Consider the following 138,776-nt stretch of genomic DNA (forward strand, 5'->3'; position numbering starts at 1 on the left):
GTGTGGCTGATGAGTGATTTTTATAACCAACAAGCACATTCTCATTGCTTTTATCTAGTGCGTGTGTGCAGATGCATTTAGGAACAGGTATGAACCCTTCTGGGAAAGCTGATGCATTGATGCTGATAAATAAAATGACCCCTCGTTTGGATCTGGTGTGTTGAATCCTGCTGTAAAGTGGGATCTGCTCTCTGGTTCCCGCTGTGGGGATGCTTGGCTGGAAGCAGATGCCTGCACGAAGCACGGCACAGTGGCAGTGCGTGACACTGTTTATTCCTTCTTTCCCTTTTGCATGATAAAATAACCCATGAAAATAAATAACAAGAGCTTAATAGGCACATGGGACGGGGCCTTTGGCAGTGATGCCAATCAGCTGTGCCTCAGCAATGCTCCTCTAATTAAAAACTGCAAATTACAGCTGGCTGGAGCTGATTGCAAGGGCTGGCTGGGTTGGGGGCTTTGCTCTGGGAAGTGAAGCATGGCTGGTTGCTCCTCACATTCACGCTTTCTCTCCCCTCAGGGTGGTGAGGACTTGGAAAGCCCAGGATTGTGCCATCCTGGCGCCTGCCCCAGCGGAGCAGTGGGGTTTGGGAAGTCCAAACCAGAAATCAGAGCCAAGTGTGTTAGCAGCTTCGTCAAGGGAATTGCGCTGCGTCGCAGCCAGCTGAATAGGTGGAAATGCCAGCCTCAAGTCACACGTCTGCTTCAGCTCCGTGCGGAGAAGTGAGCAGCCGGTAAGTCCTGCCCGTGTTCGAGGAGCGATTCGAGCTTTTCTCGTGCTTTGGGAATCAGCGCCGTGTGGCTGGTCCCAGCTTTGTGGATGGCTGAGTTTTGAGGGTTATGCTTTTTCTTGCTGTAGTTTTGAAATTTCAAAACTAGTGAGTGCACGCCTCCCACCAAAGGTCCCCCCAAGCCCACGGCTGCCTTTCTCCCCTCTTTTCACCTACTTCTGGCTTTGCCGTGTTTCACTGCTTCTCCTCCCGCTCCCACCAAGCCACCGGTTGCTGCGTCTCATCATTGCAGGCTCATTAACGGGTTGCAACGTGATCTCACAAAAGAAACATTTATTTATGAAAATCCATTTGGACAAACCCAACAATCAGAGAGAGACCATTTTGGGGAGGAGGGTTTTCTCTGTAGAGATACTGCTATGGGAAGAACTTCACGCAGAGCTCCTACCAGCTGCCCCGCACACCAAATACCAAACCCCAGACGTGCGCCGCAGCACATCTCATCCCCTCGCTCCCCTCCCGGCCCCGACCGTATCGTATTGCAGAGAATCAGGAGCCTTTTTGTCTGGGATGGCAAGTTTAAGGGCAGAGACACCCAAGAGTCATCTCTCACCCTCAGCTGCTCTTGGGACTCACTGTCCCTTCTCCAGGGTGCCGCGATTGCCGCATTTAACTGATGAGCATGATTTAGCTTCCAGCAGAGGTGGTATTTTGGGTGGATACGCCACAGGAAAAGGGGCTATTTGCGTGTTAAACTTTGCATTATAAGTGCTGTATTAATTATTCAGCTGGAGACAGGTTTTTTGGGGCAGGATGATGTGTTCAGTAGATTATTATCAGACTCCTGAAGCCTGAGAGGTTTTTGGGCTTTTTTTGGTTTTTTTTTTTTTTTTAATTATTATTATTATTTTAATGGTAAGCAAAAGCTAGGAGCTCTTGGGCTGGGCACTTTGATTGTGTGATCTCGCAGGAGGGCTCTGGCTAGGACACAGCAAGCTAAAAAAAAAACCCGGTCAGCCCTGCGGAAGTACACAGCAAGTAGCAGATGCTCTGCTTCCATGCCAAGTCGCTACCCGTTGGTAGATGCGGTGTGCTTGGCTGGGCCGAGCAGTGACTACGTCCCTCGAGGGGCAGCAAAATAAAAATAATAATAATAGAAAAACCATTTGGTGGGTGGGCAGCCTTTTGCGTGCATACCAGCAATCCTGTTACAAGCAGTACAAACAGTGGAGATCGGCACCGGCTGCTTTGCTTTCACGTTTGCAAAGCTGCCTCATTTTTCTGGCAAGCAGGAACTTGCCTGGCTTTTGCTGGTTTTTGTTTTGAGCTGGTGGGAGATAAATGATTACACATGAAACAGGGAGTAAATGTTGTATTTTGGAGCAACTGAGCAGACCTCAAGGTATGTATGGAGACAGGGATTTGCTGCTCCATGTTCCCGCTGGGAGCTAGGTGGGAAGAGTGATTTCTGAGTGCCAGGAAGCAAACCTGAGCTTATTATCAATGCCCTGGGGTTAAAGAGATGGCTTCGGGCTGGGATTTGGGTTTCAGAGCTCCGTTCTGCAATGGTTTTGGCTTGGAGTGCATTGTAATTGGGCTTAGGCAGCTCCCCTTAATGACGGTGGGAGTTACCTGTGTGCCTCCAAGGAGGAGATGGCAAAGGGATGCGTGCAGACCTGCTGAACGATTCTCTCCAGATGCCATTATTTTGCATTTCAGAGAGTCAGGAAAGAGACAAAGAAACTGTCTCGCTTTGCAATTGAATTTCTAATCAGAGATCTGCAAGCAAACCAGGGAAACAGAATATAATAAACCAGAAGAAGCCTCTGTATAACAGCTGACCTGTTTGAAAGGAGAGCTGGAAATAGTGGAGTGACTGGACCCGCCATATGGTTAGATGTCCCATCCCCAAGCCTGGGCCAGAGGCATCTTGGTTTAGGCTTTTCAGTCTTCAGAAGATGACTGCTCTGTGGCCTTTGCATGCAGGGAGCATCCCAAGGTTGGTGAAACCAGCTAATGTTGCTTGATGCTTGTCACGTGCACGGACACGGACCTGACCCAAACATCCCATCTTGCGGGTTGGCCTAGATCCTAAATGTGAGAAGAGCCTTGTCCTTGTTCCTGCCTCCACCGATAAAATAACTTGGCACTTGAAGGGGGGAAAGGAAAACCTGGGTTTGGGTGTGTTGTACCCATTTACACAGATCATTTTGGTTTTCCTGCATTGGTCTCCATCTGTTGAATGATCCCTTGACACGTTCCCATCAGACTGGGAGTCCCAGGCTGGCTCCGCTTCAGTCGTTGGCACTATTTATAACAGGTGGGAATCTTCCCCAGTTTTTTCAAGAGATAGTTTTCTGCAAGATGCACAAGAAGCATTTCAGGCTGTAAACTGTCAGCTTGAATTGAAGTCTCCGTGCGCGCCCTTGGGGTTATCCCACGTTTCAAGCTGAGCATTGCTTGTGAGAAGGCAGTTGTCATCTCTGCACATCTCATGATCACAGCATCCTTGGGGCATAAAACACGGAGGACAAAAGGGCAGCATGGTTATATATATATACACACACGCATATCTTTTTTTTTCTTTTTTTTTTTTTTCACCCTAAATGCTGACTTCTGTAGGCTCACAACCTGACACAAACTCTTGTGCGTGGGGTGTATGCTTGCCTTATTCGGCTCTCTAGACTATTTTGAGATATTTGGTTTCATTTTAACTTTGAATTTGGGTTGGCAGCTGGGAGTAATTGGCTCTGGTTTGTAGCACCTTCTCGTGTATTGGCAGCACAGCTCCTGTGGAGTTGGGAGAATTTTCCTAGTCCAACCCTCAAGTTAAAACCCTCAGCATCGCCCATCCCTTTGATCGCTGCTGCCTAGGGCTGGTGGTTTTTTTGCAAAACCAAATCCCCAGGCAGGCTCATGCCAATCCCCCTTCTCCACACTGCAGGGTCACAGGAAGCAGCGGTGAGGGAATATGTCTTAAGGCGACAGGAACAGTGAGAAGTGGAAGTTCAAGCAGGAAAATATCGTATTCCAGCATGTGCGTGAAGCACGCGGCAGTTTGTAAAGTTGCGTAGTCACAGCGGTTGGGAAGAGCGTGGAGGTGGCTGGAAGAGCTGCTCCTCACTGATGGCACTTGGCAGGATTTGGGGTAAAAATGAAGATGATCATTCTTGTCAATCTGGTTTTGTAGCCATTTTGTTGCTTTTGGATCCGTCTCTTTTCCCATTCATTTAATTTCTGCTGGAGTCATTGATTAAATATGTGTGTTTTTATCTCCAAGAACCATTGTGGCTGGGGTTTTGTTAATGATTGGATCTTCCAACAACCAGTTTGGAAGCTGAATAGTTGAAAAGCTCCAAAAGTCATTTCTGCTTTACTTCCAGAAATTGCTGTGTGCTCAGCAGCATCTCGTGTTCGGCTGCTTTAAAAATGAATGAGCCGTTTCCTTGCCCTGTGCAAATCTGTCATGCATCTCTCCAGCATTTCTATCTTGCAGTGAGTCTGTTTTAGGAGTCAGATTTGTACACCAAAAGTGAGAGACTGGACCAGCAGCAAGGAGCAGTTGATAAAACTGACCCCAAAATGCCCACAAACTTGTGGGTTTGTTTCCAACAGGCCAAGTTTGCCCATTTCTCATTTTATTTACTTTCTTCTCCCCTTTGAGTGTATGTTCATACATCTGCTGACCAAAGAAGCCACTGGTATGAACAGCCCCAGTGAAAATTATCTATCATAACAGGACTAAAATATTAGATATATCTATGTGCACATCATAAACTTAATGTTTTATGCAAAAGACAGGGGGATGAAAAGAAAAAAAGTTTCCCTGATTAAAACAAAATCCAGAAAGTGGAAGTGAACCATTTCAACACTCCTCTGAGTAAAAAATGTCTGCAAAGTTCTTGTCTCCCTTCAAACTTTGTATGCTGGCAAAACTTTGTTTTTCTGACGGAATCTTACCATGTCCCTTTCTGTGCAGCTCTAGACATTTCCAGGTTGTGAAAAACATTTCAGTATGGTCAGTCTCTTCTTCTCCAGACCTCCACAGGCTTCCCAAATCTATCCAACAGACTCACCTTGGGCCTTTTAGGAAATCACAGTGATTGCTTTTGGCACATAGGGTTGTTAACAGCAACCAAAGTCTGGCTCGGCTCAGAGATCCTTTTCAAGAGCCCTGTTTCGATGAGCTGTGTCGTGGAGTGGCAACAGAAGATCATCGTGCAGAGGGATGCGGGTGCCGGAGATGAGCTGAGACTCTGCAGAAATGCCTGGATCCGAGTTGAAGCGGCAAGTGGCCAGTGGTGCCCCATGGATGTACAGGCTCCTGAAGTTGAAAACAGCATTTTTTGCTGGATTTTTGAATTGAATACACCTCTGGATATTCAGCTGAGAGTGACAGGGAGAATGAAATTAAAGGTGGGAGGAGGAAAGTGCAAGACTGGTTCATTTTCCTGTGGGGTGGGATGCACTGGGAGATCCCTGCTGCCTTGCAGAGAGCAGGAAAGCGCCTGCCAATGTTGTACTTATGGTTTAGGAGGAAAAACTCAGCTCTGTCCCATTTTTGCAGCCTATCCACCCGCCCAGTACGTGGTGGGTTGGACAGGCAGCGAGCAAGGCAGAGGCCAGCCAAACCTCCCTTGAGTTTGGACATGAGCCACGGTGGAGCAGATGAAATAAATCCAAAGCTTTTGCTCTTGGGCTCACCCAAGTATGGTGAGCGAGCAGCACAGCAAGAGGCGGTAAAACAGCATGGAAAAAAGCTGGCACATCACAAGCTGGGGTGATAATGCTGGGTGGATTGAGCACCGGAGCATCCCAGCGAGGGAAAGGGGATGGTGGCACCCTTATGAGCAGCCGGGGAGCCACTTAGGTGAGTGTGTTGGAGTAGAAGCTGAAGCTTTCGGAGACCGTTTTGGAGTCGCTGCGGGAGGAGCTGTTGGATGTTATGTCTACAGAGAGACGCTTGGCCTTGCTGCTCTCCTCCAGCTCCTCTTCGGCCGTGCCAACCGTTGAGGACACGGTGGTCTCTATCCGGCTGACCTTGTACATGCTGCTCTGTGTCTGCAGGTACCTGGTTGACTTCATTTCCAGGCCCTCGTACTCGCCGGCGCTGATGAACGGGCACCACCGAAATGCGTGTTTGAACCCCACGCGAAACCTGGGGGCACGGAAGAGATGGGGAAAGGCAGCGGTGAGGGATGTGGAGGTGGCGAAAGGACCTCGCTAGGAAGGGGAAGACAGAGCTAAGCACTGCTAAACAACAACAAAAAAATGCTACTTTTCACTAAGGGGAGGAAAAAAACCACTGATAAATTCCAATTAGGAGTCGGGACTGTTTTGATACCGGCTCTCAAATCCCACAGGGGCTTTAGGAAAGACTTATTTAGGTGAGTATTGTATCGTCCCTGCATCTGCTGGAAGCAGCGCCTGGCAGAGGATGGGACAGAACCATCCTGGAAAAACTCTCCATCCATACTCTCCTCCACCAGACCCCTCTGTATCTCCCCCTCCTCCCCTCCCTGTTGCACCAAGATGCTGCCTAAAGTCACTTGAAACCCACCTGTCGTTGAGGCAGCAGTAGATGATGGGGTTGTACATGGTGGAGCTCATGGCCAGCCACATGATAGCCAGGTAGACCTGCTGGATGAACTTCTGCAGGTACCAATTGGGGTTGAAATACTGTAGGGTGAAGTAGATGTGGTAGGGCAGCCAGCACAGCGCGAACGTGCATACCACGATGATCATCATCTTCACTACCTGTGAGGAAAAGAGAGACCAGGGAAGCAAAGTCATCCATCGGACACCCTGCAGGTGGGGTGTCACCCTCCAGAAGGGGACACCTCTTTTTGTCTTGGAGACCTTTTCCAACCAGGAACACACAGTCGACGTCTTGGTTAAACCATGCACATTCATAGAGGACACGCACCTGGAGGACGCTCTCTGCTCCGTTAGCAACAACTGTGCAACAAGTCCTGACCTGTTTCCACCCCTAATGAAGTATTTTTGGCTATGGTTAGTTGGGATTGGGCATGAATTATGGCTCCAACCGTGCTCGGAGCTCCTTACCTTCCGCTTAGCCGAGACCTGCTCGTGGTAGCGGTCAGAGTTGTCGCCGGGTATCTCACTCGCCCAGAGGGTGATGCCGACCACGGTGTAGGCACATCCTATCACCAGGAGTGGCAAGAAGTAGATCAAGATGGTCATGCAGAAGTGATACCTAGAAAAAATGATGGTTGTTGCGTGTGTCCTCTACCTATTCAGTCTTTTTCTTGCAAACTGAGTTTGAAGGCAAAGTGCTTCACACGGGCAAAGAGAATTTGGCACGGGTCCTGCAGACACGTTGCCTGCAGAGCTCAGGCTGGGAAATACTCCCTACTTTCACCCCAATCTTTTCCAAGCCTCTGCTCCCAGCCTTTGGCATCCTAGCACCCTTCTGGGATGGGATGTAGAGGCCACAGGATAACTTGTGTTACCTTCATAAGGCAAGGATGTCTTAGCTGAAGTGGCTCTACTCTCAATTCTACTCTGTTTACACCCCAAATTATCCTAGAGATGAATGCTTGCTCTTAGGACACCTTTCATCTGGCAGTCCTGCAGGAGCAAATGTGGTTTTTTTGACATATAAAGGATGGGAATATTAAGCTGAAGAAATAAAGGCTTTCCCTGCGGGGCAAACACTGGGTCTTGGATGCAGCTTGCCGGAATCCTGGTCCACCTTCAGTTTAGTTGGGCTCAGGTGGCGCAAGGCATAACCCCGGTCCCCAAAAACGCAGCCTAAACACTTGTTGTGGAGGTTTATTAAAATGTTTCTGTGAATTCAGTGGCTGGGTCAGTTCTCCAGGCTTATGGAAAGGGCAGGATCTTTGTGTCTGTTTATAACAAGTATAAATAAGCCCAAAATCAAATGAGAGGGTCTGGATTAAACTGTTAGCACAGGCTTGAGACTGTTTAGTTGTGAAGTCGGTGGAGCCGTGGCAGGTTGCAATAGCCGCTGGGGTTGCAGTGGGTTCAGTGAAGGATTTGTGTTAAATAATAGTTGGTTTAAAAAGGAAAAAATAATTCTGTTTTTAACAAACAGGATGGGGATGGACGCTTTGACCTTGCAGGTTCCTTCCTACCATCAGAGCTTGCAAAAACGTCTTTCCCCTGCAGAAAGATGAGCAATTGCGGTACAGAAACGCAGCTGGCTTGCACAGTGCCGGCTTGCAAAGCGTCATGCGTGCCGCCAGGTCTGGAGGTAATTTTCTTCCGACTGCTTGAGGGTCTTTGCATGCATTTTCAGGGTGCGTGCCCGGCTCGAATGCTGCATCTGTTCAAGGCGGTTCAGGCCCTGTAACCACGCTCTGCTCTTCCACTCGCTCGTCCTCCCGGGAGCTTTGATTGAATAATATCTCCAAAGTGTAACAAATGGGTCAGGCTTGTGCCTGGTGCAACTCCCGCAGGGAATGGGGTTGGCCCCAGCCCCATGCTGCCATGCCATCTCCTCCTTGTTTTGTACCTGCAATTTCATTTGGCCTTCTCTTCGCCCAGCGCTAATCGCATTTGAGCTGGATTTTGTAGGGCTGTTTTCTATTTTGCTAATTAAAGAGGCGTCTCTGTGGCTCCACGATGAAGATTTTGTTGTGGTTCCCATGTAATGCAGGGCTTTAAACCAGCTTCAAACAGCTGAGAGCAATGCAGAAATGCCCCAGAGGAGCTGTTAGATAACATAAGCAAGACTGACCCTTCTTTTCAGAGCTGCCTGGGACAGGGATTTCCGAAGACCCCTTGGGACATTTTTTTGGACCTTGGGTGCTGAAAACTGGTCTCCATGTGAAACCATCTGTACGTTATTCTGCCTACAAGAATTGCAGGATCAGAGCACTTGGAGAAGCCTAGGTTTTGTAATTTAAAGGTCTTTGGTGTGGGGATTTAGGCTCTTGTATAAGATGGAGGAGCCCGTGGGAGTTATGGGACAGTGATGTTGGAGGAGGGGGCTGCCATCTCCTTTAGCCTTGCAAAGCCCAGGTGGTTGCCGTGGGCTGTTATCTCCCAGAGAAGCCAGCGAGTGGAGCGGCTTTTCCCCTTCCCTTAACAAACCAAAATGGCAGCTAATGAAATTTGAATAGATCGGACATCTATTTCGAAACCAAAAGCGCGAGAGGGAATCAGTGGTTAACAGCGACGAGCAGCTGCTGAATCGAACTGAGCTGAATTGCCGGCTCCTCTTGCAGACGCACCTCGCCTGTGCTGAGGTCTTTGTCTGCTTCCCCCCATACGAGCGGGCTGAGAACAGGCACGTTTTCACTGTGAAAAAACCTCATGTGCACATCCTGGTCTCTGATACCCTCTGCATGCCAGGGGTGTGCTTTCTGGGCTCCGTTTGCCCTGAGAAAGGACTCCCCAGTGCTGGGAGAAGTCCCCTACTTTCACTGTGAACTGAAAAAATAACATTATTCTTCATCACGGCATTGCAAACAAGCTGGCTGCTGCCAGCGCCTTCCTTAAATAACTGCACCAAGGCCACGCAGCAGGGGAGGGTGTTTGACAGTGACCCAACCACCTGTCCCTGCAAAGTTATTTTGGGACAGTAAAATAACATCTCGCGCTCTGCGCTGTGCAAGTGAGTTTGTGTGGTTCAGGGAGACGCTGCTGAGCTCCAAGTTATTTTCAGTCCCCACCAGATATTTGGGGTTTGGCTATTTAAAAGTTTCCGCTTAGCATCTGCTTTCCCAGCTTTCCTGGCTGCCCTCATCTGTCTGCAGAGCCCCTGGCTCGCCGAAGAGCACGGGATGCTCAGGCTTTGAAGCGGCGCCCGGCTTCCAGCGGTAAATCATTCATAGGTTAATGGTGACCTTTTTCTCTTGAATTAGCTATTTGAAAAAGCGAGGGCCCCAGCGTGCAGCTGAACAGCAGATGGTCTGTCAAAGCCAGGCCCTGAGCTCACGCCGGTTGCGGCTTTGGTCAGGGTGGGCTCAGCCCCATCCCAGCCATGTGTCTAAGCCAGCACCATTTCTTCGCGTTGGCTGTGTTTATCACAGTGGCCTGGAATAATTAAGGTTGGAAAACACCTCTGGAGATCAGCTGGGCCAGCCCCAGCTTAGTTCTTGCCATACCTGCCTTGCAATGCAAATCAATAAGATGATAACAAATGATACCGTCCAGCGCTCTGCAACCCGCCACTCGCTGCTGACTGGCAAACTCATCTCATTTGTCTTGCAGAGAGACCTTTGCCAGGCTCAGGCTGGCTTTAAACACCTCTCCGTGCATGTGCGTGTGTCCCCTGCTCTGGCTCCAGCACAATTTCACAGCCCTAATTCATTGCTCCACGGGACTGGAGATCGCAACTCCCTTTCCTCCGTGCTCTGTTTTCCTTAACATGTGACATTTAACTTGCCGCGTGACTCGCGGGCTGCAAAGAGCAAACCACGGAGGACCGCTGTGCTGGCAGACCTGGACCCTTTGGAAATGCCAGAATTAATTAGCCAGCGCCTTAACGGGAAGGGAGGAGATTGCTGTTGAGCCCTCCTAGCCCAGCATTTGCCTCCCAGCCTGAGCTGATGCCACAGAGCCCTTTTTTGTAGCTTGTTTTTTTTTTTAAGCTGTCGAGTGAATTTTGGGGCACTTGGACTTGGTAAATCCCAAACCTTTTTTGCTACCGTCAGCTACGTAGCACTGGCCCTTGCTAGGGTAGGGGGAGGATCTCCCCATGCCACGGAGCTCTGAGCTATTCCCATCCTTCCTCGCTTCCTTTTTTTATACTTTTTTTTGGTATTTTTTCTGTACGGTGACTTGTCCCCACTGCCAGAAAAGTTCAACTCACGTTTTTCCGTAGGCACTGGTGCTGTGCTCTGGCCACTCCACCAGACACACCAGCCGGCCTGGCAGCTTTTCCATCACCGAGTAGTAACCCTGGGGGAAAGCCAGCAGGGAAGCCAGGAGCCAGATGACGCCGATGACCACCTTGGTGGCGGTGGCCGAGAGTCGGGGTTGCAGCGGATGGATGATAGCCATGTACCTGCAAGGTGAAAAGAGGAGAAATCAAGGCTGGAAAGCCCCGATGTTGCAGCTTTTGGGGCTGTTTTAGGTCTCCCTTGCATGGGGGTTGTACTTTTGACACCTGCTTCGTGCATCCCCTCACTCCGCACAAATGCGAACAGCATCGAATAATCCCTTTGTGGACGATTCCCCAGCCAACGCTCTAATTCTCTTGCAGCATCTTACCCTCGAGATTTGAATCCCGTTTGAGACACTCATTGACTTTTAGCTGAAAAACAGCTTTGCTAACGCAACCAGTAACCGTCTGCTGCTGCAAAAAACAATTTGTACAAAGCCAGCCGCAATGCTGCCGTCTGGCAGCAGCCGCTTTGGCAGCGCCCGGTAGTTTTGCGCCCGCGCAAAATCGTATCTCTACGGTAGATCACGGTGCCAAGTGTTACAGGAGGAGAACCAAAAATAAGAGTGCTGGACTGGCGTGGGATGGCTGATCTGAGATGTCGCCTCTATCTGCCCAGCTCCTGGGCTCCTTCCCTCGAACATCAGTCATCATAGGTGAGGAAAGCTCCAGTGGTGACGAGGCGGATTGAATTTATCCCCTCTGCAAATCTGGTTTTGCAAAGCTGGCAGCAGCCAGCAGCACTGTAAGGATTAAGTGAGAACATCACAAATTTTTTATTTTATTTCCCCCCTGCTCCACATCAGGCTTCAGGAAGAGGAGAAACATTGCATCACCCTGCATGTGTTATCACCCAAGGCGTTTGCAGCCTCCTCTATTTCTCCCTTCATCCCTTCTCCTTTCAGAGGATGGACAGTTTTTTCTTTTAATATTTTCCTAGATGGCAAATACTCCCTGTGTTGCATTTTTGGGTGGCCACTTGCAGGGGCAAAGACATAGGGATTAATATATAAATATGCAGGAGGTACCGCCGTCAGTTCTTCCTCTGCCCCAGGGTACCAAACCCTATCAGCTTTGTGCAGCTGAAAATCCACCTAATCCACTTGATAACTATTCCTCGAAAATGTTTGGTACTTGAAATTGAAGCTGGTTAGAAAGAGCCAAGGCAATGGGTGTTAGCGCTGCTCTGGCACAGCAGCTGGTGATGCATCAAGGTCTCCTGGTTTCTGCATCCATGTTTCTCATTTCTTCCTTATCGTACTTGCAATCGGCTTCCCCGGACTTTGCAAGGACTCATCTGCTTCCTCTTCCTCATCCTTCAAACGCCTGGTGTTGGCTGAGCCCCTCGTTAGCAGGTTTGCTGAGCCAGATGAGGTTTGGATGGACTTTATCACGGGCGTCAGAGCAGCTTACCCTGGGTTTACGCTCCCAAGCAGCAAGAAGTCCACGTGTCCGAGTTTGCTGCTGATGCTTGACCCGATGGTTCAAGTTCAAGCATGCAAACAGTGGAAAATGAGGGATTTCCACAAAAGTTGGGCAGTTTCTGTTGAAATACTTTCTTGGAGAAACATCTGAGGCTGAGACCTCTGGAAAGCAAAGCCAGTGCTTGATTGCAACAAGCCAGAAATGCTTTTACATCTCCTCCCTTGTTTCTGCCAGTGCATTTCAGAGGACTTCCCTCATCGGTTTAAAGAACTTTGCAGCTGCAGAAGCCCTCGTGGTTGATAAAACATCCAAATAATCACCATAACAATGAACTAAACCCCAGCCGCATCGCCTAGAGACCTTTCCAGCAGCTATTGACTTGTCTGTAATGCTGTCTCGTGGTGGAAATGAGATGGCAAAATTCATCTGACCACGCTGGCGTTGCAAGGATGGGGTCAGAGAGGCAGGAGGGAGCAAGCTAGCGGTGCTCTGGGGAAAACTGGCCCCAAATCCTGTTTTTCGGCAGCAATTCCCAAACCCTTGGTCCTGAGTGACCTCTGAAATATTCCCTCGGGGATGCTCTGGGTCCAGCCACCCATCAAGATTAGAATTGAGAATAATAACGGTTTTCCCAGACAGGGGCTCTGATGGGAAAGAAAAAAATGTAATAAAAAGGGTCTGGGCTGCTTGGAGGAGCTGGTATTACAGACCATAAAAATGCTGGAGATAGATGGAAATGTACAAACATCCTGAAAATAATTAGACCATTATTTCATATTAAAATATCGTATAATTATATAATAATTGTATCACTAAGCAGAAAATTGTCCTAACACTTTAATAACTGCTTCCTTTTTTTTTTCTTTCCCCTTTTTTCTTCTTTTTTTTTCCCCTCTCCTTGAGAAGAACGTTTGACGCAAATCAAACCGGGGAGAGGGGGGGAGCAGAGGATATGGTTTTGTGACCGCCTCAGCTTGCATGACAGTCGCCGTCTTGTTTGTATTGGGGTGGAAAAGCATTGGTACAGGGAGCAAACCAGCACCTTCTGCCTGCTTCCAGCGCTGGGTCTGTCGCACTCAAATGACTCCCCTTTCCTTGCAGACTGGTCGGACTTTCTGTGTTTATCCACCCAATAGGTTTGTGTTTATTCCTGTCTTTGAATTTTGGGGTTTTTTGGGTTTTTTTGGCCACCACTTGATCTTTTTCTGCATCCGGAACACCAGTCTCAAAAAGCCACTTTGCTTTCTCACAATTCTGCTCAGTTTTGAGCCAAGGCCTCCCCTGTGGTGTGTTTCTACAGCGGGGTTTTGGTTAACCGAAAAGAAAATCTTCCTTCCGAGCAAGTGAACGCAAAGTAGAAAAGCAACCCCGTGCTGCGGAGCCGTACCGTGGGTACCTCCAGGTTGTCTTCTCCCCTCCACGTCGGTTCAATCTCCCAGGCAAGGCTGCGGTAGGTGTTGCAGCAAACCTCCATCAATCACTTTTTAGCAGAAAAATGACATGTCAATCATGACTTTGCCTTTCAGCAAAAGCTTGCCGATCTATTTATTTTTTTATTAATACGAACAAGTTTGCATTAAAATGGAAACGCAGAGCGCGGGCACGGGACGCGGCTGCAGCGCCCCGGGGTGCCTGCGAGGTGCTGGCGCGGTTTGGCCCCGTGCGTGGTTTTGCAGCGCTGGGCACAAAAGGCATCGATCAGAGCTTAAGTGCCAGGAAGCCACTGCCTGCCTTGGCTTGGCCGCGCAGGTCCCGGCCGCGCCAGTGAGAAGCGGGCTCTTGAAAGCAAGGCTAATGAGTTTATTAGCTCATATTTCTCCTCACAAAGTGCCTCTGTGGCCCCACTCTGCCTATCTCCCTAAGATGCTGTATCCTATTAGAGAGATTTATTTTTTTTTCTTTGCCGTTTAAGAGGGCGGTTTTCTTATCCATAAAAAAATTGGGTGTTGCGGTTTGCTAGGGATGGTCGTTTGCGGGAGGCGAGGAAGAGAAGCTCGTGCCTGCGTGAGCATCCTGCCCTCGCCGCTGCGGCGGGTGACAAACCACCGTGGGGTCTTCACGCCCTACTTTTTCATAGGGAATTGGCTCTCAGTTGAGGATTTAAGGGCAGATTTCCTGTGTTAGGGAAAGGTTTTGCTCCCCGTGCAGGCAAAGCACAGGGGTAGCACTGGGAACGGAGCCATTTGCCTGCAGAAGATGTTGGGTTGGGAAGACTTAATGATACCCATGCCTCAAAATAAAATGATGTGCGGTTGCTCTCCTTTCAGACGGCAGCACCGTGTTCAAGCGCAAACCATCGCTGAGTTTTGCAAGCTCAGGGTTGCCCAGCTCCTTGCAGGACAGACCCAATGCCTGTGCAGCTGCATTTTCCTTGCACTTTTCCCACCACGTTTAATGTTTTAAATCCACCACATTTAATGGGCTTGGCACTAAAGCACACAACTTCACACCAGACGCTATTTGAGGATGTTGGTAATGCTGTTTGCTGTTGTTTAAATATTTTATTGTGTTTGGGGGGGGGCGTTACGATGACGATACAATAGCATTTGAGTACAACGTTGTACCAGGGTAGCTCTGAGTGTATCAGTTATTAAATAGATATTGCATTCGAGGCAGTGTAGCCATCTATTAATTGCGTTTGGAAATCTGGAGTCTGCCTGGATAACTAACATTACACAATTGTTTCCACTCTCATGGAGATGAGATTAATATAATAGCAAAAATTTATGAAGCATCTTTCATTCCAGAGTTTCCTTATCTGCTTCATTAAGTAATAAGTATACGATGGATAAGAGATGAGTAACCAAGAGGATGCAGGGTTTGTGCTGTGTGTTTTATTGCAAAATGATTTCCCATCCTGAGCAAAGGAGGAGGTTTAGTGCTGAGTCAGTCCCAGGGGAGTTTGCAACCAAATCAGGTGCCCCAGACTGAGGTGGGTCAAACGCCTCCAGCACAGCTCCGGGTCCTTCCTGCCCAAGAAACGAAAAGCTTCTCCATAGAGAAAAACCTGCCTTTTCACTTTCTGCGAGGATTGCGTCGCGACAGCGTGGATGCAAAAATACCGTCCCTGGAGCAGGTTTGCATAGCGAGGCTTGGCCTCGTTGCGCTGGCCCCAAATACGTCGTATCTGGATGGCGGCCGAGGAGGCTAGCTGAGCCCCGCGTGCTTGAAACATGACGCTGGGGACGAAGGCGCCGAAGCAGCTGCTTCCTCCTATTTATTGCTTTGGCATAAACCAGCGACCGTCCAAACCAAGGGACGGACAGCGCACTCCTGCCCCGAGACCTGAGTGATGCTCGACGCTCGGCAAAGTGTCTTCATCAAGCAGGAGGCTGCAGGCTTCTCACCGGCATTTCCCCGGAGCGCCGATACAGCACAGCATCTTTCTTTTTTGAAAGCAGTTTGGTATTTCAATCGAAAAGGACGTGTTACCCACCACCACGCAGCCACCTGAGTTACGCCGGCAGCTTTGCAAACTCCCCTGCCTTCCTGCACAGCACCTCTTGCCTTGCAAAGCCCCTGGGCACGCTCGGTTTTAAAAGCCAAATGCAGGTGGGACAGGATCAAACCCCAGTTAGTTGCAGGGCTGGGGTGGGAGAGGAGGACCCAAAGCACAACCAGCCCCACTGAGAGCCTCTGCAGATGCATATATAACCTATATGACCTTACCAACCAATTAGTCCTGGCACTGGTTTATAGCTATAGAGTGAAGGGGGGGAACAAAAAATCACACAAAATACAGGGCTGGTGACCCAGGAGACCTGGCACACTTAGTGTGTGGGTGGTTCCCACTGGGCCATTAAAGAATTAAGAACAAATTAAGGAATAAATTAAGAAAGCCATCGGATAAACTGAATATCTCACCAGAGGCCCTCAAAATCCTACGGTGGCTTGTGGCAGCGCCCAGCTTGCAGATGAGCACCGTGATCGCCCCAAAAGCGTGGCTAAAACCTGAGTCTCCCGCATCTCCCAGCCAGCAAAGTGTCGCTCAGTCATCTTAGTTCTGTATTTATGGCCACGGGAATTTCAAGCCCCCTCTCCTTTCCAAAGGAAAGCGGGGGAAAAAAGACATAATTTATTTTTTGACAGGCTGAATTCATATCTAGTGATATTAGGGGGGATTAATTCTGGTTAATACCCACCAGATCACAGACTGCTGCTGGGAGCAGGGGCATAAAGCAGCCTTGGTGAGTGACCCCTTGCTAAGGCGTTCCCTTGTCCATCCCCATCCCCCTGTTTTCTAACCCCAGCTGGGAGATCAACGCTTCGAGCCAGCTCCGTGCTGCGTACCCAGCAGCTTCGTAGGGTTTTTGCTGCGTTCAGTGATGCTTGATTTTTTCAGGAATGCAAAAAGCTGCTTCGGTTCTCGCTAGCTGGCGCGTAGGCAATGCCGCAGGGCGGCCGGTGCCGGGGCTGCTGGCCCTAAAGCCGCGCTCCGTTCGCTTCCCCCTTGCTCCTCCACCTTCCAAATTACATCCCAGCAGAGCAAGATTACACCGCGCCGGGCGCAGATCAAAGTCCTGCTCTGCAAACCCCAGCAGTCCATTAAGTCAAGATTAAAAAAAAACCAACCCAAACCCTGGTGCTATATTCGGGTGTAAATGACTAATTAATCTGTCTGTGCGCTGATGTAATTTGTCCTCTCCAGAGGGTTTCTTTCTGCAGTAATCACCTCTCGGGGAAGGCATGGGGTCGCTGAGCTGGCGAATATGTTCCTGATGTTCAGCTGGTTCATCCAACCTGGGAGTTCAAGCTTGCAAGCAGTAAATAATTTCCTGAGCCAGTTTTTCCTGCTGCAAATAATAGGGGGTTGGGGAGATATTAACAGGTCTCGGCTGCAGACTAGCAATTTTAGGAGCCGTGGTGGTGAATGAAGATTCGCAGATTTGATGTTTCTTCTGCAGCTCCTGCTGGCAAATTGATGGCTCTTAAGACACCTAATATAATTTGATAACCTAATATAAATTTGATAATTTTTATTTGGAAATAAAAAAGGGAATATAAAGAAGACCCCAGTTTGATTGCCCAACCCTGCGTGTCGGTCTGGCAGCGTTGGTGCTGGTGGAGGTAGGAGAGGGGGCTTTTTTAATGAGCCAAAGCAGCAGGTTGGTCTAGGAGTCGCAGGAGGTTAGTCCCATTGTATCTCGCTTTTATAGCTTTACAGCGGAGGATTCTTTGCAGAAAAAGGGAAATTGCTTTGTATTAAATAGCCCAAGTGCTGCACAGTCTGTCTTCACCCTGAGTTCATGGCATGGCTCTCGCCCTTCTCATCAGTATTTGTCCAGTCTGCGGTGTTTTTGGCTTAGCTCACTTGAAGTTTTGAGATCAGAGATGATTTTTTTTGTCTGATTCTGCAAGTAATCTGGGATCTTCACCTTCAGCCGCACTCCTGGTTGTCCAGCATCATGGAAACTCATTCCTCCGTCCGAAGTTTGCTCATGGTGCGGGCGAGTGGTGCTGCTCAGAAGTGAATCCAGGTCCCAAGGAGAGAGAGAATACCAGCAGCTGATCTAACGATGCTCCATCCCATGTGCCATAGACATAGCAGCTTAGGGATGTCCAGAGTTTGGGGTTTTTTTTCTCTAAGTGTGGCTGCAAATTAGCTTGGTCTCACCCTGGGCACTGCTGGGCTCTCGCTTTTCCTGGAAGATTGGAAAAAACCCAGGATTTTCTGCCTCTCTCTTTCAAGTGAATTAATTCACAAGGAGCGTTTGAAGCCAGAAGGGGATATGTGATGTGCTCTGGCACTGATATGCCCAAAAAATGAAGGATATGGCAAATTTTATAGCGCCAAAGCGAGCTGTTTGACCCCCGCTTGTGCAGGATGCTGAGAAGCAGCATCATGGCTTTTCCTGAGCATTTACCAGTTCATTGACTCCTGAATTTCCTGCTATTGTTGTGCAGGGTTCAGCATAACACTTGGTATTTTTTCAGAGCGGTTGTGCCCAGGCTGAAACAGGTCCTGGTGAAAGAGCAGATGGTCTAGCTTCAAGCAAAAGCTTTTTTTTTTTCCTTGCACAAACCCATGGCTGGTTCTGCAAAAAAAGCCATTGGGAGAATCAAACCCCCTTCCCCACTTGTTCTGTCAACGTCTCTGTTACGGCTGTGCCGAGTCTTTCCAAGGCGGTTTCATATCCTCCAGCGAGGATGTTCTGGAAATTGCTTGCAGAAAGCACAAGCGGAGATGATTTAGGGGAGCAATCTGCAGACTGACGCTCCTCCGAGCTTTCAGACTCCGTATCCAAGCGCTCTGATAGATGGCTTAATACAGTTTGGGAACACGAGGCACGTTCAATTCTGCTTTCCTAGTTTCTGATGAAAATCAGAACTGCAGTCATGTTTGATTTCAGAGACATCCTGGCTGTGAATATAACCCCTTTTGCTGAGCCTACCTGGCCCTGCTGCTCCGAATTCAGGTACTTGCTTTCCTTGTTCCCACACAGCTTTTTGCTGCTGGCCAGGACACGTTCTTCCCCTTTGGGTTCCTGGAAAAAGTTCCTGCGTTTCATGCATTTAAGTTACTATTGTCAGGTCTCAGGCACAGGAAAACAAGCAGTTTTCCAGCACTTGGGGATGTTGTTGTGTGCTGCTTGCCTGGAGGGGCAGAGGATGGCCTTCCGAATTTCCCACTCGCTGGAAATTTAGGGCCAAGAAACGCAGCAGGAAGCTCTGTGCAGGAGGTGTTTGCACACTGAGCCTGCAGCTTCTTTTGGGTCCTTCTTGGTGGGCGAGCCAAGCCTGCACACACGGGTTGTGCAGCCCAGCCATGGGAAAACCAAGCCTCTGTGAAGGTTTTGCAGATGCAAGAAGAAAGCTGGAAATACCAATTCCCCCCCCAAATTCAGCCCCAGGCTCCCAGACCTGCCTTTGCTCCCTGTTTTACACATGCTCTTCCAGCTTCCCCCAGTAGATTTGCTTTTCTGGTTATTCTGGGGTATGGACCGAAGGCTAAAAACCAAACTATTAAAAAAAAAAAATCTAATTCATCCTAACCTGAAAGGGGCTTTGCTGGCTGATCCCCAGTATCCTTGGAACGCAGATGCTCCTGAACCAGAGCCAGCAACACCATCAGGTAGGAACAGAGCTACGCTGGCAGCATTTCTCTTTTTATTTATTATTGCCTTCATCCTCCTCACATCTCCAGTATGAGAACTTGGCTATGTCCGATTTATTTTGGGGAGAGGGTCTTGTAACCGTTCCAGAGCGAAACAAAACCTGAGCCTGTTTTTGACAACTAGCGAGCATCATCCAGCTCGAGCTCCGTTTCCCAAGCTGTCAGTGCGAGTTGTGGCAGCACTGTAATTTCTCGTAGGTAAATATCCGTGCCAGTTTGTGCAGCACTTAGACATCAGCTCAAAATGTGCTGGCATACGGCAATGCAAATCTCCTCCCCCCCCTTCACATGCATCCTCAGCCAAAGTGTCTTTTACTCCCTGGGAAGAAGGACCAAAAAGAGGTGTTGCAGAGCTGAGCTGTCTTCAGGAAATATGTTTGCGTTGGAAAAAAATCTGTTGCACTTGAAACACCGGTACTCAAGAGGGAATTGCAAAGCTGTTTGAAAGCCTCAACTAGAGACATAGTGCTGGTGTGAAAATGCCCAGCAAATAAAAGATTTCTTGGAGGGGAGAGGAGAGAGGGGAGCTGTGCACTGGAGGTGCTTGGTGCGTGGGTATTTTGTGTCCCTTGACCCCGGCGCATCCCTCTGCGGTGAAAAAGGCAGCGTTCCCTGTGCCATCGCACCCCGCCGAGCGCTTGCTGAACTTTTGATCGCAGCAGAACGCAAGCGGGATCTCGCTCTGCCGGCAGTCCCCAGCCATCCGGCAGCGCCGGCAGAAACAGGCAGTGGAAAAAAAAAAAAAAAACAAACCACCACCCAGCTAAGCTGCGCTGGCTGCAGCCAAATGAGAGAAATCCCCGGCACCTGCCTCTCCCCCTTGACCCCCACTAATAAAATCAAGGTGGGTTTGCCTGGGGGGATGTGCCGGCACGCAACGCGACAACGCGCTCGCCAAGTCAAGATGCCTTTCCCGAGCCCGAGCTTCTCTCAGAGGCTCCTTAGACTGTTCCCAACCCAGATCAAGCAACATGAACCAGTTCCTGCAGCGCAGCGGAGGCACGTCTGCCACAGGCATGTATTTTATGTCATGAGGTGACGCCGTATTTGTGCTAAATACCGTGTTTGCTTTTAGATGAGGAGGTTGGGAAAGGAATGGAGAGCTCTGCAGAGGAGCTGGGAAGGGAGAGGACAGCGATGCTATAAATGCACACCCAAGACACGCTACCGACACGCACGGGGGTTGCAATGCCTTTTCTCAAGCTCCTTTTGCAGAGCTGACAAAGGATTCCCAAAGCCACCTGCAACCAGGGTGGGGAGAGGGATTTTTTCTAGCCCTCTTTTACCAAAATGAGCTTTATTTTAATTGCAGTGTTCTCCCGTGTCCGGAGATCAGACAGAACTGAGCACAGCACCCAGGCGGAGGCAGACCTGGGTGCCGGGGAGGGTTGGGGGTTTGCCGCTCGGAGCTCACCTGTCCAGCGCGATGGCCATCATGGAGTAGATGCTGGCGAAGACGGCGGCGATGGGGAAGAAGTTGTGAAACTTGCAGTAGAGCAGCCCGTAGTACCACTCGTTGTGAATGGCGTAGGTGAAGTTCACCACCGTGTTGAAGGCGGACATGGAGGCTTCGGCGAAAGCCAGGTTCACCAAGAAGTAGTTGGTGACGGTGCGCATCCTCTTGTGAGCCAGGATGATCCACATCACCACCACGTTCCCCACCACCGACACCACCACGATGAAGGCGTAGGCGACAGCCCACAGGGCCACCTGCCACGGCGGCTGCACGAACTGGTTCGACAGGGACTCGTTCAGGGAGGCGTTGAGCGGCGACTGGTGCTCCAGCTCCGCTTCCAGCGGCAGAGCGTTATCCATGGCACCGCGATGCAGCCGGAGCAGGCACACGGATGCTTTGGGGCGCGGGTCCCTCCTGGTTTAGGGTGCAGGAGGATCCGTGGGCACGGATGCTTTGGGGCGCGGGTCCCTCCTGGTTTAGGGTGCAGGAGGATCCGGGGGCACGGATGCTTTGGGGCGCGGGTCTCTCCTGGTTTAGGGTGCAGCAGGATCAGGGTACAACAAGCATGGGGCACACAGCTAGTTTGGGGTGCAGGTCCCTCCAGGTTCAGAGTGCAGCCATTTTGGGATGCACGGCTGGTTCGGGGCACGGGTCCCTCCCGGTTCGGGCACGGCTGGACTGGGATGCACGGCTGGTTCGGGGCGCGGGTCCCTCCCGGTTCGGGCACGGCTGGACTGGGATGCACGGCTGGTTCGGGGCACGGGTCCCTCCCGGTTCGGGCACAGCTGGACTGGGATGCACGGCTGGTTCGGGGCGCGGGTCCCTCCTGGTTCGGGCACGGCTGGACTGGGATGCACGGCTGGTTCGGGGCGCGGGTCCCCCCCAGGCTTGGCTGCAGATTCCTCCCGATTCAGGGCACAGCCAGGTGGGGATGCGGGTCCTTCCCAGTTCAGGACCAGAGCGTGATGCGGGTCCTTCCCAATTCAGCAGCACAGTGGGATGTGGGATGCAGGTGCCTCCCGGTTTAGGACCAGAGCAGGATGTGGGTCCCTCCCAGTTTGGGGTGCGGGTCTTTCTCGATTCAGGAGTGCAGTAGGATGCGGGATGCGGGTGCCTTCAGGTTCAGGACCGGAGCGGGATGTGGGTCCCGACCGGCTCAGGGTGCAGCCGGTTCGGGATGCGGGTCTCGACTGGTTCGGGACCGGTTCGGGATGCGGGTCCCTCGCGGTTCAGGAGCGCAGCAGGATGCGGGTCCCTCCCGCTTTGGGGTGCAGCTGGTCTGGGATGCGGGTCCCTCCCGATTTGGGAGCGCAGCAGGATGCGGGTCCCTCCCGGTCCGGGGTGCAGCCGGTCCAGGGTGCGGGTCCCTCCCGGTTCGGGACCGGTCCAGGGTGCAGCCGGTCCGGGATGCGGGTCCCTCCCGATTTGGGAGCGCAGCAGGATGCGGGGCCCTCCCGGTCCGGGGTGCAGCCGGTCCGGGGTGCGGGTCCCTCCCGGTGCGGGACCGGTCCGGGATGCGGGTCCCCGGGGCGCAGCCGGTCCGGGATGCGGGTCCCCGGGGCGCAGCCGGTCCGGGATGCGGGGTCCCTCCCAGCCCGGGGTGCAGCCGGTTCGGGATGCGGGTCCCCGGGGTGCAGCCGGTCCGGGATGCGGGGTCCCTCCCAGCCCGGGGTGCAGCCGGTCCGGGATGCGGGTCCCCGGGGCGCAGCCGGTCCGGGATGCGGGGTCCCTCCCAGCCCGGGGTGCAGCCGGTCCGGGATGCGGGTCCCCGGGGTGCAGCCGGTCCGGGATGCGGGACCAGAGCGGGACGCGGGGCACAGCCGGTGCAGAGGAGCCGGCTGCAGCGGGCGCGGCCCGACCGGGGCTTTTCTAAGCAGCGCGGGCGGTGCCGGCGAGCGATGGGCAGAGCCGGCCCGGAGAGCCCTCCCCCGGCCCCCTCCCGGGGCCGCCGCCCCCCCCGGGCCGCCCCCCGCAGCGCAGAGCGGCCCTTCCCGGCGGGCGGGGGGCCCCGGCGTCCCCTTACCCCCTCGCCCCCCATTTTCACGCCTCCTCATCCCCTCTCCAACATCTTTGCCCTCAAAATCCTCCTCCGCTTTGCATCCTTTTTTGGGGGGGGGGGGGGGGGGCTGAGGGGCACCTGGGCCAAATGCGCTCTAAAAAGTCACCGGGACTTTAAACATACTGATAATTGTAAAGCTTATATATTTTCTATATTACATTTCTATATTCTAAACTATGAAGCTTTCCAATATAACAGCTGTGAGATTTCTCCAAACAGCTCTACGTGCAGTCAGCAAGCGCTTCGCATCCCCGACAAACAAAGCAAACGTTTGACTTCTCAAAGAAGGGAAAAGGTCTTCCCGCTCCGGTGCAACCGGCTTCCTACCACTGCAACCGGGACGCTTCATCTTAGTGCCCCTTGGCTCGTAAAGCAAACACGGCTCCCCTTGGGCTGGCGAAACCTTCTCCGCTAAAGAGGCTTTTCTCCCATGAATAAGCTGTTGGAATCTAATTAAACTGCAAACAGAGATTCGCACCTTCCCACAGCCCGGGTTTATAATATCCACCAGACAGGGGTGATTTTAGCTTACTCCTCCAGTGTTGTGTTACTGCCAAGTGAGGGCAAAAAAATAATTGCTGTGGTGCTGCCTGCCAGGAGAGCTGGTTTTCCCTCAGGATGCATCAATGAAGAGGAAAATGGCCTTGGAAAGCTGAGCACATCCCTCCGGTTTGCTAAAGGATGCTCCTAAACCGTGTTCTCAGGACACAGCCTCCCTAATCGATGGAAGAGGAGCGCTGAGTTGGAGGAACCACCCCCAGGTAAAGCTGCGGCTTCCCAAAAACTGGGAGAAATTCGGGTTCAAATTGCACAGCTGAACGCCCTGGAGGGAGGATGCTCGGCTCTTACGCTGGAGCAAGCCCTTAGGGAAACCTGAGGGACTGAAAATCTTTAGTCCCCCAACACCAGGTCAGTTGTTAAAGTGAGACGGAGCTTTTTAACGCTAGGATGGGTGAAGGAGGAGATATACCTCAACCAGGGCCTCTGTGTTTCCAGCAGCCCTGGGAGCAGGGGCTGCCTGGGTGACTGTAGAGGGATCCAGGCTGGTGGCCGAGCGCTCTTCCTGCATCCGGATGCTCCTGGACCACTCGATGGCAGCATTGCCTAAAAATGCAGGAGGAGGAATGGGCGAGCAGCCTGCCGGGGCTGGGGCAGGCTCACCGGTGATGGCCTTTCCAATTCCACCCCCCCTCGCCAGGCTGCTCTGGGGCATCGCAATCAATTTGGTAAAGAGCGAACCCCAAAGGAGGGGACACCCTGGCAGGTGGGGACAACGTTAGCAGCCATCTCGGCCCACCCCAGCAAACCCTTTTCCCACTCCCTCCATCCCCAAATTGCTCCAAGCTGGTAGCATCACCCCAAGGACCGCTGCAAGGCTGAGAGCGCTCACATCCCTGCCTCCTGCCTCAGTTTCCCCCCCTACGAAAAGGGGGGCGATGCCTTTGCACGCTCCTGTTGAAAAGAACTGGCTCTTTTTTTCCTGTGCTGCTGCTGTGCAAAGAATTGAAATGGAGCCTGACGTCTCGACCAAAGCAGGCTCTGGAAGGGACATGTGTGTATTGGCACGTTCAGGCCACTGAGCGTTGGGCAGTTGCAGGGGGGTTGAATTTCACCCAAAGGATATGTTTTCTTTCTTTTGGAAGAGATTGCATTCAAAAGAAAGAAGAAATCAATCAATCCTAGGACGGAAACCTGCGTGAGGGAGAACAGATGTATTTATTGCTCGGCAAAAACAAACAGATTATTGCAAGCTTTTGACAACTAATTAATGCTTGCGGGTCCCAGTGAAGATGCCAGTGCTATTCCGGGCATGAATGCTCTGGGCTATTCCAACAAGCCCCCTCCTTGCTTTCCCTGGGGACACTCGTATACCTTCACGTACATTGTCAGCCCTTTCAGAGTAGAGAAAAAGGCTTTGGAACTGGCAGCTGGAGAAAACCTTGCCTTTTCCTGTTGTTTTCCAGAAGGACAGGAACCTCTCACGCTCTAGGTTTCCCAGCAAAGTCCCGGGGCCGGTTGAACATCAAGTGCATACAAAGCTGGGTTGTCTGGGAGGAAAAACTGGCCTTGTCCTTCAGGGAACCATCAGAGATGGTATTTTTCCAGCTTCTGAGGTTTCGGCTCCCCTATCCACCCTGGCCAGGGGCTTGGACCCCGTCTCCCTGTTGCATAAAGCCGGGCACGAGCAACACCAGGAACAGGTTCAAGATTTGCCACCTCCCCAAAATGTGGCTGCAGGACCTGAACAACAAACATCCCTCGCAAGCTGCCAGCAGAGGTGTTTGCATGGCTCCTTGCTTGGGTAGAATAAGTGCAGGTGGATCAAGCTGTGCTTTAAATCAGGGTATGGCACCAGTGGGGGACAGCAGCTTGCACCCAGCAAGGCAATAATGTCCTTTCCTAAAACAGCTGGATCCAGAAGGGAACATCTGCCCCGGTCTATCCCTCAAGCAGAACAAGGGAAGCAGCTTGTCTTTGAGACAGGGAGGAGCCGCACAAGCCATTTTCCACGGCACCGAGCAGCGCTTGGATGCTTAGCTATCCATCAGCAGAAATAACTCACTTTGCCAAGCTGCTCCTCATGATTAATTCGGAAATCATACAGTCTAAAAGCCCCAGAAGCAAGCTGCCTCCTGCAAGATGGGTTGCACAAGTGCGTGTGTGCAAGTACATGCTTCTCCAAGCTCTTGCCTTGGCTTTAAATTGAGCGCAGCTGAGCTCCGCTTTGGAGGTTGCATTTTGCAGGTGGTTGGTGTTGCCCAGGGGTGGTTTCTTAATTACTGAGTGCTCTTCCTGCTCCCAGGTAGCTTTGGGCTGTAGGTCCTTGTGCTTTGGAGACTCAAGAGCAGCGTGGATGGAGGTTGCTGGGCTCCAAACTGTGGTGTCTTTGCTAAATGTAAGTTTGCTTTATGTTTTTTAGCAGGAGGTGGGGGAAGCTTCCTTGCTGGGAGCAGCATGAGATGGGATTTATTTCCCTGGGGAGGAAGCCTGCAATGTGCAAGGGGTGCTGGGAGTTGAGGATGCTCTGTGTAGGGCAGTGCTGCGGTGGTATGAAGTCTTTGCAAAGACCCTTTAAAGCATTTTTTTTTTTTTTTTTTTTAAATTTCCTGACCTTGCAGAAGGAGCGTGTGTTAAATGGTTTCCTTAGAAGTGAGGTTTCTGAGGATGTTTGGGTTAATTGTGTGCTCTGTAAGTCACCTCCCGCCCCAGCCAGAGCTGCGTTACGTGGTGGCAATCAGCAATGCAACGCTTAAGCTGGGCAATAAGGGAGTGCTGTGTGTTTGCTGTATGCCAGTGTGGACTTTTGTAGCTTCTTAGACCAAGGGAGCTCGTAAGTATGGATTTAGCCCTTATGTGAGCTAAACAGTGCCTCAAACTGTTGTGTTGCAGCATCCCTGTCGCAACAGGGTCCTTGTGTGACCGCAGCAGCTCTGGGCTGTAGGAGCAAGACAAGAAGGAAGGATAAACTGCGGGGTTTCTTGCAGCTCTTGTGGAGCCCTGAGGCTGTAGGTAGCGATGGGCAAAACCCCATGAATCATGCTGGCGCTTTGTATAGCCTCCAAAATCAGAGCCTTAATCGACGTAGCAGTGGGGGAATGGCCAGCAGAGAGAGTTGTGAATTTGGTAAGAAAACATACTGAGGATCCTGAGATCTACCTTAGGTTAAGTGACTTGGGATGGCGTTTTAAAATCTTGCCTTATAATTAAGTCAACCCACCTATACTGCTGTGACTCCAAAGCTGCCTGCGGTGGCAATGAGCTGCTGGAGGAGTCCTGAATTTTGGAGTGCAAGAGGAGAAAATAACAACAACAACAAAAAGCAAACCCCACACTAGCAAAATAAAATGCAGGTTTGCTAGCTGCTGTGCAATATGTGACATAGAGACAAGCAGGGGAAGGAAAATGCTGATCCAGGAGGGGCTGATAGCAGGTTCCTGAAGGAGCCATCCCAAATTTTGGGTGCTGGGTTTGATTTAGCACCTGGCTGTGAATGCTGAAATACCCTCTGCCTGGGCACGGGCTGCTGAGCAGCTCTCTCCTGGCTGTAGGCAATTATTTGCTGATTTAATCCAGCTTGTGTTAGTTTTGCTGTTTACTTTAAATGTGGGTTCTCACCAGAAACACTTGAATTGGCCCAAAGTCTTTCCTGCTGAAATGTCTTTTCAGTTTAGCTTCCTACCTCCCCGAAAGATGCCTCGGGGGGGTTCATTGCAGGCTTCATTCCTCTCCATCCCCTCATTTGCTTTCTTTAGTCTCCATGTCAGGTGGCAGAAGGCTCAAACCTAGGCTTTAACTATTATTTTAGGCTTGGCATGCCCACCTTAAGCAAATGCTTTGGATGCGTGGGTGAGTAACCCCTCTTTGTGCTCTTCAAAAGCCTTTGTGGAAGTTCAAAAGCCTTTTCCCCTGCCCCAGGCAAAATGTCTCTGCTTTGAACTTCAGAGCTGGCAGCGCAGCAGTTTGGGGGTCTGCCGGGCTTGGACTGTGGGCAGGATTTAGGACGTAAAGCATTTAGCCCATACCCAGGGGTAGCTGCTACCTGCCCCGCCTCAAAGGTCCTGGCTCACTTTTTTAAGCCTAACTGCCCACCGGTTGTGATGAGGATGGGGATGAGCCTGGAGCGGCTGTGACCTCTTGCAAGAAGAGCTGTTGGAGGGGCAATTTGCGATGGAAATGGCAGTTTTGTCTCTTACTGGTGAGCTGCAGAGAGGAATCCAAAGGACCAGGAGAGGGAAGGGTTGCCCCTCGCCTCTCTCTGTTAGCTCGTGATGCTGCTTAATGGGGGGGAGAGGGGGTGTTAATGGGATGAAAACCAGCTTGTGTGCAGGTTTAAGGGGTGAAGAAGGTGGAGCTAGTGCCGCTTTGGCAGATGCCCAAGCGTGCAGGCACTGGCCAGCCTCCTCCTGCGTCTTTTGCTCCAAATAGAAAGAGCAATTCCCAGTGGCAAGGAGAAGCGGAGCCAGTGTTTGCGCAAGCCCTGAGTGCTGGGCTTTTCCAGGCAGGTTGTACTTCTCCCTGGTAGCTTGCTCATTAACTTCTCCCTCCTTTTTCAGAGCCTCCTGCTGCTTTTTGACACATCTTCAGCCCGAAATCAAAATCTCTGAAGCCTGGCGTAGGTGTCCTAGCAACGCTCCCGGCCTTGCGAGCGGCGGCTGGTGGTAAAGCAAAGCATGTAAAACCTGGCTGTGGGCACCTCAGAGCAGACCTGGCTTGGAGGTGCGTTTCAACCCTAGGGAAGATGCATTTCCTCCTCTTTCTCCCCCAAAAAATCTTCTGGGAACTGATAGGTTTGGGCTTGTTCCACCTCTGTGTTGTTGCACTTGGAACATAGATTTGGCTTTGCCTCTCCGGCCAGGGGTAGCCTTGGGAAATGGCCTGCAGTGATGGGCAAGACCCCCTCGGGTTGCAAACGTGGGGGTTTTGGCTTTAGTCTCTGTCGCAGGGTGACCGGCCACCGCAGCTGGGATGTGGAGAGGTGAAGAGCCTTGGGTGACCGGTGCAGTAGAGGAAACCAGACTTGGTGTCTTCTGAGCGTGCTGGCTCTGGGCTCTTTGTGGTTGCTGTCCTCTTAGATGTTTTCCAGTGGTGTTGGATTCTGGTTGCTCTCTGAATCCTGAAGCTGAGAACTGCAGGTTTTCTGGATGACTTAAACCCCTGTGTTTTCTCACCTCTTTCTCCCCCTCCACCCAGGTTTCCATGCTGAGGCCAGCCTCAAATAAGGGACCTTGCAGGACCTATTCAGATATACGTCATTAGATGGATGGGCTGAATGACCGTGTGATTGATGGTGTCCAGCTCCAGGGAAGCTGTTTCCAGCTTTTCCTTGTGAGGATTGCAAACCATTTGGGTGGGAAAGGCTCTGGAGATCTCAAAGCTGAGCTGCTTAGATAAGCTTGCTCGGGTCCATTTCTCGGTGGCTTTGAGCATCTCAAGGATGGCAGTTCCCCACTGCTCTGGGTCCCTCTTTGAACACCCTCATGCTGTTGGGGCTGGGAAAATTAACAGTATCCCGTTGGACTTCCCAACTTTGCAACTGAGCTACCTGCTAGCTCATCGTGACACCCAAGGGTTGCTTCTGGGCTGGGAAATTCATGCAGCAGCCCATTGCCAGCCAGTTTCAGGAGGAAACCTGCCTGCAAAGCTTTGAAGCGGGTCGTAGGGATGAAGGGCTCAGCCAGAGACTGGCAGTTTGCATGGGGAGAGGAAAGTTGGGGAGAAAAAAGCTTTTTTTTCCTAGCTGGAAGTGGTAACAGCAGCATCTAGCCCAATGCTGTGGAGCTGGGGTGGCACAAGGAGGTGAGTTGAGAGCAAACGCTTGCAAATACTAAATAAAAATAGTTTGATGTGAGTCTTGTGGCTCACTAGTAGCTTGGCTCTGATGGCTCTTGTAAATTGGGTGAATTTAACAGCGGGGTTGTAAAGTTAATTAATACTTCATGCCTGGGCCTGGTGAGCCCTGGCAAACTTGATCCAGACGATGGCTGCAGAGGAATTTGTTTTGCAAACACCTCTTGCAGCTCGAGTTATTGCTTGCCACGTAAAAAAAAAAAAAGACAGCAGTGGTGCTATCTTCATGATATTTGTGGTTACAAATGATCATCTCCTCCAGTAAAATCCACTTTGCTAGCTCTCCCTAGCTGTCAATGAATTAATGAGCTGGGCCCTAGACCAAGCAGTAGCTAATTAAACTATTTTCAATTCCCAGAACCTCTTAATTCATCCTCTTTGCAAGGATGCAATATTAAGTGAGATTCAGATCGGCTTTTGCCGGAGGACGAGAGAGAGAGAGAGAGATGCTTCCTCGCAGAAGGCTATTTCCATATGAAACTTCAACCTTCTGACCCCGGGGGCTGGCGAGAGTGAGCTGTGCAAATACAAGCAGCAAGAGATGCTTTTAGCTGAGGAATACAACTCTTTCTCGTGGCCTTTTGGTATGCAAACCACTGACTCTTTTTGAAGGGCTGCTTTTTTATGTGTGTGTGTGGTTTAATTGGCTGGTATTGTTCTACCCCAAAAATAACTGCAAAAAGCCCTTCTTCCATGGCAGATCCATTGCCCATGTGTATTTTGCCTCCAGCTTGCTTGCTTGGCTGGGATTTCTTGCAGCTATTTCATGGTGGAAATACTGAAGCCACTGGGAAACAATCTTTCAGGAGATAAAGTGGGGATTTTTTTATGCCGAGCTGTTAGGAAAGGGATGTTTGCTGTGTACATCCTCAGTATTGGAGGTAATAGGGGATCTGAGGATGTGCGTGGGAAGGATGCCATCCTGAAATTAAGGCTAAACATGCTCCAAAGAGATGCTGGGGCTCAAGGAAGACCAGAGCTTTGAGTGGGTTTGTGTTACGGAGCCTCTAACTGCAAGGATGACGGGGCTGGAGGTGTAGCCCTGTGCTGTCACAGATTTGGAGTGGACTAGTAGCAAAAGGTACGCGTGGATTGGAAAGCCTGTCTCTCCAGCTGAGCCTTAAGTGGATAAATCATAAAGAAGACTTGCCCAAGGTGTTTTAGCATGAGCCAAACTGCATCTTGCTCTCTAGCCACTTCCAAAAAACAAAAAAAGTGGTTAATCTATTTTAGCTGTGGTCGTTCCCTTCTTTTCCCCTTCCCAAAACACAATTTGTGACGATGGCCGTAAATAACCGCAGCCTGAAATTTGGTTGAGATAGATAAGCACAGCTAGGGATGTGTTGGCCAAATTGAATGAGAGGTGAGCAATCGGTTTGGGTATGAAAACTCTTCTGTTACAGCTCCAAAGTCAATAAAAGAGGGAAAGAGGAATAATTCTTGACAGTGGCTGATGGGGAGAGAGGAACTGGGGCTTGAATTGGCAATATGAAAAGGTGAGGAGCCGCTGCAGGGCAGAAATGTGTCTTGAGGAGGAAAATCAAGTGGACTTTTGCTACTGGATATTAAATTGTGGGGTTTTTCTTTTTTTTTTTTTTTTTTTTTCCTTCTCAAAATCACTTATTGGAAGACATAAGGGAATTGAGGTGATGTTCTGAAGGCAGAAGGGTCTGGTGCAGTAAAGGAATTAATTAAGGAAAAAGGTATGCAGCTCATACCGACATGTGCCGCAATTAATTAAAGGTACAAAGCAGCGCTGGGGGACACAGGTCCGCTCCTGATGCGCTACAGCTGCTTGTTTCTGGCGTCCGGAGCCACGTGCGCTGTCGTCTCCGTGCCGCCTGCCTCAGTTATTTACTATTTTGTGCTGGGAGCCAGGAGGAAACGCTTTCGGAGTACGCAGTTTCGTGCAACGGCCAGACAAGTGCACGATGCCCGCGGGCGCGGGGGATCGGGGATGAAAGGGGCTGAGGCGCGCCGGTGCGCGCGAGACGCTGCTGGCACCTTCCTGCGGGATTCGCCTGTTACTGCCACGGCCTGCCGAGAAAGGCTTCTTTGGAGGTTACCACACAGCCTGCTCCGAGCGCCAAACTTGCAACATTTTGGGGATTTAAAGCGTGCTACGCAGCCCGATGGCTTTTGTTGTGTTTGGCACCCGATGAAGCTGCGCTTAACCCCAGCGAGCCTGGACTGACCTTACCCCGTGGGCACTGAGCCACCCGAAGGAACAAATCCCGTTAAAACGGGGTTCATCTGGGTACGTCAGGATGCTGGGGCAAATTTCTTTTGAAAATTAGCCAGTCTCCTTGTAGGAAAGAGTTGGTAGAATTAAAGAAAGAATAAGAAATGCATGATGTGATAATTTTTATTTATTTGCTGGCCCCTATTCCAGCTTCTCTGTAAAGGAGAGACATCTCTGCAAATCCTTTTTCTTTTTGTCCTGCTCCCCTCTTGCAAGCTGTGGGCATCTTTGAGATGGGGACTTCTGGGACCTGGTCTTGTCTTGTCTGTTATCATCTTGCTGAATTCAATACCTCGAGGAGGGTTGGGGGGTAAAAAAAAAAAGCCCTTATTCCTGGAAGCAGCCTCTCAACCAAAGCTGCAAAATGCGAGAGCCTAAAGGTTCAGGTACGCATGCTGGACGTGGATGCAGCTGTTAAATCTCTGCTTCTGAGAAGCTTTTAATCTCTATTATTTTTTTTTTTCCCCTCATGAGGGCTCTTTTGATAGGAAAGTGTCAGGTCCTTTTGAAAAGCTCAAAGCATCGCTGGCCACAACCTCTGTGCTGGTGTGCAGCAGCACCAGGGACCACAGAAAAGATGAAAACGGTTTTTGTTTGTTTGGTTGGTTTTTTGTACTTAAAAAGAAATCTCAGGTCCTGTGGTCTTGGCAGCAAGAGCTACGGCAATGCAGTCACAGGCTGAGGATGGGTTTATTGATGTTTTCCCTGTACTAAACGCCCCGGGCATGTGGGAGAGGGTGTGGTGAGGAAGATGAGCTGCGGGATTTTGGGGGGATTGCTACAGCTTTAGCAAAGCTGCTCTTAATTTCTAGGAGAAGTACTTCTGAGGCCGCTCAGCAGCTGTTTTAACCCACCGCTGAGGCAGAGGAGGAACAACAGACCTGGACAAGACCCAGGGAGGAAAACTTAATGGGTGCAAAAGCAGAATGTGGTGCAAGCTCATCCTCTCTAATGATGTCGCTTGCATCGGGAGGTCACCTCATCTTGCAAACCTGCCTTCAGCATTGACAGAAGGAAAAACCTCTCTGGTTTGGCTTCAGCCCCTTCGGCAGTTGGCTTGCAGCACGCAAAGGAGCAGCCACGTGCCTCCGCTGCTCTTCTGCTCGCTATAACTCTTCGTTACGGTGAGAGCACCGTGCGTTTCCAAGTGTTGGCCTTTTATTTATTAAATGACGGCTTTATTTCCACCCGGCAACGTCTGCCAAAAGTGCTCTAAATGAAGAGCAGAGATTATCCGTAACGCAAACAGCCCCGCTCTCTAGGCTGTGCGCAAATGAAATGAAGTCGGCTAAATTGGATGATTGCTCTAAGCAATTTAAACCCGAATACATCTTGCTGGGGTAGCCTCTCTTCTTTCCTCCTCTTGGTTTTTTGGGCATTGACTTGTGCGTTTGCAAGCGCGTGCTCGGCGATAGCGTGTTCCCGAGTAACTGGAATTCCCGTTAGGGATGTGCCTCACCTTGGCTCAGCGCTGTGACGTTGCCGGAGTGGAGGGGAAACGGTGCGAAGCTGGCGGGAGGATGCGGAGTCTCCTGACCTTGCTGCAAGGGAAATTTAGGGATAATCTGGGCGGGGGTGGAGATTCTGGCATCTGGGCTCTCTGCAAATCTCCAGCTCCACGCACATCTTCCCTGAACGTTTTGCAGTTCGATACCTGTAAGCCTGCAATTGCACCACGTGGTTTGAGTGTAGCAACCATTGCTTGGGATGAGTAGAAATGTTTTGGGCGTTAAGCCGGACAAGGTTTGCTCAGTGCTGGCTGGCATCCTGCCCGGAGCGTGCCGGCCCTGAATTCCCATAGAAAACTCCTGGTTTAGTTACAGCTTCCTGCAGTGTGGTTGGGTTTTTTTAGGTATGCCAAAAAAAACAGGGTTATAAATAGTCGACTGGTGCAACCAAAGCCTGGGATTCCCTCCTTAAAAGCATTTCCTAAGGGCGTTTGAGAAATTGCCAAATTCTAAATGTGCTGGGTGTTGTCAGACAAGTGCTATTATTTCCAGGCGGGTTGTGCTTTAATGCGTTTTGCTTTTAAAAATGAAGGTGCTTGTTTTATTCCAAAGGGAAGTAGGGCTGAGGTGCTGTCCTGGAGGTGCTGGCTGCAGGCTGGGGCACAGCAGACACCGTAGGGAAGTTTGCATTTTCCAGCTGCCTTCTTTCAGGGTTGTAACGAGCCTGGGAAATGAGACCGTGTCTTTGGTGGAAGCTTGTGGCCAGCGTGGATGGAAGACAAAGGGCTTTAAGCCACGAGTTTGCTGTTCTGGAGGGGCGAAAAAGGTAAAAAAAAAACCCCCCAAAACCCACCCCTTGTGTGTTGGGGCAGGGTGATGGCAAAGGGGACCTGCCAGCACCTTGATGCCACCCTGGGAGCGCGCAGGCTTTGCCTCCTCTCCTCGGTGCACGCTGCCGCAGGAAGGGCTTGATTAGATAATTGTATCATGAGCAGCTCCAACAACTGTCAGGATGGATAAAGCTCCTGCAGGCAAGAGATAGAAAAGACCTTAATTATTTCCATGGTTTTCGAACCTGGGAAAGGCTACTGGGATGGATAAGGATCGAAGGGGAGGTGGAAAGGGCCGGAGGAGGGCGGCAGCGGGGCGGCCAGGGGTTGCTTTGTAGGCAGGCACAGTCATCTTTTTATGTTTTCCACTTAAATTTTGACTTCTGAGGAAGCGCAGGTGGCGGATACTGCATCGGTACTCGGATGCCTCGATGCCGTGCTGGAGTTCTGGGCCAGCAGAGCTGCTCTGGCGTTGGCCAAACCTGCCTTTTATTTCCTTTGTATGTGATCGGATTTTTTTTTTTTTTAATTGGGTTCTTCCCTGTGGCTGCTGGTTTTCCTGCAACAGATAAGTCATTTGTGCAATGAGTTCAAGCTGAGACCGGTGCTGGAAAAAACACATTTAAGGCAAAATATCATTGTAAAGGGAAATGACTGCTGGACCACCTGATCCAGCACCCGTTCAGGATTAGGCAGGGATGCTAGAATTAATGCAAATCATTATTTTTCTTTTGGAAAAGAGGGGTTTTTCTTTTTTTCATGCCAGGCATCTCGTACACAGCCGCCCTCGCAGCTGCGCAGTGCCGAGCTCGGCGGCTGTGTTTTATCCAGCAAGGTTTGATTAGCGCTGACATAGATGACTCACAGCTCTAATTTATCTTAGTAGCTGGAATTTTCGTCCGGCTGGTCGTTAATGGCAATTAATACTCGCCCTGGGTGCCTTTGATGGCATTCCCCCACAGACAAACCTCTATTTAATGCTAAACAGTGTTTTTCTATCTAGAACCCATTTTTCTTATTGGGGATTTAATCTCTGGCAATCTGGCTAAACATATGTTCGGTGTGTTTGTCCAGAGGCTTATCAGGATTTGATGTCTCTTGGCTTATGCAAGAATTAGGGATTTATAAAACCTTCAGTGCTTTTCTTATTCAACGGCCCAAATGGAGGAGGTGGCTCTTGGTACGGGCGCCGTCGATCCGTACTGGGTTGCAATGGGGAATGCTGGTGGAAGAGCTGTTTGGGCGGCTCGTTTTGGGTTCGGCGTTACTGCCTGGGACAGTAAATGTTTCTGAAGCTCTGTCTGCAAGTTACCGAGTCCGCAATTTCCCGGCTGCCTGAGGTCTGTGCTTGTGTCGACACAGTGAGCATCGCCGACTGCCGCGGGGATACAGAGCGGTGAACCTATTGCTAAAGCAGCTGGGGCAGTTGTTCTGGGGTGTAAGATGAAAAACGACTTCAAGAAATGAAATGTAGTTTAATAGTTTTGAGGCTGAAATTCGGATCTGGGTGATACTCGAGTGTTAAGGGGAGGAGTAAGGCTGGAAGGTGGCTCCAGCTCTTGCAGTCCCGCTTGCTCCCCATGGTTTAGGTGTGGAAGGTGCAAAGGGTTGGGGGCAGCAGGATTGCTGTCAAGAGGAGAAATAGTGCTTTTTTTTTTTCCCCTTTTTTCCCCAATTTCCTCGCTCATGCGTTACCCTCTGGCACAGGCTCTCTGCAGCCTGTGAGAGCCCACCCAACCACCTCTTTGGAGCCCTTCTGCTAGCAAGCAGCTGAATTACAGTTATCGATGCTGCAAAAATGGTTTTAAAATAGCAAATCGATGCAATCTGGGGGGGGCTTTTCCCTCCCTGGAGCCAGTGCAGGACAGAGGCTGCAGGAAGGTGACTTTCAAGGGAGTATGACTATTTTTAGCACTAAATTCAGTCCGAATTTCCAAATGGCCTGAAAATATCTTGTAGCCTGACTGACACATCTAAGGAAGCAGCGACCGAGGGATTAAAAAAAAAAAAAAAAAGTATGTTTGCTGTAGAGAAATTGGAGTTGGCTGTTAACCTACGCTCGGTGCATGGATCCTGGGCACCCGTGGGCTCTCCCAAGGACGTGTGCCACGGTAGCACAAGGGAGTTGGTGTCTGGGGCTTGGGTACACACAGAGGTGCCTCTTGGTGTCCCCTCAGAGCTTCCTATTTATTTCTGGGGCTCCAAAAACCTATGTGAGCGGCACTAAGTAGGAGTTAAAAGGCACCGAAAAGTGAGATGATCCTTTATTGCGCTTTTTTTTTTTAACTGCTCTGCTGTCTCTGAGCAGATTTTGGTCTGTGACCACCAGCAAAAGCGATGTTTTGGAGATGGACTAAATCTTAGCCATTTATTTGGCCAGCAGAGATCCTCTTATTTCCCCTGATTTATTTTTCTTTCCGCTCCCACGCACACAGATGTTATGACACATTTCTGGCTGCGCGTCCTTTCTCTCGCCAGGATATCAGATGAGTGGATCCTGCTCCTACGTGGTGCAAAGGGGGGCTGTGGGGAGCTGGTATCGCCTGGCTCTGTGCTGGCTCTTTAACAACGTCTATGGAGAGAAGCAGCAGCTTTGGCAGAACAGCGTCACACCGAGATTATGATCTTGGGACGAGGTGGTGGCCAGGAACACCTATAGGGCTGTGGTGTGCGGAGATTTTGGGTCTGCGGGTAAAGTCTGGCTTATTTGAATTATAAGCATTTCACATTTGCAACTTGTACCAAAATATATCTGCCCTACTCGTGGGCAGGGTTGTTTTCTACCACGAGATGATGGCTTTTCTCTCCCTGGTGTGGCTGAGCAGGGTGTTTAATGCTGCAGTTGCAGAGGGTTAAGGTTGCTGCGTGCACTGCTCAGATTCAAGTTTGGCTTTTGGCTCTTTAGGACAACTTAGCAAAGGGACTGGCTTTTTCCCGATTAGTCGTGCTAATTGTGGTGGCTTCAGACGTTCCTCCAAGGTGTGTTAAAGAATCTGGGGTGGCTAGGAGTGGGAGCTGAAGCTGGGAGGATTCTGTCGTGGGAGGCGATGGGTTTTTTAACACTTATGTCTTGCAATGACCTGAGGCATAAAAGCTTTTAAATCCACCTAAGAAACACGTTTCTGGGGGCGAACAGTCAGTGATGGGTTGATTTCGGCCATTGCATGGTTCTAGTTTTGTGCCAAAGCTCCATAAGGATCAATACCCAGGTCAGATCTGGTTTTCCCTGCTCTCTAGCCATCCTTACGTCTGAGTTATCATCATCGTCATCACATCCAAGACATAAGGCTCAGCTCCGGAAGGTGGAAAAGACCCAAAAAACCTTTTTTTTAAGCTGCTGAAGTGGCATTTCTGCTTCTAGGTCTCAAGTGCCTAGGAAATAGCTAAGCCTGGCAGACTTTTGGGTAGAGGGGAGTGCTAAAGCAGAGCTGCGTTATTACAGGAACGTAAATGAATTTACTCTGTAGTTCCAGCCTGTGGGGCATTGCCTCCGAGAAACATACTGCTTCCTTGAGACCCTATAGAGGAAAAGCCAGCCCTGAAGCCCTGGCTGTGCAGAAGACCATTAAATAGGCAAATCACCGGGCTCTGCTCAACCCAGCCTCCTGCTCCGGCGTCTGGTTTTTCAAGAGGGGGAAAAGGCCAATTTCCTCATTTTTATTTGAGGCGCTCAGCACGCGAGGACAAGCTTTTCTGGGCGTGCACAGGTAGTGAGTTTTAAATTCCCCTTACAGGTTCTTGCTCTCCCTATGTGACATCCTCTACTGTCAGTGGTGGCTTTGGGCAGCGAGTCCTTGTTGCTGGTGCTGGGCACTAACACCGAGCCCCCTGGGCCCCTGATATACTCGGGAGGGTATTTTTCAGGTCCCTAATTATTTAAAGGCTTGGGAATGAGAGCAGGGTTGTACGGCTGGGCTGAGCAGTGCTTATGTATCATCGGGGCTGTAAATCAGGCTTGTGTGGCTGGGGAAAAACCAGAAGCTGCTCTGGCGTTTGAGCCAGAGGCTCAAAATTGAGGGGTTTTATTGCATTAGAGGCTTTGGTTTTCTCTGTTGCCGTAGGACGGAGCGTGTTGGTCCAGGGTTGGTTGCGTGTTGGTGGGAAGGAGTTTGGAAAGAGCCTGTACGTCTCCTTACAAGCCACGGCCTTGATGAATTTTCTCCAGTTCCCAGGCGATATGTTAGCAGTTTAACTGTGCATCGAGCATCTGAGTTGTAAAATATCTCTGTGATATCTGCCGTGACTTACTGCAGAAAGATGCAGCTCCCCCTGCGACACCATTTGACGTCGGATCTATCCTACCCGTCATGATGGAGCAGTTGATCCTGACGCGGAGTTTTTGCTGGAAAAAGCCAAGCAAATCACATGAGGAACATTTGCTGGGCATGAAATTACGGCTAGCTGATTGCGGTGGCTCCCATTCTGGGCGAATCATAACAAGCTTGGGGACTTCCAGGAAGTTTTTGCTTTTTTTGATTTTTTATTTTTAAAAAAAAAAAAAAAAGAAAAGAAAATATGCACAATTAAGGAGACAAAAAAAAAACCAAACAAGGAGAATATATGCTCAGAATAATTTGTGGGTAATTAAGCCCATCTGACTCCTTGAGAATGGAGCAGGAAGGTTGTTTTATCCCCATACTGGGGCCCAAGCTCCAGTCTGCAGCCCTGTGGCTTTATTATTTAGTGTATTTAGCCAGGTATCTCATGGCAATGGATTAAATATCCACGGCAGAGACTAAATCTTAGCACAGGAGCGAGAAACGGGTATGAGAGGAAAACTGCAGCACCTCCATCCGCATTTCCCAGGCGGAGACATAGGTCCGGACCCTGCGCAGACCGCGGGGTCAAGGTACAGAGGGGTTATTTTTAGATTTTCATTATTTTTAGTGTTGGGAACCCATGTAATGAGTTTGTTATTTCGTGTGGGTTAATTAGCGAGGTTTTTTTAATGGAGAGAACTGCGGTGACTCAGTGTTTTGGAAAGAGTCTTTGGGGCTGTGGCTTCCCAGTGGGTTTTACCCAGCGCCGCAGGGAGCAGAGCGTGCATAGAAAATGGAATCAAATTCCTGTTTTCCTGAGTTTTATGAACTAATAAATAATCTTTAAAAAAAAAGCCAGGAAAAGGCAAAGCTGCCAACTATGAGCTACAACTTCATCTTTGTTTTGCGATTATAACTTCTCTGCTAGCGAAACCTGATTTCTTGGGGCTACAAGCCTGGCAGTCTCTGTACCCTTCGGCACGTACTAGCCCAAATTATAAGTGATATTTTGCCAAAGCAGTATCTGTCGGATGTCCCATCGTGTCTGTGTGGGGTTTTTTAACCCAACTGAGCTCTGTGCGTTGGCACCCACCTGCACGGCTCCAGCACTGAGGCTCAGCAGAGCAAGTGGCTGGAAAGGAGACACCAAAACAGCTAAAAAGCGCGGGAACCAGAAGGGGGGAAAAAAAGAGGTGACCCCGGTGAATGTGGCCTTTAGGAGTTGCAAGGAGGGAGGCAGAAACTCTGGGCACGTGTGAACTTTGCAGATACCCAGTGGAAGGCAACGCTGTCCCACCGTCTCTAATTAAATTTCCGAGAGGAAATGGGCTTAAGCTGTGCCAGGGGAGGTTTAGGTTGGAAATTAGGAAAAATTTCTTTACGGAAAGGGTGGTCAAGAATTGGACCAGGCTGCCCAGAGAGGTGGTGGAGTCACCATCCCTGGAAGCGTTCAAAAAACGGGCAGAGGTGGCACTTGGGGACATGGTTTAGTCTACCCTTGATTGGTTTAGTGTGGGCTTGGTAGTGTAGGTTAATGGTTGGACTGGATGATCTTAAAGGTCTTTTCCAACCTAAACGATTCGATGATTCTATGATTCTAAATTGCAGGGCTTCGAGCTGCGGAGGCCGGGAGTATCTTTCACTTCCCAAGGGGTTAATAACGCAGGTCCGGGGAGGACTGCTCTGTCCCATGCTATTAAAAGTGATGCTCTGCAGACCGATGCTCACCCAGGAAGATGCTCGAGCGTGACTGAGCCGCAGGAGCGAGCGACGCCTCTTCTCCTCCTCGCTTTTACCGCCAGCGAGGGCACAGTGGCTGCAGCGTGACGCCGAGCCTGGCACCTCCAAGCCCCGCTCCCTAGCCTCCTCATGTAATCAGAGTGTTTTACAAATCAGAAAATTGCACATTAATGCCTTGGTTTTATTCCTGCTCATCATCTTCCAGCATTGCTTGCTTATTATCTTAACTCCTCGGAGCGATTTCTCCTCCCACCCCGCTGCCGCTCACTTTGTTCTTTATAGCTGCCGTGCTCGTAGCAAACCAGCTGTGCCGCAGTTTGCAGCAGTACAGGCTAACATTTTCCACTTTAATCGCTGCCTGGGAAAAAAAAAAATGCAGGCCAAGTTGTCATTCGAGTAATGCGATTGCACGGCAGAAGGTCTTTTCATTTGCTGCTGTGTTTATTAAACAGGTTGGTGCTTTTGGCTGCTGCAGGAGGGGGCACCGAAGCCGAGGAAAGTGCGTGATGTGGGATCTGGTGCTTAAATACAGCTTGGACCTGGCGTGCAACGCGTAGGGTTTCATTTGGAAACCGGCAACTTGGTTTATTCACGGCCCAATAAAGAGAAATGACTCCTGCATGTGACTTGAGAGCATTGGGTTTTAAAAGTGTCCAGCTGATTTTTTTTTTTTTTTTTTTTTTTTTTCCCCCCCAGCGGGACAGCTGGAGAGTTGGAAAGACCTGGGAAAAGGAGGGGCTGGGACTTGCTGTTGCCCATGAAGATGGAAAAACTAGCCCTGAGAGCATATCTGGGGAGAAAAATGATGAGAAGATAATCCCCTGTGCCTTGAAATAAGGGATTCTTACTAGTGTGGAGTTTTGCAACGACAGAAATGACGGTGCTGAAAGGCACAGGCAGAAGTGGTCAATTAAAGCCTTGGAAATCCCACATCAAAGCTTGCAAACAGGGTTAAGATTAGCACAAATATTTGTTAATGAAGTCGCAGGGACGAGTAGAGCTTTTGCGTTCTGCGGTTCTGGTATGACAAGGGAGTAAAAGCAAACTCAGCGTCAGCGAAGGGGCTGTAATATGGTTTGACAGCCTGAAGCCGGCGGAGATGAGCAGGGAGTTTGCCATTTAAACCCATTTTACTGTTCGTCTGCAAAACTTTTTCCCATGTAGGACGTTCAGCGTGGCTTGCTTGCAAAAGGAGCGCAGATGAGAGCTGCAGCAGCAGCACTTTTCATGGAATTAAATGTTAAATTAGTTGGCAGGAATCACAGTTTGGGTGCTCTTGTGTCCATCTGAAGATGGATGGAGTGAGGCTGTGGTACGTGGCCGCTTCCCTGGCTTGGAGAGGATAAGATTGATGCCACCCCTGCAGCACGCCCTCGTGGGCAGCCCTGGGCTTGCCTGGCCTGAAGGTTTAGACCTTGAATTAGCACTTCCCAGTCTTAACCTGGCTCTGGGGAACTGCAGCAGGATCCTATCAAAAGCCTCGCTAATTAATTTATGCAAGGGTCATCATTAAGGCAGTGAACCCAGGCACCAAAGCAGCAAATCCTGGCTGCTCCCTTAGCACTTCCAGCTGCGAGCTGGCTGTTCCTGTCACCTTTAAAGGAGTTTTAGGGCTGCTGAGGAGTTTTTTGGCTGACCCAGTCCTGGGTGCAGCTGAGGGACCGCAGGCTGCTCAGCCTGGGGCTAGGTGAGGAGCAGGCAGCGTGCAGCAGCTGCTTCCATCTAGCAGCTGATTTCTGGTATCTCCGCCAGGCCCCAGATCTAGTTTTTTGACCATAAAACTGATCCCCAAAGCTCCACAAGCCCCTTTTTCCTCTCTGGCTGCTTGCACAGGGCTCATCTCTGCTTGTGCACGGGACTCCCCTTGCACCCAGCGGAGCCCTGTCCCCCACATCCCGTCCTTACCCCAAAGCACCAACAAACCCTGCTTAAGGTCCTCTCCGTGCTTCTAGGGGACAAAATTTCATCTGCAAAGGTAAAGCTGGCGAAGTTGAGCGGCAGTCGGGTGCCTGGGCTCATCAAGCTTGCCGTGCCAGCGATTTGCAATTAATATGCCGGGGAAGAAGTAGCATCTTTATTGAAGGCGCTTGGTATGCCGGCTGCATGCAGAGCCGACCGAAGCACCGTTGAGGGCACATTAATAACATGGCTTGGTCCCTCGGAGGGTTTAGCGTGTTTCCCTGCAGCCTCATTTTTTTTGTTTTACTGGATTGTTATCGGAAACTTTCTGCCTGTAAAGCCTGGGGTGATCTGTGGGGTGCAACGGGACTCCCCATCCTCTGGGCATTGGAGGGGGACAGGGCTCTGCTGGTGGAAAATGTCCCTCCAGCAGCAGCGTCACCCCCTCAAATGGCACTAGACCCCCAAATTTTGGCCACTGGTTGACATGCAGCAGTTTGAGTGGTCCCCGATGGTCCTGGGCATTACATAGCGGCTGAGTCATTTCTTCCTGCGGTTAATGATTGCCCAGCCTGATGCTGCCAGAAACGGTGTCGTGTTAATGATTAAAACTCATAAATAAGGGCTTGCTCATGCCCCCTGTGCGAAGGTGCTCTGCGACCTTCCCCCGGCTCCAGCAGCATTGCCAGAGGGGGGAAAAATATTCGGGAATAAACCCAACCCTGTTCCCATCGCCCTTCCCTGCTCCCTCCGTACCCTGAGAGCATCGTGCCGGAGCGATGTTAAATAGAGCAAAGTTTCAAATTGTGTTTGAATTTGGGCCACAGAATTTATTCAATTCAATGTTAAGCTTTTTAAAAGCTACGCCTGCATCTCCCTCGCGTCCGGCAGGGCTTGTGCATCATCTGTCCATTATGGTAATGTCAGTATAAATAAATGGATGTTTTAAGGTCGGCTCCCGCGTGCTCATCTCTGAGTGCATCTCCACAGATGCAAGTGGCAAAGCGTCCATATGCATTTGCGCTGCCAGAAGAGTGTATTATCTCTTTTGCAGAAAAAACAGCATGGTATAAAATTTTATTTGCTTGGGGGGAAAAAAAAAAGTAAAATTTAAAAGATCTCTGGACATTTAGTGAGGGGGTTTGAGCTTGCTGGGGAAAATGCTGAATTCCTGCTCGTGCGCGTGAGGGTGGAGCTGGGAGAGGGGCTCGCCGCTGCTTTTGCAGATGTGCTTTCATTTAAATTAAGGAATTTTGAAGGGGAATAAAAATCATTCCTGATTCGCATGTGGGACTGCTGTGTCCCCGCACCAGCAATCCTCCGGGGCCGAGGTCCGAGTGACAGCAAAAGTCGGCACCACGGAAAGCAAATCTCTGCTTTCTTGGGTGCGTTAATGGTGGCGTATAGAAGCAGCCGGAGAGTTGTATTGCTGTTCCCATCCCTGCAGGCACAAATCTGTTTTTTTCAGCAATGAGTTGTACAGCGTAATTAACTGCTTGCAGGTTATCAGGTGTTAATGACTGATGACGGAGACATGGTGCTGGGAAGAGCCTGAGTATTCTGGCCTGACCTGTACCGCTGGAGGTTTGGGCTTTGCCTGTGATTCAGCGGAGAAGGGGAGAGCGCCTGAAATTACTGCTAAAGCCTAGAATGGACCAAAGTTTTACGGTGAATCATTCTCTTAAACGTGCCTTCAAGTTAACGTGGAAATTTTAGGCAACGTTGAACGTTATCTGTGGACCTGATGGTTTAAGTCTGGTTTAAATCTGCTGCTCAGGCCATCCCTTAGCTGTGTCACAGCCTGGTTTTGTAGGGAAAAACTCTTTCTCCCTTGCTCTTTTACACACTAACTTGACTTCTGAATTAAAGTGAAGAAAGCGTATTGTATAAATAGGTGAATGCACAGAGGGTTTGTCACCAAGCGCCAAGATTTCTCTGTGCAACGAGCTGAAAATAAGCCTGCACCTGCCATCCCTGCAGCGGTGCACAGTCAGACCTGACGGAAAGAGGTTAGAAAAGAGGTTAGAAAACCATGAGAACAGTCCCAGGTGGGTATTGCTTTTTAATTGACTGTTCTCCTGGCTGCAGCATCCTTCAAAAAGGAAAGAAAGGGTGGAGGAAATATATCACGCATCTCCCCAAATGTCTCTTGCTCAGTGCTGGGTTTCTCATTCTAAGCAAAGGTTGATAAAATGAAGTGCTCCCTGCTGGCAGTGCTGTTGCTGTTTTCTTCCTTTGCGCGCGTGTTGGCAGCGCCAGCTTCGTTGGGTGTTAGCAAAATGGAGAGCGCTGGTACAAACCAGGCTCCGATGCACTAACAGTTCATTTAGGTTAGTTTTAAAAAAAAATGGGGAGCAGAGTGGACTGCTCTCTTTGCTCGGTCAGCCTGATCACAGCCAGCTGTAGCTAAATCGTGGCCAGAAATGTCATTTTTTGGGACGTGTTTCATCCCGTTATCATATCCTCAAGTGTAATATCCTCAGCCTTTGTGATCTGCTGGCCACTGATAATTGTATAGCTCTTATCCCATCTCTGCCCTCACCCTTGCAGCTTATAGACTAAAAGGAAAGGGATACGATCTCTTCCGCTGCGCTGAATTACTCTACGTCTGCTAAAAGCTGGGTAAATACAGCTCCCACATCTTTGGGTGCAGCCCTGAGTCACTGTTATTTCTTCAGACCTTGCTTTAAATTCTCCATTTGGCTACCCCAGAGAGAAGCAGCATCTTCCTCCCGAGAGCTGGGGTTTTTAAACATTTCCCAGGCCATGAGCCGCATCGCGGAGGCTGCTCCTTTTTCTTCCCATCTCTGATCCGCGCTGAGTCAAGCTGCAGAAACGAAGGGTGCTCCTCTTTGCTGGGTGCTCCCCTTCGCTGGGTGCTCCCCTTCGCTGGGTGCTCCTCTTCGCTGGGTGCTCCTCTGCATCATCAGAGACCGACTGCAGACGCAGCTTTTCCAAGCTCCTCTTTTTGCACTTTCTATTAAACATCAGTTTTACGCTCTCTAGTACAAGGTTTGTACGGCCGTACAAATGCTTCCAGGAGCCGTGCTGTCTCCCGGCGCCGGTTTCTTGCTCCCCACACCTTTTCTTTCAAGCGTTAAACCTTATCGAGCCTGGGTGTAATAATTTCTCTTTCCTTCTTCCTATTCACACGAGCGCCGGGCAGCTCAAGGCGGTGTTGAAAGGGAGGTGTTACACGCAGTGGCAAGCTACGACAGGTAAATCTGGACATCGCGCTCTGCTCCTGGGCTCCGAGCAGCTGCCCGGGCGGGCATCTGTCCCTGTTTTTGCTAGATTTTGGGCTGCCGCTTCACCCCTCGCTGCTGCGGGAGAGCTCCTGGGACGGCTGCAGGATTGCAGCGTGCTCTTTCAGCACGCCCGCAAGGGCAGGAGGCCCCGATTGCAACAGTTTGCTGTTAAAAATTTGCTAGAGATCCACTCGTGCACCCGTTTTTGGAACAATTGTTGGAGTAAATCCACTTAAACGGAGCTTTGCCGTTGCTCTCGGCAGCAGAACCAAGCAACAAACTCAGCAAAGGGTTAACGCCGGCCGCTTGTGCCGCTGCTGCCTTCCCTCTAATTGTTCTCTGCTCCTGCCAGGCGGAAGTTGGAGGGATCGGTTCAAGTTCAAGGCTTGCCTGTGTGCATGTGTACGCTTTTTTGCTTTTTCGGCTTGGCGGCGGAGGGCAGGAGCCGGCCGGAGCAGGGAGGGTCCGGCGGGCAGCGAGCAAACCCCTCTCGCCGGAGCTGCAAGGATGGCTCAAGCCTCCGAGTGCCGAAATTCCCACTTCTATTACTACGGCATCAAATTTGCTCTGTCCACCTATGCCACCCTCTTCTCGGTAGGTGCTCCGGTTGCTTTTCTGTCCTTCCTGGCGTTTCCCCCCCACCATACCACCCCTGGGGTTTGGATTTTACTTTTCGGTGTCAAAATTTCCCTTTCCAAGGCATCAAATCCTTGCGGTAAAATCCGGTGCCGCGAAGCCCCTCATGCTTGGCGCTAGCCGGGTCCGAAATGGGCAGTCTTGGGTGAAACCGTGGGTTTTGGTGGATTTAAGGGCACGTCCCTGGGACTGCCCATCCCCAGAGCCGCTCTTGCAAATCCCTCGTGGCAGTGAGTCGCGTTTCGAGGCATTTGGAGCATAAACACGGAAATTCCTTGTTTTCACCGCACAAACACCCGCCGGGCAGCGTTGCCAGCTGGATCCCCCCATCTTTCCGTCGTTCAATAGGGACGAGGCATGAAAGCAGACATCCAGAGACGGGTATTTTAGCCAGGTTGGTTATTTTGAAAGGAAAAAATAAAGCTTGTTTTTAAGCAGTTTTGAATCGTTGAGGCAGCTACGGTTGGGGGCAAGCATGTGTTGGAGCAGGGGAGGGGGAAGGAAGTTTTCCATCCCTTTAGGGTCTGTGCATCCTCAGTTAATGCGTGAGGTACGAAGTTAGCACCTTCCTGGGGTTAATCTTGCCTAATCCAGTCCATGTTTACAGATATTTCCTCCTGAGGTCTAATTAATCCTCTGTGCCCCGTGCACGGCTGCCTGCTGGGCAGGTATAGTGGTATGCGTACCTAATTGTATAGGTGTAATTGCAGAAATATCTGCGAGTTCCCAGGCAGGTTGTGAACGGTAGGCAGGGTTACGAGCAGAGTTTGAAAATGTTTTTTATTTCCTTATTTCTTCTTTTTTTTTTTTTTTTAATGAATGAGCTCATTGGGAGGGCAGCGCTCACCCTCGCTAGCTGGGGACGGCGAAGCCCCTTGTCTCGCTGCGCCGAATGACTTGTGCCCACCCCAGGGCGTGAATGAGAATACGAAAAAAGGGTTTTTTTTGTAGAATATCTCACTGGTCTCCTTGTGGCCTGCTGGACAGGAAGGCTCTCGAGGGGAGAGGAGACTCGGGTGTCTCCCACGGGGCAGCCAGGACCCTTGTTGATCTCCCGTTGCACCTAGCGAGACCAAAAAAATCCAGATTTCTTAATCCATTTGTGGCTGCGGTTTGAATTTCCGGGTAAGGATAGTGCAATATTTTTGCTTGCAAATTTAATCTGCAGGAAAACCCGTCGCCGTGGTTTTGGTTTCTCTAAAGAGCTGAGTTTTGCTCGGCTTGAGGTTTCCCCAAATGCCTTTAAGCAGCTGTGGGGACGGGGAGGAGGTGCAGGTATTTTTCTCCCAAATAATCTGAACCCGGGTCAGGGCTGCGCTTTGCAAACGTAGATTAACGACGGGATGAACGGGCACAATCTCCATGCCAGATACTTATTAATTGCTGGGGCATTTTGCGGGGCTCAGTGGGCCGTGCTGGTGAGTCTGCCAGCAAGAAGAGACTCAGTAATTTCCCGGCGGGTGGAAAATAGCTGCAAAAAAGCCACTTTGAATCGCTCCGACCCAGCCTGCCTTCACGCCTGAGACGGTCCTTGCGTGGGGACTTCGCCCCATCGAATCCATACGGATCGTGCGGCTCCTGCGAGCTTTTCAGCCGCCTGACCTACTTCTGGCCTCATTTGCACATGTTGCCGCCGTATTAATTCAACGGCGCTGCCTGAACCCGTCAAAGCCTCGTTAACCAGACGCGACCGAGGCCGGTTTCTCTCTGGCCAAATGCGCTCAATAAAAAAATTATTGTGTAGGAACTTCTCGCTTGCAATGCATGAAGGCTTCAAAAATTTAACCCCCCTGGGTGACAATTCAGTGGAATAAGACTTGAATTGGTTCCCTCTGAAGGATCAAGGAGGTTTGGGGTGAGATGCATCTTGGTTTTCTAGTGTAGGGTTGTCCCAGCTTGCAGAAAACTGGATCCAGTGCCGCTTGATCCTTTCCAGTGTTTTCCTGTAAGGAAAGCACTTATTTATAGGTGGGAAAATCAGTAAAGGAGCGTGGGATAAGCCGGAGAGTGGCTTTAAACCAAACATGGAGCAAAGGGCAGAGAGGTTCAAGCATCGTGGTTTGGACCGGCTGGTTTTATACAGGTAGATTTAATCCTCGTTGTCAAGGATTCAGCAGACCGTGGATTTGAAGTTTTCTTTTCAGAAAGACACACTTTTTCCCTTTTCTTACTTTTTCTGTAAAATTGAAAACTGCTATTTTAATTGACCCTTATAAAAGCGTATTTTTTTACATTCCTCCATACCGTTGGCAGTTAAGCATTATATGATGTATTTAATCTCTGTGTTATTAATCCCGTGATTCTATCTTTTAATGACTAAAAGCATTCAGCGCTTTCTATATCGTGGTTTCTCGCTTGCACATTACAATAAAACCTTCTGAGGAGGAACAGGAGGGCCCTGTCTGCTAATTTGAAGGCAGACAGGTCTTCAAAAGCTGGGAAGAAAGATTCCGCTGTGAGCCGGGGAGTTGAAAAACAAGAGTTTTGTCTTTAGTTTTGCACCTCTGGTCATTTTGGATGGAGAACGAAGCGATGCCCCGTTGCCTCTGCTCCTCCCCAGACCAGCGCTCTGACTCACATCATCTGGATGCCGGGGGCTGCGTGGGCTTGAAGCCACCGTCATTGTGACTTTTTGGCGTTCCCGAATAAGGAGAAACTATTGCCTCGCGTTAGCACGGCGTTGACTCATCCGATTGATGCTGTTCACGCTGGAACGGACCGTGTCTGCCGCTTGGCCCTTGGCAGGCTCCGAGGTTGTGCTGCCTCGGCCGTGTTAACGTCCCCTTGGATTCCTGGTACCCGTTTGCTCTGCGGGCGGCTGAGAGTAACTCTCGTTACTCGGGTCTTTTGGGTCTTGGGCAAGGGGAATGTGCCATCTCTGAGGTATTGAGTGAGAATTTTAGGACAGGGTAGGACCGTGCGCGTCTCTTGTTAGCACTGGTAGGACTGTGCGCGTCTCTTGTTAGCGTCGGGTAGCTGCCCCTGCGCCAAAGCCGAGTCGTGCAAGGGTGGAGAAGCAATCACGAGCACCAGACAGCCCATAGCTCGAAGAGACCTTTGCGAGCTCCCTGTCTCACCTGTGGGTCAGCTGTGAGCTCAAGCCGTGCGTTTGGCACCCCCGAAACCCTGCCAGCATTATCAGAGCTGTGTATTATATTATTTTCTGTTCATTAATTGCCTTTCATCCCAATTCTTGACATCCAGGTCTCTAAATGACTCTGCGATCAGTGGGACAGTGATTTCCACCGGGGATTTCCACCTTTAGCTTTTCTCCTTCCCAAGTCCCCAACTCCCCCCGAGCTCTTTCCTTGCCCATTAGATGGAGAAATGCCTGGAGAGGAAAACCAGCATCTCTGTTATCCTATTAAGAAGAGACAAGGTTGGAGCAAACCAGCTTTGAAAATGGCTGCAACTGGTGGGGAGGGGGCTTGGACAGATCTGCAGCTCCTCATCACCTGGAGAAAAGCGCTCTTTAGCGCAGGTTTTGTAGCATCCCCCCGCACCCCTCAAGGATTGAACTTCCCTGGTTTGTGCTCTGTCGAGTTGTTTTGCTGCTTGGTGTCAGAACAGATGCGAGGGGGCTGCACGAAAGCCTTGTCACAGCATGGTGCAACATGTCAGGTCTTCCCATCTCCACCGGGAAACAGCCCCACGTTTAACTGAGGTTTTGGAGGCTGCCAAAATCCTGGCCGGGGGGAAGGGTTGGTCATAGCAACTTGCATCAGGTGGAGAAATTCAAGTTTGCAATTTTATCCATCCAGGAGTATGGGAGGGAGGGAGGAGAGTGCGTCATGGGTGTCCTTTTTGGGGTGGGAATGGAGGCTGGACATCCCAGGCGGTGGCTCGCTGCCCACTCAGCTCCTGCAAACTCCAAGAAGCACTAAAATCAAGCAGGGTTGAAATGAAACCCAAAGGTGATGTCTTCCTAGCTTATAAGAGGAGAATTGATGCAGGATGCCTTCACTGCAAGGTCTGGTGGAGCTGCAGCCGCCCCCTTGGCTTTCCCCGTGGTGATGGTTCGATCGCGTGGTTATTATCGTATAGAAACGGGGTAATCGTCCTCTCGTCAGAGGGTAAGCGCAGCTTTGCCTTTTCTCTTAGATGCATTGCAGAGCAGTTATAATTACTGGCTGCTGTCTCTCCTGGTGTTTGCACTGTATTGAGGTGATCACCAGGCAATTAATATGTAACTACAGAGGATTTACCAGCAAACTGCGCTATGTGCCTTACCATGTCATCGAGTGTGGGTGGTCGAAAAGGGTTGTGACGCCGGGAATCAAAAATATCTGTGCTCATTGAATTTGCATGGCAAAACCAACCCCCCCAGAGAAACCCAGCGATGGAAACCAGAGCAGTCAGGCTTTGCAAGGGCTGATGCAAACCTTTCCTGCTGCTTTCGATGCTCATCTCCAGCCAAAGCGGGATGGGATGATCAGGTTTTTGATGAAATACATGGTTATCTCCCTTGCAGTTTTTTACGGTGCTGCATAGGTCCTGGCAAAGGCTTTGATGTCGCCTGTTTGCTCCAAATCCACCATTTTTTCACAGAAACACCACTTTCAGGGAATGCTGGTCTTTTCTCCCCAGCTCTTTTCCACCCAAGTCTCTTTGCCACCCATCTTGCAACAGCATCGCTCCCTGCTCGTCCTTCCAAAACTCGTTATATTCAAGCAAGCTTTCCTTTGCAATCTGCCTTTGCTGGGAGATGTGCCAGTATGTCCGTTCCCTTCCTCGAGGTGCGTGTTGCTTTGCAAGATGCTTTCTTGTGCTTTAAGCTGCTTTGAGTAGAAGCAACATTTTTTTTTTTTATTTGGAGGGTGCTTTCTAGCTAGCGGGGTGTGGAGATGGGCTGGGGTCCAGCCTGCAGCGCTAACCCTTAGTAAAGTAGGTTGCAAGGGGCTGGGGGACCTTCTAAACTAGGAGCTAAGCAAGGAGAGAGCCAAGAAATTCAGGTGGATCAGCTCAATATTTGTTTGTTAGTCCCTGGGACTAGTTTGAGCTGCTTGGGCGTACAAAGCACACGGCCTTTTCTAAGCCATGAAACCCCAAAAAAGCCAGGCAGCGTGGCTTGGGTTGCCGGCAGTATCTCTGCACGCCGTGCAGCGCCTTTTCCCTGTTGCACTTGGATTTCCCCATTGCATTTGCATGGCAAATAAGCAGTGCATGCCCCCCTCCCAAAAAAAGGGGTGTTATGAATGGCGCTGGTGGGGGTTTTCCCTCCAAAGGGTTGGCCGTGGCGATGCTGGGCGGAAGGACCAGCACCGCTCTGCAGCAGCCTCATGCATGCCATGTGCTTTAAATCTTACAAGGATGCTTTCAGCCCTGGAAAAGCTATTTTTAAGCAATGCACGTGTCCATCCTGAAAACCCTCCTCGGTTTCTCTCCCGTGCTAGCAGGTGATGAAGCCCGTCCCATACATGCTGCTTCCTCAGCCCCTGGAGCATCCAACCCTTGAACCCCCTCCCGGGTTTGCTCCGTGCACTTTCTGTGATCTCTCCGCTCACTCGCATCGCAGATGGATTAATTAAAACGGAGAAAGTGGTTCTGATTGGCACGCGGGAGGAGCGGCGGGATTAGCGGGGGACGCATGGTGTGCGTTAATGTCTACCCCCCGCCTTCCAATCCAACTATTTCCTGGGACACTGTATAAGAGATAAACGTTAAATCAAACCTAATCCCAACGCACCAACCTGATGCTTAAAATAGATTATAAAGATGAAACTGTGGTTTAAAGCCTGTTATCAGAAATAGGCCTGCGTGTTTAGTTTCAAATAACTAAAGTGTCTGTAAAATATCACGAGTCTAAATTTCATTTTCTGAGACATTTCAGTTCCTTTATAGATGAGATGGAGCCTGGACAGTGATTGATAGACATAAACTAGCTACAAAACCGCACCAGCAATAGCGTCTAGGCAGAGTAGAGAAGAGAAAAATCAACTCCCCAAAAAAGCAAAGATTGTGCTTGAAAATTAAGGATTGAATTGTCAATGTGAATTAGCAGGAAGAGTTTGCGCAAACTCATTAGGAACCATGAAGCCTTTTGGAAAGGTGAAAGCGATGGAAAAGGAGATGCAGGTTTTTGAGCAGGGGTGTCTGCGGCCGGGGGCTTTCCCCCAGGAGCCTCCCGCTGTGATTTGGGGTGGGGAGGGCTGCAAAAAGCAGCGTGAAAAGGGCTCCGGATGCTCCTCGATTTCCTTGCTGACCTTTTCAGGTGTCAGCTTGGTGCCGGCTGAGAAGCCGCTCGCCTCCGGCTGCGCCGCGGGGCCGACGGGCACGACGCGAACGGCTCCTGACAGCACGAAACGCTGGGGATCGCGTTGCTGGCTTTGATGTTGAAGGAGCTGAAGGGATGCAAACAGCCCTTTTTGGAGCCCTGCTTTACCCCGGCATCGTTAGGCTCTCTTCTTCAATTAGGGCTGTTTCACTGAAAGGGAAGAGAGGGGAGGAAGGTTGTCATAAATAATCCGTTGCTTTTCTTTATGGCACTTTTCATCCAGGGATCAAAAGCGCTTTGTAACGGTGCAGTGAGCTTTGTTTCTAATTATTGGTGCTGGCGTGTGAAGAGGGGGCGAGCGGCTCGCTGTGGGTGTGGGTGCAAGTCGGTGCTCAAGCCAGGTGTAAAAATGATGGAGTGCAATGAGTCGTTTTGGGGATCGTGCTGTCTGAGGATGGAGTTTGGGAGGGGTGGGCTGTTGGTGTTAACGACGATCGGCCTCTGGGTCTGTCAAACCCAAGGCAAGGGCCAAGCTGAGCATCCAGACAGACCGTAAAGATACAGGCAGGAAGGGGAGAGGAAGAACCTGGCAAAAACTCGCTTAGAGCCGTCTGGCCAGATTGATCGCGCTGCAGTGGTACGTCCCCTTCCCAGCCAGAGGCTGAGCAGCCCGGCTTCGAGCAAAGGGGATGTGCCGAGTGCTGCCGGCACCGTTTGGGATTGGGTGTTAAATGTCCCGGAGTTGGGTGGGTTTTCCTTGGCCGTCTGGGACGTCTTCCACCTCTGCCTTGAAGCCTCTGCTTTTTCCCTGTTGGCATCTGAATCCCATCCCATGCTTCCCTTGCAGTTCCTCGGCCTCGTGATCCTGTGCGTTGGGATTTACGCTGAAGTGGAGAGGCAAAAGCACAAAACCTTGGAAGGGATCTTCCTGGCTCCGGCCGTCATCCTCCTCCTGTTGGGCTTCACCATGTTCGGCGTCTCCTTTGTCGGCATGGTGGGGAGCCTCAGGGACAACCGGACGCTGCTGAAGACGGTAAGGCCAATACCATGCCCTCCGTGCAGCCCTCGGGATGGTCTGGGTGATCTCAAGGAGGAAAATTAATGTACCCTAACGAGTCACCAGCACGACTTGCAGCACCTGTGTGCCCCTTCCTGGATTTAAATGCTTGCATGACGTGACTGCTCAGTGTTTTCAGCTCTGCTGTGAAACCAGTGGAGGGGTAACAGCGAGAGGATATATTTAAATTGCAGAGCTGGCACCCTAATTTCCCTGTTATCCACGGCTGAATGCCTCCCAACATCCGCGGGAAGCGCTGCTGCCTTCCTCCTGAGGTAACAATGGAGTTATTTCGGGGGCTGAGATCCCATCTCTGGTGGAGCAAAGTCTCCACCATTAAGTTTATTTTAGCCGTCATGATGCCAATAGAAAACAGCTTTGTTTCCTTTTGCAAGGGAGTTCTTAGCAGAGGGAAAAATTACCTTTGAAATCCAAACTGGAAGAGATGCAGGACAGTAGGGCAAAGCTGTTCGCTCCTAACCTGCTCTCCAGGGGTTTTGTTGGTGTGTTGAGCGTCCGACCGCCCGTCCTCTCCGCAGCTCACAGCCTGCCCTTGCTCTGGGGTAACACCTCTGTCTCCAGCGAGGAGCAGGAGGCTGCAGGGATTTACAAGCTCAATTATAAGCCATTCCCTCCATTCAGATGGGGGCGAAGCTCTTCCATCACCCTCGGCCAGGGCCAACGTCCATCGACGAGCTCCGTGACAGCTCTGTCGGCAATTCGGCTGCATCCGACGCTCCCTCGGTGAAGAAGTTGCTTTCGGATGAATAATCCGTGCTGGTCCGTGGAGCCTTCCCGGCAGTGTGCGTGTGCCTTACGTGCTAACGGTTTGCATAACACCTTCATCTCCCGCTGGTTTGGGTTGATTGGTTTATTAAAATCAAACGCTCTGGATAGCTAGCGCTCACTTGTACTGGCTTGCAATATTGTTTTTAAAAATTGCTCAGCATTTGCATTTCCAATTAATACAAATGGGAGCCCAAATTGGAAAACCGATATTGTCTTTGCTTCTGCATGAGCAGATGAAATTATTGCTGCTTTTCGATACGTCTGGTTTCGTGCCACCTGTGATAAGTGGTTGGTTGTGTTGCGCTTAAAAAGGCTGCAGGGATCGAAGCCGTGCAGCGAGTGAGCAGAAGAGGTTTCCCGTCAGGTCTCTGTTGCAGTGAGATGCCGTCGGCTCTGTTCGGGAGCTGCCTCCTGGCCCCGGGTGTTCGGAGCAGTCTCTGAGTGAGTGGCCAGAGACGTTCTGTCCGGGTGATGCTTGTGGTGTTTAAATAGCCCTGATAGCTTGCTTGCTTAACAATTAATCTTTAATGAATTCCCCATCAACTGACTTTTTTCTTTCTGTTTGGGTGCTAAGTTATAACAGTGGGCATTTGCCTGGACTCAGTTGTACCTCTAACGTAGAACCCTCTTTTCCTGTCCATCAAAGCAACTGGCAAAGCTCTGTATTTCTTTACGATCTAGACCTAGAAGATATTTTTCTGCCAAAGCTGAAGTTATGTTGCTTGTGGAGAATATTTCATCTTCTTTTCCATCTGTCTGCTTTTAAAGCTATACAGTATTGAGTTCATTCTATCTAGGCTTATTCCGAAGAACGCTAAGTACTTCAAATTTCCGATAATATTTTTCTTTCTGTGCTAATACTCATGAATCACGGCTAATACTCTGTTTCCACAGCCCAGACCAAATTTGGAAGTGGAAAATTGACACATCAGAGGGTAGGAAATCTCATCCTTGGGGCAACCCGGGGCGACAGAAACCCAAGCTCATTAACTGTATTTCACAGGTTGTCGGCCGAATCAATTCTGCGGCGGGCACAGCTGAGAAAAAGAAATAATCCTGCCCATTTGGGTTGGCTTTTTCTCCCTGTGGGTATAAGCAGCTTCACGCCTGCCATGTGGAATAAAGAAAGCAATACCCGGGCAAGTCATCACGCACAATAACACTTTCATCCCTTTTGGCTAGGATATAAGAAAGGGGATGTTTGTCTCGTGTGTCAAAATACCTTGTATTTCTGGGTGGTGGGTTTTTAGGGCTACTCAAGGCTCCTCACCTGCCTTTCGTTGGCTGCAGAGCAGCACAATTGGCCCAATACTACAGTGATTATCTATTTTCCAGGAGCAGATAAACGAAGTGATATTTCATAGAATCACAGAATCATTTAGGTTGGAAAGGACCTTTAAGATCATCAAGTCCAACCATTAACACTGCCAAGCCCACCGCTGAACCATGGATCCGCTAAACCGCTTATCCATTTCTGAGAACGGATCCAGCCTAATTCCCAGTCTCGGAGCTGAAACGTTGTTTCCCCCCTAGATATATTCAGCTTGATGGACACCAGCACAAGGAGGAGAGCACGACAGCAGTGAAGCATTTTGGAAATGCTTTCGATGACAAGATAAATAAGGGTGTTCCTTGCGCAGGCATTGCACAGTTGCGCAAATAGGGGAAGTATTTGTGGTCTGCACAGAGGTGGAAACTGTAATGCTGGCTCTTCTTGTAGGAAATAGCGTTGCAAGCTCATAGCAGACAAAAAAATGCACTTAAAGAGCATCTCTAAGAGCCCGGGCCACGAGCGTGGCTTTGCATGTCCACCTCTGGCTTGCTCTGCCACCCTGGATGAGCCAGGGAGGACTTGCCCACTCAGAGGGACTGCAAGTCTGCATGGGATCAACCTTGGATCAGTGGTTCCTGGTGGAGATGCAGCTTAGCCCAGCAAAAGTGCTTTATCCCAGTAGCTTAAAACAGTTCCCCAGTGAGACTGGGCTGCGCTGGAAAGGCCGTTGCTGCTGGCACGGTTTTATGGCGCTGAGTTGATGCTTTCTTGGGCTCTTAGCTGCTCGTGGTTATATTGGCAAAACCATGCGGCCAAGCCTGGACTTCTCCGTTGCATTTATGTTGGAATTATCTGTGAAATGCATTAACATTTCCATCCGTCATCCAAAAGCGGGTGCTCGCGCCAGGAATTCATCGGGGGTTTCACTGTGGGACATCCTCTCTCGTGCAGCAGCTTCTCGAGGCGTGGGAAACTGGGGGTTGCTTCCATTTGTAGAAGTTGTTTCACACTGGTTTGCTGCTGAATTTTACTGGGAAAACTCTTGAAAATACATTATTGGTTAGCGAGTTTTGTAATCTGTTCACCTTGAGGGGGGAATCCGGGACCACAACAGAGGGAGCTCTGCCCCGTGAGCCCCAAAAACGGACTCAGGACAGACCCTGGAGATTGTATCATGAGACAGCATAAAAATGCATCTACCGATGCCGATGGAAAATTGATGCATGAATCCCTCTGGACTCCTAGGAGATTGCGTGTGCAGATGGACTGCAGCTGCTCAAATGCCTGCACGTGCGTTTTCAGGGAACCCAAGCTAACAATGAGCACAAAACCGCCCCCAACTTCAAACCACTAATAAAAATTGACTTGTCTCTTCATCTAAAAATATGTCTTGTTAATCTGGAGAGCAAGTAATAAATTCCTCTATTTAGGAGAAAATATTTCAATGCCCTACAAACCTTCATCGGATAGCACTTGACATCGATAACCATTTTTTTGGGGGGGCGAAAGGCGGTGGGTGTAGGTGCAGGTGGGTACATGCTTGTTAAATCCTCATTCATCTCAGTCACTTACTGCTGACAGATGGATTTTTATCCTTCTTAGGCCCCTGGACAAAAATCGACCAACATTTCTCTTGGGCAAAGCAGTTATGAAAGCCACCCAGGTCCTAAATCTGCTGCTTGATATATTATTCCAATATCCCCCCTGCAAGGTACCACAAATTACATTTTAGTTTTAATCTTTTCCTTATAAATCTTGTTCTCTCCAGTCATTACCTGTAATTGTCATGCACAACCACACAACTCTTACCCGTGCGTAAGCCAGATTATCAAGTCTTTAATGACTTCTCTAATAACCCAAGCAAAGTCTATTCAATAAAGCCACCACCTGCTTGCAATTCTCAAGTTTATTAGAAAAATTACAGGCAAGACCTGGGGATTTTAGCTGCTGGCGTATGTAATCAGTGTTATGAAGACTTATATTTAATAGATGGGTTAAGATTTTCTGTTTAGAAAACAAGTTTCTCCTGTCACCATTAACATTTGCAAGGCTTGAAGAACTGTGTGTTCCCTGATGAAGATGGCTTGCATTTGCTTTTAGGGAGTTCAGGGTGATTTAGTGAATAGACTGTGAAAACCAATATTTTTCTTGTTCAGTTAGCTGGCTGGGGAGAGCTGGGATGGTTTGGTTTAGGATCTGAAATTGCAACAGGACAGGCTGCTCCGGCAATTGGGTTTTGCTCTTGGATGTGCCCAAATTGGCTCCTCTTCATGGTTTGTTTTTTTTTTTTTTAACTGTTTTTGCTAGAAACGTATCATATCTTACTTAGCATCTCCTACCTGGGGGCTTGGGACCCTTCTGTTCATCCCATGGACGTTTTAGCTTCCAAAATGTCAGTAAAGCCCAGAATTTTCAGAGGCGGTTTCGATAGCGTTGCATTTATTTTATGCCGAATGGGAGGCCAAGACATCCAACTTTCCCATTTTTCTTACCCATTTGGTGAGCTTTTTGGGTTCCTCCTTTCCTGCCTTGGGTTTGCCCAAATTTGTCACCCAAGGCAGGATTTGACCTTGGCTTTGTGGCAGCGAGAGATGAGCTGCTGCAGCAGCTATTTTGGCCTTTTGTAGGTGTTATATATAAATATATAACCAACAGAAATACATATATATATATATATATAAAAAATACTTCTATATAAATAAATGTATATTTATATCTATACTGCTATTTCCAAATGTCAGCACCAGCAAGATGTGAAAAGCAAACGCCGGCGACCACCGCCAGCTTCGCCACTTATTTTATTTGCAATTTTGTATTTTTACTCTCGAGGTCGACCCACCGTGCAACTTCCTGGGCTGGGCTTGAAATGTGCCTTCCCCTCCCTCCCCGGCCCCTGATTGCACGTGTAAATAGAGAGATTAAACGCTGGGAAATGGCAGATATGTCAGGTTTGAAGAGGGGAGCGAGTAGGGCTGCGGGGAAATGGTTGGCAATCACAGAGCTATTGTGCGGATGGGGAATTGTCCTTCTCCTGGGAAGATAAATTCCACCTCAAAGGGAGTCAACTACTACAGTGATTTGAAGCTTGGGGGGCCCTGAATAAAAGCAATCAGAATAACACACGTGTGAAAGAGCTCTTTGAGGTCTGAGCTGGTCCAAGCAGCTGGGGTTTTTTCCGATTGTGCAGAGAAAGGGGCAAAAATTACGTGGAAGACCTCTGTGACAGCGGTGCCCTATAAAGCATCCCTCTGCCATGTCGCCAGCGCTGATTCATTGCTCTGTAGCAGCCACTTAAAATCACTTTTAAGTCAGAGGAGGTGAAAATACCAGTAAGTAGCACTTTCCCCTTATTTTTCTTCTGTGTTCGGAAGAACCGGGTGAAATAGTTTAAAAGGGTTGATGTTTTGTGGGTGAATTTCTTGCACTTAAACCACTTGGATATTTGACTCGGGCGAATTCCTCGTGGTTCCATGGTGCTGGAAAACCTCGTGGTTGAGAGCAGAGGATTTGCACGGGGTATCCAGCTCATCCATTTGCCCCAGGGTGCGCTCGCCTGCAGGCTAGCAAAAAGAAATAGTCCCTTGAATATTTGCAGTAAAGAGGCAAATCTCCAAGAACCAGAGGGATGGGAAAAGGCGTCGGGATGAACCGAAAGGCTCAGGGTGATTCCCTGAGCGTGGTGACCTCGGTGGTTGGAGGAATTTGGGGTGGATTCAGGCCGCCCTGGGTTTGCAAAGTTTGCAGCTGATGGCTGGAGGTGGGTTTTGCTGTCCCTGCCAAACGAATGAGGGAGAACTGGGCTGTCTAGGATGCAGCGACAAAAATGGGGTATTTATGGGCAATACGGAGATTCCCTTCCAGAAAAAATTAAAGCAATTTCCAGCTGAAATGGGATTTGGCCAGCATCTCCTTGAGGGCGTTTTTCAGCTATTTCTGCCCTCTTAGAGGACGAAGAAGGGGAAAGAGTTGCCCCTTCTGCTCTAGCCACAGCAAGAGACCCTGCTGTGGGGCTTTTCCCATCGGTGAGGTGCAGCTTTTGGAGAAGCAGTTGCGGGCTTTGGTTGCAAAAAAATGCAGGATTTGGAGGTCAGGTGCATCCGACCTCCACCAAAGCGCGGCGTCTTATAAGCCAGGGCAGCATGGACCGCTGGGATGGCAGCCCTCGGTGGCTCTGCCGGCGCGGTGTGATGGATATCGCGCGTTGAGCGCGGTGGGAAACCTGGTCGATAAAGGGCTCCTTCTGGTTACAGGTTTGCATGAGGAATGAAACCTCGTGGTATTTCACGATATTATTGTATTATGGTACACGGTATTATGTATCACGGTATTATGACGTTTCTGTGTTTGAACTCGCCTGGGGTTATAACCGCTGCTGCGAGGGAGGTCACCGGGCATTTTTCCACTCGCTTTTGTCTGTTTGCGGGGAAATTTTAGGTTAATTAGAGGATGCTTTGTGCAAAGCATCGCTGCAAAACCCCATTTCTCTTTATGCTTCCTGGGGACTAGGCTGGGGCCTGGGGTCCCCTGCCCTGGGGGGGCTCAGCTCCCTGCATCCACAACGAAGAGTTTTCTCTGGATATTCCAACATCAGCAGGTTTCGATGGCACTGCTCTAACTCTCCAAAAAACAAATCCCTGAAAATTAGCACACAAATAGAGCCCGCTGGAGAAAAGCGATTGAAGAAACTCCTTCCTGCAGAGGTTTGCTCGGGGATCTGCATATATTTCTTTTTTCTTCCTAAGCCTGTTGATTATATAGTGCGCTCTGATTGCGGGCTCTCTAAATAAAAAACACCACTTTCTTGATTTTTTTTTTTTTTTGCTTAACTGCGCAGGGGGGTGGGTAAATGAGGGTCTGACACTTGTGCAGCAGCGAGCGTTTGGGACAGCTGCAGGAGCTGAAAACATCCCGGACCCGGGATCAAAGGCTTTGAGCGAAGGGAGGAGAGGCCCAGCTTTGTGCTAGGGATCAGATCCGATGCAGAAGGGCTTTTGGAGCAGGCAGGTTCCGATGCTTCCCACGGGCAGCCTTTCGTGCTCCCTATTTGTGTAACGAGCATCTGCAGCCTTCTCCTGGGTGGGACGGACCCGCAAACCCTCTAACACCTAAATCCCCCAAAAATGCAGCGAGAAGCAGCTTCGCAGGGACCCTCCAGCGCTTTTTACCCAGCTCTCTGCATCTAATTTGTTCTCCTTTAAACCGGTGGTTTTCAACCCTTTTTAATTATTATTGTTTCATTTGCTTGAGACAAAGTAGGAAACCCCGGGTGGCAGAAGGAGCTTTGTGCAAGAAATTGTGGCCGCTCTCCTCCGTTGAGGGTTGCTCGCCTCTTGGCTGGAGCTTTTTAATCACCGCAACGTGCTTTAAACAGGGATTTGCTTGGCCCAGGTTTGGCTCCGAGGGAGAAGAGGGGGCTGGAGCCCTGGGGGAGGTCATGATTCTTTTGCCACGCTAATTATTGGCACTTTCACGCTGAATTTCTTGCAGCGTCCCCATTCACCACTTTTCTAGGAGCAGTTTGGGAAGGTTTCGCGAGCAGCAAAAAGCATACTTTATTCTTCCCAAGCCTCATACGCTGAGCATCGCCAGCAAACTCCCAGCATGTTGCATTTCTTTCCTTGGTGCTCACCCCGTTCTTTTTTAATCTCATGGCTAAATTGGCCATTGCCATACTAGCAGCCGTCCTTGCAGTGAATTAGCGGGGCTTCGCAGCTTCTGGAAAGCCCAGTAAAGGGCTGATGTTACCAAATCCTTCCAAAAACCCTCCAAGCGTGGATTGTTTATGGACATCCCTGGAGTTACTTACCTTCTCGATATGAGTTTTTAATAAATAAAAGATATCTCATGCTGCATTTTTACTCCCTAAAGAGAACTGCTGGTGGTTCCCCAGCATCCCTCAAAGTCGATGCTGCCCATTGCACGATGAAGAGAAGCTGGTGAGCGCCTGAATAAGGCTGAGGAGAGGTTTTTTTGCAAAATGTGAGATGATATTAAGAACAGTCAAGTGATTTAATCTGCATTAGGAGTTTCTAGTGAATTGCCTGGTGCTCATTAAAGGATTGAGCCGATTGCGCCATTGAAATATTTTTCCTGACTGGGGGGAAAGCAACAGGTACAGAGATCTTTGGAAAGAGGCGAAATTTGATTGCTTGCTTGTGGAGCTGGATGGAGTGGGGGTGTAAGAGGCGACATCCATCCCTGTTCATAAAATCCTCCTTTTCCTTGGGTTTTTGGGAACGTGAGCGTGTTCTAGCTGCAGCATCCATCCTGGTCTGGAGATGGGAGCAGAGGGTAACAGGGCTGTAGCCAAGGAAGGGTCAACAGCAGCTGAAAATGGACCCAGCTGCAGGCTATAAAAGCCCAAAGTGGGGAAAAATGCAGTTTCTCTCAGGTCTGGGGAGCAGATTTGGTTTTCAGAGGGGCAGAGAAGGCTTCTGTGGGACATGGTGAAGGTAGGGCTGGTACCTGGGGCATGGAGGACTGACCATGCTGCGTGCCCAGGGCTCTCAGATTTGTTTTTTGTTTGGGTTTTGGTGTTTTTTTGCAAGGCTACTGGCCCTTTTGGGATTAAAACTAGGCTTCTTGGTTATTTGGCCTCTGAAGCATAAAGGATATGTGTATTTTGACTCGAGGCTTGGCAAATGCATTTTCATGCATGAAACCCAGATGGAGTAATGAGCCCCAGCCTGGGTGGATGGGCAGGAGGGGCGTGTTGCGTGCCCCTGAATAAAATAACATGGTTTGCATGAATAAAACAGTGTCCTGGGCAGAGAGGGCTATTGCTGTATTGCTAAAACAGAAGATGCTCTGCCAAGTCTCTTCATCTGGGCGTTGTTGTCCTTGTTTTATCTGTGTAGGAGACATTCCTGACAGATTTGAGGTTTTTTTTTTTTCCTTCACAGCAACTATGAAAGCTGTTCCTGTGTGGGCATAAACAATTATCTGGGTTTTTAGAGGAAGGGCTGCATGCAACTGTCTTTCAGAAAAAAAGCAAACCCTTAGAAAGGGCCACTCTGCATGGGAGAAGGCTCTAACAGGTCATTAGGAAGAAACGGTTCTTTAAAAGTGTTACTTAAAGTTTCAGTTTGGGCACAAAAGGCATCGGATTCGTGTTTCTGTGCTCATGTGAAACCGTGGAATCCTCCATGGCTGGTCTCGAGGAAGGCAGAGGAGGCGGCAGGCGCTTGCTCATCCTCCAAGCGTGGATTATTTGTGGACATCTCTGGAGTTATTTACCTTCTCCATGTGATTTAGTGGCCTCCCAGGTAGAGTGAAAGATGTATTTATCGCACGCCTCTGCATCGGGGGTGTTTCACGTGGCTGCACGTTCAATCTGTTCCCGTGCATCAAGAGGGAATGACCAGTTCCCTCTCCGGATGCCCAAAAATATGGCAAAACCCGGGGACCACCACCCTGTAAACTCTGTGCATGCAAAACTGGGGGGATTTGTGCTTTATAGGAAGAGAAATCAAATTGCACGAGTTTTCTTTTCATCTTGGGGATGGGAAATTCAGATTTTCCATCCCTTGATGACCTGTCGCTGCTTTTATATTAATAGGTCCAAACCCTTTTCTTGCATTGGCTTCAGTGGGGCCGACTTAGCTCCTTCGCTGGAGAAGCAGCCATAGAAATGGATAAAAATAAAATATTGGGGGGTTGTCTGCATGAATGCAGGATGTACCTGTTCCCACAGGGGTTTAATGGTGACTGTAGAGCCTGGAACGAGGATAAAATTACCTCCACCCTTCACAGAAGGGGCTCAAACCCCTCTATTCCTCCTCTATTCGCTTCTGTAGGGTCTCAATATATGGGGCTTGTAGAGTCTTTTCTTTTAAGTATGACCAGTAACTTTTTTCTCAGCAAAAAACCCACTCGATTTCTTAAATTAGGCAGCTGCTTATGATCTGCCTGTACTATTCTAATGTTAAGTTCATCAAGAGCGCGGAAGGATTCAAGGGCAGCATCTTCAGCCTCAGCTTTCCCAGTGTCCTGCTGCAAAGTACTCTGGAATCTGTTTATAGGTTATTTCTTTTCTTTTTGGCTTGTATCATGGGCCCTCTAGAAATTATCCTTGTTATCGCTCTTATTATGTTGTCCTTTCCTGTGCCTAAGCTGAAGTAGGAAACGGATCATCAAGAAGCAAATATTTCCCTTTATCAGCCCCCAGGTGCCGCATGGGAAACTCCTGGCGCCAGGTAGAAAGGAAGGATTTTGGAGATTTTCTTTTTTTAAACTTTTTTCCCCTGCAGTTGTGGCAGCCGGTCGCTCTCCCCCGCCACGCTGTGAGATTGCAGCAGCGTTTCGCAGGTGGAGATTGCTCATATTAAATAAACATCACAAATCTTTCTGGTGCTTTCACGTTGTTCCAGGAGCTCCTCCATCCTACCGGCTGCGTCTCCTCCTTTCCCTGCCTCATCCCTGGCAAACAGAGCATCCCTCTCCCATCCAAAATCCCGTTGGAGTCACAGCTGGGCTTGGCATGACGGAGCCTCCCGTTGCCGTAGGTGTCTCGAGTGCATCTGAGCTCAGCAGTGATGCTCAGCCTCTATCCGTGGCTCAAGGCTCCTTCCCTGGGCTGGCTCCTGAATAAATTCCTCCGTGGTTTATTCATCCCTCAGCTCCAGCCCCATCCCTGACCCGTGTTCATCCTTTCTGCGTTCGAGCTGGAAATGGGAAATTGGCTGCATGCTGCTCGTGGTCTGGAAATGAAGCAGCAGCAGGTTTGCACCCCTCTGTCAGCCAGACCCACGGGCTGGAAGCGTTTACTGTGGAGCAACTCAGTATTTCAAGCGTTTTTTCAGCTTCTGGGAGATTAAACTTGACAGCAAGACATCCTATCTGGTGTACGGAGGTGGCAGAAACCCCAACACCCAGAGGACGTATGGGAAGGGATGGCTCCAGGCAGCCTATACATTGCTTATGTAAAATGACGCCGATGAGGGGGTCGTTCCCGAACTGGAAGGGGACCCCTCTTTAAACCGGAGGCAGGGCACAGTCCCGGGGCACTTGCCTCCTGCGCTCGGCTGGGCTTCGGGAGGGATTGACGACGAACAAAACGGTGCTGGACACTGGTCAGGGGAGGGAAGGAGCAGCTCGGAGCTCCGCTGGTCATGGGAACGGGGGGGATTCATCGTTTTGTCGAGGTGTTTGAGGGAAAGCAGTGCCATTTATTGTGGACTTTTGGACTGATGAGCTCTTGAAAGGCTGCGGCGAGTGTTAATTTAATAAGAACTGAGCAACTTTTCCCCGATCCAGCCGTCTTGAGCAAGGTGAAGGTTTTGTTGAGGAGTTTGTCTCTGTTAAATCTGGGCTTTGCTTTGCGCTTTGCGATGGGTGAGATCCTCGGGCACCTCCCCAGTCCCTCCTCCGCAGCGTTTGCCTCCTCTCGGGGACGCGAGCGCCGAAGCCCCGGCAGGACGGTCACCCCGCGGAGGCACGGCCACTCGCTCTTGTGCCACCACTTCCATGCAAAGGGTCAATTTTTGCAAAAATTGGGGAAAAAACCAGCTCCTTGCCATGCTGCTTTGTGATTTTTTTTTTTTTTTTTTTTTTACTTGCTTTGTGATTTTGAACTTGCTTCAAACTTACAGCAGATCAAGGCAGGATTAAATGCTGTTTAATGTGGATTTTTGCTCTTTATTTTGCTGCTGGAGTCTTTTTAAGGTACAAAATGCTGATTTATTCGTGCCCGGTCTGGCAGACAGCAAGGGCTGCAATGCACTAGTTAAAGGGGATGATCGTGGATGCTGACAGCAGTTTCCCCCCTAAAAGTGCATTACAGTTACCGGTGGTTGCTGCAATCCTTGTGAATGCAAAAAAAGTGCCACTTTCTGCTACGTCCGTGCAGCCGGCGAGGGTTTGCGTGCTCCGTTTGGCTGTTTTTAGGGGGAAGAAGAGCTGGTTTGCGCTCGGGCTGCACATTTGCAAGGTTTGCGCTGGAGACCTGGGTTCGTGGTTGCTTTTCTTGCAAATCCTCTGTAAATTATAAGGGAAACTGTGGGCTTTCTGAAGGCGAGGTTATGGATTGTGGGGTGCCCGGGGGGAGCGGGGCATCGCCTGCGTGACTTCCCAGCTTTGCAGTTTCCCTCTTGCAAGGAATTGCAATGAGCATCTGCCCTGTCTTTCTTCCCCATTAATACTGGCACTTTCCCCCCATTTATAAAGACCAGAAGCGAAGCTCTTTTTTGAGCCTGCTCTCTTGGAAGCGGTGGGTTTTGCTACCTGTGAACCTCAGCTGATACGGAGCATTTGAAAGCCACATTCAGTCATCATTTTTCTAATAGCCAGGTACAGCCGGCATCCCATGGACTTCTGCACAATACGCCCGCGTTTGTTTAGGAATCAGATATCAAACCTGGATATTAAATATTAGCCTTGATTTCAGTATGCACGGAGCAGGCTGAGTGGTATTGCATAAACCTTGCCTTTTATATCTTGGCTTGACAAGCTGTACGGCAGAAATTGAGACCAAAAGAAGGAAATAGAGCGGGGGACAAAATCGGTGCGTGGTGTGCAATGGCCAAAGCACTAGAAAGAGCAGAAAAACCATCTGCACGAGGGGTCTCTTGGGTTAAAATTCTCTGTTTCTGGGAAGAGCTGCAGGGTTGGTGCTTTCGGAGGGGCCTCCCATCAGTTTGGCAGGAAGAAAGGCTCTACGTGCCGCATCCTGCTGATTTTTAGGTGTTTCTTGGTGCGCTGGTCTGACCGTGAACACAGCGGTGGTCCCCACTTGGACTTTGAAGCCACGCTCTTTTGTCTCTGCTCGCAATAGGATTGGTAAGAATTTGCACTTTTTCCCAGCAAACAGAGGACAAAGCATTAATTCATTTTTTTCTTGGGTTTTAACTCAGGTTGAAGAACAAAAATGTTTCCAAAATTGAATTTCTCTTTCTTGCTCCTTGCTGCAGCATTGCAAGATGTAGACATGCCCAGCTTGGTGAAACCATGAACCGCGCCGCCTTGGGCTTCCTCCCGGAGCAACCCCGTTTTATGTCAGTTTAGATGCCTGCGGCACTTTGCGTGTCATCTCTGCCTACGAGATAGCAGGTGCTTGGCTAATTGTATTCCTTAATTACGGGATTCCTTGCCTAATTATACCTGGCCCGTTATGAGCTGATTTAGCTGCTGATGAAAGAGGTGCTGGTCCTCCAGTGGGACCACGCTAGCTGGCTCTTCGCTAATAAGCACGGTGCAAAACTCATTGATGGGTGGCTAATTAAAAACCTCAATGGTTTGGGGCATGAAGTGATGTTTTGCTGCAGTGGCGCTTTGGTTTTGGCAAGCTCGGGAAATAATTTCTGGGTGTGCAGGTCCCTGCGCTAGCTAATAAACCTATGGTTTATCTAATAAACCAATGGTCAAAGTGAATATCATGGTAATAAATTACCTCTCCCCTCCTTTTTTTTTTTTAACTTGCTTTTGGATTTTTAGCTAGTTACCATGGTAACTTTCCACCTTCCTTTTTCTGGCGAGTCTCTAAAGCCGCTGAGGGAGGTAGCCTTGGGGAGACGAGTGTGAGCTGAGCAGAGCTTTGCTCTCCATCCTCCGCAAAGTCGGATGCGATGCCCGATGGGACCTCTCAGATAGGGACCAAAGCATTAGGAGACTGATGGGTGTGTGCTGCAAGAACATCAGACCTTCTAGTTTAAGTCGGTTGCTCCATCAGGACATTGATTTCCAGCCTAAATTTGTTGCCGCGGTCGATTCTGGCAGAGGCATGAGTTATTGCCCGTATCTGGGGGACGGATGATCCTCCATTGGATGCTCAGCTTGGAAACGTCGGTGTTCAACCAAGCGCCAGCATCCCGTCACAGAGGGATGCTGCACGCTTACATCTACCTGGAGATAACATTTGCTCCCACTGCGTCCGTTTTACCCGTTTCCCTGTGCAGAATTTGGCCCCTCAAATTGCATCTGGTTTCTTTTTTCAATCCTTCCTTCCTTCCTTCCTTCCTGCCACACTTTCTACAAGGGAGCAAACTGCTTTCCTTGCTAGGACTGAGATCTCTGGAAGAGATTTGCAGCTCCCTGGGGAGCTCGTAATGAAATGATCTGATTTCTAAGTGTTTCAAAGCAGCTCTCAGTTTCCAGGTCTCCCTTGTTGCGGTTAACCACTGGCAGACGACGCAGCCTGACTTGGAGCAGGGCTAATCCTTCCCTTTCTCTTTTCAGTTCTTCTGGGTCCTTCTGGCGATCTTCCTCACGGAGCTGCTGCTGATATTCATCGAAATCATCTTTGAAAACAAGGTGGGTGCAATCAGGAGGCCTTTGGACGCTGCACGGCAACAAACCGCAGCCCCGCGCGTCATCAGGGAGGAAAATCCTCCAGTATCTGCTAACGTCCGCCCTGAGAATGGAAGGTTTGCATTGCTCTTGCTCCTCTGGGGCTGCCCGTCGTGCTCCGGAGCTGCGGTGGATCTCCAGCACCACCCAGAGCGCTCGCCGCAGCTCCCTCTGTAGACTCTCAGCCAAAAACCCGTTGGGATTTTTTTCTCTTGAGGACTCATTAAGCTCCTCGCCTCAATTACGTTAACTGCTGGCTTGCATTTGCAAGGACAGGTTTGAGTTATAGCTGAGCCGGCGAGATGGTAAATGCTTCCAACGGATGTCCTTTCTGGCCGCCTGCCTTCTGTTGAAGAAACCCTGCCATTTTCAATTTAATCTTACCCTTGCAATCGATCAAATGATTAAATAGATAATCTCGATCTCTGCTGGCTCAGTGAACGCACAAGGCAGGAGAACAGCACCTGAGATACCTACTTATGGGCTATAAAAATCAATTCGTCTTTGCACAAAGAGCTTGTTGCTTTCAAACCCATCAAGGCTGGGGCTGGGAGTTATGTGCTTGGTGAGCCCCAAAGTTGAAGGGAGGCCATGGGGGAAGACGTTGCCTTTTGGATGCTGCAGTCAACTCCATCCAGCAGCTTCCCAGAGCTCTCCGAAACCCTCTGATCCCTGAAAAACGCGGTGCACCGGTGGAGAGGTGTGCTTCTCCAAGGAAAATCAGATTGCTTGAGTCCTTCCCATGTACAGAAAAATCAATACGTGCTGCCACGTAGAGGCTGTATTTTTGTGAGATTCAACATGAAATCCTTCTCTTTGCTCCACCTTTGAGCCTCAGTGATGGTGCTCAGCACCATCCTGCACTGCAGGGATGCAAGGGGGAAACACTGGTACCATCAGGAGAGGGGATTGCAGCCTCGTGATTAAACTCCTGGACTGAGTAGAAACTATTAGTGCCTAAATTGTCCCTTAATTTAAATTTAACGGGCAATATCAAAAACCTAATTAAAAATCAAACAATGAGGGAGAGAGAAAAGAGAGTTCCGACAAGCGATGAATCCACTTGACCTAAAATTGTTCGGAGGCATAAATCTGCATTTGGAACAATGGTTGTTTATTAAACTTGTTAAAAACATATTTAATTGGATTTTGTATTAAATAAGCAAGGACGAAGAATTAATTTAGTGGCCTCGGAGCTACTGAACATTGAAATGCGCTCTGTTGATATGCAAATAGGGTTTTGGAGATTATCGGAGATAACGGGTTTGGCGTCCTTGAAAGGAAGGGAGTAGAGAGGTCTCATAACCAGAACTTAATGATTTAACTCTGCGACATTTATCTCCCACCTTAAAATCAAGATTTAATTACAGAGGCTGCCTCCAGGCTGGCATCTTCTCAGAGGGCAATAGGATCATGGGATGAGCCTATCTGGGGGAAAACAAGCAGAAAACGGTAAACCCCGGGTGTTGCCCGTTGTGTTGGTCTTAGCGGTGGGCAAACCGGGAATTAACATTTTAATAAACTTCCGCATGAGCGATTTCTTAAAAGGTTTTTTCAGGTCCCCTTGCCTGATCCCTCACTGTCGGCAGGCTTTGTTTGCTGCGCTGACGTGCCTTCATTTCTCTTTTTTTCCACGTTCTTCTCCCCGTTCCCGGTTTGCCCAACCTCTAATTTTCATGTCAGAGTGAATTATGAAAAACAGCATTTTCTTCCCCCCCTTTCCCTTGCTTCTAACTCAGAAAAAAGTTCCTTTTCCCTCATTAATATTTCTGCTTGGCGGTTTGTTAGGAGTCAAACGACAAACCTGCGCTGGGCTTCGCATAGGACATTTCGAGCCTCCGCTCCCAGCTCACTAATAAGCTTCCCAGGCGTCTGTAAAATACATTTTCAATTCAATTAGCGTTTAATGTGAAGTGCCTGATGTGTCAAAGTGTCCTCGGAAATACGGCTGAAGGAGCAGCAGGGAGAGCCCCAGCCCGCCTGCACCGTTCCCTTTCACGGCATGATTGAATTGCTGAATGATTTGTTGGCATTAGGAGTGATCGAGGGCTCTGATGAGGTCTCTGCTCCTGCACGTAGCTTATCCCGCGGATAAATCGCCGTGCAGCCGGCAGTGTTGGCTGTCACAGCCCATTTCGCCTCCTCCAGCCCCTCCTAATGCAGCAGAACCCCCCCACCAGTGCTTAAAATCCTGTTAGTCGGTGGGATCAGAGAGCTTGAGGGAGCTTTTGAAGAAGTCACCTTAAAAAATAAATTTAATAGGAAAAATTGGGTGGGTAAAGGTGCGCAGGTCTGCTCGCATGTGCAGGAAACGGAGAGGTGCTATGGGATGCTGCTAACCCTGAGAGCTCAGAAATGATGCTGCTAACCCTGAGAGCTCAAAAATGATGAATTTTGCCCCAAGAAATAGGCTTGTGCCAGCATGCGGGTTAAATTCTTACTCCGTTAACGGCTGACAATGCTTGCTAGGAAAAAATTTGCATGTTTTGCAATATTTTCTCAGCGCCTTTTCCACTTGTGAGCCGTGGTTTTGTTTGTTTCTGTCCCCAGATGAATGCAGTTTTCCACTCCAACATCCAAGAGGGCATCAGACACTATTACGATGACCTTGACTTCAAGAACATCTTGGATTTTGTACAAGAAAAGGTTCGGGTTTGGAGGGGGGTGGCATCGGGGAGGTCTGGTTGTGAAGTTTTTCAAGGAGTGGTTAACTCCATGCCTCATTGAAGCGGAAGCATTAGTTTTCCCTGTATTTTTAGAGTTTATTCCCATCCCTAGGGTGCCTTGTTTGATCTGTCTTGAATATCTTGATTTTTCCTGGTTTGCACTGCTCTTCTTGGATGGTTTTGCGTTGTGCTGCTCTCCAAGCCCACCCTGCGGGGGTTTTGGTGAGTTATTCTGCCATCTGTGTGCCCTGCAAAGAGCATCTTCTGCCCCACACCACGGCGTGGACCGTACCAGGATATTTATATTTTCCAATCTGGATGGAAAACCAGTGCCTAATGCCGGAAAGCTTTTTGATAGCTACCCCAACCTGCATAGAGAGAGATGGAGGAATAAAATGACTTGTGCTAAAGCTGCTTCAGGGCTGCAACGACCCTTAGATAGGCCATCTTAGGTAAGTCTCTTTCCTCAAAGTGTCATCAGTAGCTGGCCAAGCTCTTGGCTCAACAGGAAAATTGCAGATAAGGTGTTCTCACGCGGTAGCTGGAAGGAGAGGAGAGCTCCAGCCTCTCCATGGGCAGCCCTGGGCGCGAGCTGCTCCTGGGACTGGTGAGAGCTATGTCCGGTCTGATATTGGGGCTTGGCATAGTCTGCTTTAACATTTTAGGTGTGTGGTTGCCTATTCTGTCTCATACCTAATGCTTAGAGCCTGCCAGGAGTTGGCAGGATCCATCCCCTGTCCTCAAGCCAAGCTGCAGGTCGATAAAACCATCGTCACAACTCTTTTGGTTTTTTTTAACCAAACTTTTGGTACGCTGCTGCTCTTGCCCTGTATTTTATGTACCTGTGGTTTGTTTGAGGTACTAAATATTAAATTAAGTATTAAATTAAAATGCCTTCCTAATTCCTGCCATTGAGCCCTGGCTAGATGTGTTTCCCTTTTGTCTTTCAAAACCCAAGGTAGCCGCGCTTCATAGAATCATAGAATCATAGAATCATTTAGGTTGGAAAAGACCTTTAAGATCATCCAGTCCATCCATGCACCCCCCCAGGTACATCAAAAAGCCAAGTAAAGTCAGGATTTGAAGTTATTATCCGTGCCGTTAAGTGTGTGGCCAGTCTGGACAAGCTTGGTTGGCTCTAATGTATCATTTGGTTTTCCAGCACCGGTGAGAAGTGATTCCTGGGAATTTGGGAGAGGTAGTTTTGCTCACGTTCTGAGTGAGGATCTTTGGTTTACCCATTATTTGTGTTATTGCAGGAGGGAAGCAATTGGCTCGAAGCATTTGGCGAATGAAAAAAAAAGTAGAAAAAACCCCCAAAACTTGAGATCTAGGAGAGAAATCACAGTGATGTTATGTCTCCTGGGTTGGTTTTGGAGAGCAGAGCCGGGCTTTGCCAGCAAAGCTGCTTTCAGATGAACTTTGAATGTTCTCATCTCGGCCTGATTTCTCTCCTTTCATTATGGGTTGGAGTATCATAAGTATGTGAATCTTACCTCTTGCTTTGAAGAAAAGGAGTCTGTGAAGCTCCTTCTTCTTTGATGTAGCTGGAATTTAAGGCTAGTGGTGCCCTCCACGCTCCCCTCTCTTAAGTATCTGCTTTTGACTCTTGGAGTCATCGTTACTCAGCCGAGCGCTTTAATAAGACTGGGAGCCCTCTGAAGGTCTCAAGACACAACTGATTTTGGGAAAGATCTGAATCTTTTTCAAGTTTTACTCTGACCTCCCTAAGAGGATGCTGTAATTCAGACCCCTTGTATGAATGATAAATGGATGCTGCCACGAGCAGTCGGAAAGTCCATGTTGAAGCCATCCTCAGTGAGCCTTGGCAAGGAGGTTAGACCACAAATCTCCAGATAAAGCAGATGTATTTGCAGGAAGGTTTCTGTATCTCCAAACAAGAGAGGATCAGGCACGTATCATATAATCTCACCCCGTGTTTACATTTTTCCCGTCTACTTCTTAGCTTGACTTCTTATTGAAAGTTTTGAGGGGAAGACCTTCATCTCAAAATCTCTCTCTGTACTAAAAGAGGTTGCGGCCACTTATAGTGTTGCTGATAAGTCTTTAACATCTGCACATTTTATCTTGCAGCAAGAGAAGGAGATTTGCAAGAACGTGCAGCTCATTGCTGTGGACTTTTATATTAGCGTGTTATTTCCAAACCAGGAACAGCAGCAATGTCAGTATTGAAGTGCAGAGTTACTTCATCCTGAGGGTAGGACCGGGGAGAAGCGATGAGAGGAATAACTGCTTTTAAGAGAAGGGAAATTGGTTTTAAGGGACCTGAGCAGCCCGGTTCACTTTGAGAGGATGAAAACTTGCAGTCAGTCTGGAAGGATTGCACCCAGACCTCCTTTTTTGATAAAGCGCAAGCTCAGAGCAGCCTGTTATCATCATTTAGTGATTATTCTTGCCATTTTCCTTATTAAAAACCTTGTCTATGCATAGGTTAGCTGGCACACGCCTTATTTAGGTTGGGCAAAAGCACAGTACGCTCCTTAGGATTTGAATTTCACTTAAACCCTCTCTCAAGTGATGCTTTAAACTAAAGCCAACTGCCTTCACACACTTAAACCAGGATCATACAGTAAAAATAACAAGTAATTACAGTCCAAAGTGCCAGACGTTAATATTTTACATTACCAGGATGATGGTGCAAATAATGCGGTTTTACCTGTTGACAGCTACTTGGTCTGGCTGCCTATGAGCAAGGAGATATGGAAATAAATCGCCCTAAAGAAAATAACACTTATGTTTTTATCACTCCTTTTTGCTGAACTACTGCCCTTTGCAGCCCTCGGACGTGAGGCTGGACACAGCGATGACTCAGAAGCCCACGTTTGCCCCAAGTCACTAACTGCAGCTCTCTGCCACTCCTCGCTTTATCTTTTTTTAATGGTTTGCTGAGTACAGGTGGAAGAGGAGAGTTCAAACCACTTTGCTGAGCACAGGATTTGAATTTCAAAGAGCTGCCGGGGCTGCGGTTCTTGTTCAAACCCGAGTGGCTCCAAACTCAAAGTAAGGCTTGGAGGGATGAGGGTGTTGCGCTTGCAAACCTTCTCCTTTCTTCTTGGGGAAGATTAAAGGCAGCTTTCACCCGCGTGGCTCATTTGTGTTGCTTCGGGGGCGATGGTTTTAGCCATAATGAGCCCGCATCTCGCGAGTGGCGGCGGCGGTCCTCAACATGGAGAGCTCCTCAAATGCAACCTGCAAGGCTCTTTCCATGGGCTCTCTTTGGTTTTTGTGCTTGTTAGGCTTCTCTGAGCGCCGGGAGCCCGCATGAAAGTAAAACCCATGCCGAAGTCTGTCTCAGCTTATGAGAGATAAATCCAGGCACAACAGTAGTTTGGGCTAAACATCTCTTTGCAGAGAAGAAAGCACCCCGGTGAGGCTTCCCAGGAGTTAGTAAGCCTCGTTACAAGGCTTTTGTACCAATTTTTGCACGGTTATAAAAGCAAATGGAAGAAACTTCTTCGCAGCACGGGGATGGCAAACAGGTAGCAAGAGCCAATATCCCTTCAGGTGTTTTTCTCCCCCTCTTTCCAGGCAACTTTTGCAAGTGGGTCTCCCTCACTGATACGGGTAGGGTTAAAAGCAGCAAAGGAATTAAAGGTAGGAAGTTAGAAAGTAGTGGTGAATCTGTGGGTTGGCTGCTCCTGGCCATATCTGCCTATTGGGGCATGGGAGGAGGCCAGGAAGACCCCAAGAGCTGATGTCTTTTCCTACTCCTGTTGGCCAAGTATTGCTGTCAGCAGGAGGGGGAGCAGAGGCTCACAGGGTTAAACCTCTCCTGAAAACTGCTCTTTGAAGAGTGTGGTGCTTAAAGAAATGGGGAAAACCTGGGGGTTTTGTCTTTTCAAGCACACACACCTCTCCTGCCCGCTTCAGGCTTTTCTTTCCAGGGGAAAAATGTAAAGATTCAAGCTTGTTTACCAAGAGAAGGGATGACTCTATATAATAAACCCACTTTTATTCTGCGGAGAACAGAAAATGACTTTCATTAAACTTTTTTTTTTTTTCATTGTGCAAACAGAAGAAAAAAGAAGCTTTTTTCTTTTGTAGCTGTAGCATTTGATCTCTAATTTAACTTGATGGGAAGAGAAATCCCTGTTAGACTGCGGAGCCTTATTAGCATTTTGTCGAATGGCACCAACTAGCTGAGCCGCCTTCAAGAGCCAAGAAATACATTCATTCAAGGTGCTGGAAGAGCCATCTCTCCTGCGTGCCCTGGGAATAGAGTGGATTAGTCACCTGTAATTAAATCAGTGGAGCATGAATGAGCCTGATCTTTCCTGGGCTTGGGAAAGCAAGGATGCCTCCAATACACGTGTGTGCGCCTCTGTAGCTGCTGCACGCCTCTCGAATGGGGCTAAATGGGGCTAAACACCCACTTTTCTTTTTTTACATGGTGTCTTCAGCTTCCTATTTAGGGTCCTGGGAAGCAGAAAATAGTCAGGGCTCTCCATGCTGGTGTTGCAAAGCAGCGTTGGAGACGCAGGGCAAGGCTGGAAGGGAGCTGCACTGGGGGGCTGGAGATGCCGAGGTTTGTTCAGCTGCACATCTCATCCTCTCCTTTTCTTCTTTTTGCAGTTTTCTTGCTGCGGCGGCGATGAGTACCGAGACTGGGAGGTTAACCAGTACCACTCCTGCAACGGCAGCGGGCCGCTGGCGTGTGGGGTGCCCTACACGTGCTGTGTCAGGAAGGTAAGGCAGCCGAGGCACGGAAAGTGCCTTTATTTCAGTCGATATTTCAGCAAACCACCCTCTTCCAGCTGGTTATTACTGCATATTTCTGGGCTATAGGGTTTCTTGTAAACTGCATTGCCATCTTGCAAGGCAGTTTGAGACAGCATCAGCATGAGACGCTAAAGAAACTAAAAAATATATATAGGGGCTACACTGTATTTTAGTAGGCTCTGTGGTTTTGACGTGGAATAACTACCAAACACTGGGCTATTAATTGCATTCGTATCATGCCGAGGAGCTGTTAGAAATGCCGAGTTCCTGTTTGTCGACCTCATGTGTGATGTAAAATGGGTTGGAGGATTGTTTTGCAAAGAAATAGCAGCATTTTAAAAGTACTTGGCCACGTCTCAGCATGGACCCGAATGAGCTGTTGTCCAAGAGGACGTTTCTCATCTGGACGCTGTGGGGTTTAGCGGTATATGGGGATCATGTTTGCTGGCATCTGCTCCTAATGAGGAGTTTTTTGAAGGTTTTGCTGCAAATGGGGTCAGGAGAGGTATTTGGATAAAGACCCACCCTTGTGCAATGGAGTAAGAAAAGTCTCGTGAGCAACTGCCCTTGCAAGGCTGCATTTCCGACACGCTGCGAGTTGGGTCGAACGGAGATGGAGAGAGGGGGGAGTGGATTTGCAGAGCCATTAGGGTCTCATGTGCTGATTTTCAGAGCTGAAAATCAAGACACCCCACCTGCAAGCAGCGCTTTTCTGCTGAGACTAAGCTAAGTGCTCTGGCACCGTCTTGTTTAATACAACCGTCCGCCTCGTTGCAATCAATCTGACACATGCTGTGGATAAAATGCCAGGAGCTGGGCCAAGGCAGGGGAAAAAAAAGTGCAAATATCCGTGCTTGCTGTGGCCAGAAATGTTATAAACGTTGCTAAAAAGGATTCGCTAAGCATAATCCTGGTAGCAAAACCTGCTCGAGGTTCAGAGCATCCGGAGTGTCAGCGTTGCCTCTGAACCCTGGCCGTGCCCCAGGCTTTATGAATTGCACAAGGGAAGTATATCATCAATCTAGTATTGTTGTTAGATTTTTAATGGAAAAAGAGGGAAATCTGCAGTGTCTGAATCATCAGTGGAAGTCTGACATGCAAATCAGCAGCAAAAATAATTGTTGTCTCTAATCAGGGCGTTGATTAAGAATCCTAAAGCTCCTGAAGATGGAATTAGAAATTCATGTGTTGTCCTTTTGTATTACGAGTGAGGATGTGTTGGAGAGAGTCAAGCGCATTCTTCAGTATTTTTACACTCCCCACGGTTTTGGGTGACAATTTGGCAAACAAAAGACCTCAGCACAGCAGGCGGTATAGGAGAGATAAGAAATCACAGATGATTAATAAAGTAGGGCAAGAAATAACACAACTTTTTGGCTTCCCATTGCAATGAGCTGGGTCTGGAGGATGCTCTAGTGAAGAACTGGAGCAGCCAGCCCCTGGGAGGGGAAGTCCACAGTAAATAGTCTACATTATTTTCAAGAATTAAAGCCCATGAATGTGACTCTGACAGCCAGAGTGGTTTTATGGGAAGCGAGACCTCACCAAATGCATCTAAATCTCCATGAGAAATGAAACCTGTTCTTGGGGAGGAGAGTAACCAGGTAGATAGATGTAGCCTTGTTCTTCAGAGATTTGATATTTGGCACTGCAGGGCACTTTTGGTTAAGAAATCATCCTGATGCAATATCAATAGTACATGAAATGGATTAAGAGAGCCAGCTCCCTTGGGAGTTTTCTGCTGTCTGCGACATAAAACAAGCTAATAAAAACTTAGTTTAAACAAGAGAGTGAAACCCCCCGTAATTGCATTTACCGTAAGCTCCAGCATGTTTATTTGTAGCTATTTGCTGAAATTGCAGAGTTGTCGTGGGGGTTTTCCTTGCAGGCTGAGAAGGTGGGAGAAGCACCTCTGCACCTCAGGACGAAGAAGGGACCTGTGTGTGATCCTCTGGACATAGCTGGTTGGGTCTTAGCAACGTGCAAGCCCCGCTGAAAACCATTTCCACCAAAATATGTTAACCTGAGGGCTGAAAAAAACATCTTGTGTTGGCCCTGCAGCTGGAGGGATAACCAGGGACCACCCAGGCACGTGTATGAATTCTTCTGTGTTGGGTAGAGATGAACACTGTGGTCTCTCTGCTGTGAATAACCTTTTCATCAACCAGTTAATAAATCCAATGGTTTGTAGGGCAAGAAACTCTTCTCTTCTTGTGTCCTTCTCTATTTGTGCCTTTGTGAATGAAAGATGGAGAGCAAAACACCCTTTTGTCTTAGAGGACCATTGAGATTTAAGTAGAGAGATACCAGAAGACGTCGTTTGAAAATGTAATATTGTGGGAAGAACAAAAGCTGCTGATAGAAGCGAGCTTGTCTGAAGGAAGGAGCATGAAACATGGATAGGGGATTGATTGCAACGTGTTTTCAACTTGTCATTAAATACAGCCATAAATCCATCTTCTTTTCCAAGAAAAGACTTTTTCTATTACAAGACCCTCCGAGAGCTTTATGTTGCATCCCTGGGGTATTTTCCAGGGCAGGCTGAGTTGTGGTAATGAGAGCAGACATTTTCCAAAAATGCTCTGGCTCTTTGGAAGAGCCTCATCTCCAAGGTTGTAGACCTTCAAGTCTTCCCAGCAAGAAGGAATGGGCTAATATGCACTTACTTGAGGGTGTAAGACTGGTTCCTCATCTCTAAGTGCTTTTCTAAATGGTTTTCCAAGGCATTTGTGTCTTTTCCTAGGAAGCCACAGCGTAGCTGTGCCTCTGCCAAGTGCAGTGTCTCTGAACCCCTTGTGAAGTGTCGCCGCTGACATTTGGCACTGATTTTGGGGACAAAAGCAGTTGGTTAAATAAAAAGTGCAAGGATTGCAGTCTTCTGCTCTCGGTGGGTTTTAAATGTCTGTGTGGGTTGCTCTTTTGTGATCCCTGAAGGCATCAAAATGCATTCTGGAAGAATAAAGGCTTCTGCCTGGTTTTATGTTAGAAATTTCAATTTAGCTCTGACCTTCTCTTCCATGCAAGACCTTGACAAAAGTCGATCAAGGCTAAAACCTCACTTTTCTATCTTCCATGCTTCTCCCAAATACAAGGTATTGAGGGAATTACCCAAAGAGGCAGGCAGGACTGGAGACGATTGAGAAACCCTTGGTTATTTAGCTCAAAAAGGAAGAAAAGTGATGAATTTGTTCTGTAATGAGATGCAGTCAAACAATGAGCCCAATAGAAAGGAGTGGTGTTCCACCAGCAAGGGTCCTGTGATGTCCACAAAAGTGAGTCTGAAAAGCAAGGACAACTGAAAGCTGTCAAGAAAAATCGTTTCTTTTTTCATGTAAACCAAATAGATGGATCCTTGGTCATGTACAGGTTCCTTTATACCACTATAGGTGACAGCATTTACCTTAAGAGCATTGCAAATTCCCCTTATGCTTCCCATTTCATGGTCCCAACCCTGGATGAGATCTCTCTCATCGACCCTGATGGGTGCTTTGCTGCTGATCTCCAGATCTCCCTGCAATTCTTTCATACGCACAGAGACCAATTAGTCTCCTTAACTATGCCCAGTTTGTAAATAGTGTCTTGAAGTGGTGAGAGATGGGATTTTTGATAGCACTGTGAGTAACCGTGGTAGGTACAGAAGCTCTTGGTAGGGTAGCGCTGGAATAATTTCCCTGCCAATTACAGGAGGAACAAGCTGCAGCTTTATTTCTGGAGTCTGTCCGGAGGTGCACATTTCTTTTATGCTGTGTCTTAGAGGAAAGCATAATTTACACCTAAATGTGCACATTTCTTTTTCATCTCTGCGCCTCCGAAGCACGGGATGTTTTCGTTTTGTGGCCCAGGAGCTTTTACTGGTTGTCAAAGCCATCTTTCTGAAAGCGTAATAATTTCAGCACGTTATTATTTTATGGGCACAGGGCCTCTTTAGAAATACATGGTGTTATGGAAGCTGCTGTTTGATCCATGAAGCAAGCCAAAAAAACCCCATCAGAAGATCAATCCCGAGATGTGCAAAGTACCCAACTAGCTCAGGATGTGCCGGAGCTACTCTCCGGCTTTGCTTTTTTGGGGATGAGCAAGAATCAGTTTTGTAACCCAAAATGTACCGCTTTTCCATCCTGACAGAAGCAGAGGAATTAGGCTTGATTTTATTTTATATAGGTCCTGAATAGCAGCATTTGGCAGGAATTTCTCTCATTAGCTGTAGCTCTTGAAATGTTTTTGTTGGCCAACAAAGATCTAAGACTTGGGGATGTCTAAAATCCTTATGTTTCTTCCCAAAGTGCTGGGAGACTTTGGGGAAATTCCCGCTTGATTTCTGGAGAGCCAGTTCCCTGTGAAATTCCCTTTATTATGAAGGAAGACATGACTGAAGGTGTTAGAAAAGGTGGCCGGAATTAAACAAGGAGAAAATCAAGGGAATGTTTTGAAAGAGCTGCTTTGCTAAACGTTCCCAGCTCAAATCGCTGGAAAAGTGTTAGGGGGACCCAGGCATCCTCTGAAACAGCAGAAACCAGAGAGAAAAGTGGTTTTTTAAAAGAAAAAATTTAAAAATGCAACAACTTATTGCCGACATGCATGGTTTCAGCATTGCATTTGGGCAAAAAGGAGCCAGCAGTGGCTCAGCAAGGTTTGAGAGTAGCTGCTACACTGAATGGTCAAGGCAGTTGGGTGAGCTCTTCTATTTCTTTATTTTTTATTCTTATTTCTTATATTTCTCCTGTGGCTTTCTCTGAGCTAAGTCTCTTCACCAATTCTCTGTTTGCAGGTCCCTGGAGAAGTCATTAACACCCTGTGTGGATACAGGACACTCGATAAAGAGGTAACGCTGGCTTTTTCCTTTGGACGTACAAGATTTGCTTCTCCTTCCCCAAACTCCCTAAAATGAACTGGTTATCCGCAGGTAAGCTCTTCCCCACCAAGGACGGCTGTTACTGCAGCGGTATATAAATTCATTTTTGTTGCTTTTCCCTGGCATCCCAGGGTGTTGCTCAGGCTCGCAGAGCACGGGCAGGCTCGTGACAGGTTTGGGTAGTCCCTGCAAGCTTTGGCGTGGCTTTTCTGAGAGCAACGAGGTCTCTCCTGGATCAGCCCCGGGAAATGCTGGTCTTGAATTGTGTTTTGAGGCTTGGTGGTAGGAGAGAAGCTGATTCTGAGGCCTTCGGGGGTGACCGTGGGGCTGTATTGCAGCAGAGAGCTGCAGTATCTCCGTGCATATGGTTCATAGCTCCCAGGGACATTTTTTTGGCAAGAAAACCCAGGGAAAGGTCCGATCCAAGAAATCAGTTCCCAAACACTTCTCACACAACACTTCTCCTTTGGCTTGCAAGAAGGAGCAAACGCAAGAGCAAACCTAGTGTGGACTTGGTAACGTTAGGTTAGTGGTTGGACTGGATGATCTTAAAGGTCTTTTCCAACCTAAACGATTCGATGATTCTAAGAAATAGCATCTCCCCCAAACTCAACATCTCAGTGAAAACCGCGTTGCTTCTCTTCACTCTGCTTCCAGCGCCTGGAGCTGCTCAATGTCATCCACGTGCGAGGCTGCATCCACGCCGTCGGGCTCTGGCTCAAAGACAACTTCGAGGCCACTTTGGGCATCGTTTGCTCCCTGCTGCTTCCACAGGTACGTGGTGGATCCGGTCGGCATCCTCTTGGCTTCTTTCGCTGTGCTGGAGGAGGAAAAGAATTAATTTTTAGTTATTTTTTCCCCCTCCATTTACACCTGAGATCTGTGTCTTGGGTGGGAAAAGCGCTTTCTAGAGCATCCTTAGCAAAATGAACAGTTTACAACTGCGGTGCTGGCTGTCTCGTAACACACTCCTGAAATCTAATTATTGATCGAGTAATAGCATCTAAAAGCAAGGCATGCATATGTTAGCACAGCGAATCCTTTTACGTTTGTTTTTACAGCCCTCTCTCCAAATAGAGCATAAATATTAACCAAAATAAGCCATAATCGTAAATTTAGCAGGATTTGCCATGCATCATGAAATCCATTTCCCATTAACGATGCCTGAGGATCCAAGCAACTTTCCAGCACAGGTAATTAAGCTCTCTATCACAGATGCTTGATACGGAGAGAAATTTTGGATTGCAGCTTTGCAACACTATTGACACTGTGCTAGCAAGGAGGTGAATATCTCTCTTAGATCTTTCTAGAACTATTTTAACAAAACTTTGATGGTTTAGGGTTGATTTGATCCTTTTTTTAAATTCCTTTCAAGGCTCACAAATGAAAGCTTTCTTTTTATCTCATTGGATATAAACTTGGGTTTGCTGCTGGAGGTATTTGGTGATGCTTTCCAGATACAGGGGTTTATCTAAAGGGGAATTAAATTATTTTATTTTTTTATGTGTTTCCACTTGCAGTGAAAGGTAGAATAGTGGTTGAATAAAGCAGAAGCTGTTGGGGAAATACGTGGTGCGTTGAGCTAATTTTTCAAAGGGCGGACTTTTCCTCTTGAGCTCTCAGATGGTCCACATGAAAAACCAAGACGGGTGAGCAGTTTGTGCCCCATCCTAGCTGTGATGCCCCACGTTTCTAAAGTGCTTTCTCCAAAACATGCAGATAAGCAACGGACTTCTGCTGTGCTGCCACCAGGAAATGTAATGGGCACAGAAATGGGGTGAGAAAGTGCCGTAATAGAGGCGACTGCTTCCATCTGCCTCGCAGGATGTCAAGAGTCCATTACAGGAGCTGCCTGTTGCGTTACCCATTAACCTGCCAACATGATGCTCTTAATTGGGAAGGATGGGGAGAAAAACCAGAGATGGTAATAAGGATTGCTGAGCCTTGATGAATATCAAGTGCTTTTGAGCAAGCGTTGTGATTTTTCTGGCATGCCGTTAAATGCTCTTCAGATGAAGAACCTCGTTCTTCCCATCTGCTCACGATTTCCAGGTTTTAAATATAAATCGGATTTGATTCTGTCAAGTTTTGGAGGGAATTAAGTTATAAACGGCCATGTGTGTTGCCAGGAGCTGTCAGCCCAGAAACAGCTTCATCCCCAGCAGCTGCCAGCAGAAATCTGGGGTGAGAATATTGTCCTTGAATTGCCGGTCCAAGGAGGAAGAGCTTGGTGCTGTTGATGTGGGGAGGTGTCAGTGCCTTGAACTTTGGGAAGAGTGAACATATTGACCTGTCCCATCTTTGGTCCTTGGTTATTTGTCATGTCCCGCACAGGACATGTGCCTCGCCGTGGAGCTGCAAACCACCTTGGTGGAAAACTTGTGGGATGCTGGGGAGAAGGTTGGGACCATGATCCACATCCCGAGTCCAGCTTTGGGTTTTGCCCAATTTTCCTCAGTGTCGCTCCTCCTTAGCATCCAACTTCAGCCTCATCTGTGATGACGAGCAGCTCGAGGGCTCAAAGGCTGGGGATTGGAGCTTGGCTGATGTTCATCATCCAAGAGCCCAAGACTTGTGTTTGCACCTGGGGCAAGCAACCAGCTCTTCTTGTGCAGGAAGAAGGACTAAGAAAAATTTTGGCTGACGTAGAGTGCCCACAGAGAGTGGGCAATTATTACTCTCAGTGTTGTCTTTTCATCATGCTCAGATGTGGGAAAGCATCAAATTTTGGCTTTCCATCATGCGGGAAGTTACCGAATTTTTAGTTTTCTCTGCTTTTGCCCAAATATCTGTGGGAGAGGCCTAGGGCACAGGGCAGGCTGCTTGGCTTCGCTTTCTCACACATGCGGGCGTCTGTCTAATTGCGTTCGGGGAAAGCTGTAAATCTGCTGGGTGCTGTTGGGTGTTGGACTGATTGAATGGGTGAGGAGGCAGGGAAAAATCCCGCCTGGGTCGTCACCATGCGGCAGCCAGCCTCTCCCAGCCAGTACAAGGCAGAGGGAGCTTGTGATTTTATGATTGCTCTTAAATCATTAATGTCTCTGCTTTTTTTTAAGTAAGCCATCAAGCAATGGGAAAAAAAAAAAAATCCCATTTTAGGAGTAGAAAAGTGGTTGTGTTCATTTGTCTTGCTTCATTCAGAGCGAAGCATAAATTCAGCAACTCAATTATTTTTCTGCCTTTGCAGAGTACCTTTAATTCTCTTTTTTTCCCCCTTTGTTTCATTCTCCAGTAACAATCCCATCTCCTTGCCCTTCCTCTCAGCCAAGCTGCAGACCGAGGCCAAACCGTGATGCATTTCATATCGCTCTCAGAAAGACGTTTTAATTTAGTTGCTGGCAGTCAGTGGTGAATTCACGTTGTGGCCTCGTACTAGTTGTGTTTAATTATGAAGCAACCCCAGATCTGGGGGTGCAGCAAAGCACATAAATTTGTTTTATTCTGGCTGCATCCCTACCTTCTCTGCCTCTAGCAAGATTATCCAAAGAGTTTTCAGCGTGCATAAAACACATTTGTAGTTAAAATAAGCCAGGTAACCTTGTGCATTGCTCTTTCCCCTTTGCCATGTCCAGGTGCTCTTTCAGCAGCTTTTATATTGACCTCAGGAAAAGCATCTCCAACTCTTCCATCCCCGTGGCTTTGCAGGGGATGTTTTCTGATGGTATTTCATCCTCCTCAGCAAGGTGAAGACATAGCCACTGTAATAAGGTAGAAACGAATGCATAAAAAAGCTCTTCAACACTTTTTCTCCATCCTAAAGAAGCAGAAAGTGGCATAAGTCCAATTAAAAAGAAAAAATTGCTGAGAGGTCACTGCCAAGGGTTAATATCTATCGACTCTGCAGCGCAGCCGACTCGCAGTAAATTGTTGCTGCCTCCGTTTCGCTTTGATATTTCATCAATCTCCAAAGCTCTACGCTGGGAGCAGCTACAGAGTAATAGGGCATCGGTGTAGAGGTAGATGTTCCCTCTTAAGGGTATAAATCCAGAAGATCAACTATTTCAATCCTCAAAAATGCAGCATTAGACTTGCAACAGGCGTTTTGCAGGTTGGCGTCTTCATCTCTTGGTGACAGTAATGTTAAATGTTTCCTTGTGTAAAGGGCTTTGTATTGCCAAAGTTCCCTTTTCCTTTGCAAGATTAATTTGTATTTTGTTTGCTTTTTAATATCTAAGTTGCTCCAGGGGCCGGAAGGCGATATATTCTCAAGCGGCTGACACGAGCTTAATGTAGTAGAAAAGGGGAATAAAAGGGATTTTTCCATTTGCAGTCCATGACCTCTACCAGAGCCTGGTCTATAAATATCAATTTATGGAAGGAAAAGCCAATAAAAGATAAATGCTTGCTTTTTACTTCATTAGTTCTGGGAAAGCTTGGAATGATTCACCTCCTCGGTTTAGCAGGATCCAGCTTTACAGCCGCACAAATGGGCAACGACCTCCGGAGCCGGTGCATGCTTGGTAGCAGCCGGTGATGTTTGCATGGAAAAGCCTTGGAGTAATAGCAGGGGATGAAGGGAGACATTTGGGGTGTCGGGGCAATAAGTATTTCATTTCTGGAGCAATGAGTTGGGAACAGCAGTGGGATGGTGCCCTTGGTCAGCCAGACAGGCCAACACCCATAGCTTAATCACGATACAGCACCCAGTTACGATTAGTGTCACTGCTCTCAGCTGGCTAGAAATAATTGCAAGCTCAGGAACAAAATAGCGGGTTTTTAATTTGCTTTTTGAGCTTTTGCTGGTTTGCATAGGGAAAACTCAAGGGTCTTCCAATAGCAGGGACTTGCTATGGGAAAATTCTGGGATTAAATGAGCATTTGTAATTGGGGCTTAAAACAGACAAATAATCAGACTGCCCTTGCATGACTGCGTGTCCTCGCGTGGTTTTGCTGCAGCAGGGAGGTGCCTCCCCCGGGGACTCGTGGGGACAGGAGAAATACAAACAAAGGGTTTGATTAAGTGGTGCGGGAGGATATGAAAAGCTGCAAATGATGAATGGTTTTATTTCCCCGTCCTCCCAGGTGGCTCATAAGCATTGTACAGCCCCTGGGAGTTCGAGGCGAAATCCCTGAGGATTTGTGCTTTAGAGTGCTTATTTTTTTTTCTCTCTGATGGACATAAATTTCCTCTGGCTGCTTGGATGGCTTGGATGGGAAAATTTATGGCTGGCCCTCGCTGACAGCAGACGTCCCGCTCACCCTTTCGCTGGTTGAAAATGAAGACGCAGGAGTTCCTTAGCCTACATTGGATGGGTCTGGGGCAGATTTCAGCTGTGGCTTTCCAGGGCAGTCCCAAGGCACTGCCGAGGGATGGAGATAAAGGTCTTCAGCTGCAGTTGGTCTTCGGTACAAAATGCCAGCTTGGATCGGCTCGAGGCCGCCGAGCTGCTACTGGGAGGGGCTGGAGAGGTGGGAAATGGCAGCAGACATCTGCCCCCCATTCTGGTTTGCTGTGCATTTAGATATTTAACTTTTTCTTTTTAAAAAAAAAGCAAAGGATATCTCCTTCCTGGTGCAACATCGTGTGCTTAGTGGGTTAAAATATAATAATCCAGGTATCTGCATGGCTATAGTGATTATCGTTGTTTCTAACGGCGATGCTTTGGTTTTGCAAAGTTTCCCTTCTTGGTTCGTGCTCAAGGCAGCCGGGGAGCAGAGGGCAAGGTGGGCAGCATGCTCCGGCGGGGAGAAAAAACCCGTGCGAAGGGAAGGATGCAGGAAGGATATGCCTGCGCAAGCGTTTGCATGCTCCCTCCTGCAGTGTCCGGATGGGAAGCGAGGCAGTAATTCTCAAATAATGTCATCTGCAGGGTGGTTTTGTCCATGGCTGTCACCACAGGGGATCCCTGACGTTGCGTGCCACCGAATTACAAACAGCACTATCAATGCAAATTGCAATGCATATATATTGCGATTGCTGCTGCAATATCATTGCAAAAATTATATATATTGTGACTTCCCAGTGGGTCTGTGTGCTTTATTGATTCCCTCCATGTGCAAATGTCTTTGGATTTATTTGATGCACGCAACCGCTCTTGCCCCCTGTAAGAGCAGCTACTCGATGATGTTTTACCCCCGTGCAAACCCCGTGCGCTCAAATCCCCCACCAAAAGTTCAGAAAGCGGCAGACTAGAGACCTCTGGAGGCAGCGGTGGTTTCTGTGCTTTGCTGAACGCCAGCCAGAAAGAACAGGCGATTTTCTAACTTTAAATGACCCGCAAGCAGCAACCCCCAAGCAGTTCTTCCCTCACTCGCTGGTGATTATCATCACGGGGAAGGGAAGTCAGGGAGAAAAGAAGCTTTTTAAATTTTTTTAGCCTCATACTTGATACAATTTGTTAACATGCTCCTCTGCAATAACGCCTTCCTTCATATTGCAACGCAATAAAATCAGCGCTCACGTTAGAAGTCTCTTTACTTCTGGAAAACATGGTGCCCTTGGTGCCAGGGATATTGAATGCATCTGTATTCCTGACAGCTTTTTCTGTTTTCATTAAGTGAAAGAGGATATTTAGAGGCGAGCTGGAATGGAAGTTGGTTCATAACTCAGAGGAGAGTGAAGGCTGTGGGATGTAGGCTGCTGATTGAGGACTTGGGGTAATTTTATTCCGTTCAAGAAATCCCCGGTTTAAGCGGGGTGCTGTGTCCTGCGGTGCCTCGGCCGGCGCGTCGCCGGCGGGACGAGAGGAGCAGGAGGGACGATGTCCCCGAGCCTGGCTGGTTGTGCAAAACTGGATCCATTTGCATTCAATTGATTGTGAACACAAAACTCTTCTGAATTACTGTTTGGTTTAGCGAGGGGAAAAATGACATGCTTGCCTTAAAATTTGTCATTTCAAAGGGTTTTGCTTGCTTGGTCCTTTCACTGTATCAACAGTGAGTTTTTAATCTGCCCAGTGATGGCATGCTAATAGAAGTAAATAATGCTAAAGCTTGACATGGATTTAAATATTATTTTCAAACTTTTTAAATCCTTAAAGGCTCTGCTGTTGAATATGGATTAGCACAATCTTATTATCCGGATCCGTGTGGGAGCAGTCGCTCTGCAGTTCACAGAGAGACAGAGCCATCTCCCAGCGTCGTCCAGCCAGCCTCGGCCTCCTGCATCCCCGCCAGGAGGCTTCTGCAGCTTTCGGGGACAAAAAAGGGGACAGGTAGGGGATAGGAGAGCAGGACCCCGGCTGGCGTTCCCATGACAAAGTCGTTGGTTTTGTTATTTTTGTTTTGCCACCAAAAGCAAGCTCCATCCCAGGTGACCGCGCGGTTGCACAGCCCCGTTTTGGTCCTGTGCACGTTCGCGGGGAGCGAGTGCACCTTGCACAGTTTGAGTCAGAGAGGAATGCTGTCTCCGTACGCAGGCTGAAATAATTTCGTCGAGTATTTGGGAAGGAGTTGCCTGCTGAGATGGATGTGTAATATGCAGCGCAGCGGTGAGTATTTTGAGGGCAGCAGGGAGCTACGCAGATGCATTCACAAAAGTTACCGGGGCTGTAAGATAACCTGATTTCAGGCCATTTGGATAATAAAAGGAGATGCTGAGATGTTTCCAGACTTCAGTTTTTCTTTCGGCATCTGTAGTCATCTTTCCCAGCAAAGAGCCCTAATGGCACGAATCCAGCGTTTCTGTAATTCCCGCAGTCGGGAAAGCCCTGCTAGCCATAACCACGCGGTAGCCTCTGGCACCTCGTCTGTTCTTTGGGTGATTAATCCTGTTATCCCTAATTAGGTGAAACGTCAAAGAAGCAGGATGCTCTCTGAGGATCAATGGGTGCAATTAGGGAAGTTGGAACGGGGCAAGCTCCAACTGAGGGCTTCAAGGAAGGGCGCTCCGTGTTGGGAGAGCATCTCAAAGGACGTGGTCTTCCACTTCTTCGGACTTGTTGAAGGAAGAGCTGTCGATCCGGGGGGTCCCCTTGGGATCCACCTCCAGGTGAATTTGGGAGGGAAAAATAAACATTGAAGCTGGTTTGCGGCAGCTTCCGTGCAAGGTGCAAGCTGCTTGTGCGGATGGCAGGGTTTTTCTCCATCTCTGAAAGGCAAATTAATAAGCCCCGGTGATGTTTGTGTTTGCTTGTTTGCTTTCAGCTCACTGGGTGAACGCTCATCTGATTTGCTTTTTCCCTGTGGAGTTTTTGCCTCCATTTTCTGCAGCCTCCTCTGGGCAAACGCTTTTCCACTATGGGATAAAATGGTCCCTAATTTAAGATGCGTTACAACCCTTTGCTCTTATCCCCATTTATTTTTCTCTTAATGTGCCTACTTTCCAGACTATTTAATGGATCAATTAGGACCCAGAGAAATGATTAATGACATTTTTCAGCTCCAAAACCCATGCGCCGCAATAGTACAGGAGATTCCAGCTGACGGGTGCTACAGGTGCAACTGGGTTATTTATCGACTCTTTGTTGCAAGGAATGGTTATGCAGAAAAACATGTTCACTACTAGCCTCGAAACTGAGAGGAAAAGCCCTGAGGCTCAAGATGGTCTCGTCCTTCTCCATCCCCTCTCGTGCATTGAAAATACCTATAAAGCCGCGCTGTTTCTGTCCCGGTCCCAACACCTGCAATATCCCAAAGCGTCTGGGGCTTATAGGGAATAAACCTTATTTCTAAGGATCAGAAGTCAAGGTGGGTAAAGGGTTAGTAGAAAATACGAAGTTTGTGCTGAAAATGCTCTGATTGCCACCACGCCCCTCCTCGGCATCTGGTCTGCAAATAGCTCCTTGCGGCGGCTTATCGCCAATCCGCGCCCTCGCTGGCATCTTGTTGGTAGCCACCGCAGCGTAGCACTGCAAAGGAAACATCGGGTGAAATCAGAGCAACGTGCTTGAAATCTTGCGCTGATGAAAATGCTTCCCTCACCCTTCTCCTAAAGATTTAAAGCGTGTTTTTTAATTCCCTGACAGCCAGCAGGGAAATGGGAAATAACCTGGGTGGCACCATGCTTGCAGCAATATCTTAATTTTAGAAAGAGCCTGGACCTCTCCACTCTCTTTGCAGTGCTCGTGGTGACGTCCAACTGATCTGCGTCCCGCTGTCAGGGCTGATGTGGGAAGTCGTGAGATGGATGTGGGTAGTTAATGAGTTTAGCAACGAGCCTGTTGCTTTGGCAGAAGTTTTCACAGGATCTTGTCCTCTCTTGTCCTGTGGTCAGGTTTGGAAATTCAGGCGACGGCCTCCCTTGCACGAGAAGACCTCCAGGAAGGGTTTGTATGACTGTAGTGGCCTTAATACTCATATTTTGCAGGTGGTCGGCCTCGTGATGGCTTGGCTGTATTGGCAAAAGCTCAATGAGATCTACTCCAAGCTGGACACCGTTGACTTCAAGATCCTGGAGGTGCGGGATTTCAGCTTCGGGGCGGTGGATCTGAGCGGTGCGGGCTGGTGCTGGTGCTTGCCCAAGGAAGGGGGCTACATTCCCGTCAATGCTGAGGAGGAGGAAGACGAGGAGGAGGAGGAGGAAGGCACCATCTGCCACAGCAATGTGTGAGAAGGTGGAGGACCAAAAGGCAGCTTGGAGCAAAGCTCTTAGGGAGGCGGCGGATGTTGAATGTGGAAATAATGCAATTTATCTTCTCAGGTTCAGGACATGCTTTGGGGGAAACTGTAAAGTAGCACTGGAAGGTTATAAAAAATGCAGTGCACTGTGCGGGCACATGAGCTCCCCGGGGTCCTTTTATTACCTTGGCGTTTTGAAGCGTTTGTACACGTCCTCATTGGGGTTTTGGTTTTGTTGGGTTTTTTTTTTTTACACAATAAATATGACTTCTGTTGCGTTTTGCAAAGTCGCTTCCACGTGCTGCACGCCGGTCGGGCCATCGGGGAGGGAAGTGGCACGGTTGTCATTCCACTTTGGGGTATCTTTATATTTATATTTAGCCCGATCTCCTGAAAAATAGTGGCTTTATGGTGGATCCCCAGAGGTGCTCAGACCCCAGGTGTGCCCAGGCCCCAGAAAGACATAGCTAACGGAAAAAATGGAGCAGCTTGCTCTGCAGAACCTTTCCAAAGGGCTTTTCCAGGAATCAGATCCCCAGGGAAGCACGACTTACCCCTCCTGGAGCAAGATGGATGTTTGGGCAAGGCTTGCACAGGGGGGAAACACCCCTTTCCGAAGGTTTCCAACTCTGCCCTGTGAACTACGGCTTCAGTTTTTATCCCCAGGCGAGGAAAAGGAGAGTGCAGCAATTTTAAAAATGAAGGCGGCTTTATTGTGGCAACGTGCTGCCTCTGGGGATGGCGGTAACTCGCCTCTGCTGGCGACCAACCTCTAAGAACCAGGTAAGGAATTACATTTTATTTTATAATATTTATTTTTAGCACAACAACTTGGTGATTGAGGCAGCAATTCCCTCCCACATCGCTCGGGATATAGGAATTAAATAGCCAGCATGTGTTGCATCCAACCCTGGACCGGTAAATTGACCCACGCTGGGAAACAGGCTCGCAGCAGGAAACCTCAAGCAAGATGAATTGCAAAAATACGAGTGTGTTTTATCAAAAAAAAAAAAACAAAACCACCCCAAAACCACTGAAACCCTTTGCAAAGCTCCCCGGGCTGCTCTGGTGCGGGCTCAGCAATAATCTACCGATGGCAACGCTTCCCCCAGCAGCCGTAAGTCAAAGGCAGAGGAGGGAGCGTAGAGCAGCGACCAAAATCCCGTGGGTACCCCGGGCTGGCTGTGGTTGCTGCATCTATCAAGCAAGAGGAATCGTCTCAAAAGCAAAACGCAAAGATAAAAAAGTCTATTTTTCAAGAGAGCAATATGGCTGGAGCGCAGCTCGGCAAAGGAAACGCTGGGTTTATTAGCAGCGCTTTTTATTAATAAGATTATCTTGGAAGCCGGAGGCTGGGTCTGTTTATTTGGATGCCCCAGCGGAGAAAGGTGCGTGAGAGCTGGTGTGCGACTGCCGGGCTCTGTCTCCCTCTTCTGACTGTTTCCAGGCTTTATTTTTTACCTAAACGAGAAGCAATCCCCAGCACAGGCCTGAAAAAACACTTTTCGAACCCATTTTTTTTCCGCAAATCGCATTGAAAATGGAGCGGTGAACCACAAGAGCTGAGCAGTGGGGTTGTTGAATTTTTTTAAAACAGTATGGTCAAAATAGGGTGGTTTTTTTTTTATTTGCAAGTGGAGAAGGTCAAACCTGCAGCCCAGGGAAATGGGGTGAGCACGGTCATTTAAGGAATAACAGGGTGACTGCCTTCACCCAAGCAGCTCACGGGCTCTGAGGATTTTGCTTTGCTTCCTTCTTCCCCCTCTCTCCAGGACGTGTTTAGTTAAGACCTTAAGAAATACGAGCTGATAAATTCAACCTGCTCTTTGTATTTCCATGTATTTGGAGAAAGAAAGTTAATTGCTATTATTTTTTTCTTTATTACAGACAAGCAGCCACCAACATCTTTACACCAGTTTTGTGGCTGGGCAGAGCTCACCGATGCTGGACCCCGGCACAGGCAGTGTTGAACGGGTTGGGTGTGAGCAGGTTTTCATGCCTGGACCAGCGCTGGTTTTTTGGCAGGCGGTGAGTGATGGGAGACGGGGAGAAGCCGATCCGTGCATCCACTCGGGCACCCGGCTCCCCTGTTCCCACAGACCTGTGGTCTGCAAATGGCTGGGGAAAAAAAGGGAAAGGTAGATTTAATCAAGAGCATAAAATCATAAATGCACTTTGCAAAAGCTTTTTCTCCCTGCTTACAAACATGCCTCATAACTCAAAATAAAGGGGATGCCAGTAATATTCCTTAATTCACCCTAAATTTTGCATCTTGAAATCACTGCTGCCTTGCTCCAGACCTGAGCTGGCTGCACGTGGAAGAGCAACTCTAAGCAAAACAGGAGCTGGGAAGAAAATGGGAGCAGGAGTAAAGATCAAACAGGTTTTGCTTTGCTTCTGCCAAGACTCCGGATCGTGCCGTCAAATAATCTCCCCAGAGGCGAGAGAAAATCCCTGTTATCGGATGACCTTAAAGCACAAAGTCTGATTTCCCATTCCTCGGGTTTTTTTGCCTAACGATGAGGCCACCCGTGACGAAGTGCCGGGCGCTGCTTCGATGCAGATTTATTGATACCCCTGTTAAAAGGCCGAGCGGAGGCGAGCAAGCCAGGCGTTAAATAGAAGCGGACAGCTCAGGAAGCAAAGTGGGCATACTCGTGTGACCGAGAGCTTGGTTGTCATGAAATCAAATTTACAGATGTCCAACACGTTAAAAGCAAGACGTGGAAATTGCAAAATAATTCAGTGTGCGACCCTCACCAATCCCCCTGTCTCCAAACTGTATTTGATGGCCCAGGGGCTGAATCCTGTCATCCCCAGGGGTTTTAGGAGCTTTCTCACTGATGGTGATGCTTCTCTGCACCTCTCCGAAGAATTTCCTTCCATTCCTTAAGATCAGATGTACATGATATTGCACAGAGCAAAAAAATAAAAGCAGTTGCCCTCACAAATCCCTAGCAATCAAGCCAAAAGTGATGCAAAAAACAAAAAAACCCAAACCTCCAAACCAATAACCCCAGAAAATGCAGATTCTGCAAGCTGGGGATGGACAACTTGAATTTTCCTACGTCCCGGTGGTCTGGTATCTAGAGACCATCACTGTGCAAGAGCAGGTCTTCGCTGGCTTGAATGTCCCATCCTCTCCAGAGGTCTGTTTGCATCCCGTGATGCCTCCTAAAGTCAATCAGCGTTGCCCAAAATACATTTTAACCTGGGAGCTGCAGAGCGTTTGGCAGTAGGCGTCAATACGATGGTTGCAAGAGCGGCTTTATCTCGAGGCAGTCTAGGCTCCCGCACCCACCAGCGCCCGTGACTTTACTCCGCGGCCCTGTCCTCTGATTTCTGAGAATTTCTGGGGGGCTCAAGGTGAGTTTATTAATGGTAAAACTTGGTTTTGTGGAGCTGAGAGCTGGTGGGGGTAGTGGGGTTTAACCGGCAAAGGTAACAGCACTCTTCTTTTCCTCCCTTATTTCTAGCGCGCTTACAGTCATGTTTTCCAACAGCTCTAGTCTGCGTCATGCTTGCGTTTGTATGCAAGAATTTGGGGGGAAAAAGCTTTATATGTAAAAAATTAGAGGAAAAAATCCCAGGCTGTATGACTCATAAATTAGCCGTAATCAATCAAGACCCTTCATTTATCAGTGGATCTAACAAAGCGTGGGTTGATTAGAGGGGTTATTTTTGCTGCCCAGCAGAGCTGTGGTAGAGCTCTCACCAGCCAAGCTAGATTGCAAAACAAGCGGCGGATTTCTACCGACGCAGCCGAAAGGCTGCGTATCCCCATCCATCACCTGGGGACCCCGACCTCGCGCTGGTGCTTGTGGGGAAAGCTCTTGTGGGGTTTGTGACGCTTCATCTGTTAGAAGGTACTGGCTCATTTTTAGAGCAAAAACGTGTATGCCTCCACCTGGGTGGGTATTTTGCTGTTTCTCCTGCCAACACCAGCTTCCTGAAATCCTCAGAATGAGCCCCATAATGCTATTCCCAGGAAGCCAAGGCTTGTGGCTGATGCTATCCCTTAATGCGTCCAGGTCTGGGGCACGTTTGCCCATCCAGAGGTGTTTACCCCTAAAATAAATGGGTTCCTGCACCTGTGCAAAAAAATGTTAGATGAATGAGGTCAGAAAAAAAACCCCAAATCCAAAATCTGTTAAATCAAGAGGTGTCTTCAGATAGCAGCTGGGCTAAGGCTGGAGCCCATATCAGTCTTTGCCTTGGGGAAAGGGGTCAGTAATGCGGCAACCCAGGCAGAGCCGACCTGGCCAGCCCGGGACCCTTCCAGCTATTTCGGTGTACACCCCGTTCGCTTTATGTTTTTAATCTATTTGGCTTGAATTGAGATTTTTCTTCCCTAAAATAGATGGATAATGATATGGTATTGCCATGGATGCAAGCAGCTGGAATGGGGGACACGGAGAGGCCGGCACTCCGACTGCTCTCAAAGTGACTTTGGGAGGCATCGACCGGGCTGCCACGAATAGTAACTGTTCTCCCATCCAAGTCAAGTGTGAAAGGCAATCACTGGAGGTCAGATAATTAGGAAATTAATTAGCATCTGTGGCAAAATCCAAAGAAACTCATATAGGGAATAAAACAGCAGGTTTGTGGGAAGATATCTGGAAGCAGCGGTGTGTGTATGGTGTAAAATCTGTGCTTAGGAGATGGGGAAAAATAACCTCTGCCTCTGCAAAATCCCTTTTATCTGTGCAGATCCCCCCCAAAAATTAAACAGGTGCTTAATGCCAGCAAGCAACCCGGTTGCAACAGCTCTGTTAACTAAACTTGTGTCGGTAATCGTGCCGGCAAATCTCTGTAATAACCTCTTACGCTTCACTTACGCCTTCCTTTGAGCAACAGAAATAAGAGACCGGAGACGTAACCCTAGTGAAATTTATCCGGATTTTCTTAAATATGGGGAGAGCAGAGGTGGAGCGCGGGCAGGGCTGGCGCAGAGCAAGGCAGGGCTGAGGGCTCGCCGAGGCAAGACGCGGGCGCTTGTGGGAGGTGCCGGAGGCTCCCCCGCTGCATCCGCAGGGAAGGTTCCGGCTCCCCGGTGCATCCTCACCCCACCCGGGAAGGACCCTGTGATTTCCCTGGGGCCACGCGTGAAGGATTCCCATAGCAGGGAGCACCCGGCGGGCGTGCAAAGAGGCTCTTCTCCTACCCAGCGCCCTTTAAAATCTCTCTGCTTTCTTCTCCCCATGGCTCAGCTCTCTCCGAGCGGCAGGACCATGCTGGAGGATGACGATGGGATGAGCGAGAGGGGGCTCAGCAGCTCGAGGAGGAGATACGATGATGAGGAAGGTGAGCAAAAACTCGGGGATGCCCCAAATGGCGGCGGGGCCTTCCCTGCCGGCTGATGCATCACATCTCCCGGCGCTCAGCTCGGCGCATCCCGCTCACGACGTGGGAAAAGCTCCTGCGCGTGCTTTAAGCCTGGTGGGAAGGCGGCAAATATCTCCCTGGCTTTTTTTTTTTTTCCCCCCCCTACAAGTGAGAAACACCCAGATCTGCTCTTTAAAGCTTTTTTTTCTTCCCTTCCCACCTCTAGATTACCATTCCATCTACATCGGGGTGCCGGTGCCCCGGGGCTACCGGAGGAAGCGGCGTCGGCGAAGGTCTGCCTCCAGCCGGGACAGGACGAGCGAGAGCGAGCGGCACTACGAGCGCCAGGATCGCTCCGACACCGACGACGGCGGCCACGGCTGCTATGAGAACGGCAACGACAACGCCAGCAGGACCAGTGAGTCGCCCTCGGGCTTCCCTGAAAAAGCAGGAGGGGTTTTGCAGCGTCATTTAAACCAGGATTAAATCGCCCCTGTGCCCCTAGCCACGTTGCTTGGTCAGGCGTTTGCATTTGGCGCTGCTTTTCCCGACGCTTCCCAGGTTTGTTTTTCCCCCCGGATGTCTGTGAGCCGGGCACAGGGTGTGAAATGGGATTTGAGGTGCTTAGGTGATGGGAGGGCTAGGAAGAGGTTGCCTTTGCCCTGGGAGGTTGCTAACGAGGCAATCGGGGTACCGCGGGGCCCTGGGGGCGCAGACATCCTCCGGGCATCACACCTTGTTCCCGACGGGCTTTTGCCCAGGGCTTTGCTCAGTCTCGTTAAATCTCCTTGGCGAAGATTAACATTTTGCACAGCAAAGCAGCTGTCGATCTCTCGTTTGGGGTTTTTTTTTTTCTTTTTTTTTTTTTTCCCCCCCAACCTCCCCCCCTAGAAATTTGCATTTGGGTTTATGTCGAGCAAACCGCAGCCCGGCTCGGCAGAGCAGGCAGGGGCTCGGCTTTGCTTTTCCCTACAGAGAGGAAAGTTTTCCAGGTTTTTTTTTTGCATGGGGAGAGGTTTTTTACTTGCTTTGCTCGCAGCTCCTTTATATGTCTCCAGTGGCGGCGCGAGCGGGACCGCGTCCCCTCCTTTCCACAGGCGGTAGATGCCAGCGGGGTTTAACACTGGGCTGCTTTGGGGGGCAAAGTCATTTTATGGAGGAAGAACACCCCAGAAAGCCCCAACTCTGCAGCAGCTCTGCTTTCCCCCAGGAAAGCTCCCTCATTTGGATGGTTTTTCCCCCCAAAAAATCTCTGCCCTGAGCTTGGAGGGGGTTTTCCCACCTCGCTCCAAGTGGGAAACAAAAACCCTCCATGAAATAAGCCCAAACCTTTGATTTCTGTCCTCCCACCTCTCCCTCCCTCCCCTTTCTCGCTCACCCCATCCTGCTGCCGCCCAAAGCGCTCACCTCTCCTACACGCATCCCGCTGGATTTGGTAACTTCCCGTCATGAGAGCCGAAGGGAGAGGAAAGTGCTTTATATTCTCTGTAATCGGCTCCTTAAGCCTTGGGAATTTAACAAGCCTGAGTGGATAAAGGGCGAAGTTTGGGGGTTTGTTTTTTTTTTTGTACCGTGCAGTGAAAGTTTGGTTTAGGTGAGAAGAAATGGGGGAAAAAATGGAAACGATCCCAGGTAGGTTATTTCCATCGCTCTTTGGCGTCCACGGTGGGGGGAGCGGGAAGGGAAGAAAGGCTCCATTTTTTTTTGGCTTCACTTTTTCCTTGTAAAAACAACTTGGGAGCCTGCGTGGGGCTGGGTTGAGCGCTCGCTCAGGGCACCGAGCTCCGGAGCTCACCCCAAAAATACAACGGGGGGCGGGGGGTGACTGCATCAGCTTCCAGTGCTTCCCAGCAGCAGGGAAACAGAAAAGATGATGTTTGGAAGGAGAAAAGTGTCCCAGACCAGGGGGTTTCCTGAACAGGAACGGAGTAGCGAATCCCATGGGATGTGCACCCCAGTCTCCTCTTTTTTTGGAGGGAGGGGACCCTTCTGAGGCGTGAAGCCCCAGGGAGAGGCTGTGGCGTGTTCAGAAGGACCACGGCAGCGGACGGTTAATGTGCCGGAGCCTTAAATAAGGCTTAGTCCCGCTGCCCAGCCGGACTGCAAGCCCCAGGCAGCACCACGTTCCCCCGTCCCCCATTTTATCACCTTTTTTATTGTACCTAAAGCCGGAGCAGGGGTTTGGGTTTGGAAAAGCATCGCTAGGTGAGGTTTTACTGCTGGATCAAAGTTGGGGCGTGAAGGGCTCCTCAAATCAGTGCAACTGGTGCATCCTGCCCGATTACCTGCGGAAATGTAGGCTCTCGTGTACGTAAAATTATCCTGTGTTATCACCGGCGTTAATGCCGAGCTAGTTCTGCAGCTGCGGGCTCGGTTCGGGTCCACCGTGGCTGAAATCACGCTGGAGGTTTGATGGGTATAAAGCAGGAATTGCAGCTGGGAGCGTTTTCCCATCGTAAAAGCTGGTTCAGGGAGGTACAGATCTGCTCGGGGCACCCGTGGAACTGTGTCTTGCGAGGAATAGGTGCTGATTTTGGGGCGGCTTTCTGGGTTTCGGCCAGTGTCACTGCAGCGGTTTTACTCCTGCGCTCGCCGGAGGCGCCGACCCTAGACGCCGCTAGTCAGAATATCCCCCCAAGCGAATACCTGCTGCTTCCCAGGATTAATTTAGGTGCTGGATCACATTTCCAGGAGGAAAAAAAATATGACTGAGAGATTGTAACCAGACGCTGGGCTGGGTGCTTTCCCAGGCACGAAAGGGTCCTCCAGGTGAAGAAGCCCCGTGGATTTTGGCTAAGCCCCGGCGCTGTTGGTTTAGCCTCCGGCTCTTTGTTCGGGTCAGCGAGCGGCTGGGAGAGGAGGCGGCCGCCGGCGGGAAGTGCACGTCGTGTTGAGAGCTGGGTTTATTCCTTAAACTGGGGGAGAATAGGGGGGAAAAAAAGCTCAAAACACCCCAAAAAGCTCTTTCGGTGCAAGATTTCCTTTATCTTTTGCGGTTTCCCGGGGTTAAAGTGTGTCACAGCCCTGAGACCCTGAAACGCGTCGCTGGGGGGACCCCCCGGCAGGTCGAAGCAGGAGGGACCCGTTCTTAAGCACATGGTGGGGGGGAAATTTGGGCAGAGTTGGGAGCAGCAACCGCCGAGTCGAGGATTTGCAAAGCTCTGACCCCTCCACCCTCCCTCCTGCAAAATTGCAAATCCCCCTTTTTTCACAAATGCATCTGGAGATCCCGCCCAGGACGGATATTTCCAGCAGAATCCCTTTGCCGCTGTCCGGATCGTGGCATTTACAGCAAATGTGGGCGTTTGCGGGAAATTTAAGGTTTGGGCTTCAGAGCAAAGCAGACGGCGTGAGGCCGAGGGGGGTTGCCAGCATCGCACCGATTTCATCCCCTCTGACGTGAACAGCACTTAGGCTTAAAGAGCCTGAAGCCCTCAAGGCATGTAGCCCAGCTCTAAAATTAACAGGAATATTAATAATCATCATAATGAAGCTTACGGAAGTGGAAGGAGGACTTGACAACAGGGCTTTAGTCCTGGTGGTGGGGCTTAAAGGGCGTGAGCGGCCAAGCAGGCTCAACCCAGAGCACAAGGGACATCCTATTCTTTCGCCGCCACCGCCACTCGGGTCTTGTCTGCTTTGGCGGGAGGACAGGGCAATATTTCAAGTTTTTCCTCCGCTCGCACACGGCAATTTAATTACCAGCTTTCTTGGGTACCCTATTACCCGACTTTCTTATCCCCAGGTTTGAGAACAGGAGGCTTCTGCTAACAAAGACGTTTTCTGAGCTGGATTAACTCCTGCTGTATTAGGAGAGGGCTAAGACCCAAGGTTTTATTAAAAATACACCGTTTTCACGGAGCCTGGCATAGGGCTGATTTTAACCTCTTGTTTGAATAACGGGGCAACTGGGGAGCGGTCCCATCCGAGCCATGCCCAGGTCATACCCAGCTGTTTGATTCCTCCCTGCAACCAAAACTATGAGGTTTTGCTAGAAAAGCGCATGAAGATGGGAGAGGGTTAAGAGAAAACCCAGCCTGGCTGGTATTTTTGAGAGGAGAGGGCAGGTCCGTCACCCTCCCGTGGCCGCGGGGAATGCACCGAAGATGAAAACCCCTTTTCCCATCAGTCAGTGACGCGTTGCCGCTCCCCTTCCCGAAACACAGCACGGGGAGCGGGAGGCAATAGGTGCCCTCCCAAGCCTGGTGGGTTATTTGCAGCCAGAAGCTGGATTTTTCCTGCAGAAACGGTAAATTTGTGTTATCCCCCTCGAGTGATCCACGTTCCCCTCGCGGATCCAGTGGGAAAGCGTGTGCTGAGCACTCGTGCATCCCGATGCGCAGTGCCGGAGACCGTAAGGATGGGGATTTGGTTGCTGATGGCAGGCGGCTCTAACCTGGCAAAAAGGGGCTCTGTGGTAGGGAAAAATGTGGGATACCCCCCAGAAACGGGGCACATAATGCTCCTGGAAGGGGGATTGGACTATATTGTATATAGGGGTGGCCGCATTCCCCGATTCCCAGCCCGGACCTATATATTCCCCTCCTGCTGTTAGGCAGCCTTTCCACCAGCATCCCCTATCTCTTTGCCCAGGGATTTTGGGACAAGGTTACTTAGAGTTGCCGCACTCCTCAATCTCTCACCTTAAACATTTTCCTCAAAACCTCCTTTTTTTTACCCCAGGACCCTAAATGGCCCTACAGATCCCTCTTCACCACCCCCTTCCCGCGGGGCTTTCCGTATGGGAATGGTGCAGGATCATCTCATCTCCGGCCGATGGTAAACCCCTTTTTTTGCCCTCCCGGCAGTGTCACCGGCTGCCGAACGCCTCCGCTACATCCTGGGGGAAGACGATGAGCCTCCCAACCCCACGCTCTTCACGGAGATGGACACGCTGCAGCACGACGGCGAGGAGATGGAGTGGAAGGAGTCGGCCAGGTGAGGGGGGGAGATGCTTTGGGTTGAAAATGTGTCGGGTAAAGATCCCCCCTAAATATCCCTGGCTGGAAACGGATTCAGGGAAGGAGCATCATTTTTAATGAGGTTAAAAAAGCCCCGCCAGAATTAAGGAAATGCAGAAAACACGGCGTTTGGGGGGTCTTTGTACAGCGGCTGCAGCCCGCTGAGGAGGAGGAGTGGGAAAGGAGGAAGATTTCCCATCTTCTCCCACGTCTCTCCAGATTGGATCAACCACAGAGCCGGTACTTTTCCCATTCCCAGTTGCAGCATGAGAGCAAAGCCCTGCAGAAAGGGCTGGAGGGGTTGTGAAAAAACAGGGTAAAATGCTAGGAAACTGGAGAATTAGAGCGGAGAGCTGGGAAATGGGAATAGGTGACATAAAGAGGATTTTCCCAGGTTTTTTTCCTGCCCCCTACTTTTGCTGGCCAGGCCAAGAGTTAAACTTCTCCTGCCTCTCAAGCAATAATAATAACAACCCACCCACTACATCTTTAATAAAAGTATTAGAGGAGTTGCAAGTGGCATTCGCTTTATTGAATTAGGAGCTTATCCAAGGGAAAAATCTCAAATCCAGGTGGGATTTTCTCTTCCTAGCCTCAGCCATGTAAGGGCTAGTAGAGTTTGGGGTCTTTCTGGGGGGCTTTGGGAAGGGAGTCAGGCGTGCTGATGGCATCCCACGCCCTTTCCTTTCAGTAGCACGTGCGGGATTTCCGAGTCCAGAGGTTTGCCTGAGGCATGGGGAAGAGAGCAGGATCAGGCCCTGCAGGTGCTCATCCCATCTCTTGGGCTGGTTATTGGCATCACCAAAAATTTGGAAAGCTTTCAAGCATCCTCCTCGTTGCCATCTCTGCTCAAAAAGCAGCAGCGCAGGGATGCTGTTGCCAAAATCCGTTATTTTTCCCCCTCCAATTTTGCTTAGCTCTGTATCTACTCATCCCTCCCCGCTCCCCAAAAAGCTCAGAAGGCAAAAAATCAGCACTTGCATTGGGATTTTCATCAGGGAGGGCTTGAGATGGAGGTTTCCAAATTCCCCCTGGGAGGACGGAGGTTTCTCAAGTCCCGGATTTCCGCTCTCCGGCGAGGAGCGGTTCAGCCTCTTTAGCTGCAGGAGAGCCGCTCTGTGGTGGGAGCAGCGCTACCTGCGGCTAAATCCGCAATAAATGGAAATAAATGGAAATAAAGCAGCTGAGTGCAGCAGGGAGATGGGGTTTTGCTGTAGCCTTGGCAAAAGCGTCACGGGATGCCGGTCCCGGGGCAAAGGCGCCGCTGGAAACGTGCCTCGAGTCCCACACGCCGCCCCAAGCTGCCGCTCCGTCTGTGCGCTAACCCACTTTCGGCAGGAAAACGGGGCAAAAAAGAAACGAAAAGCAACCTAATCGGCTTTGGGCGAGCACTGACGGGGCTTAGTGGGCGCTACGGCGGGAAGCTTGAATTTCCTCCAATAAAAGCAGCGTTGTTTGAAGGGCTGGAGAAGGGGCTTCTGCAAAGAAATCAGGGTGGGGAGCTTTGGAGTGAGGGACACTAGGGCCAAATTTTATATTTTTGCATGCTCTGGGGTTTTGTCCCCAGCACAGACCATTCCTGGCACTCCCAGATAATATTTTGGTGCTTTTTTAATAGGGACACCCAGCATTTTCTCTTTGCAGCAGCATTTTAACGCACCCCCCTGCAGCTGATACAATCCTGGGCTCTCCCCACCCTTCCCCTGATGCATTCAGGAGCCATCAGCTATTTCCAAAACCCTTCTCCTCCTACATCCCTTCCATCTGTGGCGGCAGGAGCCCAAATCCCAGTTGTACCAGTTAAAAGTTGTAAGGTTAAGCCCTGCGAAGGCTAATCCACGGAGGCTGCAAACCTCCTGTAAAGGAAAAGCAGCTTTCTTCCCCAAATCGATGTCTTGCCGAGAGCTGCCTGCCCTCCCTGGAGTTCGAGCCCCATTCCCAGGGAGCTGGGAGAAATGAGCCACCATTCCCGAATTTGCTCTGGAGTCTTCAGTTTGTAAAATTAAAGAAGGGAGGTGGAAGGGCTGCTTTCCAAGGGCTTGCAAACCCTCTCGTCTCCCACTGTGGGAACGAAGCACCCAAGGTTGAAGTCTCAGCGTTGCGAAGGAATCAAAAGCAATGCCCTGGGTTTTTGCTTTCATGCGTGCGCAGCTGGTCCGTGCGGGTGCGGATCCTGGCTGAGGCAAGGTCAGCTCCGTGGGAGAACCTCCCAAATCTTGCAGGAGCAATTTGAGGAGGGTGAAATCTGCAGGGTTGAGTTCAGTGGGGGAGCTGAGAGATTTTGCTCCGCTCTGCAACCGTGCAAGCAGCACTTTGTCTAATGATGTTACTTGATTTCTCCATTCCCATCCTGAATAACAAGCCAAAACTTTGCAGGATGAATTAATCCAGGCTTGCAAAGCCTCCTGCAGAAGGGAAACGCCACAGGAAAAGCAATTCCCTAATTCTCTTCTGATACACTATCCCCGCTCCGTGCCTGTCCTCACGGCTGCCGCTGTCGTTTCAGGTGGATAAAGTTTGAAGAAAAGGTGGAGGAAGGCGGGGAGAGGTGGAGCAAGCCCCACGTGTCCACGCTGTCTTTGCACAGCCTGTTTGAGCTACGGACGTGTCTACAGACGGGAACGGTGCTCCTGGACTTAGATGGCTACTCTTTGCCCCAAATTATAGGTAGGAGCCGGAGGGTACCAGTGCTTTTGGATGGATTTTTCCCCATGTCCTAAAGTTCTGGCAACAGAGTTAAATGCATTTACTTGCTACGTGCAAATATAAACCAGCTTGCATGGGAACAAGCAAAGACAAGAGTTGAGAGCCATCAACTTGGTTCAATAAGGGTTGTTGTCTTGAGCTTTCTGGGAGGGTTTGCAGTGGGGTAACCCATGCGTCTCCCTCGTTTGGTGTTTGCAGACGATGTCATTGAGAAGCAGATCGAGGATGGTCTGCTCAAGCCAGAGCTGCGGGAGAAGATAAGCTACGTGCTCCTGAGGAAGCACCGTCACCAAACCAAGAAGCCAATCCACCGGTCCTTGGCCGACATCGGAAAGTCCGTCTCCTCCAACACAAGTGAGTCCTCGGGGTCCAACCTGCGCCTGGTTGCATCCTTGAGTCTTTGGTGAGCAAGCCTGGGGCGGGGAAGATCTGAGGAGAAGGAAAGGGGGAAACCCAACTGTTTGGGGTACCCAACTATTTACTGCATTGAGAAAGACCCCAAAAGCTCTGCCACTGGTGGCTTTAAGGGTGAGGTGTCATCAGGAGCCAGAAGCCAAGGAGATGTCTGCTGAGATGGCCAACGGGGTTGTGTGATGGCCAACGGGGTTGTGTGATGGCCAACGGGGTTGGCGGTCGCTTGGCCAAGGAGCTTTCTGGCAGAGCAGTCTACAGACAAATCCAGTCTGCTCCGCGGTTGAACCTTCCTATTTTTGAGCCATTATAAAAGGGGATTTGTTTGTTTTCACGCTAGATTATTTACTTAGGTTTAAACAGAGGTCATTTGGTGGAGCCTGGGATTTGCCAGGCTTCGGCGGCTCCCTGGGTAGACAGAAACAGCAGCGCTCAAGCTCAAACTGCACATGGAAGAGGCTGTCAATAAGCAATATTCCGCCCCCCCGGACATCTCCAGGTTTCAAAGCGGCCATCATCCACGTCAGAGAACTAGATATACGAGCTAACATTTGCCCAGAAGCCTTCAAAATGGAGCGTGACTTGGAAATAGAATCATAGAATAGAACCATAGAATCGTTTAGGTTGGAGAAGACCTTTAAGATCATCCAGTCCAACCATTAATTAAATGTTGTGGTTAGTCCCTGTAGATAGGAAAAATAAGGGTGTCTTTTGTGTTTCTAGTTCCTTGCTGAGATGATGGCATGGCTTTGAGTTTGCAAACAGGGACACCAAGGAAAAGATGGTCGTTGGCAGGAGCAGAGGGGTCCCTCGCATTTCTTGTGCCAACTGCAGCTCTGTGGAGTTGGAGTAAATACCGCCGGCACATTGAAAATAGGGTCATGCCCAATGGGAATTTCATCGTTGTTTTTAGTGGACTTAAAAAAAACCCCGAGGATAGATGCTGTGGTTGCAGCTGGTGTTTCAGAGAGATGAAGAGCAGCTCAGGAAAACTGGTCCAGTTTGTTTTCCCAAGGAAACACAGTTTTGGGAATTCAGGAGGTTTTCTGAGAAAATGCTGGGCTTAACATAGAAAATGCGTGGGGGAAAAGGCAAGTCTTTATAGCTAAGTAATTCAGTTTAAACATCTGAGATGAAGAATGGGGCTCGTCACCAGTTTAGGGAGGAGAAACGTTCACCTGAAACTTGGTGGTGGCCGATGTAAATATTTTGAAGTGTGGAGTTCATGGCAAATTTCAAGTGTAGGTTTCTTTGGAGAATTAGGAGATGAAAAAGCCAAATAAAGTGTTGGGGTCTTCCTACATAACAGAAATTGCACTTCTGAACCCATTTATAGCCTTGAAGAGAGCACTGGTGGGGTGGTGCAGGCTTGCAGCTCCTTGCACGGAGCCTCTGCAGCGGGGAGACTTGGGTTAAGGCAGTTTATTCTTTGCTAGTGGGAAAATTACTGTGGGTGGGATAAAAGTGCAAATGAGAGTGGGAGGGAAAAGCAAATTGCTGGTGTATCAGCACTGGAAGGGTCATGTCTGTGCCGGGCAGGTGATTTTTCAGCCTGGCCTCTTGCCTTCAGCATCACGCAACGGTTCCCCATGGCACCCACATCTCCTCTAACAGCTCCTTTCCCCCAGCCCGCAGCCCCGTCCGGAGCCCGGCCGCCGGCGCTGCCTTCCACCGCTCCACCGAGGACCTGCGGATGCGGCAGAGCGCGAGCTACGGCCGCCTACGTAAGCCGGGGAGGGCGGCGGGGAGGCGGAAACGCTCCTAAAAGAAGTGTGTGGGGGGGAAATCAAGTCGTAATATGAGAGTGGGTGATTGCAATTACAAGGGGATTCCACCACAGCCGTAAATGAGATGTGGTTTGTGCAACCACAGGGTGACTGATATCAGAAAAACTCATGTTCTTGGGTTTTCATCTGATTTGCAAGTCCGGCTATAATAAAGAATGTGTTTTTTCCTTTGCGCTGAAGTCCTCCCACCGTGTTTTCTCCTTGCACGTGGGGCTGAAATTGGGCTGCGCATCACGGGGCAGTTTTCTCACCTTTTCTCTTATCTCCATCAGGTCACGCGCAGAGTCGAAGCATGAACGACATCTCAGACACACCGAGCACTGACCAGGTAATCATCCCCAAAAACGTTAATGCGATGCTGTGTGGAGCATCTCCGACATGATGCACGATGGGGCAGGGGCTCTGTGGTTGCTAAGCTCCATGTGAGCCCTGTGCTGCTTTGCTCGCTCGATAACCACACAAATTGCTAATTAGGGAAATTAATACACGTATCGATCCCTGCTGACTCGTGGGGAAGCTGTCCCAGAAATAATACCTGTGCTTGCAAGTCGAACACGGAATTAGGGACATGTGAGGATGCTGATGTAGCTTGAGATCCTTAGGGCGGAGAAAAAAATTCCTTAAAATCTTTAGGTAGGAATGGAAAGATGCTTGGAAGAGTGCAGGGATCCTAGAAGAGCCTTTGCTTGGCTGGGTAAGGGCAGGTGGCAGGGGGTAAATCCCAACCGAGCGCTTGGGTCTGCGGACACGAATACAGCTCCGAGATAAGCGTCTGTAAATACAGAGGCAGGTTCCGTTTTCCCCTCCCTTCGCACCGTGATGGACGTGGGTTTCTTAATGCAAAGCTCAGCCGAGAGAGCCCTCCGGGGGCTTTTCCCCCCTGGTTTGCTTTGCGTGGGAGAGCTGGGAAGGAGGTCAGGCTGCCTGGGCAGTTCGTGGGCAGATCTCTGCTTGGCGATGCGACGGATCGGCGGGATTTGTGCCATTCTTTTGCTGGATGTCCCGTCCCCACCCTGGCATCGAGGCTGTTTAGCTGGGAACTGTTGATCCATTATATGGGCTTTGCTTTGTTTCTGTTTGTGTGTGATTTCAGCTTAAAACTAAGGGAAATCCAAACACAAGGCGGGTTTGTAGGGGACAGTATGGTATAACAGCTTGCTTTTCCCCAGGGATGTCCTTGCTGGGCTTACCTGGGGTGATGCATTTTAGGGGGAAGCAAAGGATGGAAATTCATGTGTTGCTGGGAGCCGCGGGACAGGGATGCCACGATATCGGGGAGGCAGAAGGTTTTCAGGGCACCTTCCTAAATTAGAGCTGCAATAAAGCAAGCCAACTGCGCACTAACGAACCCCAAATATCAGCCTCCAGCAGTGGGGTGCGGAGGGTTAATCCCAAAATATGCAAAGCATTTAGGTTTAATCGCCCTATTAGGCCCACTACAAAGGGACTTTTTAAGTGTTACATGAAGCTTAGTGGTCACTGTTAACTCCTGCTCTTGCTTATTCCAAGCAGCATTGGAGAAGTTGCTTTATTACTATTATTTTTTTCCATTTGGGTTTAAAAGATTAGAAAGGGGAGAGCTTGCTGCCCGGCTCACATGCCTCCCCTCATGCTGGCATATAGATTATAATAACACCCTGCCCGGGTCGGTATTGAACCCTTTTAGACTAATAATGAAAGAGCTGCAGGGGAGAAGAGACCCGGGGAATAAATCCATGAACGAGGTTTCCTACTTCCATTATTTGTTTCCTGCTCCAAGGATGAGATTGGGGGAAAATGAGCTACAAAAACATCCCCTGTGCACGGCACCGAGCGGTGTTGCTGCATTTGGTAGGGTCTCGGGGAGGCCGGGGCCGCAGGGCTGCAAGTAGACTTGCAAAAATGCATGGCTGGCTTGCTCCAGGATCCGTATTTTTTGGCTCGGATTTTCTGCAGGAGGATTGCACGGGGCTTTCCTTGCGTAGACCCAGTGCCGCAAAGCACCTTTTGCAAACCACCCAGTAGCACGTTGTGTTAGGGAGCCCAGAGCATGTGGTTTCGAGTTAATCTCGGGCTTAGTGATGGTTTTGAGTAACAAAGAAATTCAGCCTTATGAATTCTTGCTGGTTTATTCTTGGATGTGGCTCTTGAATCCCCACCTCTGGGAGTCCTGGGACCATCAGAGATGAAGAGGTTTGAGCTTGCGGCTTCAGCTTTTGCGTTTGGGGTGTGGAACAAAGAGGGGGGAAAAGCCTAATTTCGGCAACCACTCCCTTCCCCACCCTTGTCTTTCCAACAGCTGAAGAACAAGTTCATCAAGAAGATCCCCAAGGATGCGGAGGCCTCCAACGTGCTGGTGGGAGAAGTGGAGTTCCTGGAGAAGCCCTTTGTGGCTTTCGTGCGGCTCCTCCAGGCAACGATGCTGGGAGGGGTGACGGAGGTGCCCGTCCCCACCAGGTGAGCGCAATTCCTTCGAGTCCAAAGCACCAAGTGGTCTCACAATACGGATGCCAGTGGTCCGAGGTTGCCAACACAACGCCTTTCCCTTCCCAGGTTCCTCTTTATTCTCCTTGGTCCCGCAGGAAAAGCCAAATCCTACAACGAGATTGGCAGAGCCATGGCGACCCTCATGGTGGATGATGTGAGTAGATGCAATGCCTGGCCCTTTCCAGGAACCCCCTTGCTCAGAGCCAAGAAAAAAAGCAATTTTCATCCTATCGCCCAAACAAATGAGCTTTAAAATCCCATAACGATGTGGGACATGCACGTGCTGGGCGCCATTCCCAGGCTGACACCTCTTCTCTCTTGAACCCCAGCTCTTCAGCGATGTTGCCTACAAAGCCCGGGATAGAGAAGACCTGATTGCCGGCATAGATGAGTTTCTGGATGAAGTCATTGTCCTGCCGCCTGGCGAGTGGGACCCCAACATTAGGATTGAGCCACCCAAAAAAGTGCCCTCGGCTGACAAGAGGTAGGTGGGAGACACGGGGCTGGTCCCAGCCCTGTGGCCATCCCCATCTCTCCTGTTTTGGAGATGCTGGAGGACAGCAGTTTTCCTTGCCTTCATCCCTAGAAATAATCTCTGCAAATTTTCCAGAAACGCTGCTTTTTCAGCAGTTTTTGTCCCCAGATCAGCTCACAGCCATTTCCACTCTGCAAAATTTGCATTACCCGCCCTGGGTTGAGGAAATCCAGCTCTATCTTTCCAAATTTGCCCCAAAACCCAAGCTCTGGTGCAGGCGGAGAGCTACACCATGACCTTGGTCGTGGTCCCTGCATCAGGACTGGCTTGGTAGGGCAGGAGCCGTGGCCGACGCCGGTGACTCTCTCCTGCAGGAAATCAGTTTTCTCGCTGAACGAAGTGGGGCAGATGAACGGCACGGCCGGTGGGGCAGGTGCTGGGGGCGGTGGAGGAGGCAGCGACGATGGGGAGATGCCCGAAGTTCACGAAATCGGGGAAGAGCTCACGTGGACTGGCAGGTGAGCAAGCACCCCACCACCCAAACAACTTTGGAGGGTGCCAGCACCCATCAGCATCTCCTGCTGTCTCACCCCGTGGTCTCCTGGGGCACAGAGGGGTGAAATCCTTTTGGGCACAGGCTTTTGCGCAGCACCGTATCCATTTCGGTGGAAGGCCCATGCATCTTGTCCTTGGTGGTGTCTCCCCAGGTTTTGCGGTGGCCTCTACTTGGATATCAAGAGGAAGCTGCCCTGGTTCCCGAGCGACTTCTATGAAGGCTTTCATATCCAGTCCATCTCTGCCATCTTGTTCATCTACCTGGGCTGCATCACCAATGCCATCACGTTTGGGGGCTTGCTTGGGGACGCTACGGACAACTACCAGGTCGAGTCCAAGGAGGGGAGTCACTTTGGCTTGGGGACAGCAAGCAGAGATGGGATGGGATGGGATGGGATGGGATGGGATGGGATGGGATGGGATGGGATGGGATGGGATGGGTTTTAACCCCGCTTGTGCCATGCCAAATTCATTGCCAAGTGGGATCAGCAGTCCTGAAGTACCTACAGGATGGGAAAACCCATCTCAATGGCAATGCCAGGAGCCAAGGGGACATGGTCCCAACCATCCTACATGGGTCCAAGCAGAGGTCCTTAATTCCCATCTCCATCTGGGGTGTCAGTTGGGGTGTAATGTGGCACAGCATCACCATAACTCTGGGTTTGATGTATCTCCAGGGCGTCATGGAGAGTTTCCTCGGCACGGCAATGGCAGGCTCCATGTTTTGCCTCTTCGCCGGGCAGCCGCTCATCATCCTCAGCAGCACCGGCCCCATCCTCATCTTCGAGAAGCTGCTCTTCGACTTCAGCAAGTAGGTACTGGGGGGTGCCAGGGGGAACTGGGACCCATCCGTACCAGGGTGGGAGCTGTCCTCCAGCCCACCACATGCTCTCGTGGGGCTGCTCCCACGTTGTCCCCACTTTCAGAGGCAACGGCATCGACTACATGGAGTTTCGCCTCTGGATCGGCTTGCACTCTGCCGTACAGTGCCTTATCCTGGTGGCCACCGATGCCAGCTTCATTATAAAGTACATCACCCGCTTCACAGAGGAAGGTTTCTCCACCCTCATCAGCTTCATCTTCATCTACGACGCCATCAAGAAGATGATTGGAGCTTTTAAGTACTACCCCATCAATTCGGACTTCAAGCCGGACTACGTGACCATGTACAAGTGCGAGTGCATTGCTCCCGACCCAGGTGAGTACACATCTTTTTCGGCGCCTGATGGGGAAGCTGAAGGGGATGGGGGGGTCCCGCCATGGATAAATCCCGCTGGATCATTGGCCGAGGACATGGAAGGAGGCAGCTACTCAGTCAGCATGGGGTGGAAAGACCTCATCCTCCTCCTCTGAGGGTGATTTTGGGCAAGATAGAAGTACAGCCTTGTCCCCCACGGATGAGCGCGTCGGTGCTTGCCAGGACACGGTGATCAGTGCCAGAGAGCTGGGGCCTCGGCAGCCAGATCTGCATGGATAAAAAGGAAAGATGAAAAAAAAAAAGACATTTTAGATCATTAGTTCCAGCCTGCTGCCAATGGAAACATATTCTCCAGAAAATACGCTGGAAGGGTTTTGCCCTCTCCGGTGTCCAGGACACCCCAGGATGTGCTGGTTTGGCATGGAAACCTCCTTGGTTTGGGTTTGGGGTTTTTTTCTCCTCTTTCTTAATCCTTTTCAAAAAGGAGAGGTCATCAGGCTCTGAGCAGATGGTCTTTTGATGGCTGCCCTGGTTTTGCTCTTGGATAGACATATACGATGATCCCTGGTCCGAATCGTGCAGCTCAGATGCTCCCGCGGCCACCTGGAAGGGAGCAGAGATCTTCGGCTTGGGCTAGTGCCAGCGACCACCTGCTCTCAGAGGAGCTGAATTTATTTAAAAGGTCTAGATGCTAACCATTTTGGGGAGCATCAGCTGCAGATAGAGGAGGCAGAGAGGTGTGATGGTGAAGCTCTCCCCAGAAATACAAGCATCCAAGACCTGCCGTGCAACGTGTTCCTAATACATCTGCCGTTGCAAGAAGAGATCTTACCTGCCGCGATGGAAATAACATTTCTTGGGTTTAATTTTGTATTTTTCCTCGATTTCTGTTTATCAACCACCCGCTGAGTGACCCGATCCCGCTGGATTTTGAAAGCCCTGCGTGAAGCGGGGAGCACCCGCAGACGACTCAATCCTTTCCGAACCAAAACCCTCCCAAAATTTGACCTGCAGGAAAGCGAAGCCTGATGCCCGACGCAATCCCCGGGGGGCTGAAATATCCCGAATGGGACCGCGACCACCTCCATGCACCCGCGGGGGCCAGCATCTGCCCGGCAGCACCCACCGCCGTGGCTTAACGCAAGGAGAAGGCGAAGCCTTAGCCTCCAGGGAGGTCTCCCCCTTTTCCAAGCCCCCATCCTGAGCAAACCCTGGGCAGCCGAGAGGCATTTGCACCCCAAAAACCTTAAGCCTCTTTGCAACCCAGCCCCGTTCCTCGCCCTCGCTGCCCCGGGCACCCAAGGCAGAGGTGTCCGCATTGGATTTTCCATTCCTCTAGATATTGAGAAATTATGTTTATTACCCCCTACATCCTTTTTTTTTAATCTTTTTTTTTTTATTAGTTCTGATTTTTTATTATTATAACTGATTTGTACCATATTTGTCTCTGCTGCACACATCAATTTGGGCTGATTTCAATCTCAAGTGAGTATCGCCTTCTAAATATTAAAACTATTTTAATATTTGATACTCTTCCCCCGTGGGGGTTTTGTTGTTATTTTTGTCCATGTATTTTACTTTTCTTTCTGCTCTGATAAAACGGTTTATGTAGAGCCCTTAGGGGTCCTCTCTTAAAATGCCACCAGTGCTACCCTTTAAGTTGTAGAAATCACAAATGAGGCTGGTTTCTGGAAAAAGAAAAGGTTATGGAGGAAAAAATAATAATAATAATGTTTTTAATGCTGGGTTTGCCAGCGCCATTGCCGGGAGCCCGGTTTCAGCAGCCCCCGGGTCTCTGCTTCTAACCCAGCAATCGCTTCTCCTTCATTAATCCTCGGTGCCGGGGATGGAGGCGGCAGGTCGGGGCAGCTGAAATTCCCGCTTGGCGCAGGAAGAGGATGGACCGGAGGGAAGCGGGGGGGCAGAGCGGTCTCGGACCCCGCTTAGGGGCACCCATAAAGAACGTGGGTGCTCCTGAAGCCGCGGAGCTGCGTCGCCCGAAGAGCCGAGCGGAGCCGCTTTTTGCACTGGAGGAGAAGGTGCCGGGGGCTAGAAAGGATGTTTTTTTGCAGTGAGACACTAAAACACCCCTAAATTTTTATTAAAAAAAAAAGAAACAAAAACCCCCAAAAAAGCAATTCGGGCATGATTGAGTGCCGGCTCTCCAAAAATAACAGGCTGCTTTTTCTTCTACCCCCGTGGTTTTAAGACGCAGGTGTCGGGATGTTCGACCCCGCTGCCGGCGGCTTCCCCAGGAAGCTCCTAAAAATTTTAGGAACTGGGAAGCCTCTAAAAATACCTCCCCTCCCCGGCACTTGCCAGCTCCGGAGGGAGAAGCCGCCGGAGGAGAAGCCGCGTCCTCCGCCGGCGCATGGGATTAATCAGGGAGAAGTCGCTGCGGGGTTAGAAATGGGGGGGTTTCTCCCCAAATTCTGCTCTGCCCTCGGGCTGCTGATTCCCGCGTGGCTCTCGGAGGATGCGCTCGATCCCGCGTTTGCTTTTACGCCAGCCGGGCTCAGCCGTGCCTCTCCGGGTGAAGCCCGGCTGCTTTTAATACCCAAACCTCGAAATTAGCCAAAAACCTCAATAACCAACTCCTTTCCCGCAGCCAACGCGACCTTGTTCGATGCTTCAGCTCCAGTGGCACCAAACACCACTAACGTTTCTCTGGTAAGCGAGTTTGCTCATCCCGATGGGACGGCTGGGATGAGGGAGGGCGAATCCCAGGGACTTTGGCATCCAGGGAGCGATGTGCGCCGGCTTGGAGCAAGGGAGATGCGGGGTTTGCATTGATTGGGGTTCACGGTTGGGCTCGGCAGCACCAAATCCCCACTTCTTTTCCCAAATTAATAGCAGCCCTTTGCTTGCATGCTGCTATGACTTAAACTGCAAATTTTGCTTTTTATTGGCCAGGAAATACCCCTTTCCTTGCGTGCTGTAATTGCTAGAAATGCTAATTTGGGGGTTTTGGCCGGTAAATACCCCTTTCCTTGCACCCTGCAATTGCTTAAAATCCTAATTTTGCCTTTTGGCTGGGAAATACCCCTTTCCTTGCATGCTGCAGTTACTTAAAATGCTAATTTTGCTTTTTTGGGGGGGTTTCTCCCCAGTACAATGCTATTAACCTAACAGCTCTGGACTGGACTCAGCTGAGTAAGAAGGAGTGTCTCAAATACGGCGGCAGCTTAGTGGGGAAATCCTGTAAATTCGTGCCCGACCTGGCCCTTATGTCCTTCATCCTCTTCTTCGGGACCTACTCCATGACCTTGACCCTGAAAAAATTCAAATTCAGCCGCTATTTCCCCACCAAGGTAAGGAAAGCGCCGGGGTTTACCCTCCTCTTTTCCAAAAGGTGGGACGAACAGGAGGTGTCGGTCTCTTTGCTGGATGCAAAGAGCTGCAGGAAAATAAATCCGTATTTCTAGGAGATGTTGGTAGCAATTAGGGGAATCCTCCCCCAGCTTTTAGCCACTGATTTGGCTCTTGCGTGCTGAATAACCCATCGCCTTGTGATGCAAAGGGGGAAAAAAAAAATCTGCATTTTGTGGGTTGTACCCGGGTTACCCGTGGGCAAGCGGAGCTGGGAAGCCCCAGGAAAGGATGCCGAAGCAGGAGCAAACTCTCCATCCCATTAATTAACCTCTCCATCCCACTAATTACCCTTTCCACCCCCGTTTCCCCGTCTTGCCTCCAGGTCAGGGCTTTCATTGCTGATTTTTCCAATGTCTTCTCCATCCTGCTCTTCTGCGGAGTGGATGCCTGTTTCGGACTGGACACCCCTAAGCTCCATATCCCCAGTATCATCAAGGTTCGGCCGCACCGGGGGCAGACCCCTCACTTCTCTTCCCGTGGTCTCTTTCCAGCTCCTCACTGGTTTTCGGGGAAAATCACAGCTCCTGCGGTGTCCGGGCACCTTCTTAAAAGCTACTTTGTCTTTTCTGGGGGAATATTCTAATTCTGTGACTTTTTTTTCCTTCCTTTTTTTTCCTTCCTTTTTTGTTATTTTTTTCCCCCTCTTTTCCCTTTTCTCGCTCCCGGCAGCTGCGTAAACTCATTAGCGATTTCTCTATCTTTATGTCCATACTAATGTTTGTGGGGCTGGATGTGCTTTTCGGACTCAACACCCCAAAGCTCCAAGTGCCTACTGATTTTAAGGTAAAAAAAAAAAAAAGGCAATAAAATTCCTTTCCGGAAGCGTTGCCAAAAATTTCTCTTCCCCCCATCTAGGGTGTTGCTGTCGGTGATGTGGGGAGTCCCAATGAGCATCTGGGGAAAATTTGGGGCTGAGGCATGTGGATGCTGGGGGTGGTTTGGGTACCGATGCGCGATGGTGGGATTCAGGGATGGGTACGGGATAGGATGATGCTCGGAGGAAATGGGCTTCAGGGGGGATGTGGGGCTTCCCAAAATGTCGGCACTTGGGGTTTTTCCCCCTCTCTGAGCCGTGCCCAGGCTCGGCCGCGGTGCCCAAGCCCCCTCTCTTCCCCCCCAGCCCACCCGCGTGGACCGAGGGTGGTTCGTGTTTCCCTTCGGGAAGAACCCGTGGTGGGTTTACCTGGCCAGCGCCCTGCCTGCCCTCCTCGTCACCATCCTCATCTTCATGGACCAGCAGATCACGGCCGTCATCGTTAACAGGAAGGAGCACAAGCTGCGGGTGAGCCGGGACTTGTCCCATGCTCGGGGGCACAGCTTCGCATCGGGTACCGCCCGCGTCCCTGCGAGCACCCACTTTTGGGGTGCAGGTCGGGTGCTGCCGCAAGGCACGGAGGGGCTCGCCCCCGCTCGGCACGCCGTGCGAAGCAGGGGCTCGCCCTTTCCTTTGCAAGCTGTATTTTTGGGGTGACAAAGCCTCCGGGGCGTTAAATTCACCCGATGCAGTAGGTAGTGTGGTGCAGTGGGGTGATGCGGGGTGTGCTGCAGCACTGGAGGGTGCAGCGAGGTGATGCAGGGTGCAGCGTGGGGTGCATCAGGGTGATGCAGTGTGTATGAGAGTGATACAGGGTGCCGCGGGGGGATGCGGGGTGCAGCATGGCAATGCAGGGTGCAGCATGGCAATGCGGGGTGTACTATGGCAATGCAGGGTGCAGCATGGCAATGCGGGGTGCAGCATGGCAATGCAGGGTGTACTATGGCAATGCGGGGTGCACTGCAGCAATGATGGGTGATGCAGGGTGCGCTGGGGGGGTGCAGAGCGTACCATGGCAGAGTGGGGTGCGTGAGGGTGATGCGGGGTGCTTCAGGATGATGTGGGGTTGATGCAGGCTGCACTGTGGCAATATGGGGCGCATGAGGGTGATGCAGGCTGCTTCGGGATGATGCAGGGTATATCATCGCAAAGTGGGGTGCACCAGGGCGATGCAGGGCGCTCTGCGGCGATACAGGGTGCTTCGGGGTGATGCGGGGTGCACCACGGCGATACAGGGTGCACTATGGCAACATGGGGTGCAGCAGCGCAGTGTGGGGTGCACTGCAGCAATGATGGGTGCACCATGGTGATGTGGGGTGCACCGTGGCAATCTGGGGTGCATCATGGCGATGCAGGGTGCACCATGGCAATCTGGGGTGTATCAGGGCAAAGTGGGGTGCATCATGGTGATGCAGGGTGCACTGTAGCAATGTGGAGTGCACCAGGGCAATGAGGGGTGTATCAGGGCAATGCAGGGTGCACCATGGTGATACAGGGTGCACCATGGCAATGCGGGGTGCATCAGGGCAACGCAGGGTGCACCATGGTGATGTGGGGTGCACCATGGCAATCTGGGGTGTATCAGGGCAATGTGGGGTGCATCATGGCGATGCAGGGTGCACTGTAGCAATGTGGGGTGCACCAGGGCAATGAGGGGTGCACCATGGCAATGCGGGGTGCATCATGGCGATGCAGGGTGCACCATGGCGATGCGGGGTGCTTCAGGGGGTGCATCCCAGGAGAAACCCCGCCTTGCTGGGCTCTGGGGTGAATGCAGGAACAGCTTCACGAGCCGTGTTGCCCCGCCAACCCTCGTGGGTGCTGTGTTGCAGAAAGCAGCGGGCTACCACCTGGACCTCTTCTGGGTGGGCATCCTCATGGCCGTCTGCTCCTTCATGGGGCTGCCCTGGTATGTGGCGGCCACCGTCATCTCCATCGCCCACATCGACAGCTTGAAGATGGAGACAGAGACCAGCGCGCCGGGGGAGCAGCCCCAGTTCCTGGGGGTCAGGTGAGGAAGGCTCGGCCGTGCTCTTCCTCGGGGCGGGGGGCGGAATCCAGACGCAGCAGCGTGTCCAGCCAGCACGGCCTCATCCTGCTTCTCTCGCCCTTCCAGGGAGCAGAGAGTGACGGGCATCATCGTCTTTGTGCTGACAGGGATTTCCGTCTTCCTGGCCCCTATCCTGAAGGTAAAACATTCCCGTTCCCCCATCCCTGGCTCCCTCCCTGCAGATATTTGGGGACCTGGGAAGAAAAAGCTGGATTCCCCACTCCGTGGCCCCCAGCGTTGGTCCCCATCCCTGGGAATGAGCTGCCGCCTCCCTTGGGGTAAGCGCCGTGTTTTTTCCATGTCCCCAGTACATCCCCATGCCGGTGCTGTACGGCGTCTTTCTGTACATGGGCGTCGCGTCGCTGAACGGCATCCAGGTAAGCACTTCTCCTCCTCCTCCTCCTCCTCTTCCTCCTTAATGGTCATGAAGGGTTCCTACACCGGGACAGAGGGGGATTTTGACTCCAGAATTTGCACGCGTCCAACATTTCCAGCTGCATGGGACAGCAGATAACTGAAACCCACTGAGACACATCAAAAAGCCCCAAATTCTCCATTTTGGGGACCAAAAGAGGGTTTATCTAGGCAACCTGGGAGCCTGGGGAATGGGGCCAAGGGCTAACGCCGGCCTTCGTCCCACCGCAGTTCTGGGACCGCTGCAAGCTCTTCCTCATGCCGGCCAAGCACCAACCTGACTACGTCTTCCTCCGGCACGTGCCGCTGCGCCGCATCCACCTCTTCACGCTGGTGCAGATCATCTGCCTGGCCGTCCTCTGGATCCTCAAGTCCACCGTGGCCGCCATCATCTTCCCTGTCATGGTAAGGCCATTCCCCGGGGTTGCTGTTGCAGCCTCATTTAGAAGATTTTTTTTGAGATTTAAGGAAATTTTGGCTTGGTCCCGTGGTGGTCCCCAGGTGTCGGGATGAGAGATGCTCTTGCAGATCCCGCCCTTGCATCTCTCCCCTCCTAGATTTTAGCCCTGATCCTGGTGAGGCGGCTGCTGGATTTTGTCTTCTCCCAACACGACCTGGCCTGGATTGACAACATCATCCCCGAGAAGGAGAAGAAGAAGGAGGATGACAAGAAGAAGAAGAAAAAAGGCAACAAAGGAGATAGCAGCAGCGATGAGGAGGTGGGTGGGGGGCTCCCACGGACGGCGGGGGCATCCCAGCTTGGCTGGGGAGGGAAAGGTCCCACCGAAACCTCCAGCTCGGTGCGTTTGGGATGAAGGTCTTTGATTCATGGAGGGGTTTTGCTGTGTGTACAGGACTGGCTGACTGAGGGCCTTTGAGTGATGCTCAGGGGCTGGCCGGAGGCTCCAAGGGCTGCTCAGAGTGTCCAGAAAGCTGGAAAATCATGGCAAAAATGAAATCCTTAGGGAAAAGAGCCAAAATCCCACGGCTAAGGGTACGGCACCCGTCGTACGGTGGTAAAGCATCATTAACCTGTGCAACCCCCTGCTGCAGACCCTTCCCTGGGCAGAAGGGCTGAGTTTAGTTGGGAAGAGGAAGGCAAAGCTTCCTCCTCCTCCTCGTGCACACACCTGCGGAGGTTTTGGATCCCTTTGGGTGCTCCAGGTGGTCTCGGAGCCCACCCAGATGCTGCCTTCACCAAATTTCCCCCCTTTCTTCCCCAGTTCCCACCTCCCTCAGTCATTAAGATCCCCATGGAGCCCCTGCCATCGCAGCCCCGAAACGGGGGTCCCCATTGCCTCAGCCGTAAGTAAAGAGCTCAGGAGCTTCTCTCGCATTCCCTACCGCTTCCTAATCCGCTCGGCCCCCCATGGCACTAACCCCGCTGAGAGACGCAGCCTGGATCCGTCCCGCCGAAGTGGGGAGGAGGGTTTGCCGTATTGAAAGCAGCTTTGAGAGGATGCGGCAGGCTCGGTGCTGCTAACGATTTTGTATTCAAGGTGACTGGGAAGCCAGGACTCCCTTGGGTCTCCCCCTGAGCCGATGCTGATGGGGATTTTTTAAAAATCTATATATTAGGGAAGGTTTTGAGCCCCCAAAAGCAGGGGATGCAGAGCTGGTGGCGGCGTTGTCCCAGCTGCGGAAGAGCAGATGTGTTCCATTTGGCTCAGCCTTCTGCCCGAAACTTCATACGTGAGCTGGTGCAAAGCCAGCCACGACCAAAAAAAATTCAGAATAAATCTGAGTGAGTTTATTCCAGGTCGGCACCAGGTTGCATCGTGATGCCAGCAAGTTTTAACGCGATAATTCGTTGACTCTATCCTCAAGCTGCTGCTAGCAGGGGCTGGTGGGGCCTCTCTCTTTCTCTAAGCACCTCAAAATTCAGCATTTCTCGGGAGCTTTTCTCCTCCTCCCACAGTCCGGAGGATGCTGGACCCGGTAGCAGGTTGGAGGGGGGGATGAGTGGGTTTTTGGGGGGCTCCTTCCTCACCTGGGAAGTGTTTCACCTCCGTGTCCCCCCAGGAAAGAGGTCCTCCACCTGGAGCTTTGCGTTCTGATTCCTCCCCGAACGGTTCAGACCTGGATCGCAGGTAAACGGCACCGAACGGGCTCCCCCGCGCCCCGGGGACCAGCACCCGCCGTGGGAAACATTTTCGGGGTCACCGGCCGATGCTCCCGGCCGAGCGTCGCTCACTCGAGCCGGTTGCCATCATCCTCGGGCATTTCTGAAATACCCAAGTATATTTTTTGCAGCATCCCTCTGGTTTTTGGGTGCTTGCGTTTGCTGGCCCCGGGTATCGGGTTGTTGGGAGCGGGGCTGCGTGGGATGACGCATCCCGAGCCTGGCACGAGAGGGTTTATAGCCATAAAAATGCCGCTGGGTAACAGCCACAGGGATTTTTAGGATTGGGATGTACATCTGAATCCCAAAAGCTTGGTGTTATTCTCCAGCTGCAGCTGCGAATGCTGCAGATTGCCTGTATTAAAGGCAAAAATATCATATTGTTAGGAATTTTTACCGGCGGTAGCGTCATCCGGAGCCCTTTGCTGGGGGTGCTGGGGTGGTTTTGGGGTGCAGGTACCCACGCCCCGATGCTCACCTCCCTGTCTCCTCCCCAGTATTACGCTTCACCTGAAGATTTCGTGCCCATCATCGCCCGCATTTAACTACTCCCGAAACCCCATCTGCGCCGTGCCCCAGGTGAAGATAGAGATGGAGTCGGACTACGAGGACACCGACACTGAAAAACCACCTCGGGACATGGGCAGTGAGACCACGCTATAGTCGCGCGCAGCGCTTCCTCTGCGATTTATATATATATATAGATATTTACATATTCATATATATATATAAAGCAAATTGGGCTTATTTTTCTATGTGAGACAGAGGGGACTGGTGGCCCCAGGGGTCCATTGCTCCAGTAGTTTTTAGCGTCACGAGTTAAACGCGTTGTTGAATTTTCTGCCGGGCGAAGGTGTTGCCGCTGGTGGCGAAATGGGGCTGAAAAGGTGGAATTGGTGATTTTGGCCTCCGCTCACCCCGGAGCCGCTGCTGGGCTGGAGAAGCCGAATGCAGCCGGGATGCTGATGGGGAAGGCGACCGTGCCGGGGTGTTTTCAAGGGGGATTTTTGGGACGGGGAAGAGGTTTGCGTGGCTGAGAAGGAAGGGGGAGCGCGCGTCCCTGCTCCCCAGTCCCTGAAATCACAATGCGGCTCTTGGGGAGTCTCGCTTCGTGAAGGGGATGGTGCATCTGGCTGTGCCTTGGCAGGAGGACGCCGGTCCAAGCCACGGCAACGGGAAGCCTGCTCTGCTTGCCCAGCCCCTGCACAGGGGGCTTTGCGCCCGCTTTAGCTCCTCGATCCCGGTTATTCGCGCGCGGTTCAACAGCAAGCGGCTGGTGACAGGGAGGGGAGAGCCCGCGTGTCCCCCGCCGCGTTACCCACCTGTGCTTTTGGGCTGGCGTCCAGCAGCTCCCCGCTTGGTCGGCATTCCGGCTCCGCGAAGGGTTCTTCCCACCCGCCGCTGCCTTTGGGTCCTCCGGGAAAGGAGCGGGTCAGGAGCCAGCACAGGCACCGAGCTCGGTTTGGCTCTGCGCAGCTCTCACCACTTTTTTTTCCAGCAGTGCCAGGGCAGTGATGAGGCTTTTAAAGGTTTTTTTTTTTTTTCCTTCCATGGCCTAAGCCCAGCTGCGGTGTAGAAACACTGGGCTGAAGCAACACTCTCAAATCTTTTGCTCATTTTTGCTACATGGATTATTTTTTTTGCTCTATTTCAAGCCTCACAGAGCCCCAACCCTTCCCCTGAGCAGAAGCAGCCTACGCGGTATTTATACGAGCTGTACGGGGGTTTCTGGGATGCCAGTTAAATATTGCAACTGGTCTGAACGTTTGCGTGGGACAGATCCCAGTTCTCTGTAAATAGTCGAGTCCAACAAAGACCTGGATGCAGTTTCCTATTTATAGCAATTTGTTCTGGTTCAAGTACACCTCCCGGGGAAACGTGGCGAGACAACCACCACAGTGTTGCTCCCGTCACCACTTAAGTGAGAGCCGCGTGGCTTGACATTCACGTGCAGAACTATTGCAACTTGAACGCATTGCGTCCGGTTTGTAGCGTTTTGTACCGATCTCCTGTGTGGTAGCTGAAGTGTGGTACAGGTAGGCTTACGATTTTAATCAAATGGGTTAATTTGCTTTATCCAGTACATCAGCTCTACTCCACGACGTCCCCGGAAAGGCTTTGTGGACTGTGGTAGATGTTTCATAGAGCTGAAGCCACTCTAGCATCCGGCTTGTTTTGACTACATTTGTCCATTTTGCAAGGTTCACACGTGGCTTATACTTTTTGTATATGAAAACAGCGGAGCGGCTCGGATCTGCCACCTCCATCACAGTACCACTTTAGCCATTTTGTATTTATCGGTGATACAACCCAATAAACCTCCTTTCAATGAGTCTCAGCTCTTAGTGTGTTTCTGGCACAGAGCCCTCGAACCTCAGCTTGCCTTCCCCCTCGTTTAGCATTTTGACGCCCTGCCATGCGTGCGGGGTTAGCGCCGACTCACCCGGTGCCTCCAGCAACAGCCCTTTAGCATCAGGACAAACCGTTCCCAGAAAGGTGGGATCAGTCTTTCCAGGGAATATGCCAAGAGGAAGGAGGCCAGGACTTACCTCGCTGCCCGCAAACAATTCTGCGTGTAAGTTTTTCCATCCTGCCCGCGGCATCGCAACCTCAGGTAAGGTGCATGTTCAGTGGATAATTAGAACTTGCAAATAAACGCATTAGAGGATTAAGATTTTACTGTCATGTTGATGTAGGAACAGAGGCAGGAAGCTGAACAGGTTTTGTTCAGGCATGAGAGTAAGAGACCATCTTGGGTCTAAGCTGAGCTGGTGATGCATGCAGCAGTTGTGTCTTAGCTAAACTCAGGGAAAAAGCCAGACCTAACCCGGTTCTGTGGGGATGAGACGGAGCTTGTATCACAAGTGCTTTAATAAACTGTTGCTGGGGGCAGCTCTCCTTCTCTGGGAGAAGTGAAAAATGTGCTTAGGAATAATTCAAGGACAGAAGAGGCTCTTTTTCTTTTTCTCCTCTCATACTTTAATATTTAGTTACCTGCATTGCTCACTAAGTACTTGCACACTTCACAATACAGTCCAGGAAACTTCCCGTGTGACCAACAGCCCCCCGGCCCCTTGTTCTTTGGTTAGAAAAAAAGGCTTTTAAAAGTTACCATCCAAATAGCAAAAAAAAAAAAACCCAAACAAAAAAACCCCACCGACCACCAGCTTAGCTGCACACTAGAAGAACAAGTTACAACAGATCTGCTGCTGGCCAGGGCCCCAGACAGGCTGAGAGCAGGCTTATGGCTTTTTTCCCAAAGAAACTTCTTCTACAGAAGAGCTTAACTCAAACTAAGCATCCAGCGTTGAGTAGAAGACAATAGTGTGAGTCAAACGCAAGCAGTCCGGGCAGACTGAGCATCTGCGAGAACAGAACTGCGAAGGCCGTTGCTTTTGCACCATGGAGCGGCGCTCTGCCTCCCATGGGATTGCTAACGGCACGGCGAGCTCCCGGCGCAGCTGCGCACCCAGGAGCCCGACCGCTGCCCGGTCCCTGCAGAGCAGGGCCGGCTTCCTAGGAGAGCTGGCTTAAGCACAAAGCAGCTTCGCTAGCGTGAGCAGGCCAGGAGTGTAACGCTTACACCTTAGCACGGCTAACGTGCGTATGCTTCAGCTTCCAATAAATAGCTACAACCTCGGAATAGGAAACTCCACTCCCAATACAATAAATAAAAATATTGCATTTTCTGTCGGCCTGTTTGGGATTCAGTTTGGAATGTCGTTTTCAGTGCTAGGAGTCCCACGTTAAGCGGTTAATGCTTCCAGCTCTTTGGGTTTCAACACCTTCTTGGCAGCGATGATGGTGTTCTTCATCAGCATGGCAACTGTCATGGGCCCGACCCCCCCGGGGACCGGCGTGATGTAGCTGGCTTTCTTCTTCACCCCTGCAGGAAGGGAAGCTGGAGCTTAGCATGCAAGCCCAGAAGCCATAACAAGTTTACCATTGCTCAAATTCCTTCAGGATCGCCAGCTAAGGAATACAAGTGTCTCAAGGTGGACTTTTTTCCCCACCCATTAGCCAGGGCAGGACAGAGCCTGCCAGTCCATCCCTGCGACTGAGCAAGCCTAACTGCAAAGCCCAAGCTGGAGGGGGGAGAAAAGCAAAGCACATGGTCCAATAGCTGGATTTCTAGCACAGAAATGTCAAGTCCAAGACTAGAGGTGGGCTTCGCACGTGCCCTTGAGGGCATCCACGATGAAGTACTAACAGTCCGACCAGCCGCCCTCTCTCTTTTTGCAGGAGGAGGTTCCAGCACCTTCCGCCAGGCACCCGGAGGTGCGGGGCTCATCGCAGCAGCTAAGTGGTGAGCGAGGCCAGTGAATAGCAAGCCAGAAGGTAAGTTCTGCGTGTTTTTTATTTAAAAGCAGGAGTATGAGCGATGAATTGGAGTAGAGGCGAAGCAACCCAACTGCTTAGACTCGGGGCGAGCCTCCTCTGCCTTGCAGCATACAGCTTTCCCGTGGTGTATTGCAGGAAGGCGGGACCCTCGCCTATGGCACAACATTGGATGCACCGAGCAAGAGAACGCAAACGTCGGTTTGCATCTGCTCAGCCACGTGAACCGGGACTGTCTCCTCCCCTTCTCAGCCCCCTTCACGTTTAATGGAACCAAATGCAGAGCCTTTCCGTACCTTCAAAATCCACATCCCCGACCAGCCTCGATTTGGCAGTGACAGGATCCTGCACTCTCGTTATCCCCACGTCGATAACTGCAGCTCCTTCTTTGATCATGTCGGCCGTGATCAGGTTGGGTATGCCTGCAGGAAAACAGAACCGCACGCTCATGGTGGTGCTAAAAGGCCCCCCTGCCCCCCCCACCCCATCTTCACATTACGTTTTGACCCACCTGGGCCTTCCTGCCTCACAAAATGGTTGGACTTGATAATCTTAGGGGCCTTTTCCAACCTAAACGATTCTATCGTTTGTGAAATGCAAGTCTACCCACAGTTGCACAACCCAGCGCTACTCCTCAATGTTCCGCTCAGTCAGGAATTTGAGTGGTTTACTGATAACCTCGGAGTGTAAAGAACTGGAATCCAGCCCCAGCAAGAGTTCCGGCAGAGCAGCTGGGCCCACCGCATCCTCCTCAAGTTGAAACCTTAAACCTTGCCTTTGAAGTCCATGGCCATGTTTGTTCACGCAGCTCCATCAACGTTTTTGCCCCGGCGCTAAGTCAGCAAGTTGGAGGAGCGTCCGAGACCACCGCAACCCAGCTTGGCAGAGGCACCGGCTTCACCCAGGGGCTGCAAAACCCCCAGCGTGATGGGGTGGGGAGCCGCGGCTTGTGGCTAAGCTGCCCGTTCAGGGTGGGGTGTGCGTCTGGTTCTGCCAGATAGCGAGTGCCTCCTCAGCCGACCAAGCCGAGGGACTCATTCCCACCTCCGCTTCGTTAACTCTTCCACGCGAGCCTTCCTCTGGCCTGCCGACCACCTTTGGCGAGTCACACGTCTTATCTGCCAGCAGCACTGCCACCATCGTTACATGCACCGACACCACTTCTAATCCTTCCAGCACCTTATCTCTTCACACCCCATGGCCAACCAACATTTTCTCTCTTCCCTCCGCACAGGCTCCCAGCCAGCTTCTGCTGCCAAACTGACACCCCCAAATCAGCTCAACTCCTCTGCTGAACTGCCTCCGTGCCAAGGGTGCAGCCCAGAGAAGAGCACACCTCCGAGCGATTCCTTGTGCTCCCAAGATGCCATTGCAGCCATCCCTCAGCATTTTGACTGTCTCTCGGTAAGCAGATGCAATCTCGCTATTTTTTTTCCTCTCCTCCCCACATAAATACAGAACTGCATGTGTAACAGAGCCCACCTGTAGCTGTTCTCTAGAGCTGATCAGGTGCTTGCTGGCCTACCAAGCCCTCCTGCCAGATGTTATTTTACATTTCAAAGGCAGAGCTACAAACAGCTCTGCTAGGGAGATCAAGCAAGCAGCTCCTAGGCTTAATCACAGATAAACTGGCTGGCTCAAACAGCCCCTCACCCGCTGTCCTAGCCCTCGCCTACGGCAGCTGCCGACAGCACCAGACTCTCCTACCACCACTCTCCTACGCTGCCAGAGCTGCTTCAGATAGGGAGGCCCCCAGGACATTCCATACCAACAGGATCATCTCCTGCAAGCAAGGATTCCCATCGGAAACCCTCCGTGTGCCTTGCCCGTGCTGTCAGAGTCGGGTCTTACCTGCTGCCGCTATCACAATATCGGCACGGATTGTGTGTTGCTTCAGCTCCTCCTTGGGAGTGTAGCGGTGGGATATTGTGACCGTGGCATCGCCTGCGAGAGGGTTACATGGAGCTTTAATTCACATGTGATACCCAAACCCAGCCACTTGCCAAATCTTCCCCTTCAAGACCCACCCGTGTGTTTATTGGGAACATCAGAGCCTGATGACAACCCCAGGGAACAGCCTACAAAGTCAGAGTGAGGGATCTGGGATGGAAGAGGACAAGGCCTCACTGAAGAAGGCTCCGAAACATCACAAGAATGATTACGTGCGGAGTTAACTCCTCAGCCTTGACCACAGCCCACGTGACGGGCCCCGAGTCCCTAGGGTGCTCCTGGGACTGGTTTAGGAGCCCGAAGAGGCCAGCGTGAGGGGCTGAGGGCTTCCTTCCACAGCTGCCTGGCACGCAGGCTCCGAGGCTGCCAAGCCCCTACCTCCCGGGCGCTCGTGCCTGCCATCCGTGTGCAGCAACATGGCGATGGGCATGCCCACGTTCTTCGACCTGCCAGCCACCACCACGTTCTTCCCCAGCGTTGGGATGCCTGCAGAGGACAAGATGGAGTCTTAAGACAAAGACAAGCTGGAGTTTATGCCAGACAGCAGCCAAATACTGCAGCAGCTTACCAGTTCTCTTAATGATCTCCCACACCCCCCACGGGGTAGCTGGCAGCATGGAGTACTGGTCGAGGCACATGCGCCCCACGTTTATCACATGAAAGCCGTCAACATCTTTGTCTGGATTCACAGCGTTGCAAATCCTGCGCTCATCGATATGTTCTGGAAGAGAACAAAAAGCTTTAAGCCTAGGGATCAGCCAAAAACCTGCTCTTTGCAGTCAGCCAGAGCCCTGACTTGCTCCTTCAGAGTTTGGAAGCTTGAAGCTACTCAAGACTTGCAGCAAGCTCGAGGCTAACAGCTCCCAGCAGAAGGGGACTGGAACCACTTTGGGACCACAGCATCGCTAAGGCCGAGAGGGTATTTTTTAAGCAGCCTCAGTGTCACAACCAAGTTCAAGCTTCTGGCTCTGGAAGCCAATACTCCCTACACAAGAATAGATTTCCATGACACCCAGTGACCTAACTCATACAGGCAGCTGTGTGATGGAGTAGCTGCATCAACTTCTTTAAGCCGCATCGTGGCAGAGTGCCACCTCTCGTGTCCGTGTCACGGGATAGCCCCTGTGCTGCTACTCCTTCTGGCACGTACAAACCCTTAAAAGCTTTATGTAAAAATGAAACGGATGGAAATCTAGCTACTCACCGGGTAAAGGAAGCTGCACTAGCAGGCCATCCACATTGGCGTCATTGTTGAGTTTGCTGATCAACTCCAGTAGCTCCTCTTCAGTAATAGAAGCCGGCCTGAGGATTGTTTCACTGCTGATTCCTGCGCAATCATTGAGAGCGCCACATTAGAGAGCCACGTGTACACAAGTGGGAGGGCAACTTTCTTAATCCTATGTGAATTTAAGCTGCCCTGTTTCATTGCTCTACCAAATCTGACAGGCACACACCAAGGATTGTATGCTTTGTGTAACCACGAGCACCGTCCAGGCTTGAGACCTTCACAAGTCTTGTGACTTATGGTTAAGACCATTAGTATCGGTCTAATGACCTGAGAAAGACTATTTGAAAGCAGAGACCCTCCAAGTGCAGGCAGGGCTTGGAGAAACCCAACCAAGGTGTGCTATGATGAAGATGGAACCGCACGTCCTGCGGTCCCTCCTGACACAGGAAGAAGGGGTTGTTAGCATTCTTTGGAGCTGAGATTTTTTAGGCTTCAGCAGCATGGAACCCAAGGAGAAATGAAGCCATTTATTGCCCCCCTAGCCCCTTTCAGCACATTTTCTCCAGAAGCATACTTGGCTGAACACCAAGCAGGACCTCAGCTTGCAAGACTGGAAGGAGTCACGGGGTAGCAAGGCTGCTGAACAATGATTGCATCTCAGGCAGTTGAGGAAAGAAAGCAAATCAGAGCCCTGTCTGTGCTTTATACGGCCTCAGAAAAACTGCAAATCCAAACTGCGGAGCTTGACGTTGCCCTAAAGGAGTCAAATGGCACAATGCACTCGTGAACTGTGTTGTTTAACTACATCCCAGTACAACAGCGAAGGCAGCCAAAAGTCACGGCAAATGCTGGGGCAAACAAGGACTGCCATGCAGCTGAGGGCAAGAGCTGCCAGATGGATGCATCCCAAAAAGCTTCCTCCAGCCCCCAGCGTAGAGGGCAGCCCCACTAAAGCAAGATAAAACAGTCGCTTGCTCCACATTTTTGGAACAGAGTGGAAGACATACCAACATCGGTAGCTGCTTTGGTTTTGTTCAGTACATAGGAGTGACTCGCTGGATTTTCACCGACAAGAACAACGCTGAGGTGAGGTCTCTTGTTTCCAGCTGCTACCCACTGCTCAACCTCATGACGGGCTTCCTGCCTGATCTGCTGGGCCAGCTTCTTCCCAGAAATCACAACCGCGTCACTTCTGCAACAGAGAAAGCATTACCAAAGCAGTCAGCATCGTTACAACCATCAAATCCAAGCTCTGTGCAACACAGACCAGGAAAAACAGATGCCAACTGCAAGCCAGGGCAGAAAAGGCTTTTTTGCTGAGCTCTGTAGGAGCCTATTGCACCTTGATGCCAAATCGTGTTAAGCCACATATTTCAGTCTCGGTTTACTGCCCAAAGCTGGGATCAGCAAACAAGACCGCCGGAGGGACCAAGCTCTCTGCGCAGCCTGAGAAAGCGTACGCGCTATCCTTCTCTGCAAGGCCAGGAGTCCATGTGTACCATTGCCCTGGCGTGTGTTTCAAGCTAAGATACTATTAGGTTCCATTTTTAAAGAGCTGGTCATCCGTTCCTTGTGAAGGCATGACAGCTTCACTACAGAGGGCTTACACAAAGCAGAACTCGCTCCACTTAAGCAGAGCTTCCACCACCAAAGAGGTCTATCGAGTAATTCTGGCTCAGACACAGCACAGGAGGCACAGCGTGCCGTGCTTCTGTACCAAGTGCCGTTCCCGGAGATCCTCATCCCCCACAAATTCCTCAGTGAGACCGTCGGCCCATCTAGCGCAGCACGCACCTTGCGCAAGCCCATCTCACGCCCTCCCCTGCTCAAGTAATTGCTGCCACCGCTACAGTCGTGTCTCCAGGCTGTTAAAGCTGGGCTTGTGGGACGCGGTTTCACCCCCTCTGACAGACTCCAGCGTCGAGCTGGAGTAGAAAGGACATTTGCCCGTTTGAACCACATCAGAACAGCTCCTCGCATACATCTCTGGTCTAAATTGGTAACGGGAATATCCAGTCACTGCCAAATGCATTCCAGGCAACTGGACACCCTGCAGTATATAGAAAGGCTGGCTTGACCTACAGCTAGCTGGGAGGCCACGGCTGCCAGTCCCCGCTCACAACAGGCTGTCCACACCACTCACGCTTGTTTTTTTCTTCAGGTCATCACATAACTTATTTGAACATCATTGTCATTCACTAATCCCTTTGCAAGAAGATGCACCTTCACAAGCTTCACGTCTAGACTTCACTACGGCATTTAAGTCTTGCTTTGCTGCAAGGCCTCATGACGAGCACCTTACTCGCCCGATTATTCCCTTCTCTGAGCCGGAGCAGGGAAAGGGGCTCCCCACAGCGCTACTGTCATTTATGGTGCCTTCCCGCATCGCAAGGACCAGCCCATTTCTGCAGCAATCGCCACGCAATATGCATCACAACTCCACAAGCCACTCAACTTGCCACAGGAATCCAGGAGACAACTGGCCCACGGGAGAAAGCCCGACAGCACCGAGTGCAGTTTCCAACCCTCCCTGCACCACACCGTCCAACCCGAGCAAGCTGAATTGCTGCAGCTTCTCCTCAAAAAAAAAAATCCATCAGCCGCCTGGCATACAGCCGCCCTCCTCCTACCAGGATCCGCGTGAAGTCCAGCACTGCTGTTTTCCGACCTTCTCTAGGTACAGTCAGTCCTGACCCTGGCACTCTGGGGACAGCCACCACAAGAGCCGCTCCAGACCCACACCTGCGCAGGGCAGCCGCAAGGCACCATCCCAGGTAGGAAAGCCTTTTGCCGAAATACTTCGGGATGCAGAACAATCTTTTGTGCTTTCTTAATCCCTGACGTATCCAAATAAGTCATTTTTCCCTATTTATTGGGAATTCAGCGTTACGTCATCCCCAACAGCCATCGCCCCAGACAAACCCATTTAGCAATAACCAGTAAAAACCCATCCCCGACCAGCCCGGCCCTCTGATTCTTATTTTAGTTTCAGAGCTAAACCTGCGCTAAGCCGCCACACAGCCACGTAGATGTAAAAGGAATTATTACAAGTGCTTGGCAAGCTAGGGAAAGGATAATTCATTAAATCAGAGACACCTCACACCAAGAACCTACCGAAATCCTCCCCTTACATAAGCCTGAGACCAGGGTGCCCAGCTTGGGGAACCAGGGGATGGGGACAACCACCCCAGCCCCCCCGTGAGCTACAGGGAAGCCGAAATTCGAGCTCGGAGCCCCGTTTGGAGTGGGGAGCAGCAGTGAAACCAAAGCACCCGAGCAGCAGCGGCTCCCTCGGGGGCTGTGTGGGTGCCTTAGAGCAACACCCACGGGGGGTGGCACAGGGGGAAGTCAGCGGGTGCACGGCCTGGGCGCCGGGTGGGACGCTCGGGGGTCTCTGGGCCCTCTCGCACCGCTGAAATGCGGGGGGAGCCCGGGAGGCCGCTCTGGGGGCGCGGGGGGAGCCCGGCACACGCCATGCAAGGCGGGAGCGGGATTTCATCAGCCTGCACCGCCCGGGGCGGCCGCTGGGGGCCCGCCTCATTCATTCCCGGTACCGGCAGCGGGGGGCCGGGCCTACCCAGGCCCGGTGGGTGGGGGGGGCCTGGCCGGCCCCCCCCCGCCCTGCGCCAGGATTGGGCGGGGGAGGCGGGCGGGCCGCGCTTCCCCCGCCACATAAACCCCTCTCCCGGGCCGGGCCGTACCTGGTTGCGCTGAGGTGGAGGCGGCGGCCGCGGGGCCGCAGCGCGGCGCGGCCGAGGGCGCGGAGCGGGCAGAGCGCGGTCGCCATAGCAGCGGCGGCGGGAGACGGCAGCGTCACTCTCCACGCCGCCCGCCGCCTTATATAGCGCGGGGCCGGCCCCGCCCCTCCTCGCGGCCCGCGGGAGCCAATCGCCGCGGCGAGCGGCGCGGAGGCGGGAGGTGAATGGTGGCGGAGCGGGAGGGGGCGGGACGGAGCCGGCGCTCCCTGGCTGCGATTGGGGTAGAGGGAGAGAGGCGGAGTGTGATTGGTGGAGATGGGCGGGGCTTCCCCTCCCTAATTGGGCACGGCGGCGTTCATTGGCTGGGCTCGGGGCGGGGGGCGAGAGAGGGGATGCGAGAGGGGATGCGGGTTGCGTCAGCCGAGGGGCGGGGCTGAGGGCGGGGCTGGGGGAGGGCGGGGCCTCCGGTCAGGTCAGGGCTGGGGCTGGGGTCAGGATTAGGGCTGGGGTCAGGTGAGGGGTCAGGGCTGGGCTCTGGATTAGGGCTGGGTCAGGGCTGGGGCTGGGGTCAGGTCAGGGGTCAGGGCTGGGGTCAGGTCAGGGAGCAGGGCTGGGCTCGGGATTAGGGCTGGGTCAGGGCTGGGGCTGGGGTCAGGTCAGGGGTCAGGTCTGGGTTTGGGATTAGGGCTGGGTCAGGTCAGGGGTCAGGTCAGGGGTCAGGGCTGGGATCAGGTTTAAGGCTGCGATCTGGGTTGGGCTTAATGTGGGATTAGGGCTGAGAGGGAAAACGGGATTGGGGTAGAAGTGGGGCTGGGATGGGGACTGGGATTAGGGTTAGGGCTAAATATGGGGTCAGGGCTGGGATTGGGGTTAGGGCTGGGATTGGGGTCAGGGCTAGGCTTGCATCTGGTATCGGGATGAGATTAAATACGGGACTGTCAATACGTCTAAAACTGGACTGAAATTGAGATTAGGGTTAGGGTTAGGTTTGGGACTAAGCGTACGCGCACCAGGACAGGCACTTCCTAAAAAATAGGGGAGATTTTCACTGCAGGAGGTCGCTGGTATCGTCCCATTCCTCCTCACGCATCACAAAACCAGGGGCTGAGCCAGGCGTTCCCAGCTCCGGGTGCTCCCAGCTCCGAGCAGTCCCGGCACAGCGGGACGGGAAGCCGGATCCCCCACGCGAGCAGGCGCGGGGCGGCCATCCATCGCTATCCGTCGACGGCGAGAGGGAGCCATCACTCGCTGTTTGTATTTTTCCGCTGTTTCTAGCTGTGCTCCCTGTGGGTGGAATAATTAAATTCTTTTGCGCAAAGCTGAATGCTGTTCATTTATTTTTTAACAGATCCTGCGTGGTATCTGCCAGCCCACGGCACCGAATCAGGTCGGGACGGGTGTGAACGATGCTCCCCGGTATCGTGGAGAAGGAAGCAAGAAACCTGTACAGAGGAGAGGCAAAAGGAGAGTCTGTAAGTCCTTGGGAACCAGTGCTGAGTGAGTTTAGCTGTCCCCTGCGTGGCTTTTTCCTTAAGAGGTTTAGATTGGATATTAGGAAAAATTTTTTCATGGAAAGAGCTGTCAAGCATTGGACCAGGCTGCCCAGAGAGGTGGGGGAGTCCCCATCCCTGGAGGGGTTCAAAAAATGGGCAGAGGTGGCACTTGGGGACGTGGTTTAGTGGGCATGGGGGTGTTGGGTGATGTTGGAATGATGATCTTAGAGATCCCTTCCAACCTTCATGATTCCTAGTTTTTACTTTCATTAAAAATAATCCAGCCACCAAGCCAGGAAACATGAAATTGCTGCTCTACTCTTAATTGGTTTAGTGGGGGACTCGGTAATGTGAGGTTACTGGTTAGACTAGATGATCTTAAAGGTCTTTTCCAACCTAAACGATTCCACGATTCTATGAAAGGCAGCCTTGGAGGTTTATCCTGAGGTCACTCAGGTGCTTGGTAAAGTCTGGGGAGGTTTTTATACCTTCCTGAGTGTCAAATAAATACCGAGGATGGGCAGCCGCCGGCCTCGTGACGTGTCCCAGCGGAGCCAGCTCCATGCCGTGCCGCTTGTGAGAGCTGCGGGAGGCAGCCTGGCCACAAGCTAAAATTACCTCACGGTGTTTATTTTAGTTTTTAACTTGTTTAGAGCAGCCACGGTCACTCCACAGTTTTAAAAGTAATTTTTTTAGGTCAATAACAGCAGCTCCTTGCTAAGACAAGGGCTGGAGGGGTCACGTAGCTGCAAAGAAGGGTGAAAACCTGCAGAAATCAGCTCTGGGAAAAGGGTTCGAAAAACTCGAGGATGTTTGGGGGGAATTTCAGCTGTAAAGTTGGGCTGGGGGGCTGGATGGGGCGTACGGGTCCGGCCTGGTGCGACGCTGAAAAGGAGGCGCTGAAATAAGGTGGTGGTGGGGAGGGGGAGGGTTGGGGGGGTGGGAAGTGCCTGTGAGTTGGGGGGGACCCAGAGGGAGGAAGGTCTATGGTGGGGGGGTGCCCAGGCCCATGGGGAGGAGCTTTAAGGGTGCCCAGGCCCATGCTTGGGGGGGCCTCTGGGGTCCCCAGGCCCATGGAGAGGGGACTTTGAGGGTCCCCAGACCTATGGGGGGGTCCCCATGCACATAGGGAGGGGCCTTTGAGGGTCCCTAGGCCCATGGAGGGTCCCCAGGCCCACGTTGGGGTGGCTCTGGGTGTCCCCAGACCCATGCTGGGGATCCCCAGGCCCATGGGGGGGTGCCCTGACCCATGTTGGGGCAGCTCTGAGGGTCCCCAGGCCCATTTTGGGGGTCCCCAGGCCCATGCTGGGGGGCCCGTGGGGGGTTCCCAGGCCCATGTTGGGGGTCCCCAGGCCCATGCTGGGGGGCCTGTGGGGGGTCCCCAGGCTCGTGGGGTGTTCCCAGGCCCATGGGGGGTCCCCAGGCCCATGTTGGGGATCCCCAGGCCCATGCTGGGGGGCCCATGTTGGGGATCCCCAGGCCCATGCTGGGGGGCCCATGGGGGGTCCCCCGGCCCATGCTGGGGGGCCTGAGGCCGGCACTGCCCCACGCGGCCCTCGGCCCAGGCGCTGTTGCCATGGTGACGGCGCCGCGCGAGGCCCCGCCCCCTCCCCGCAAAACCCCTCCCCTCGATGCCCCGCCCCTTATCACCACGCCCCCTCCCCGCGGAGCCCCGCCCCTTGCCCCGAGCTCTCGCGAGAGTTGCCGGCGGGGCGGGGCGGGCGCTGCCCGCCAGGAGCTGGGGCCGCGCGCGAGCAGCCGCCGGCGCCGCTCTCGCCTCAGCCCGGCCCGGGCCGGCCCCGCTCGCCATGAGCTTCCTCTTGTGAGTGCCCGGGCCCGGGGCAGGCCCTGGGAGGGGCTGCGTGAGAGCCTTCGGTGGGGAAGGGCTCTGGGGAGGGGGCTCTGGGGAGGCTCGCTCTGTGAGAGGTGTTTGGGGGGGGCCTCGAGGGCTGGGCCTGTGAGGGGTTTTGGGGGGGCCTCGAGGGCTGGGCCTCTGAGGGGTTTTGGGGGGGAGGAAGGCTCCTGGGGAGGCCCCGGGGGGGTTCCTGGGGCTGGCGGGGTTTGGGAGCTTGAGGAAGGCGTGGTGAGGTGGGGTCCTGAGGGAAGTTCCAGGCTTCGAGGAAGGCTTTTTGGGGGGACGGAGGCCCCAGCGGTGGCCAGGAGCTGAGGAAGGCCTCGTGGTGAGGCACGGGAGGGCTCCCGAGGGAAGCTTTAGGGGGAAGGCCCCGGGTGGCTTTGGGCAGAGGCCCTGGGGGCTCACGAGGGGCTTGAGGAGGGCTTGGGGGGGCCCTGGGCGTGTATGGAGGGGGGCAGGCTCTGGAAGGAGCCCCCGGGGATGCACGAGGGGCTGAGGAAGAATTTGGGAGGAGGCCCTGGGGAGTACGCCCCAGGGGTGCGGTGGGTTTGGGGAGAAGGGGTGGTCAGCAGTGGGGTGAGAGAGGGTGCCTTGGGGGGGGGGTCCCAAGCAGGGGTGCAGAGGGGGGCCCGAGTGCCCGTGTTGGGTGAGTGCTATGGGGGGGAGGGCTTTGGGGGGGGTGTGAGGGGCTGGGAAGCATTTTGGGGGTGTTTTTAGGGCAAAGGCACTGGGGAGGGGTTGGCTTGTGAGGGTAAATCCCTGCCAGGTGGGGAGAAGTTGAGGGGTTGGGCTTCCCTGGGGAATCTGGGGAGGCCCTGGGAGTCGGGAGGGGGCTTTGGGGGTGCGGGGTGAGGCAGAAAAGAGGAGCCCCTTGTCCTGGGGGTGTGGGGCTTCCCCCTGGGTGGACCTTACCCTACATCTGTGGGCAAGTGGTGTTGGCTTTTGGTGCTGACTGGTGTTTGTGTGTGGGGCTGCCCTCATGTGAGGTGGGGCGGGCCCGATTGCCGGGGGAATGGTGTTAACGTGGTAGACCTACAGGTGTGTGGTGTGAAAAATGCATCTTTAACGAGCCGCAGGGGGTGGGCTGTTGCATACCTGGGTGGTAGATGCAAGTGCTTCGAAGTGTGAGAGAGCTCCTGGCTCTTAAGGCCTGGTAGGTGCTGTGGCTGAGGACTGGAGGCATTTTGTGGCAGAATAAGGGGCCAGGGAGCCTCTTCTAGGGTTGATGATGCGCCGAGTCTGCCTTTCGGGACCCTCTGCCTCGGGTCGGTGACGTGCTGGGCCTGCGTTTCGGCCGCAGCGGCTTGGTTTAAGAGCAAGCTAGATCTAAAGGTCTCTCATTTCCGTGCTGAGCGTTGCACGTCAAGAGACCGTACAAAGCCGTAAGGTTGCAGCCACCAGGAAGCTGCCGCGAGGCGTGTGCCGGCCGAACGCGTCCGGTTGTGTGCAGCGGGGGCAGGACGCCGGCGATGCCGAGCGGCGCACGCCGGCGGAGCCCGTTTCCCCTGAGCCGTGCTTGGGCCCTGGCCATCCTGTTGTTTGCATCATCCTCGCTTGGAAACAGAGAGTTGGCGGGGTCTGAAAGTTAAAATGTTTTGTGGTTGAGAGGTATCGAACTTCGTCCGGTTTTTGGCAGCGTTGGCTGTTCGGCGCGAGGCTGCGGCAGCCCCGTTGGAGGGACGGGGGGAGTTTGGCGAGGAGTTGTGCGATGGCTCGGCTGCTGAGCACAGCTGTCAGTACAACGCAGCAAGGCAAGATTACAATGACGATTTGCATTTCGGGGGCCCAGAGCCTATTAAGTCGCTATTTTTAGCAAGGCGTTTCCTGCGGTGCATTTGAGTGCTCAGTGCCTAATATTTGCTGCTGTCAAACTGACCTAGCGGCGGTCAGCAGGTCGTTCTGTTGCGCGGGCTTTTCTTTCCGTGATCGAAAGCAGTTGTTGCTTGATGAGCCTTGGGGCCTTTGCACTGAATGTCTGTGATTTTTTTTTTTTTAAAAAGGGTAGGCAAAAGAGGGAAGCATGCGGGCGGCTCTTTCTGTGATGCTGTCAGAAACGCTTTGGCCCGCACATAGATCTGTTTGCCCCTAGGGCAGGGGAAATGGGGAAGAGCCGGCGTCACCCTGGTTAAAAGTATCAGATGGCGAGGGGTAATATGGGAAATGTTTCTGGGAAGGGAATGCTGTTAAAGGACTAACTGGAAACGTTTTCTCTCTTGTCAGTGGGAGTCGATCTTCGAAAACATTCAAACCCAAGAAGAATATTCCTGAAGGCTCCCATCAGTATGAACTCTTGAAACATGCGGAAGCGACTCTGGGGAGCGGTAACCTTAGACAAGCAGTTATGTTGCCGGAGGGAGAGGACCTTAACGAGTGGATCGCAGTTAACAGTAAGTCCTAGGAAAGAGGTGGAGTGGGAAAACCAAAAATCTCTGGTTTTTATCCTTAGAAGAACTCAGAACTTCCCCAAATGACGTTGTTATCCCAGGCATGCTTTGTTTAGTAACCGAGTTGGGATAAAAGGAAAGTAAGCAGTGTGATATGCAGACGGGTCCCGCGTCGAAGGGGTGTTGTGCTCCAGAAGCGTGCAAAAAGCGAGAAACAAACCTGCGCCGTTGTGGTTTCGGGGTGGGGTTTTTTTGAGTTCAGACTTGCAAAGGCGGTTGGGTTTGTGAATGGTTATTTTTGTCCTGGGGAGTAAGCCTCGAGTATTGATATTTGGAATGGCAAAGTTAGCGCTGTCAGCTGCAAAAATGGTGACACAGCAAATAGTCCAGGAAAAAAGTGAAACTGTATTTTCCCCTGAACTCTAGGTTTGTGGAGTTTCTTTTTTGGCTTCTATTTTCTTTCTTTCTTTTTCTTTTTCTTTTTATTTTTCTTTTTTCTATTTTTCTATGGCTGCACGCACAGTTTAAGCCAAATGCTACAAATTCATTTTGCTTTTAGCAGTTGTTCTCCCTGGCCTTGAACTTTGTTTCTTTGGAGGTTAGAGGAGAAAGAAGTAGTTTTGAGGAATGGAAAACAGGCCACAAGTGTTTGACCTAAGGAAGGTCTCTTGTATTATCAAAATCAATCTGGGTTTTGAGGTACTGTCTTTTTTTTAAAGGTGCCTGGAACCTAAAGCAGTCATTTCCAAGGTCCGTACGGAAGGCTAAGTAGCACTTTGTGCCATGCAAATCGGCTAGGGGCAGTAGCCAGAAGGTGAAAAATTGATGGAGCGATTCAGGTTCCTAGATGGTCAAAATGTCTCGAAGTCATCGGCCACGTGACGTTGTACGGAAGGGGGATGTTTGTTTTTGCCGAGAGCTTTGCGGCACGTTCACCCCTGCCACGGCGATCCTCGGAGGCTGCGTCAGCTGAACGAGAGCGAACCGGTGCTCCGGTCCGCTTCGTGTTTGTGCTTTGAGTAAACTCGATGCGTTTCCTTTCCAGCGGTGGATTTCTTCAACCAAATCAACATGCTGTACGGGACCATTACGGAGTTCTGCACGGAGGCGAGCTGTCCGGTCATGTCCGCAGGACCAAGGTAGGAAGTTTACTGTGTTCTACGGCTGCAATTTAAATGTGGGGAAGGAGGCGGGTGCACAAGTTGCTCGAGTGTGCGTAGAAAGAAGCTAAAAAGAGATGGGAGGTGTCCAGATTGGGTCAAGGTGCAGCATTGTGCTCCTCTGGTGTCATTTACCCGCGCGTGAAGCCACGCTGTCCGTTAGAGAGGCTGCGTGGTGTCGGTAGCTGTCGGTTTGTGTGGCGTGTTGAGTATATGACCAGAAGAAGTGGGGGGGGGTGTCTTTTTTTATTCTTTTTTCCCCACTGTCAATCGGGTCCCTATGTTTTTTGGAAGCTGAGAAGGTGTGCTGTTGAAATGGTTTGTTTTAAGGAAAATGAGCACTCTAACTTGACTGGAAGTATCTGGCCTTGCTGTCAAAGTCTTATAGTAACCTCTTGACGTGCTGTCTCGCAGAGCCGGTGCTCCGAGAGGCCGTCGCGTGGTTTTTCTGAGCGTGAGCGATCCTAACAATGCTGCTGCTCGGGCTGGGTTACTGCACGGCGTGTGCGGTGGCCATGCAGGGAGGAGAGGGCAGCCCGACGCCATTGTTTTTGCAGGGAGTTAAAGCTGGGAAGGGAACCTCATGCTTACAGACGCTGGTGCACGCAGTAGGGAACGGCCAAGGGTCTTCAGGGTCCCACCGATCTCTACGCTGCAACCAGGCCGGTATCATCTGCCCCGTTGACTCGGCCTGGCCTGAAGCGTGCTTATCCTGGCGCAGGCCGTGAAAGGGCACGAAGCGTGCGCGCGTGTCATCCCGACGCGGTTTAAGGGGCTGTCGTCCCTCGGTTCACACCGGTTGTGCGGGCAGTGGTTTTCGGGAGCGTGCTAGCTGATGTAGTGCGACCTTTGTAAGAGAAGGTCGGGGCGTCGTGGAATGTGGAAAGGAAATAGCGAAGGTGTATTTGGGGCGCCTTGTCGTTTTTAGGAGGTGTGTATACCCATGAGGAGAAGATTGTGTGTTGGTTACACGCTTGTGTGTTTTGTCGAGGTGAAGCTGCAGCAGCGTATCTCATCTGGAAGGTTGCTGGAGGCTCTTTGGTTTTTGGGGTAGCAGCATGGAGTCTGGCTGGTGGGCAGTATTTGTAGGGTGCCGTGTAACATCCTGCCCTGCTTTTCTACCCAGAATTATCTAGATTGCAAGTTCCCGTTTCTATATTTGGGGACACTTCCTGTAACGGCTTCCTGTTTAAATGGCACTGTTAGTTTTTGCTTGTCGTTGGCCAAGAGGCGACAGTCGAAACATGGGGTTTTTCCCCCTGCTTTTGAAGGATTTTGCAAAAGATCACAGAGAAAGCGGGTTGTGTCGTCGCACGGCATCAGAGTCAACATCTGCCCCAGTTCGGAGGAGCCGTGGGATCGATAAGCACGCGTGTCGATTTGAGACGGCGGCTTCCGAAAGCCTTTGGCTGATGTGCGGCCCCGGGGACAGGAAGCTGGCCATGTGTGAGGGAGAGCGCCAAATTCCTGGAGGGTGTTTGAAGGCCATAGGCGAATTAACTCAGATGGTGGGCGATGGCCCCGATGCTTCCCCTTTTTTGTCAGTTTTTGTCTCATTTTAAGGAAATGTTGATGTTGCAGGAGGTTGCTGCAAAGCTGAAATTCACTTTTGAGGGTCAAACCCTGCTGCAGCGGTCAGGATGGAAGTGTTAACTCTGACTCTGGTGCGTTATGCTCGAGAAACTCGGAAATGCAGAGCGCTGCTGTCCTCGCTTTTGAGGAGTACGACTGTTGCGGCGTTGCGGCATCGCTCCTTAATGAGATAAGGAGGAAGCCATGGGGCCCAAAAATGCAATTTTTCCTCTAGGAGCAACGAATTTATTTTCCTTCCCTCTCCCCGCAGGTATGAGTACCACTGGGCGGACGGCACCAACATAAAGAAGCCGATCAAGTGCTCGGCTCCGAAGTACATCGACTACTTGATGACGTGGGTGCAGGACCAGCTGGACGACGAAACGCTCTTCCCTTCAAAGATCGGTAAGCACGGCTGTGCGACGCAAGGGGCCTCGTGGCGGGATGTCTCACTTTGGTACTTTGGACCGAAGGACTCATCTGTGCGCGTCGGTGCGTTTCAGGCGTCCCTTTTCCCAAGAACTTCATGTCGGTGGCCAAGACGATCCTGAAGCGGCTGTTCCGTGTGTACGCCCACATCTACCACCAGCACTTCGATTCCGTCATGCGGCTGCAGGAGGAGGCCCACCTCAACACCTCCTTCAAGCACTTTATCTTCTTCGTGCAGGTGAGTTGCGAAACGGTGGCCGGTCGCTTGCCTCTGGGGTTCCTTTTCCCCATTTGCTTTTAAAGGGAGTTGGATTTTAAGAGCCTCCTCGCTTTTGAACATCTACAGCTGTGGTGCGTGCTGGAGGATACGCTCCCACCCTACGTACCATGTGAACCGTGCACCTGCGGCGCTGGGGTTTGGGTGGTTTTTTTTTTTTTTTTGCAGGAAGTGTGGCCCAGTTGGCTGTAAATGCTGGAACTTCCCTCTCAGGTTTTAGCTGTCGCTCTGCAGCAAAAGAAACCAGGCTCAGAGGAGAACTTGGGGGTTTTGTACCTGAAGAATCAACTCAGAAATAGCAGTGGTGCTGGGTTGTTTTTTTTTTTTTCTTTTTTCCTTGCCAGTGTTTTAACAGCCTGTTCTGCGACCGCACGTGCGACTCATCATGCAGAGCAGCACTGTGGCAGAAAAAGTTTTGTTGTCTTGAAATGTTAGAATTTCTCTGCAGCGAAATGGGAGAGGTGGCAGCTGCTGCAGCAATGCCTGTTTGGTGTTTCTCTCAGAGCCAGTATGTGTTGACGTGGCGAGCTCCCAGCACGTGCACGGTGGCCAGATGTGTTTTACAGCAGCTTTTTGAGATGTGCCTTTAGTTTTTGTGTTTGATGGTTGTTTTTTTTTTATCCCTGCCAGGAATTCAACTTGATCGACAGGCGGGAGTTGGCTCCTCTGCAGGAACTGATTGAGAAGCTGGGCTCCAAGGACAGATAAACTTTCCCCAAGAGGACCCTTTTGGCCGTTCGTTCCTTTCTGCTTTGTACGCCAGCCACTTCTACGCTTCGCCTTCAGCGACGCAAGCCCGAGATGCCAGGCAGCGCTCCGAGCGGCATCAGTCTCAGAGGCCAAGCACTGCTTCTACCGTGCAGCAGCCTGTGTTGTTTCAAAGTTGTTGGCTGCGCTGTGGTGATTTGCCCGTGTACCCTGCTTGGTTTTCTAGGCTGCGTGCTCAACTCAAGAACTGCAGTCTGGTTGAGGATGGGACTCAGACTCGGAGCAGTTTTGTTTCCCACAGGCATGGGGTGAAGTTCAAGTGCTGCGCTGCTGCTTTCTACTCCCAGA

The 138,776-nt window shown here is 50.7% G+C and overlaps 5 protein-coding genes across 5 annotated transcripts in view; 3 read left to right on the forward strand and 2 right to left on the reverse strand.

Annotated features, from left to right (window-relative positions):
* Nucleotides 1–5,597: 5,597 nt before the first annotated feature.
* On the reverse strand, nt 5,598–20,959 carry TACR1 (tachykinin receptor 1). Its single transcript, XM_009483148.2, has 5 exons — nt 20,559–20,959; nt 10,534–10,728; nt 6,798–6,948; nt 6,292–6,488; nt 5,598–5,889 (listed from the first exon to the last, which is right to left on the reverse strand). Exons 1-5 carry the CDS (start codon nt 20,957–20,959, stop codon nt 5,598–5,600), a joined length of 1,236 nt encoding a protein of 411 aa, XP_009481423.2.
* A 24,221-nt stretch (nt 20,960–45,180) lies between these two features.
* Nucleotides 45,181–88,672, forward strand: LOC104029426 (tetraspanin-15). Its single transcript, XM_075724113.1, has 8 exons — nt 45,181–45,267; nt 52,371–52,556; nt 66,814–66,888; nt 69,475–69,570; nt 74,184–74,297; nt 79,099–79,152; nt 79,840–79,956; nt 88,430–88,672. Exons 1-8 carry the CDS (start codon nt 45,181–45,183, stop codon nt 88,670–88,672), a joined length of 972 nt encoding a protein of 323 aa, XP_075580228.1.
* A 10,203-nt stretch (nt 88,673–98,875) lies between these two features.
* On the forward strand, nt 98,876–117,999 carry SLC4A5 (solute carrier family 4 member 5). The gene is made up of 23 exons (XM_075724222.1): nt 98,876–98,943; nt 101,473–101,633; nt 101,871–102,026; nt 103,712–103,807; nt 104,143–104,198; nt 106,149–106,306; nt 106,403–106,490; nt 106,666–106,820; nt 107,186–107,329; nt 107,519–107,693; nt 108,044–108,177; nt 108,293–108,564; nt 111,173–111,234; nt 111,675–111,875; nt 112,606–112,719; nt 113,057–113,218; nt 114,583–114,761; nt 114,867–114,939; nt 115,109–115,177; nt 115,446–115,619; nt 115,772–115,933; nt 117,237–117,304; nt 117,834–117,999. The coding sequence occupies exons 1-23, from the start codon at nt 98,891–98,893 to the stop codon at nt 117,997–117,999; spliced, it is 3,078 nt and encodes a 1,025-aa protein (XP_075580337.1). The 5' UTR covers nt 98,876–98,890.
* A 2,397-nt stretch (nt 118,000–120,396) lies between these two features.
* Nucleotides 120,397–128,639, reverse strand: MTHFD2 (methylenetetrahydrofolate dehydrogenase (NADP+ dependent) 2, methenyltetrahydrofolate cyclohydrolase). Its single transcript, XM_075724223.1, has 8 exons — nt 128,554–128,639; nt 125,860–126,044; nt 124,829–124,951; nt 124,193–124,345; nt 124,003–124,110; nt 123,526–123,618; nt 121,971–122,096; nt 120,397–121,222 (listed from the first exon to the last, which is right to left on the reverse strand). The coding sequence occupies exons 1-8, from the start codon at nt 128,637–128,639 to the stop codon at nt 121,083–121,085; spliced, it is 1,014 nt and encodes a 337-aa protein (XP_075580338.1). The 3' UTR covers nt 120,397–121,082.
* A 3,176-nt stretch (nt 128,640–131,815) lies between these two features.
* MOB1A (MOB kinase activator 1A) overlaps nt 131,816–138,776 on the forward strand; it is a 7,210-nt gene continuing 249 nt past the window's right edge. The window contains exons 1-6 of the mRNA XM_075724224.1: nt 131,816–131,865; nt 134,119–134,285; nt 135,328–135,421; nt 137,286–137,419; nt 137,518–137,681; nt 138,351–138,776. The exon at nt 138,351–138,776 is cut by the window's right edge and continues 249 nt beyond it. Coding sequence (XP_075580339.1) covers nt 131,852–131,865; nt 134,119–134,285; nt 135,328–135,421; nt 137,286–137,419; nt 137,518–137,681; nt 138,351–138,428 — 651 coding nt within the window. The 5' untranslated portion in view covers nt 131,816–131,851 and the 3' untranslated portion in view covers nt 138,429–138,776. The remainder of the gene's footprint in view (nt 131,866–134,118; nt 134,286–135,327; nt 135,422–137,285; nt 137,420–137,517; nt 137,682–138,350) is intronic.

This window comes from Pelecanus crispus, chromosome 21 (genome assembly GCF_030463565.1).
Source record: "Pelecanus crispus isolate bPelCri1 chromosome 21, bPelCri1.pri, whole genome shotgun sequence".
Taxonomy (NCBI): domain Eukaryota; kingdom Metazoa; phylum Chordata; class Aves; order Pelecaniformes; family Pelecanidae; genus Pelecanus; species Pelecanus crispus.

Bases quoted from the DNA above. Each gene is read 5' to 3' on its own strand.
- LOC104029426 (XM_075724113.1), top strand. From the start codon at position 45,181: ATGGCTCAAGCCTCCGAGTGCCGAAATTCCCACTTCTATTACTACGGC. The intron at 45,268-52,370 runs GTAGGTGCTCCG...CTTCCCTTGCAG, and splicing joins CCTATGCCACCCTCTTCTCG to TTCCTCGGCCTCGTGATCCT. The intron at 66,889-69,474 runs GTGGGTGCAATC...TTCTGTCCCCAG, and splicing joins AAATCATCTTTGAAAACAAG to ATGAATGCAGTTTTCCACTC.
- TACR1 (XM_009483148.2), bottom strand. From the start codon at position 20,959: ATGGATAACGCTCTGCCGCTGGAAGCGGAGCTGGAGCACCAGTCGCCG. The intron at 6,949-10,533 runs GTGAGTTGAACT...CATTTTTTCTAG, and splicing joins ACCAGTGCCTACGGAAAAAC to GTATCACTTCTGCATGACCA. The intron at 5,890-6,291 runs GTGGGTTTCAAG...CCGTGCCCCCAG, and splicing joins TACTGCTGCCTCAACGACAG to GTTTCGCGTGGGGTTCAAAC.
- SLC4A5 (XM_075724222.1), top strand. From the start codon at position 98,891: ATGGACACGCTGCAGCACGACGGCGAGGAGATGGAGTGGAAGGAGTCG. The intron at 101,634-101,870 runs GTAGGAGCCGGA...TGGTGTTTGCAG, and splicing joins CTCTTTGCCCCAAATTATAG to ACGATGTCATTGAGAAGCAG. The intron at 117,305-117,833 runs GTAAACGGCACC...TCTCCTCCCCAG, and splicing joins GGTTCAGACCTGGATCGCAG to TATTACGCTTCACCTGAAGA.
- MTHFD2 (XM_075724223.1), bottom strand. From the start codon at position 128,639: ATGGCGACCGCGCTCTGCCCGCTCCGCGCCCTCGGCCGCGCCGCGCTG. The intron at 124,346-124,828 runs GTGAGTAGCTAG...GTTCTCTTCCAG, and splicing joins AGTGCAGCTTCCTTTACCCG to AACATATCGATGAGCGCAGG. The intron at 123,619-124,002 runs GTAGGGGCTTGG...ACCCTCTCGCAG, and splicing joins CAGGCACGAGCGCCCGGGAG to GCGATGCCACGGTCACAATA.